Source organism: Vanellus vanellus, assembly GCF_965231255.1.
Source record: "Vanellus vanellus genome assembly, chromosome: 6".
Taxonomy (NCBI): domain Eukaryota; kingdom Metazoa; phylum Chordata; class Aves; order Charadriiformes; family Charadriidae; genus Vanellus; species Vanellus vanellus.
Window position 1 is genome coordinate 33,810,311 of NC_138911.1, and position 143,043 is coordinate 33,953,353.

The following is a 143,043-nucleotide window of genomic DNA, read 5'->3' on the forward strand; positions in this document are numbered from 1 at the left end:
TCCATGCGGGGTCAGGCAGAGCACGTTGCCAGCAGATGGGCTCAGCACCCCCTTCCTGAGCAGGGGGCTCTTCTTTCGTAGTCCCCAGGCCCGGGGAACTGACCCAGTCTGACCCCAGCTCTCTGTTTATTTCAAGTTTTATAGCTTTAGAAAGATTCCTATCTGATGATCTAGACCTACTTACACCCCACTGCTGTGTAGTAACATTCCACCAGCGCTAAGCAATATTTCATGCAGGGACCAAACTTGCTGTCTGAGTGCAGCAGCTCTTCACCGTTGTGGGAGCAGATCTCTCAAAACCTCTCTCAAATATTTTTGTCTTTTGCATCATGTCGAGAAAATGACATGATTTGGACTTTTTTGGACTAGAGGAGTGTGAAAGCAACTGCCCGTTTCCCTAGCCCTCTTCTCCACACGGGGCTAAACCCTCTACCCATGTCCCTGGCAGCTCTGAAAAGGCTTGGTGATGGTGGTGGCGGCAAAGTGTTGGGAGTTCGTGAGTGAGGACATGCAGCAGGGAAACCAGTTAAAGGCAGCTCTATAGATCTGCTAAGAAAAGGGAAGGAATGGGGCTCTGGGGCTTTCAGAAACCAGCTCCTACAGTTCTTCCCATCTCTGACTGGTTGTGCAGGTACTTTGATGTCTCGCCTCTGCCTCTGCTGGACAAATGTCTTCAGTTCTGGGTTAAGAAGGATCTTCCTTTCTATATGGGGGGCGGGAAATGAAAAGTCTGGGACTGGGAACCTTGGAAGAAGATTGAACACAACATAGGTCATGGTAGCTTGAGCTTCAGTGTTTATGAGATTCAGGAAACCTCACAAAAGACCAAGACTGACTTAAGGTATGTGACAGTCTCATGTGTGCCTGACCACACGGTTCTCCACTTCCTTCTGAACCCCCTTGCTGGGGCTGCTGCCAGACGAGGTAGACCTCAGGCTTCCATCAGCATGGCAATTCCCTTGTGCCTTCTGCTAATTGTTTCCCACAGCCCTTCCACCTCCCTGGCTGACAGCCTTGTCAGAGAGGACAGGCTGGACAGGCTGCCAGGGCAGAGCACCCGTTCCCCTGCTGCTGGTCCTCCCCCACCTCTGCCATGGCGGCTCCTTGGTGAGCTGACGTGAATGAAGTCTGAACTCGGGCTGCTTCCTCGCTAAAGGGAAAACGTCTTTCTCTGCAGCCAGCTCTGACATCTCTTGTCAGCAGCGATTTCAAGTTCACCAGATAACAACAAAACCCAAACCCGCGCCTGCACTGCAGCCCTGCTTCATATGCTCTGATGCAGGAGCGAGTCCCTGGGGATGGTCCTACGGCTGGAGGAGACCAGCGTGTCCCCTCCGTGGGGTGGGTGCGTGGCTGCTGCAGGAGGGCAGGTGGCCACATCCCCCCCTGCATTGCCCATGCCCTGGCCATGGCAGAGCTGCCAGCCTGTTCCTCTGACTCCCTCCGTGGAATGGGAGTGAGGAAACCACAGAGGCTTTCTGTGACCTGCGCCTGAAAGCTCTTTCCCTATCTGACATTGCCTCCTAATAGGATTTGGCTGGTCGATACTGGCTAGTGTGCATGGGGTGAAAGCATTTTTAAATGGGTGTTGAAAACTCTTTTATGGAGAATTTCCAGCCTGCTTATTGCTCCAGGTGGGAGAAGCCTGGAAGAAAGCCACATGCGTGCAACAGTCTAGACATGTTTGATTTCTTTTTGGAATTAAAGAACAGAAGTTCCATAATACTCTTTTTTTTTTTTTTTCCTCTGCATTCGTACAAGTAGCCAATATAAACAATTCTCTCACTGCCCTGAAATTTGGAATTGCTCACAGGATGAAGCAGTGACCTACTGAACCTCTGGGAAGAGTAATATTAGCCTCCGTCTGGTTTGCTGCCTTCTTGGCTTGGGTCTGGCGACTGCAGCCCAGCTGCAGCAAGGGCCAGCGCAGGCGCTGCGGTGCGGTGTGTCCCCAGGGTGCTTGTGGGGCTGCTGCTCCCATAAAAGGATGCACAATGAGATTGCTGAAGTGAAGGACACCCCCCTGCATTTAGGCACCTAACAAACCAGCTGCTCCTCAGGTGCGGCAGGTTCTCCAGCTCCGCTTCGATCCACCTGGAGGACTAATCTACTACCGAGGATTAATCCTGAGATTCGTAACTGGCATTAGATCCTGTGAAAGTGTTGACCACAGAGAACATTCTTCCATCACACCCAAGAGCTGCTGCTCAAGATGGGTTTCAAAGTGCCTACAGACAGCAAGCCTCCAGGCTGACTCGCAGGCAGATGACTGCTACTTAAACTGAGGTCACTTCTGAGGTCACCGGTGCCCTCGCTGCAGGCTGGCTTTCATGCAGGAGTGATGGAGTTTCTTGTCACAAAATGAAATATTAGGATAAGTGTCAAGGAGGCCAGATAAGTAATACACTTCCTCTCAAGCGAGGACAGGGGCTGCCGGTTCCTCTCCTGTTGGTGGTGCTGCTCCTTCAGGCTTCCCTGAGCCTTCTTGCCACCATATCGTTGCCTGGAGTACTGCTGCTGTCATTTCTCCAGCTTATTTTATACAATTGGGTTTTTCTTTTCTGGGTTTTCTATGCCTTCAACTTTGGTTTCGTCTGCACGCTCAACCATGGTTGGAATCGCATCGAAGAGGTGCCCAATAAAGAACAACACAGTGCAGCTGCCCATAGTGCTTCAAATGCAGCGGAGGAGATGACGGTTGCCCAGGTTAGACTCCTGAGCATGGAAATGGCTCAAAAAGGGCCAAAAACATATTGAGTGAAAAGACCTACTCAGGAGTCAGCCTCCCTGACAGCACAGGGAGGAAGGCTGGATGTCGATAGGTTTGTGTCAGCTGTATAAGCCACCCTATACAATTAGGAGACTTATTTTTGATAAGCAATTGCAACAGCCAAGAATGGGGTGTCCATATGTTCCCTGTAGTGATAGGATGAGTGTGGGGGACATACAAGGCTCCGAAGCGTGGTGAAGGGTTTGTTGCCTTTCAGCTAAGCTCTTGTCCTTGCCTTTTAGGACTTCAAGATAAAGAACAGGCCTCTGGATCTAATCAGGACTTAAAGAAGCAGCCAGGCTGATAACACATTTCAAGGCTTTCAAGACTTCTGGATTCATTTTGGTCTCATCCCGGTGTAGTTAATTTTACTTCCCAAAGCCCTTTTGCAGGCTCTGTCAAAGGCTCTGTTCTTCCTCACGTCCCACCTCAGGTGTATGTGGTTCTGGTGGGTAACTTTGCAGAGGTGCCGCATCCCACTGATTGATTTCCCAATGCTCCGTGGGCCCAGGAAGACAATTTGGAGTCCCCTGGCCCAAAGGTGCAACCCCAAAATGAGCAGTTACTGCTGTTATCATGGCTGAAAATTCCTCGAGTGTCTCTCACTGAACTTCATTTCCTGCCTCACTCTGGCAATGCTCCTTGTTTCCATGGCGATGATTTATTCCTTTAAATAGTTCCCATTCAAGAACAATATCATGGGTCCTTCTCTGTTGTTGGTTTAATTAAAAATAACCTGCTCTTCTCCTGGTATCAGTCTGGGCTGAAGCAACTAGCCTCCAACCGTTCTGATCTGCCCTCGCTCCCACCCAGAGACAGCCCTCCTGCCTCTCTGCCACCCGGTGTCACCCCTGAGGTCTGTCCTTGGCCTTTCCTGACCTGTCCTACACAGAAACCTCAGGCAGGTGGGTTTGGAAGGAAAACACGGAGAGGAGGAAAGGAGGAACCAGCTGAGCTCTCGCAGGAGGACAGCACCGTGCAGCCCGACGTCCATCCAGCACTGGAAGAGGAACCTGATGCCCTCCACGGCTCTGCCCTTGAGCTTTCCTTGCTGTGAGCAGGGAGGCGTGTGAGAAATAAGCCTCGTGAGAACAGCATGGCCCGTGAGGAAACGGTCCATAGTGCATCACTCATCGTTGCAGCCTGGGTGTTCAAATAAACTGCCAAAAGGGAGCCTATCCCATCCTCCCCAATCCTTGGTTTCCCAAATGGATATTTTTTCTATGAGCGGAGCAAGGACTTCTAACCTGAAAACTGGAAACAAAACAAAAAAGAAAGAAATTAAAAGGCTGAACTGCATATTTGGTATATTTTAAAGTGTCCATTTAATTGCATAAAAGTCTGAACTGGCAGCCTGGTCTCCACACAACAAGGACCATTCGGTGTTTCTTGGGACATTTACTTCTTGCTTTGCATAAAGAGGGAGACAGAGCATCTGGTTTCTCTGCTTCATTTTAAATGCCAGTGCTTATTTTGTTAATACATTTACCTTCCAGTTTTCCTCACATGTAGTAAAAGAAAAGGAACGCGTTAGGGTTCTTCTGGATAGAAGCACATTAGCTTGGTTGCTTTTCAGGCAGCTTTTTCAGCAGACATGCGCTCAGGGCCTGGAGTTCAACCATCGGCGAGGAGAGCAGACTTTGGGGAAAGTGAATTCCCATCTACCAAACGAATTTCTGATTGGCTGCAGAAATTTTCTGACTTGCTGCATCAACTGTAGCCAGCGCTGGCTTAGACTGGGAGAAGGACAAAAGTCTATCTACACAAGCTAAAATTCTACAATATAGCCTCCCGAATGCTTTTTGCTCGGGCGCACAAAACAGCATCCCAGGAATGCCAGGTTGCCAGCAAATCCGGAAGGGCAGGTACCGGGTGCGTTTCCTTCTGCAATGCTCGGGCTGAGAAATCTTTCAAAGCAGTTGCAGCACCTTTTGAAGGAGAAGCGAAACTCATCCTTATAAGGCGGGAAAGCTCCGTGTTCTGCTGTTAGAAGACTGGAATGTGAGCACGGCCAGGATTGCTTCACATGAGCCCCTTATCTGAGAGATTGGTGATAAAATTGAAGAAGTTCACGTGACACGAGAAGAATTTCTCCCTTATCTAAAGGAAGCCGGAGATGTGCAAGTCAGAGGTACAACACGCAGGATGAGTTATGAGGAGGAAATGATGTAAAGGGGCCAGACGGTTTGGAAATCTGCCTGCTTGCTCGAGCGTGTCCTATTTTGTGCTTTGGAGGATTGTATTGACATCAATACAACATCAATTTTAGAAACACTTGACTGGAAGCTCGAATCTGCTGACTGTAGGGCAAAGCGACAAAATCCAAAGTCTTTAGGGACCCTCAAAGTGTGCCAGCCCTATTTTTGACCTCTCTTTGACATTGAATTGGGAGAAAGCGAGGGAGGATTTTGACGTAAGCCTTTCAATCTATCAGTTATTTGTCATTTCCCTCAGGCAGTTTCTCCTGAAAGCAGCAGCCTCTATGCCTCTTAAAATACAGTGGGGGAAGACACTGTGATATCAAAATGGCTCACTGACACCCACAAAGTTTGTCCAGAAGAGATTTTTCAATCATTTAAACCTTTGTTTTAAGATGGCTTCTTTCCTTTACAAGCAAAGAGGAAAACGATACTTCTTGGTATAAGACATAGGCACACCAAGTGTTAAATTCCAGCTATTTCCTCCGTACCCTTTTCAAAGCCTGGCTAGAAACATCTTGCACAGTTGCAAGAAGCCTGTGTGGTCCTCAGCTTCTGTCAACACACTGCTTTAGACAGCGTCTCTCTTCATACTCCCCGGTTAATCTTCCCCTCCCGCCACTCTTTCTGCATATTTCCTGGTTTCCCCCTCCCATGGTGTGGGGCAGGGGCACGGGGCAGCCCCATCTGCCACCAGCCCCCTTCCCTGCCCGATCTGCCACCAGTCTCGCACCGGTGGGAGATGTTGTCCGCCTTCTTGGCATTCAGGGGAGAGACCCGGGTCTTACTTAGAATCATAGAATCGTTATGTTTGGAAGAGACCTTTAAGATCATCAAGTCCAACCACTAACCTAGCACTGCCAAGTTACTACTAAACCACGTCCCTCAGCACTACATCTACACGACTTTTAAATACCTCCAGGGATGGTGACTCAACCACTTCCCTGGGCAGCCTGTTCCAATGCTTGACAACCCTTTTGGTGAAGAAATTTTGCCTAATATCCAATCTAAATCTCCCCTGGTGCAACTTAAGGCTGTTTCCTCTCATCCTAACACTTGTTACTTGGGAGAAGAGACTGATGCCCACCTCGCCGCTACAACCTCCTTTCGGGTAGTTGTAGAGAGCGATAAGGTCTCCCCTCGGCCTCCTTTTCTCCAGGCTAAACAACCCCAGTTCCCTCAGCCACTCCTCATAAGACTTGTGCTGTAGACCCATCACCAGCCTTGTTGCCCTTCTCTGAACATGCTCCAGCACCTCAATGTCTGTCTTGTAGAGGAACTTACAATATTGAGGACAGGAAACTTCCTTTCAAAGAGAGCAGAGGTATTCCACATAGTCATAAGTTCCATGGAGGAGGCAGGACCTGATTCCTAAAACAAGACAGACCCAAACACTGCCAAGTTTCCCATTAGGAGCACGTGACCTGATGGCCCCAATATGTCCTTCCTTTTTCCCTTTCTCTGGTTCTTTACAGCTTCTCCTTCTCCACGTGTTTCCTTTTGCCTGGTCTCAGTGCTTGGCCAAAATGCTGCTTACCCTACCCAGCACTGCATGATGGAAAGCCAGACATCACATCTTCCCTCGCCCGGTCCACGGACTCCAGCAAAAGCGGTTACAAGGCACAGGACTCCTGGTGAAACCAGAGGGCTCTGAGGGAAGGACCACAAGTTCACCTGGCCTCCAGACAGTGCAGACCCAGCACACTCTCCGTTTAGTCAGAAGATCTCCAAGACAAAACCCAGGTACCACAAAAAGAGTTCACCAGTTCTATTTTAGCTGTGGTGCTATGAAGCCATGTTATGGCAGATACTGTCTTTCAGACATATTTTTTTATCAAAAGACCTTGTCCTTCACGAGGACCTCAGAGCATGTTTTTAAAGATCAGCCTTGGGTTATTTTTAGCAAAGACAACGTGGCCACTAGAAGTAGCATAAGGGGGCTCAGCGTGACTTGCTTTTTTCCAGAACAATGGCCATTGTTCTGGTGGAGCTGAGGACAGTTTGGGCTCTTACCAATTGCCGTTTTTATATAAACCGGAGGGGGAAAAATAGAACCTAACTCCTGAGCTGGGCAGAGCCGCAGTGGTTTCTGCATTGCTAGTGTGACTAAAATGTGGTAAAAACGCAGTCCAGTCTCTCAAGCCAGCCGATAGGATGAATAAGAAGATGTTAGTGGAATCGTGCTTTTTTGGACTGAGTAACCTGAACAAAACTGGCCCTGCTCTGAGCCAGCGGTTAGGCCAGATGTTGTCTGGGTGTCCTTTCCAATCTGAATTATCTGATGGTACTCAAGAATGACAGAGTCGTACTGAAAAATTTGTGCTGAACTTTCACAGACATTAAACCAGAATGTGCTTCAAGCTCCTAATGCCTTTTTACATTATAACCCTGGGAACTGATGTGGTTTTCTGGGTTTGTTTTTTAGCAAACCACGTGGAAGCACCCAGGGCCTCCCCTGGCACAAAGCTCCCCATCCACCAACCCTCCCGGCCTTGAGGCTCAGCCAGTTCCTCCCACCCGGCGGCCCATGCATGTGCATGTCCTCCCTGAGGGCAGCACCCTGCAGTGGCAGCTCTTTCTAAGCTGGAGGCTCTTGGAGCTGGAAGGAGCGTGAGATGGGTCTGTAGCTAGAGATTAAAATGCAAGACCTGAAGTTTTCTCAGCAGGATCGAGTGTAGAGCGAATGCTGCTTCTGCTCTTCCAGGGGAGGTTGAAGGCAGATGTTGGCCCTGTTCCTTCTTCAGGGCTTCCATCCCAGGCATATCTGGAAATAGAGACCTACGCTGGGACCAGGCTGGTCTGAATGTCATCTTGTGCCTGATAAAAGGGGACGGTACAAATGTGAGAGCACGGGGCTGAGCTCAGGAGACACCACAGTCCTTGCTTGGAAACATTGGCATCAACAGTGGCCGTGGAGGGCTGGGGGGCCCTGGGCTGCTTGTACGGGCAGAGGCCAAAGGGAAACAAAGCTGCCGTCAGGAGGGACGAGTTTGCTGCAAGGAGGTTGGTACTTCTGCTGAACCAGGCTGGAGGACGGTGGCAGGAATTTTTCAGCCGTTCATACCCGTCTCTAATTTCTCCCACCAACGCTTTGGCAGAGCTGGATTCTACTGATGTTTAAGAAGCTCTTGGAGCTGTATTTCTTCTCTCAGGGTGTTCTAGATGTATGCAATACGCTGTGGCTATGCTCCCAGAAACCTGTTGGATGGGCTGAATTTTGTAAATATAAATGCTAAGTCACAGATAAATGAACAAAGCAGATAAGCAGGTACAAGAGAAAATACTACTGTAAATCCAAGGAGTGCCTCTTCTGTAGCTTTATTTGGGATTCGGGAAGACGCCAGCACTCAGTCCTGTTCAAGGTAATGGTACTTTTGCTATTGGGCACACACAATTTGGACTGGGCCCAGACCCTCTTTCTCCCTCTTTTTTTTTTAATTGCTCTTTCCATAATTACCACTATTGTTGTGTGTAGTTGGTTGGGTGGTTTGTTTTTTTTTTTTCCCTTGTGAAAGTTTTCATTAATTGAGTGCAAAAGTTATGATGCAAATGGGAGTCACTCCCAGAGAGTGCCCGAGGGCTGGGGCGCACCTGCGCTAAGGCGGGTCATGCTGCAAAATAAGAAGGGTCAGGGGACTCGTTCCGGACCAGCTGGCATCGGTGAAGACGTTGTGCCGTGGCTGCGCTGCAAAAGAAGTGCAAGCGCCATCAGCCTCGGCTGTGCCCCAGAAGAACCTGCGTAGTTGGGCTGGAACTCGCCTCTCCTCTGTGGTGGTCGTGCAGAAGGGGTTGGGCTTTCTCTCCACGGAGCTATTTGAAAGGCCTTGGCAAGCAAGGAAACTGGCCCTGGAGAGGAAACTCAGCAATTGCACGATGCTGACAAATGTCCAGAGACAACAAACCGCAAAAGCATGGAGAAAACCATGGAGGGCCTTGTGCCCTCCGCTTTGTTTTTCGCTTGTAGGGATCTCAGGTATCACGCACAAAGAGACCAGACGTCTGCAGACAACCCTGTGATATTTACATTTTATTTTTAGCTAAAGCAGTGTAACTTCTGGCTAATTTGCTGGTTTAAGAAAACAGAATCAGAGAGGAGTGAGGTTAGTTATATGTCTCAGAGACCCACACAGCCTGTTCCAGCAGCTCTACAGCCCCAGCCTAAGCCCCTGGGCAGAGGGGATGCGCATGTAGATGCCACCATGCTGGGAGCTGTGCTCAGCTCTACTATTAGCAGACGCTGCTTGAGCGTGTTATAAAGTGATATTCCAATAACCCTAAGCTCATACATTCTCTGCTTTCCTCTTGCTCAAGTCAAACAATGGTGTTAAACTGAACTCAGCACAAGGGAGATCTGGGTACTTTTCAAAATCCAAAATGGAGCCTTGCTTAAGTCAAGTAATAGATATTTTTTTATATTTATTTTCTACCATGTCAATTGTGTACTTTTTTGTATTGCCTGTCATTCAAAGAATGGTGACTTTGGAATCCAGGGAGATGGAGGGGGATGTTTGGTTATTTTTTTGCCTTAGCAGAAAATCATCCTTGAATAAAGAGCCTGGAAACATGATTAATCCCAAAGCTGAATGTTTCAGAAATATAATTTCTGAAAGTTTTCTTATAAACTATGTGGAACAGAGTCTATGCACAGACCTATGATGGAAATCGTTTCACAATTTTGCCTTTTAAGAATCACAGGATGCCCCAACAAGGTGCTGTCAGGACAGAACTTAACCAGAACTTTAAGCAAAAACCCCTCATCAACCAAGTTCCTATTTGTGTAGCGCTGGGGCTGAATTTGGCACTGCCTTGGCAGGGCTTCGCAAATGGGTAATTTGCATGTAAGTTCCCTTAGGTTCTTAGTCAAATATTCATGCTTTTTTATTTCCATTATTCTTCAGAGTACCAGGTACTTGAGGTGCACTTAGGTACGCTTGGATCTGAAACAAACAGGGGTTAAAATACGCTTCATCAGCTGTGGGTGGAGGTCTATCAGCAGAGAACTGGAATTGTTTCTCTGAGAGCATATTTCCGGCTCTGGATCTGAGATGGCCACGAGCATTAGGAAACACAGAACTGTGCCTATTAGTAGCTGTAATGATTTGTAGTAGAAAATAATATATTCCACTGTATTTCACAAACAAACACTGTCGGTTCATTTCACACAAGTGGCAGCTCTCTTAATTTTTTCACATCTTCCCCTTCAGAAACTACTTACTGTCCAAAAAGGAACGAACCGCCTTTATAAACAGACAGGCAGACAATGTCACAAGGGTTTTAATTTTTTTGTGGGTGTTGCTATAGAGAAAGACAGATTATAATCTAGGGCTGTGGCCTGGGGGGTACCTTGAAAACCACCTAAGTTCATCTATGACAGCAGAGGACCTCATAACAAATAATCAGGATATTTCACAAAATCTCGGTATCCCGGCATTTCCAATTCCTCTCTGCCAGACTGCAGCACTGTGAACAGTGTGTCCCAGAGACAGAAGGTGTCAGATGGGTGTTGAGAAGAACAGGATAGTGCCACAAACCCACCTTTAGCCCCAGGGCTGCTGAGTCTTACAATAAGACCAAGTCACTATCTTTTTCTTCCCAGGCTTCTATTTTCATCACTGCTCTTCAAAATCCTGGCTGATGCGGTACCTGAAAGATGCTCTTTTAGCTCACCTTTCCAAGGGAAGGTAGAGAATGCCTGTGGCTTTTTACCACAACAGTACAAGGAACCTTTCCAAGGCTTGTGCTTCATTAGTTCAGCTTCTCCAGCTGTAACACTTTGGGTACTGTGTACATAACCTGTGCAACAATTACTGCAGGAGAAAAATCCTTGATGCCTTTTTCTGCCCCGGGGTCTGTGCACTGTCATCAACCACAGGAGACTTTCTGCTGGCCCCATCTAAAACTCTGCTTCCAAATACCTGCCAGCTCAGTTATCACAGGAATTACTGCAGTAAAAATACCCTGTAAGATGAGGTCTATTTTTTTTTTTTTAAAGTGAGTGATTAGGAGAAAGAGGCCTTGTAGCCACTGACCTTGTGGCTCATTCTCATCATCTTTCTCCTCCCTGGACAGGGATGTCCTCACTTCTTGTCCAATGACTTTGAGGCAGTGTTGCCTGGTTGGGGTCAGCTTCTCAGAGCTGTGGGTCAAAAGCAAGACATACCGGGCTGCATGTCGCCAAAATGTTAAGACGGAGGATGACACCACGGTAACAAGCATCTTGGCTGGAGAACTGACCCCAACTGAGTGGAAAAATGCTGTGGTCAGCCATCAGGACACACGACAGCCACAGGGCCACCTCTGCAGGTGAGGCTGGCTCTCTTCTTTCAAAGGACAGGTAGCAGCTGCCACCATGAGACTGAGGGAAAGCAAGGCCTTCTGCTCTGCCTCTCTGTCTTTGTAAGATTCCTTCATCTGGAAGATAGGACTCCCATGAGGTAGCCCGTTGCTGTTTGGGTGTGGGGAGACAACACTGGAGATATGCTTTGGAGAGCCTGGGCTTCATACCTGTAGCCTTTCCCAGACACTTTTCATGGCAATTGATTTCAACTTGTCCCTGCAAATGGAAGAAAAGCAGATGTTTGCCATCCAGTGTGTTTTGGGTCAAGGCTGGTGTAGGGCAGATGAGATGAGACAAGTGATTCAGTGACAGAGGAGCTGTGCTAGACACATGCCAAGGCTGCAACAACCGCTTCCCAAGGCCCTCCCTCACCCGAAGCGAGGAAAGAGTGGGTCCCACTGCATCAGCCCCAAGGCCGGAACCCTTCTGCCTGCGATGGGGGTCCCACAACATCCCTAAGGCTGCCAAGCCCTCCTGCAGCACTGCTCTCGTTAAATATATGGGGTCAGAGACCTGCTGCCCTGGCCTCCAGTGCACAGGTGACAGAAATCTGAGGTGCAGCAGTTCTGATGCTTAAAAGCCTCCATTTCATGTCTATAACAGCATGAATGGCTAGGAGTTTGCTGATGGTCACGGCAGGGTTGTTCTCTCTCTCGAATGCCCACGTGCTCTGTGCTTCCCAGAGCCTGTTGTCCCCACGGGCTGCCTCCCCGTCAGTTGAAAGTGCAAGTGTTGAAACCCCGTCCAGTTCTGCCCTGGGAAGAGGATGGGGTAAGCACATTCGGGTTATTTTTGGCCAGGAATAGTGATGGTGAGTTTGCTGTTGGCCATTACACAAGAGAAAAAAACGCATCTTCCTTAATATTAACAAGTGCCTCTCCTTTGGGGAAGACCCAGGGGAGCTGTACGGGCAGCTTTCACTTTCCAGAGAGGAAAGCACCACCGCTTTCCCCCTGTGTACTGGAGGGTGATATAAAGCAGTGCATCTTTACACAGACAGTTATTTAAACAGCACAGATGTCTTGGAGCAGTCAGCCCACCCCCAAACTCCCCACTCAGTGTTTCTTCCTCTTGCCCCCACCTTGAGTTTGGTCCCCTCCATTTCTCAGCTTCGGTCCACTTCGGCGCAGGAGAGAGCCCAGCGGGGGCCACAGACGAGCCAGGCACTGCAGGAGGGAAGGAGAGAGGACCTGCCCCTGGGACCCAGCACCAAACAGGCCTGAGACCCCCCCAGCTGGCAGGACGGCATCACCCCCGCTGCTGCTCGGCTGCCGCCGTACTCCATAGAAGGCTGGAAGGTTTCCACCTTTCCTTCCCCGCGGCCGTGCTGCGGGGGGGCGAGCCGGCCCGCGGGAGCCAGCCTTACCGTAGATGGCTGTGAAAACCATCAGGCTCCCAGCCAGGCACCCTGGGGCCAGGCACAGCCGAGGGTGGGACAAACCTGGGGGGGGGAGGGTAGCATGGCCCACCAGGATGACCAGGGGCACTCGGCTCTTGTCCCCCATTACCAGGTGCTGGCCACCACTGGAGCTGGGGAGAGACAGAGAGGGTAAGGGTGAGTCCAGCCCACAAGTGCTGCGGTGATCTGGCTCGTGTGCATCGCTTATCCAGGGCGACCCATTTAGGTCACCGATTGCTGGGCTGGACAGCCATTGCACTAAAGCCCTGTTTAAAGCTTCAAATGATGTAATGTAAAAGCCTGTGGTTTGATTCCCAGGCATCCCTCACGGAAGCTCATCTGTCCTTCCCATGACACAACTGCAGGGAAGACCTCTGCTTGATGCCTGCCCTGCCAAAAGCAGAAAGCCAAAGCAGCATTTTCTAGATTTTTTGCTGATCTCCTAAAGGTCAGGAAAGAAAGATGTACCCACAGGGGTTAATTGGCTGGTCCAACAAAAGACGTGAGAGTGATGTCTTGACAGGCGGACTTCGGGCTTAATGTGAAGTCTGCTCCACCACTTCATACTATTTATTATTCCTCAGCCCCTTCATCTCCCTCTCTGCTACTGAGGAAATAGCTGAGGCTTTCTCAGGGGGAAAAAAAATATTAAAAAGCAGAATAAATAAATGGGGAGCAGGATGCCCTGGGAGGAGCTCTTAGGAATGGAGGAGGACCTGCTTATGGGGCAAACTCTCTAAACAGTGAAGATGACTTCCAAGCCCTGGCCCTGACTGCTGGGCTACAGCCAAGAGGGCAGAGGTGGGGCACGCACACAGTGAGCAGTCCAGACCGAACGTGGTGGTGGCTGGGCTGCCCCACGAGCGCCCTTCCCTTGGTCTGAAAGTGCCACTGTCTGCGTTTCTCATATCCCTCTTTAATTGCTGTTTCAAAACTAGTTTGATGGTAGGCTTGGAGGGAAGGCATGAGCAGGCAGTCAGGGCTCAGAGAAACCATCAGTGGCAAAGCACTACAGGGGATCCCAGGGCTTGCACTGCTGGTTTGGAGCCTCCTCTTATGAGCCAAATCACAGGTGTACATTATGTGAGAAGACAGGGAGGAGGGGGAAAGCCTACTAGAGAAGAGATTAAAGGAAGCTGGGGAGAGCAGCTTACCTAGTTTGCTTGCTGAGTGGCTGCCCCTGCTGCGTGGTGTTGCCCACCAGCATTTCCTCGCTAGTGGTGTGTCTTCTCCAAACTCCCTTTTTACAGCACTGCATGTATTGCTCCACAAGTGTCACCTTCCTGACAGTGGAGCTACTGCAAATATAAGGGTATGAGGTTTGCTGCTGCTTCCCAAATAAGAAGCTTTCTGATGTAGGAGGTAAGTTTACATTGCACAGTCTGATTTGAGGTAGCTGTGCAGTTGCTCCCACTGTACAGAGAAGAAACAGCGAGGAGAATGAGCCAGTTAGGAGAAAAGCATAATAAACACAAGGCAATTTTCTGTGCAAAAGCATGCATAACCCCTAGCCGCTGCTATGCAGCAGTTTTTGCTTGTGGAGCACAAGAACTTAACCCGCTGCGTGGAGGCAGGCAGGCTGCCAACCGCTCAGGTGCTCCCTGCACCCTCCAGAGAAGTGGGATGAAGGTCCTTCTTCAAGCAAAGCCCTTAGCCATCCCTCTTTGTACGATGGACAGCTTTAGGCTCCAGCAAGTGTACTTTGGGAAGGCAAGTTAATGGAGTGGAGGCTTTAGGTTCAGCGTGTGGGTCCTGCTCTGCTTTTAAGATGAGTCTGAATTTGGATCCCAGCTTCCCTGACTCAGCATCGTGTTCCCCACTCGCTGCTGGGCCACTGTGTGCAGACAAAAAAGCTGGTGTGCCTGGAAGGCTGGTGGTGTGGTTTTCAGCTGCACCAACTACTTTTCTGAACGGAGTGAGCTCTTCCTCCATACCACGCTGTGCTAAGCTGTGCCACCTCTGCTGCTGGTGGAGGTGGGTGGCTTGGCGTGGTACAGAAGACACCAAAAACCTGCAGCTCAAATGTTTCTTCCCGATCTCCCAGGGCAGCCTTTGGAGCACTAGATGATATTATAGGTACCTCAATTAGCATCCTGAAGACCACAGCTAACAGGTAAGAATTAACCCACCCCCTTCCCCCTAATTTTAAGAGCATTCATGTCCTGTTGGTGCACTAACAATGAGGTTAGGCCTCCCTTCAGTAATATGGAACTTCATTTTCTTAGTCCCTTATGAACCGTCTGTCATTGTGGCCTCATATCCAAGCATAGGTTCTGAATATAGTTTGTAGCCCGATGTCACTGTGATGTGTCTCACTACTGAAATAAACAATTGATGCTAAAAGCGTGAGGAGGTGGAGAGGGAGGTCGTGAGAGGTGGATTTGAAAGTCAAAACTAGGAGTGAGGCGTCTCCTCTCAGCATTTGGAGTACTGATGGTGAATTTTACTGGTAGCCGTAACACAAAAGAGAACTACCACTTCCTTTATGAGAGAGCTGCAAGTGGATTTAAAGTAGTTTTTGTCCATGTAAGTGTACATAAATGTGTGGTTATAGTTTTTTCCCCACAGCCCCTTTTATCTTAGTCACCTCTCTCAGCTGAGTCAAGTTCCTGCTGCAGTCATGCTGCAATGTGCTTTACACATGGGCATCTGATGGGACTGTCTAGGTCAGGTTCTGTATGTCTGATTTTACATTTTTATATCCCTGCAGCTGTAAATGCTTTTCTTCCACCATTGGTCTCTTTACAACCATGTCATGTTGCTTCATGGTACTGTCTTACCCTCTGAACCTGATGGTTGCAGGGCTATGAAACAGAGACGGAGGCAATCCCAAAAGATGACACAGGGTTCATCCTCCAGGCTCGTGGTGGGATCAGTTGTCCTTGAAGTTTAGCCTTTCTTATAGCTGTCCAACATGTTCTTTAAAGCCTCCAGCAGTGCAGATTCAGCAGCTTCCTTTGGTGGACTACTGAAGCGCTTTGCTATCCTGACCGTTCGTCAATTCTCTGGTGGCTATGGCAAATGGTTCATTGTCTTCTGCTTTGCAGTAAACTTTTACATATTTGAGGTCTGCTAGTCTGTCTCAGTTCAGGTTTTTTTCCCCTAGACTAAACAAGCCTGCTTCTTTCAGTCTCCCCTCAAAGGTCAGGTTTTCTGGACCTCTGAGCCTTCTTGTTACTTCTCCTTTGGACTCTCTCCAACTGATGTGTATCTTTCTTAAAAACTGGCACCCAGAGCCGACAGAGCACTCCATCCATGGCCTTACAATGCCGAGGGGAACAGAAGGTTTCGTTCTCACGTTCTACAAATGACACTGCTGTGTATGTGCACTTCTGGGCATGGATTTCCTGAGGAAGGCCTGAGAGAGCTGCAGCTCTGGAGTTACACTGGCCTGCATAGCACACATACCTTGCCACGCCACTGCAATTGCACAGCGTTCCCTGGCCGCTTGCAGCACAGCCAGCTCCAGATCTGTTGATATCTGTTCCTCTGGGCTCGCTCAGCATATATAACCAACCTAGCCTCAAAGGCAATGCAATGCAAAGTTACACCATCTCACACCATGAACTCCTCCACCTAGAATTAAACACTGCAGTAGCTGCCTGGCCTGCTTGTTTCGGATTTTGCGTTATTTTCAGATTTCTACCATCCATCACCTTCCGTGGTTCCCCCTGTGAGATCATCCTGGGCCTGCATCGTGCAGGGTGCAAAAATTACGAGCAAATGAACTTCATGCATGATCAGGTCTTACACCAGCTCTCTGCAGCCACTGCATAAGCAGCCTGTCAGGGATGGAGTGGCCGCGTGACCAGAGCACTGAGCTCTCCGGTAATCCGTTTCCGAGGCATTATCCCTGGCAGGCCTGGTGTACGCTGGAGCAGACCCACAGCAGCTTCGCATACCCTGCAGATCCACACCCCCCCAAGGGATTCTTCTCTTGTGCAAAACTGCACCATGGATGGAGCCTGGCGTCTCCAACCACCTACAGACCACTGAGAGAGCACTTGGAATCTCAGGCAAACGTCCCCAGTGCGCTTTGCTCTAAGCATACCTGAGCGTAGTGGTGGTTTTGGTCAGGCAGGGATTGCTGACATGCTATTGCAACAACTGTCGCATGCCCTAACTGTAGCAGCTGTAACTGTAATGGACCCAGCACATCCCAGAGCAGGGATAGAAGGCGTAGCGATGACTATTGCTGCTCTGGCCAACATTAGGCTCACAGGTCAGCGGCAGAGCCATGCAGGAAGGGAGCTGTTGCGGTGTGCTGTTGCGATGAGTATGATGAGGAAGCTGCCCTCCTCAGAAGAACCAAGACATTTCTTGGCTCGCTGTCAGGAAAGTCATTCCAAGCTGTGGCCAGAAAGGGGTTCTGCTTGAAAACAGCCTGAGGATGCCACTGTACAAGTGAAAGTTGGAGATGGGAGAGGGCTGTTTTTTCCAAAATTTGTGCTAGAAAATCACAGACCTGAAATTATGGAGAACATCAAAGTGAAGGAAAGGGATTCCAAATGAAGTTTTTAAGCTGGGGCTAAATAATGATAGATCTGGGAGTTCAGTGACTCCCATAAGAAAAGATTTTCTGTGAGGGCAAGGGTGGAGCTGGAAAGAGACTAATCCCTGTGCTTGCCTTCCTGCTACCATCTTGCCGCCATTCTCTTTCCAGAAAGACTTCACAACACTTACCTCCAAAGCCTGTCACACTTGCTCCACAGCCAGTTTTGGTTCCTGGGAAGCGAGAGAAGCAGCAAATTCTGCCTCCTGCATCTGCAAGCCATGGGCATGTCATCTGGCAAGCTCTGCTCAGCCAGAGAGTGAGAACAATTGAGACTCAAATTTGAGTCTCCCCCTTGGTGGCACCAGGAACGAGCCAGCCAGGATTTCATTCACAGTCTCCAGAAGTAAGCAGGCTACCCTGCTTTCTCTCTACCTTGGCCATGTGGAAGGCACAGGTTGGATCTGCCTTTAAGAGTTCTGCTTGTGGAGGTGGGTACCTGCTGCAGCCCCTGCTGCACCATGGCTTCTCCTGCGCCTCGTGCAGCCTCTCCCAACCTTTGGTTAGTACACAGATATACCAGTTGCCAGGGATTTGTGTGCATATGGTCTCCAGTTTGAAGCGTGCCCTCTTCTACACTTTAATCCATTCCCTGACTCTTGTAGGAACATGGAAAATGCTGTTGTCTTTAGCATCTCTGGTTCCTGAGCCTCCTAACCATTTGAGCCAGACAGAGGTACCGTGCCATAGCTGTGAAATGGGATGTTCTTTCAGGACAGTCACAGAAAACCAAAAGGGCTGAGCAAAGAAGCCCACAAAGACTTGCCCCTCAGTACAGTCTCTGTGCCCATAACCATAGACTAAGGATGCTAACTCCACTGAGGTGGTTATTTTGCTGTACAGGGTATTTCATGGGTATCTGACATGACTCTCTAGGTCAGGTACCATTGTCTGATTTTAGTCTCTATGGTCCTCTGCACAACCAGCTCAGCAGCTGCCCGAGTCGAGTCTGTTTCGTGTGTGCATGATGCTCCTGGGCACTTCTGAGCTGCAAACACCTTCCTCTTCAGGGGTGAAGGGAGGAAACAAAGGGAAGTATATAGGCAATGTTGGTCAAGTACTCAACTTGCCTTGCAGGATCAAAGTAGATACAGTTGGGTACATGGTAACATGAATATGGGACTGGATGTATAACTCTTGATCCTATTGTTGCTCAAGTGACACTGTGAAAGCAAAGTGTATGTTCTAGGGTATGTTGTACTAGAAAAGTAAAATCCATGTTCTTACAGGAGGAAAAAAATAATCATTTTCAAAAATGACAGGTTTCAAACAATGTTAGCCAATGCTTACCATGTGAAGACAGCTCTGTAAGCCACTTTGACCTCTAAGGTCAAAGTTCTGCACAAGCACAGCTGACCCCCAGTCAGTGGGAAGAGATTGCACAAGTACCTGAAGAAGGGTTTGTCCCAGCAGCCACATTAGCTCCACAGCGCAGGGCTGGGGAGCTGATTTTGGAAGTTCAGGTAAATGGGAAGGAAAATAAAGGCAAAGAGGACTTAGGACAGCGAGGGCAGGGTAAAAGAGGAATAGAAGTCACATGAAGAGGCCGTGAGGGAGAGAAATGTTTTGTACTTGGGAGCTTCCTTCAGGACTACTTTTCCTCTCCTCCAAATACAGCATCCTTGCCTTGGTTGTTCCTTTTTTTCCTTGCTTCCAGATACCCCTGGATGACCATGGCACTTGTTCCATGAAACTTCCTAAAAGCACAAGTTTTACCCAATCTCTGGGTATAAGCCCTCACCCCAGTGAAGCCCTTCTCCCATGAAGCGTGCAATAATGGAGTATCCCACTGAACTCCACCAAATTAATGTCTGTGTTTTAGAGGTGCTGAGTTTTTACTGGTAATATGTCCTGGACTAGGGAAGTGGAAATGATGAAAAAGAGTGAACTTACTGAATTCTTTACCATAAGAACCCAACATGCAATTCAAGTTTAAGTGCTAAATCCCAGAGCTAATGTTTTTGTGTATCTGCAGAATATAAGTGCTGAAACTTGGCTGTGAGACTTCCCAAAACAAAAGTCAAGGGCTACTTCAACACAGCCTTGTTCTTTGTTGTACAATGACTGAGCTCACCTGCCGGGCCTCATTACAGAAGCTTATGGATGTTCTTGGCAAGAAAACAGATACCTCCCCAGGGAAGCTTGTGACCTGTAGCTAATATGCTAAGCACAAAGCGAAAGAGCAGCAAACAGTAACCAAAAATACCCCAATGCCCTTGGGCTCCTTCCTCTTTTCGTGTTGCAGGCTGAAGAAGTGGGATGTACGTCCAACCTTTCCCACGGTGGCTCTGCCCACTGCCCTACAAAAACCCACTCTCCCTTCATTGGATTGGAAAGACCTTGTTGGAGACCCCTTGGTCCAGCAAGGTTGGAGTAATACCCAAGGAAATCAGCAGCAATCTTGTACGGAGGAGAACTCTAGGAGACTAAATAAGGAAAACCAGAGGACTGCTGTGGTTACAGGTATCTCTCTCATCAGCAGAACCAGCTGCTATAGCTCCTGTCGCTGCTGTGCCTCCCTCTCCCATTGTGAGCTCATCTCTTCCCCTTTGTGATGCTGGTACAATTGTTTGCAAGGGTCAAGTGGATCCGGGAACTATCCCAAGTTTAGAAACAATCTTTTTCTTTTCCCTCCTCACTACTGCCCGTAAGTTCACAAAACTCTGGCCAAGAACACTCACTCGCTTTTATTAAGGACTCCAAGAAAAGCTACGAATTGGTATGGGGTGAGGAGTGAAAAATTAAGATATTTCCCAGAAATCCAGGCAAGAATTTTGAGACGTGAGGATCATGAAGTTAGAAATACAAATGGGAGGGACAATTAGGAGAGAGGCTCTAATACACTAGAAACCTCACAGTTGTTCTTGATTTTATTACACTTTATTGCACTGATGTTGTACATTAAATGATTTATCCATCCTCTGCCCTGTGCAAGAGATAGGTAAATGTATAGGATTGCTGATATTGGCAGTTAATAACATTTTTCTATTTATACTACCACCAACCTCTGTAAGAGGGATCACTAGGTGTATTTTACACAGCTAAGAATAACAACAGTATGACCATGGGGATAGGTGCTTTGAAACTCAACCCCAAGGAACCAAAGAGGCAGCATCCCAAAGACTTAGTCTCACAGAAACCCATCGTATGTCTTAGGGCTTGGATCTCCATGGTGCTGAGCATCTCCTGGGAAATACTGAAAATCCTCATTCACTGAATGGCAGCTGAGAGCTCTCACCACATTTGGGGAGGTGTGAAAAGTGGCTTTCAATAACAGGCTCTTAAACTACAAGGCTGGGGAAGCAATACAATAGGACCCCCTGACTTAAAATACAAAGCCCAGGACTTCTCTCAAGGAATGTGTTTGCTTCCCTCCTCCCTTTCTTTCCCCAGATCTTGCTAATTCCCCATATTCTTCCAGATTCCTCAGGTTGGAAGTGTCCTGATAAATATGAAAACTTAGAAGGTAGGGAAATTTTCGGACGTTTGTTGTCTTTAAACTGTCGTGTGATCAGGCTGTTGGTTCATAACTTCTGTTGCTGGGTGTTCATCAAATTGTTATAAGAAATAAATAATAAATGGCCTTTTCTCTTCAAACCCTGGTGATTTACATATTTCTCTAATGTAAATTCCTCCACTCTGCTTGTCAAAAAAACAGCCATCATCGTCTGCACCTCTCTGCAGTACCAAACTCTGAAGTTTCTTTCAAGTCCATTACCATCTCTCCAGAGTGATAGGACTATTTTGCATTCCCCAACACTTTATCATGAAGCATCCAGGAGGATTTCCAAAGTGCCTGGTAGTCCTGGATTCCCCAGATCTGGCTCCCCTGAGCTGGGATGCCCTGAGCAGCCTGGTTTACCAAATGGTCTCAAAATGGAGACATCTTGCCTTGCTTTTGAAAATCATGGATATTACTGTACTTACATATTTAAACAATCTTTCTACCCTGAGTGGTACATGGCAGGGTAAATACAAGTCTCTGAACAGTGCAGAACAACTCTGATAATTATATTTGGGTTTATGATGCCTGAAAGTGTACACAAGGAGCATCAAATGACACATGAAGACAGAGGACCATACACAGCATCTGTCCATTATGGTCTGCACAGCTATTTATGCCAAGAAATGAAAGAACATATCCAATTTCACCTCTAATGTTTGTAAGAAGCAGAAAACAAATTCCTCTCTTTTGGAAGAGGAGCTCACTGGTATAATTCAGGATCAAATCCTGCTTGAAGTTAAGCATTTCCACTCAATTCATCCTGACACTTTGCAGCATCCTTCCAGTCCATTCTCAGCATGCCCCTCTCCCACATCCATGGGCCACAAACTTCCCGTTTCCCCCAAATCTGGATGAATTGGGGCACGGCCCCACTCTGCCCTGGATGGTGTCTTTGACTTTCCTCTCACTTTTGTGAGAGGCACCATCCTGCTTCTCAGTGACGCTGCCATGGGAAACTAATAATGCCATTGTCATTTTTTCCCCCTTCCCTACTTGTTTAACTGACAGAAGCCCACGTCAAGCATTGGTGTGTCAGTACACTCCTCAACGCTCCGTGCTTCTCTCCTTGGAAGCTGCTAGATAAGCCAGATGTCCTTTAAGTTTGGCATTTTCTTGTTAAACAGGACATTTGCGGGTGGAAATCGTCTCTGGGAGGCCTGGCGCCATACCGCGCAAGGAGGGTGACGCCGGGGGCCTGTGGCACCCCACCACTGCAGCCGTTGATTGCCCGTGCTGGCAATCCTAACCTTGACCAGCGGGTACCAGTCAGGAAAAGAGGAAATAGTTATTTGGGGGGGGGGGGGGCGGGCACCTGCGTGACACCACCACCACCACCCGCCCCGAGGAAGCTGTTATCCCGCGCGGGGTGGCGGCGAACCGTGACTGAACACCCTCAGCCGCCGGCTGTGTCACACAGACACATCCTCCCAGCGACAAAATGCTGCCCTGGCCCGCGCAGCTCGGCCACCCCCTCCACCCCGCTCAGCCGCCCCGCCCGTGAGGGCGTACCTGTGAGGGGCGCGCCCCCGCTACGACCTCCCGCGCCCCGTCCCGCCGCGGAGCCGTTAAGGGAAAAAAAAAAAGAAAGCGGCACTGAGGTGCCCCGCATAGCCCCAGTCCGGCGGGCAACTGCCCCCCTCCTCACGCCTCGACCCGCCCGCCCGTCCGTCCTCTGCCTCAGCCGCCGCCGCCACCACCGCCGCCGCCGCCGCCGCGGGGGAGGTCTGGGGAGGGGCTGGGGGAAGGGCTGATCGGCCGCGTCCCGCCTATGGCGGCGGCCGGGTAGTGTGACGGACGTGCGGAGCGCGCAAATGAGCGGCGGCGCTGTGTCTGGGAAATGCAGGCTCGGCCGCCGGGGTGTCGGCCAATGAGAGGCGCGGGGGCGGGCCGCGGGCGGGGGCGGTGCGGTGCGTCCCGCCCCCGCGGTGCTGCGCGCGGCCGAGGCGGTGAGGTGGGAGCGGGCGCCGCCGCCGCCTGCTCGGGCTGAGCGGCCGCGGGGCCGGGCACAGCGGAACGGACGGACGGAACGGGGACGGGCCGCCACAGCAGCAGAGGCAGCAGCCGCCGCCGCAGCCATGGATCACTACGACCCGCAGCAGACCAACGACTATATGCAGCCAGAGGAGGACTGGGACCGGGACCTTCTCCTCGACCCGGCCTGGGAGAAGCAGCAGAGGAAGGTGGGTGCCCCCCCTCCTCCCCGCCTTCCCTCACCTCACACACACACCGCGGCGCCGCCGAGGACCGGGACCCGGCCCCGCCGCCCCCACCGGCCGCCGTGCGCGGTTGGCCGGGGGCTGGCGCGGCGCGGCGGCGGGGGCCTCGGCGGGGTCGGGTGGAGCGGGCAGGTGATGGCGGGGCGGGGAGGGGGGTGCCGTGGCGGGTCCCCCCCACCACCCCCGTAGCAACAGATGTCCGCCCTGTCACCGGCACCCGGCCCGCAGGTGCGCCCGGAAGGAGCGGGGAACCCCAGGGGGGCGGCGGCGGGCAGCCCCCCTCCCTCCCCCGCCGGCCGCCCCGCTGCCCGCGCCCTGGCCTCGGCGGCGGGACGGTGACTGGCTTCTGGTTTGAATGGTGTGGTTTAGGGCAGGGCTTGCGCGGAGCTCATGTCCAAAAATGGTAACATTCAGCCCTTTTTTTTTTAAAAAAAGAAAAAAAACCGAAAGGGTGGCGATGGGGAGGGGAGCTCAAGAGGAGCTCCAGCCTCGTCGCTCTCTAGTTATGGGTGGGTTCTCCCACCCCCACCCCCCCCCACCCCCTTTTTTTTCTCTAAACCAAAAGCATCCTGTATTAGATCACTCTGGAATCCTAATCCCCAAAACATTTCCGATTTGGTCACTTCATCAGGCAACAATAAAGCAGAATTGGAAACGACGCTCACGCTAACATGGCAGGGGCACCTCGGGGTGCAGCAGGCTCCCGCTGCTCCTCCTGGCCCGTCCCTCCTTCGCTCTGGGTTCCTGTTTAGGATCGCGCCTTGCTCTGCCCAAGCTGCCAGCAGGCAGGAGAATCCCCAAACCTACCGCACTAGAGAGGAGGGTATTGCTTATTTATGCATAGGTGATATATTAAAATATATAGTGTACCCCGAGGTGTGGGGCTTTCTGTAAGGAGCTGGGAGCGACTGGGAAGGAGGGCATGCCAGTAAGAAGACTGTTCTTCCTCTTTAGCCCCTCTCCCCCCTTGCTTCCAGATGAAGGGTTTTCAGGTTCTCCTGTTCATAGCTGTCTGAAATGGTGCCACTGAGAAATTTTTCCCCTGGAGTCTGACGAGTTAATTGAAGGTGATAGCTATAAAGCCGCTGTCAGCGGTTTCCTTGCTTGGAGAGACTTGGGTGGTGAGAGTAGGCAGCGTGAGAATTAAAGCACACAAACAAGGGCATTTAATGGAGCTGATGGCATGTGATCTTACATTTCAACAAAGGAGAAAAAGAGGAATGTAATCTTGGTCTGGGGTGTGAGGGCTGGATGGCTTATCTGAAGACCAGGCTCTACTCCTTTCAGGAGGGAAGTTTCTTCCTTTTCAAAAGATCTGCCTGGCTGCCATCCCTTATCTCCAGTTGTACACCAGTATCTGGCTAATACATCTAGGAGAAGTCAGTGGGGCCCAGAGCACGATGGGCAGTATTGCTCACAGGCTGTGAGGGGAAATGATTGTCATACTGTGGGGGTTTTTGCCTTTCATGGTGTGGGGTGAGGGGAAATGTTTTCTATGTAGTGGGACACTGACTTGCTTGTCAGAAGCAGAGGTGAACCTTTGGTTTAAAAAGAAGTCCTGAAACCCAAGCTGTGGTACCTGCCCTGAAGGCCACGCTCTTCTAATATTACCTCCCTCGAGGAGTTTTGAAGTCCTCTTGGTCCTATCACAAGAGGGGGACAGAGAGCTACTCTGTTAACTTGGGTTACTTCTGTAGAGGAGGGGAGAAGCCAAGAGGGAGTTTTGAGGAATTAACACATCTGATTCAGAATAATCCAACCCAATTTCTTTTGATGGTCAACCACTACCAGTTGAGTTTGATGTGCTGGGTGTTACTCTCCAGCTTGCTGAACGGGAGGGCTGTATGTAGTTTGGTGTCCTCTGCTGGTGGAGTCACTAGGTTGTTTCTCTTCCTGCTGATGTATAGCTGAAGCTGTTCCCTTCTGCAGTGGGTGCAAGCTCATATTTTTATCGTGACCCACCCCTCTGGTATCTGTAGGTAGGAAGATGAGGTCTGGGAGTGATGGCTCTTCCCAATTGCAGTCCCTCAGGGTAAGCCCTCCTCAGAGGGGTCAATGACCGGACCCCAGGCTGTGCAGATATTGAGGCACAGTCTTGTTCCCCACCCTGGGGTCTGAATGTGACCAAAAGCCCAGCTGGGGGTCTTGGGGCTTGCTTCCTTCAGAGGTGGGGAGGTAATGGTATCCACTAAACATAAACCTGGGATATATGGTGTAGTAACACTGTCACCCCTTCTTACCTGTGAAATTAAATAATTGCAGTAATTAAAGTTAAATATTCACTACTGTACATGTTTGTTAATAGCTTACTGAGGTGAACAGGAGAGACTAATGCCTCCCAAATATTCCTGTAGGCTCTCTTCAGGCTCAGTCTTTCCTGGTTTACTTGCGTGTTTTAGGTTTGCCTTCACCTAAGGAATAGCTAGCAAATTTCTGACAGAGGAAATCTGGCTGATTTAAGTACTAAATCAGACAGTACTAAATCTGATTTAAGTACTACCAAATTATTGTCGTCATTATTATTTATAGCACTGATGCCAGCCAGGGAGGCAAACTTGAAACTTTTGTGCTTGGGCCCTCTCTGGGAAGGGAGGCAGCACATCTAAAGTGGTGGCATGGCCAGTAATCCAGTGAGCAAATGTCTGTGTGAGAAGCAGCTGTGTCTTGCTGTTTCCAACCCAGCCCCTCGTGTCCTGGCTCAGTAAGGCCCTGCAGGCTGGGGATAGCTGTGTCACAGTGCTGTCCTGTGTGGCTTTGCGCAGCTGGGACTAATTGAGACTGGGGAAGCTAACAGTCTAGAGATGTTGCTCACAGATGAATTGAATCCAGCTCTCCTTCTCCCGGCTGCATGGGCTCAGTAGAGCTCATGGCAGGCATTAGAAGTGGGTAGATCTGCTGATTTTTAGTAAGGGCCTCAACAGGCATGCTGTAAGGATGACAAGATTGCTGAGTTTTTGGGGAGCTGGTTTGTGGGTTTCCTACCTGCCCTGAGAGACAGATACGGCTTCACTGTCTGAGGTGGTGCTTGAGATACGATCTCATGAGCTGCTTTGAGATGGGTAAATAAATGAGCTGCAGAGTGAATTTCATATTTGGAGGGTGAAGTTTGGCCTTTTGAATGCGATACAGAGAAGAGGCACTGATCTCACCTCCTCCCACCTGCCCCTTCCTGGAAAGTTACTGTTCTACAGTGTAGGGAATAAGGTAACAGTTCCTGGGAGAAAAGTAGCTTTCCACGCAAAACCTATTTTTCATGTCTATCGGAAGAGACTCTAAAAGGTTTGAAAGAGCTAGTCGCAGCATTGCTACTATACATAAGCAACAAAAAAATACAATGTGCAGAACAAATTCAGCTGCCTCTCACTTGGTATAAGCCTCTGCACAGCCTTTTGTACAGGAGCAGCAGGTCTCTTCTGGGGATTAAAATACTTTTCCCTTTGCACTGTTGAACTCATCCTAGTAGTTTCTTCTAATAGCTACTTCTTTCTTCTCCTTTCTCTCTTCTTTCCTGTCTGGAGTCAGACCTCAAAGTAGCACTAGCCAAGGCATAACAAGATTGATCCTGCTGTTTCGCAGTGTTAAAAAGCAAAACTTGGTGAAAGCCATTCCCTCAGTCTCACCTAGCTGTCAAGGTAGAAAAGCCTGCCGTGTAAAAAGTATGTATGTGGGTGTTTACTTGCTGAGAGATCATCGCTTGTGCCCACAAGGACATTTCTCCCTTTTGATGACAAATGGCCAGCCGCAGTGTTCAAACTTTTCCTGAGTCACCTGGGGGCTTTTGGTGAAGCAGCTGCATTTGGCCTGGAAGGACTGGGTGAGACACTTGGTGTTCAGCATACCTGGCTCATCTTTGCAGGTGAGGCAAAGGGTTGTGGTGAGAAGGTCAACCTCCTGACACAGCCCCGAGTGTCCGAGGGAGGTCAGGAGCAACGCTGGGGTGAAGCTGATGCTGCTTTGGGGTGCTGGTAGGGGTCAGCCCTTGGGCCCTGTGTGCAGTAGGCTCTCCTGTTGGCCACTCTCGTTTCATGAACTGTTTGCTCAAGGTAAACCTCATTCAGGGTTTGTTTTAAAATCTGGCTTGAAGCAACTTGTCCAAATTGTAGAGATGGAGGAAAACTTTAAATGCCAAATTGCTTTCTGACCTGACAGCTGCCATCTTGACAATATGAGTAGGAAGCAGTGTTCATTTGCGGCACGTAGAAGACAGGCATATACGACTTAAATGCTGTAAGAAACAACAGTAATGCTTTTCTTTAAAAAAAAAAAAAATCAAATTGATGAAATAAATATGCCTTGTCTTTATCTAGTGCTGCTCTGCCTCACCTTGTTGGCATTTCTGTGGCAATGTGGCAGTAAATGATATCTCCGGCTAAGACAGCTGCACTGTTCAGATTTATGGTGCTGTGGACGCAGTGGTAGCACAGACTTTGGGAGCACCTTTTCTGAGTACTTACTAGTCCAGTTATTCATGAACTTGCAGAAATTCCCTGTTAGAAATGGCAGTCTCCCACAACCCTCTTGCTACTCAGTCCTATGCACTGCGTGTAAAGATACACATAAATACAAAGGTGGTCTCGTAATCTAAAAAGCCATGGGTTTCATGACCCTGCTGTGTCTGCATCCAGTAGGTCTTACTGCCCTTGTTATGATTTGAATTTTGCTGTGCTAATCACCTCTCTGTTTGAGATGGGGTTGTTAATGAAAGTACCTATTAAATGGAGCTCTGGTCCCTCATGGAAACACGCCACCTCCAAGCCTGCTGGTAGAATGCTCAGATCAGGTGGTATGAGTGTGACTAATATCTCCCGACAAAATGTAAAAGTCACAATCACAGCTTCATTTTCCCTTGGATTGAGCATCCTCTCATCCACACAGGGTCTATTTTGAGAAGGTTATCTAGAATTCCAGAAAGCTACAGCTGTGGTAGCTGCTGTGGACCCATAGAGAGGTGTGATACTGCACCCAATCTGTAGTTTGCTAGAACTGCTTTCAGTACCATCATAGATTCAACAGTGAGGTAAAATAAATGTGCGTTGTTGGTGAATGTACAGCACTGGGTCCCTTTGCTCCCACTGTGAGTGACACTGCATAGTACTCGGCCACAGCGAGGGATGCTCCCTGCCTGTTCTTTGCAGTGGGGGTATGCTGTAGGGAAGGAAGGTGGCCCTGATGCACCTGAGGATCCTCCATGCCTTATTTCGCACTGACCAGTGCGAAAATACAGAAGCAGAATGGTGAAATTTGTAAGGCTGCTTGCTTGGCTGCTCTTTTACAATCAAACAGGCCAGCAATATAGGTCACCAGCTATCTCTTATCTTTTCAGATCAAGCTTTTGTTGTTTAACATAGGTAGCTTATTGCTAGACACCTGCTCTTCAAAACATTAAACTCAAAAATTGCTGTAGGGGACTATGGAAGATCTGGCTTTGTAGATCAGTTGTCCTTGAGTGTGGGAGCTGCCTCATACTTTCTGTGATCAGGTTTTGTCAGGATGTGCACTTGTGGGTTTTTTTAACAGGAACATTATTATTCATTGTAACCTCTTGGTGCATGATGAATGAGGCATGTGCTCTTTGCAGTGACTTACCCACCTATTCAGCATCCTATTTAAGGGAGAAAATGAAGGCAAAAGCGGGCATGGGTTAAAAAGGAGACTGCATGTTCTTCGTGGGGCTGTATAACAGATCCTGAGGATCAACTCATGAGAACACAATACTCGCCAAACTAGATTGAACTGTTCCTTCTCCTAGTCCTCTAGGGAAGGATGAAACACCTCAAAGGCATCCAGCTACCAGCCCAGTGATGTAAAGTGTGTCTGTCTGGGGAATTTCTTGCTGACTGCTTCAGGCAACCAGTTTAAATCTTGTGCGTGTGATTTGGTAATGACGTTTTTTTCCCTGCATAAGTGCAATGGCTAGAGAGGATAACATTGTTTTCCTCCCTGACCGTTCGCAGTACTTGGTGGTATAGCTTGGGGCATTTGGCGTGCCTCGTAGAGCATCTTTAAGCAGAAGCTGTTTGGAAACTTCATTTTTCTTGGCTGTCTAGTGAGAACTTGTGCCCTTAAAAGGAAGCGGGTGCTTTTGTATGAGGTGGTGTCCGGCTGTGAAATTCGAGTGTAACTGGATGGTAGCTGTGAGAACATGGGCTGGTAAACCTGTTAGGTAAAAGTGTTTGTGAACACTGGGATCACATTTTTAGAAGCTGTGTGTGTTACAGTGGAGATCAAGTGAATGGTACCTACCTGCTCTTCCCAGCACTGAGGTGACCACCACAAATGGTATTAATACATTCCCCAGCTGCTCCTGCTGTGTGCTGTGTGAGAGGTGCGGTTCTACATGTCTCATGCATTTTTAACTGGAGGATGAGCAGGGTTCAGCTGGCCTCCCTGGCCAGGTTATGAGCCTGTGTGCTTTTTCTGTGCTGCCTCACTGGGATCCGCTTAAGACTTTGGCCTGGAGTTCTTAAGGTTGGCACAAGCAGCAGCGACAGAGATGGGGAGAACTTGCATGGCTTTGCTGGGGAATGACCAAGAGTGTTTTCCAGCTGCCTGTGGATTATCACTGTTGTGCCTAACACTTAGGATGTTCTCTGGGGTGCGCTTATACTAGCAGAGAATGGTTGTGCTCTTTCTGACGATGAGGTGCAGAAATCAGTCACTGTAGAAAAGAGGCTGGAGAGCTGTCTAGGGAGATGTTGGGTAGCTGCTAAAATACAACATGTACAGTGGACTGGTCTCACTTTACTGTGTTGCGTCTGTCCCAGGGGCTTGCTGGATGTATTGTTGTGATTTTTCAGAGGTATTTTGTACAATCTAAGCAATGATGTTTGAAGAGGATGGGGAACAGAGAACAGAGTGCAACAGAGCTTATGCTTTTTTTTTTTTTTTTTTTTTTAGTAAAAGAACATAAAACTGATTTCTTGCTGTGTGTGACTATTGGAAACATGATGGTTACTATAAGGAACGTGTGTAGCATGACTTCTATAAATCTTGTATAGCAACGTAAAACCCTCAAAGCCATAGGTGAACTGTGCTTGTAGGGGGGAAAACATGTGAGTAGTACGCTTGGCTAGGTGGGAAAGACATGACCTTAGCAAGAAAGGCAGAGAGTCATCTTTTCTTCATAGAGGTATAAGATCTGCTCTAACTCTGGGATTTGGGGGCTGAAGGATGTTAGGCAGAGCTTGGATCTGTTCGGATGAGTTGGTGTAGAGTGGTGAGATAGGCTTGTCAGCAGCAGGAAGTTCTGTCTGGTGCTAGTTATGCCAGAAAAGTCTGTTTTATTGAAGTCCATGGAGCCACCCACTGTTTTATTTTGACCCTGGCATGTGAGACTGACAGATTCTCAACAGAGTTACCCAGATCCCCGGGACAGAAGTGGAAACTTCTTGGGCCAACCCAAAATATGCTTAAGTGAGCAAAACCATTGGCATTAATATGATTAGCAAAAAAAAAAAAAAGCTCCCTTCCTGTTCCCCTCCTGCCACTGTCTTCCCTGCTCTCGTTCCCCTACTGCATGAGAGCAGAACTTGGTCATAGGATGTTTGTGGTGTGGACTGGTGCCAGTTTAACCTCTTGGCTCCCTATTAGGCAGTAAAGCAGAACCGTTTTTTACTCATGTTGGTTTCCTGTCGTTGTCTTTCCTGCTCAGCTGGCAATGTGTACCCCCTATTGGTAAGGGCTTGATCAGGCCTTTGCAAGCCAACCCTTGTACCAGTACTGCAGCTGGCTGACCTCGGGCTTTTAACTGCAGTTGTCCTCCCTTCTTCCAAATCTGTTGCTGTTTTGAAGCGCTACAACATGAACAAGGCTCTGCGGAGACCTTCTTCACCCTCAGTGCACTGAAACAGCTCCCATTGACAGGGTTGGGGTATGCATAAATAAACAGAGGGGATTTTGGTCTTTTGTCCAGTTGAATCTTTGATTTGTCAGTCTATCTATGTATACCTAAAGCGTCCTGGAAATGGGCTCATCCCAGTGTTGTGGGAAATGACAGCAAAACTGGCTTTTCCATTGCATTAGAGCCAAGATGGGAAGTGCTGGAAGGTGAAAAGGCTGTGTCTTGGCTATTAACAGTCACTACAGTGGGCACCACTGATGTGAGTCTCCATCTATCACCTGTCTGTCGCTCAGACTGGAGTGGTTTCAAGTAGGTCTCTGAATGCCAGCAATCCAGGGCTTCTGGGCAATCTTACAGAAATGCGCCAGTGTGGGTAGTTGATAGGCAGGTGAGGCCGTATGGAAGATGTCTTAAGCACCAACTTGTTCCACATCCTCTTAGATGGCTCACATGGTCAATGAGAAGGCAGTAATGACTTGATGTGTCAGCTGGTTGCTTCTTTGGCACTCTGCTCGACTTTGCAGTGACTGTGCATTACTGCAGTGTAGGGCCTGCCCTTCAGGATAGCACAGGTGGGCTCTGCTTATGCCTCCTATGCATGGCCCTCATTTTCAGAGGGACTCATGTGAAATCTTGTTTTTCTGTGCCAGGCAGCACAGCCTGCTCACTCTGCTCCTTCCATGGCCTTTGGATCAGGCAGCCAGGGCACTTGCTAGTCCTCGCTGCAGCATATGATGCTAAGCACTCAAACTTCGCTGCTGCTGTAAATGGAAGTTATCCTGTTACATCTTCACCCCAGGAGCTAGCCCATAAAGGCCTCAGAGAGATGAGGGAGAGCGAGAGAGCCATGTATGGTCTCTGCATCCCAGCTGAGTGCTCTTTTCTTCATCATGGAAAGTGATGTGTATGTCCCAGAGCCCTGTTTCCTGGCCAAATTCCTTCACTCTGTAGCAGCCAAGTTTCTCTTGCTATCCACTGTACTTACCTGTGGTCCCCCTCAGTTTATTTAAATCTGCCCTTCAGTAGATGGTGAGTTAGTTCTGCTACTTGGATGTATTATCCCCAAGCAAACTTTAAAATTTGGCTTCACAGGTGAAAAAAGGCAAGTTAATTTCTTAACTGCTAAACAATGCCAAATAAAGGACACTTTGTTTAAAGCTGTTTAGACCATGGCTATGCCAGGGTTTATCACAATGGAAAATACTTAATTTCCTAAGGGAAACTTTGATTGCAGCCAAAAGCAGTTTCAGCTTTTTAAGTGTATTTATGCTTCCAGGTGAGTTTCCTACGTGTTGTATCTGGTTTGGGAGATGTGGAGATCTCCAGCTGATGAGGGAGGGGAGACCAGTAGCTGGGGTGCAAGGGTGTGGTGGGAAGAGGAGTGTTGGGGATACATTTGTTCAAGCCTCTACCTTCTCTCTAGCTCTACTCACAGTGTTGCTGTACAGGAGGAGCATCTTCAGGGGAAGCAAGGGTCTTGGCCGCCCCTAGTTCCACACAAAGTGAGACCTTGCGCTTCCTCAGTGCTTGCTCATCAAGCACCTTCTGGCACAGCGGTGCTTGCAGGCGGCTGTGCTGCATGGAGAAGGCTGGGTGGGGACAGCAGGGGAGTACATTCATGAACATGAACCAGTCTGTTTCAAAATGGCTAACGTGCGGAAACTTGCTGTTTCCCAAGGGTTTTGTTGGGCCGTTGGGGAACTCTGGCCAGGGATGAGACTATTTCCAGCTGTGGTGAGCCAAGTGTGAACTCACTCTGGGCAAGATGCCCAGCTCCACTGGTTTTCTCCTGCCAGAAATCCTCACCCTCCAGCCAGCGATACCAGACTTAGTTTCTGCCAGTCCTTAGCTGAAGACCTCTGAAGGGATGGGAGAATAAGGAGACCAAGCAGAGCAAGATACTTCTAAGGAGGGGGTGAGGGAAGTCACTGAAGAGCTTGTGCAGGGGGCATGATGGTGGGATGTCACCACTGAGGGATGACTGTTGTGGGTGCAGGCTGGTGAGGGGTGTAGGGACCTGTTCTTCCTAGGGCCAGTGGAGAGGGAAAAGTGGGTAGTGGAAGCGCAAGGGATTGGCTTTCCTCGGTTAGGCAAAGCTACCCAGCCCACAAGGACATGCTGCTGGCAGTACCATCAGGGTAGCCCTCTGGGAATGAGTATTGTTCCCTTCATTGTGATTTCGATACATTGGGGATTTCTTCTGTAAAATATGATACTCCTTTCCTCTTTTGTGGAAGGTGCTGCAGGGCAGAAGGTGCCCTTCAAGGGGAAGACTGTGCATCTGGGACCTCTTGTCCTCCACAGAAAAGGCATGGCCACACAAAACTTCATCTGTCAGAGCTAGCATTCTTTCTTGTTGCAGTATCTGTGCACTGAGATAGGACTTGTTGCAAGGATCCATTGGTCTGGCTGCTTTTCCTGCAAAGTCTGCTCTGTAGTCAGCTCTTGCTGAAGAAGGAGAGGTGTGAGAACCAGGTGTGCAGGGAACCTCTGTGCATGTTCCTTGTATGGAGTTTTAGCAACTGGGGGGGACCAAGGTATTAATGCCTTATACTGTGGGCCTTCCAGTGCTGTCAGCAATTGCCAGTGAAAGGAAATTTCTAGCTGCTTTTGCTGGTGAGTGCTTATGGCTCCTGATGCTGTAGATGTTTGCATTTGGCTGTTTGGAGCTAGCAGGTCTCTCTTAAATAAAATGCCTGTAGTAACAACTCCTTGCGTGCTGAAACAAAGCATCACAAGCATGATACTGTGTCAGTAACTCCGCATGCACACACCTGCCTGCAGTGTGTCTTCTGGGCCCAGTCATGCAGAGGTGTTGGAGCTGATGGGGCCAGCGTATGAACAGGGAACCTTCTGTTCCCGCAAGCACACCTCCTCCAACTGGGTAATTTTCATGTGCCAATGTATCATTTAGTGACACATTACGCTACTCCTTGCTGTTGCAGCCTGGTGCAAACGGTCTGACCCAGCCAGCTACTGACAGCTTCCTGCAGGGTGGACCACTGAAAGCAGTTTCCATCCTGGACCCAAAGGAGTATTTCCCTCCCCCTCCTATAATGGCTTGTTTCTTTAAAGCTGTTAACTGGCCATAATCCAATCATTACTACTGTAATTAGTGAACTGCTTACAGTAACTAAAACACTTGAAGCGTAATATCCTCTGTGTTTGCAGAGCTTGGAACAACTTTTGCCTGCAGTCCTGTGAGAGGTAATTACTGCTGATGGCCCAGGGGTGAGTGCTGGGGACACAAGGCAAGCCCTGGCGCACGCCATGCTGCCTCTTGTGGGAAGCCCTAGTGGCACTGTGTGGCTTCCTGCAGCCGGGAGAAGCTCAGGAGCCCCATGGAGATGAGCTGGCATGCCCAGCTCATGGTGATCTCCTACTGCCCCTTTGTCAGAAAGAGGCTTCTCTTTGCAAGCTGTGTGTCAGAAGACACTGGTGTTGGGTGGGACTGGCAGGGCAGTTGGTGGCATTGAAAGTGTGATGTAGTAGTACTTAACATTTGGTTTATTACATAGTAGAAAATTCCAATGTTGCTGCAGGCTCAATGTCTCCTCTTGCTGTCAGAGTACCTTCTTGCCTCTATGCACAGTGTCTGTGCTCTCCCCTCACCCATCAAATTACTAACTTCATAGGCAAAGCTGAGAGACTTCAGCTCCTGGCCATGCAGATTCATTCTGTAGGAGTTGGGGTTTGCAAACAGACGCATCCTTCTGCTACGTTCTTCAGCTACCTCTTCTTTTGAGAGCAATGAGCTGGCCTTCCTGAAGGCTTCTCCTGCCCTTCCCTTCATACCCTGACAGGAGGGCAGTACCAGCACGCTTGTCTCCCTCCAGCCTCTGTTCTGCTTCCTCATTTTTACCTCCCGAGATGAAGCTTGTTGTAACTCAGGCTCTTCCTTCTTGAGGAGGAGAAGGACCGTGGTGAGGAACAAGTGTGGGCAGCTTTTAAAGTGGAGAGCACTGCTGGATGAGAAAGGGTGAGGGTGGGATGAGTACGTGCAACTGCGGCAAGCAAAGGCCCTGCAGTGGTAAATACCTAGCTGCCCAGCTGCCAGCCATCAGTTGGCAGGCATGCTGTACTCAGCAGCTGAGTAGGTTATTCATTTGCAATATTTGGCCTGTGATGGAATCAGAAAAGTGAAAAGTCTTTTTGGCCTAAGGATGAAGTTTAAAAAAAACAAACAAAAAACAAACAAACAAAAAAAACCAAACAAACAACCCCAAAAAAACCCAAACAACAACACCTACCAACCAAAAAAACCCCAAACCAGCGACAAACAAACAAAAAAACAGAACAAAAAACCATCACCAGCACACCCCAGAAAAAAAGCCCACCCAAAAACCAGCCCCACCCCAAAATCTACTCCCATTACAGGGTTTTCATTTTGCTCTTGAGCAATATCCTGCTGCTTTTCCAGGCTTCATTCCTGTGTGGTGCTGGGCAATAGAGGTGCTATAAGATGTGGGGTCCTGCCCAGAAAGGGACCTGGGGGTCCTGGTGGACAGCAGGATGACCATGAGCCAGCACTGTGCCCTTGTGGCCAAAAAGGCCAATGGCATCCTGGGCTGTATTAGAAGGGGGGTGGCTAGTAGATCGAGAGAGGTCCTCCTTCCCCTCTACTCTGCCCTGGTGAGACCGCATCTGGAATATTGTGTCCAGTTCTGGGCCCCTCAGTTCAAGAAGGACAGAGAGCTGCTGGAGAGAGTCCAGCGTAGGGCAACTAAGATGATTAAGGGAGTGGAGCATCTCCCTTATGAGGAAAGACTGAGGGAGCTGGGTCTCTTTAGTTTGGAGAAGAGGAGACTGAGGGGTGATCTTATTAGCGTTTATAAATATATAAAGGGGGAATGTCATGAGGATGGAGCCAGGCTCTTCTCAGTAGCAACCAATGATAGGACAAGGGGTAATGGATTCAAGCTGGAACACAAGAGGTTCCACTTAAATTTGAGAAGAAACTTCTTCTCAGTGAGGGTGACAGAGCACTGGAACAGGCTGCCCAGGGAGGTTGTGGAGTCTCCTTCTCTGGAGACATTCAAAACTCGCCTGGACGCCTTCCTGTGCAACCTCATCTAGGTGTTCCTGCTCCGACAGGGGGATTGGACTAGATGATCTTTTGAGGTCCCTTCCAATCCCTAGCATACTGTGATACTGTGATGTGCAGTCTGCATCATGGCCACTGGCAGGTGGAACAAATAGAGGAACAACCTCTGAGAATGAGTTTGTTTCATGTGCTCTGGATTTGGCTTGGGGGGGAGGGGGGGAAATGTTCTCACCCCTTGGGACTGTGTGGCAGTCTCTTGCCACACTCAACCTGTATGGTATTTGGGGGAAAGGGGCAGTGTTTCTGCCCTGTGTTTGTACAGTGCCCTGCACAGCAAAACTCTGATCGGTGAGTGTAATTCCCAGATGCTGCAAGTGCAAGGCCATGAGCACTGAAGCAATGGTAACTGAATTTAAATGGTCCCTCTCTTTTTTTTTTTTTTTTTTTTCTTTTTTAACTTTTAAGTGTTGTCTTAAGACCCACTTGTGCTGATTACAGCACATAAAAGTTGCTTCCCTGTTTGCAGTACTTGCTTAGAATCCACTTGACTCAAAGAAATTATTTTCAATTCTGTATTCTTCTGCACTAGCACCATGTGTTTGACTTGCTGTTGGCTTTAGGTGCTGGCGCAGCTGCTATCGGCACACCCTGCTCGAGTGCTTCCCAGTCTCTCTTCAGGATGAAGCCTAGTAATAGACCACTTCAGAGTGGTGCTTGTGTATTTCTGTCATCTCTAGCTTTAGATGTCTGCTTTCAGCGTGCTGCTACAAAAATGCAAGTATAGATGTCCCTTTCTCCACACCCTTCCAACTCTGCTAGTATAGTGTGGCAGATTTTTTGTAGCGAGTTTCTGCTGTGGGTGTAGCCAAACATAATAAAATCACCAGCATACTATTTCTTGTTAAATTTTGCTTTGATTTTAAAGCCTCTGATGGTACTCCTTGATATCTCTTTTTCTGTCTGTATTTCCCTATTCCAAATTCTCCTTCTTCCTCTTCTCCCTTTCCTTCCTTGCCCTACCTTCATTAACTGGAGTTAGGAAGGGAAATCTGTGTTCCCATTTTACTCTGCTGTTATGTTGAGTGATCTCCTATGCTTTGGACTGAAGATTGCTGTTCTGCTTAGGTGGGTTGCTGGCTTTCATGGTCTGATACATTAACAAAACTATGTGGTACTGAAAAGAGCTTTTGAAACTTTTTGTTGGTAAGTTTTTAATAAATTCTTTCACGCATAGACTATTTTGGTGGTGCTGCTTTCCTTCAGAGCTTATTTGGAAGTCCCCCACTGGTGGTGGGCTCCGGCAGCCCCCAAGTAAGCCTTGCTCTGCTTCTGAGCAGGGCAGCAGCAAGCAGGCTTGAGGCAGGGGATTGTTTGTGCTGGGGACAGTCAGGCTGTGGGAGTTGAAGGTGTGGATTTGGTCTTCGTGGCCTGTCCAAGTGAACAGCTCTCTCTAGGCAAAGAGCAAAGCTCTTCATCAGTGCTGGGGCACAGTGCGCAGTAAGAGGTGTCCTTTGGATAAGCGTGTCTCTGGGTGTGAGGACTGTCCTGATGCTATAGCAGAGTGAGGCTTTGGCAAAACTTTCTTGGTTTTCTGTTCCCCTCTGACCTTCCTGTGTGGTGGATTGGTAAGTCACATTCTCCTATGACTTCTCATGTGAACCCTTAACAAAGTTTTGTAAGGCTGCTTATTTGTTATGAAATTGCAGTGCACCAGAACAACCACCACCCTTCTGATCTTAGTGTCATAGAATCACAGAATGGTTTAGACCTTGAAGATCATAGAGTTCCAACCCCCCTGCCATGGGCAGGGACACCTCCCACTAGACCAGGTTGCTCAAAGCCCCATCCAGCCTGGCCTTGAACACCTCCAGGGATGGGACCTCAACAACTTCTCTGGGCAACGTGTTCCAGTGCCTCACCACCCTCAAAGTGAAAAAATTCTTCCTAATATCTAGTCTAAATCTACCCTTTTCCAGTTTAAAGCTGTTCCCCCTCGTCCTATCACTACATGCCCTAGTAAAAAGTCCCTCCCCATCTTTCCTGTAGGCCTCCTTTAGGTACTGGAAGGCCACTATAAGGTCTCCCCAGAGCCTTCTCTTCTCCAGGCTGAACAGCCCCAACTCTCAGCCTGTCCTCATAGAAGAGGTGCTCCAGCCCTCTGATCATCTTTGTAGTAGAAGGGAATAGAAATATTAGCTAGACATGCCTGTTTCCATCAAATTAACTTGGGCTTAGTTTGCCCCCTATTTGCTCCTTGCTTTGCCTTCCCAAGAGGATATGACTCGGCAAAATATTTCACTTATGTGTATGGGGGATAACATACTGCAGAGTTCTTAATGTAGTTTATGTAGTGCTTATCTGCTTTTTGGCTTGTGAACTTTGGTATTTCTGCAGCCTTGCAAAAGGGGTGAATAAATGTATTGTGTAATTGCAGTCTGTAAAGTGTATTCTAGACAGTTTGCCAGAGGGTGACATAAGGTATATTCAAATTGACAGTCCCTGATGATTCCAAAGACCTGCCAAAATCTTATGTTTTGAACCTAATTTATTTAACTCTTGCATATGTGAGTGCTGAGTGTTCTTTTTTTATCCATTTACTTGGGGCAAGACTCACTCCAGATGCAGTTTCGCAGTCTTCCACCCAGTCTGATTGTGCTTTGTCACTTGTGCTCAGTTGGATGCACCCGTGGTCAGTACTTGCACACGTGATGGATAAGTGAGCTTTCAGCCAGGTAACAGTGTTGATCCTGTTGAGCCTAAGGTTAAGAGAAGAAGGAGGTGGCAGTGAAGTGGGAGAAGTGAAGGGTGAGTGCAGAGTGGGGCTGCCCACTTTAATGGCAGCTTGTCAATAAAGTGGTCAATGCCAGCCATGAAACCAGTCCCTCAGCAATATGGTATTTGGAACTGCAGCAAATGAGGAGGGGATCTGGCTCTAGCAGCCAAAGGAGCTTGAGGTTTGTGCTCTGTTCCAGGCTTCTGAATACCTTTCACTAGGCTGGAAAGCAAAGCAATGCTTTCTCACTTTCTTTAAGCCCTGCCCAAATTCCTTGAATTTTTGCAGCTTGGACCAGGTGATAGTTCTAGTCTGCATGTGAAAAGAATAAACTATTCGCTAACTCTCCATAGGTAGGAATGCAGTTTAAAACCACCTCTAGCCATGCAAGATGTCTGAGATTATGGGGGAATGGAAATCTGCCTGTCATGAGTAAGTAACGTTAGAAGCAGTGAGACTATACTTATGGCTTGATAGAGTAAGGGGGCTGCACTAGCAATAGCTGCCTGAGAAATATGGTCCCCGGCTGCTCCTTCCCCCCCTTGCAAGGCACAGCCTCTGCGTTACTCCAATGTAACTGATTGTGGATGTGAACTGTGAGCCAGATGAAAAACTTAATCAGTGTTAAAATTAATTTACCAAAACAATAAGAGGAAGAAGAGTTAAACCTAGATAGGTCCCCGCAGTGAGGGAGCAGCAAGAGAATGGGAGAGAGCTGGAGAGAGACGAAGAAAACGACTCCTAACTGTTTTTGCTGTGGAAATAAATATTGGTGGATCTGTGTTTTGAACATCACATTGTCTGTTTCCCCAAGCACTGGCCCTGGACTGGGTTTTGGCATCTGTCTCATTTTCAAGTCCAATGCAGTCTCCCGCCTTCTGGAAGCTAGTGCTTAATAGCTGGTCAAAGAACTGCTGTGCAGCATCTGCTGAGCTGGGAAAGAAGCTGCTTCTGCTGCCTATGCAGGAACAATAGCTGCCTCCTCTTAGGCCCTGCAGATATTGCTAGAGCCGTTCACATGAACCCAGTTGCTGAAGCTTTGAGGAAACAAAGCTGCTCAGCAAGTGCAATCTTTAGTGCTCCAAATCTGAAAGCTCAAAACCTGAAGACTTTGGGATGCTGCTTTGCAGAATACCAGACTTCTTCCATGAACAGGTACTAGTAGTCTGATCCCCCTCTTTAAAGAGTGGCAGGGCTGCTGTAGGGAGTATGGAGAGCAAAGGGCTATGTGATGGGTTGGCTCCTCATGCCTGGGAGCTGGGGCTTCCCTGTTGGGATAATGCGGCAGGGCTGGCTACCGCTGCAGTGAGCTGAGCGGGAATCCCCTGTCAACAGGGAGATGTTCTGCTGCAACTGTTCCACTGATGGGTGTCTAGCTCTTTATTCCCTAGCAAATACATAGTACTCTGATCTGCTTTTGCTGCTTGGTTGCTGTTCATGTGGACCTGTATTGCTCTGCCAACTGTTGCTTCAAGTATAGTTCAAAGTCTGCAGCATGAACATGTCAGGGCTCTGTGCTGAGTTTTCCCGGCCTACAGCAGTCCCAAATACAGAGAAACCACACAGAGAGCTGGAGACAGGCTCTAAATTATCAGGGTTGGATTCGTAAGCATCAGGAAGTTGGGGGGGGGGAACTGCTAGAGAGTAGCCTGCTAAGCGGTGCGAGAGGCTTAGCTGTTTTGGCAGCTGAGAAGGGAAGAAATAAATTCTAATTCACTTAACAATACCTTACCTGTGTGAAGAAGTGGTCTGGCTAGCTCATGGCATGGGAGACAGTCTAATGTGGAAATGACTAACTTCCTCTGGCAGCTGCCAGTGCAGTGCATAGGATGTAGGAGGTAGGGTGTGAGGAGGTCCTGCACCACTAGTGTTGCTAGGCTTGCTAAGTACCAAGTTGAACTTAATGCTGTGAAAACTCCACTTTCTGAGTTGGGTTGCCTGATTTGTGCAGGAAGAAAATGTTTCCCTTCCAAGCACAATGCTCTGTGGCCATCTGACTGCATAAGAGGAAGGAAGAGCCCTGCAAAGGTTAGACCCTGTGTGCCATGATGATAGGATATGCGATCCCATGGGAGGGAAGAGGATCCCATGGGAGAGAGGGACTGAAATTCATTACTTACCTGGCATCCAGCCTGCTGGTTCAGGTCACTTTCTCTTCCCAAGCTGTGGTAGGTGCTGGTGTAGGGTTGCATGGTCATAACTGTACAACACATGTGGCAGCAGTTGGAGCAGGAGCACAGAGTACGATGCCCTGCACTGCATGCTTGTGCAGTAGCTGTGGTGCCCCTGGGCGATGGCCAGTACCTATTGTAGCGTCTAACAATCATGTGATTGCTTGCTGAGGAAAGCGCTGGGACAGCTGTGCCCTCGCTCTTCAAGCCCACTCACTGGTTATTCAGCATGTTGGGAGTGGGATTATTTCTTCCTGGCCCACAGACAAGCTCAGCTTGAGCCTTCCACTGCGGGATCTTAATTACCCCATACCCTTTTGCCTGTGAAGTGGCACGTAGAGCGGTGTTGTTGGACATGGCTGTGGCTGGTGCCCAGCCATATGCTTGGGTCAGAGCGGGGTAGATCACCAAATAAAGCAGACTTCCAGGGCGCTGGCTGTGGTGGAAACCACATTCATCCTTCTGCAACCTTCCATTGTGTGGACGTGGCTTTCCAGAGGAGACAGCAGCAAGCACCAAGTGAAGGACAAAAGACCAATCAGTCTGTGGGGATGCCGTTTTGCTGTTCTCACTGCAGCTTTGTTCTGATGTGCAGCTGCCAGCAGGCAGAGGGTTAAGCACACATATCACATGGCACATATCTGTTTTCTGCATACTTCTTATAATCGGGGTTGGCATCCAAATCCGGAAGAAGATTAGCACTTAACCAGGGACCCTGAAACAATGTATTTCATGTTGGTATTCCTGTGAAGCTGTGCAGTCTGCCTTCAGCTCTCTTGCCGAGACTTGCTTGTCCCTGCAACCCTCAGAGGGAGCTATGGGGAGAGCAGAAAATGGACTGTTTTATGAACAAAGACTGGATTGGACTGATCTGCATTTGTCATAGGTATAAGCTTGAAGCCAGGGGAGTTTTGCCAGGAGCTAACTTATTCCACAATAACTTGATCTCTACCAAAGGAGGTTCTGGATGGACCCTGGTCTGAGGTTAGTGCATGAAGCTATCCAAGCTCAAGTGTGGCCAGTCTGGGAAATGGGGCCGTGCCCCTTAGTGTAAGGATTTGGATGCATGTCACTCATCAGTTTGGCCAGTACTGAATACAAGTAGTTGTGGTGGTGGAGAACCAAGTATAAAATTCAAATTAGTTTTTGAGGTGTGGTTTTGGACAAGAGGGAAAGTGTCATTTTGCAGCAGGGTCTATAGCTTATCCTTGTTATCAGTATGGGCATAACTGTAGCAAACTTCCATGGGGCCCAAGGCAGGGTGTGATTTACCTTTCTTCTCCTGCACGAGGCAGATCCCTCTGTTTCTTTCCTTTTCCTAAAAAACTGATCTCTGCCCGTACATGTACACAGCATGGGGCTTTTCCTTTCTTCGGTATAGTACCATTTCAGCTGTGAAGACCCACCTTGTCCTCCTTAGAGCTTCCACACATGGCAGCAACCTTCATTGCTGCTGATTTCCTAAACTGTTTCTGAAGACTCCTGTAATCTCTCAGGAATTGCAGAAGTATGTTTTCTCCCATGCTTCCAAAGGTCTCTTTCCATCACCTTCTTTCTGTCTTATCTGAAAAATCTGATCATCATCCATGGATGAAGCTTATATGAATTAGACATGGAAGAGGAAGGATGGAGAGCTGTACTTTCCTTCCCCCACCCCGTGATGAAACCAAAGCTAAAGCCAAAGCTAATGGAAAAGAACTTCTTTTGACCATCCTGTTTGTTATTGGAGTCTACCTGCTTTGGAATCTCTTGGACTGAAGGGGAATAGGAGAGGTTTCCCAGTCTAAGCACATGTTTGATATAAACCTATCCATGTGTCTGTTTGTCAGAAGGACTTTTTTTTTCTCAGCAAAGTTGACTTTTGTGTGGAAAGAACATGAGGTCCTGCTTCCTGTTCTGTTGAGTGCTAGATGTGACTGCTAACCTGTGGTACGGTTTTAGCCACAAATAGGAAAAATATAGCAGTTTGAGTCTGTCTTCAATTAACTTTACTATGTTGGTCTCTACACTGAACTGGATTATTGTAGGAGAAACAAATCTACTTGAACTTCTACTTAGAGACATTTGGGATTATTTCTAGAAGACTCATGGTGGATGTCATAGGGTGCTAGCAAGATACTTGTTTTCAGTAGATATTGACAGACCTTGTATGGGTATTGCTGGAATGAGGTTTTTAGGTTTTCTGAAACAAGTGGCAATAAATGTTCCTTGGCTGTTTGTACCAGGGGTAATTTGACTTCTGCATGGTATTTAACACTGCTATCTGTCATCTGCATGCATCTTGCCTCACTCAGATGATTCCTTAGTTGAGAAAATAGATGACAAATGTCATGGCAATGATGACTTGTAGATTGTACACAAACTGCATGTCCTGCTGTTTGGGTTATCTGTTTCTTGTCAGTGGGCTTTTTGTTGTTTGGCTCTATATTTTTTTCTAATGCAATATAATCCAGGATCTGCTAGTTTTATTATTTCTACTGTATCTGTGCATGCATATATTGCAATAGGAATGATTTAGGCGTTCGCTGGGTAAAGAATAAAATAACTGGAGTGTCACAGATCTGAAAAAAAAAAAGGGCAGGTCAAAAAAGGAACAAGACTCAACAGCCATGCGTTTTACTGTGTAACCATTAGGAACAATCACCGTGTATCAGCTGTGATAGTAAGCTGAATTGCAAATGTTTTGCTTAGCAACTGTTGCAAAGGAAAATTGTCAGGCAACAGCAAAATTAGGAATGGTGAGTACGGAAGGCATCCTTTTTTAAGAGATGAGCTGTACTCTGACATATTATCTGTGACTAAATGATTTGGCATTTTCTTACACAAACATGTAAGAATATGAGCATTTATGAATATGCATTAAAGTAAGTTCAGTCTAATCCCCTAACTTCATAAATGTTCTTGCTGGCTTTCTGTATGTAGTAGGTATCTCTAGGCAGTTTCCCAACACAAGGCAGCAGGGTCAGAGAGCTTGACATAGTGACTTCTATGACCAATCCTTGGGCAACAGTGATGAATTTGAGTGGAAAACCAGCCATGGTAACTGAAGAATGGTGGTTGGCTTAGTCACTCTCCATTGTGAAACCATTATTTTCCCCCTAAAATAAATGATGTACATGAGGGCTGTGACTGATACCACGTTTGAGACTTCCCTGCTGTGGAATTCGCAAGTGTGAATGAAGTACTGGTGTGTCTACTCTTAAGTATATAGCAGGACAGGGCAAAATGATGAGCAACACACCATACATATGCTGTCTGTAGAAGTGCTTGCTCAAGCAGTGTTGGCTGTGGAGCCGCCTGAATGGAGGATGAGTCTACAGTGAAGAAGGCTTTAATTTTGTCATGTACAGGTATGCATGTTATAAAGAACACTGTTTAAAAGACTCTGTGAAGAGGGCTAATCCAGTAGTCTTTAGGCCTAAAGTCTGAAATAAGAAATTGGTACTAAGCTAAATGACTGCTTTAAGCACTTACGTTAGGCAATGTCTGCTTCCGCGTCTCCTGCTCTTGCTACTGTAATCTTAACAAGAGACTGTCTTAGGAGAGGCATTTGAGTAGCAGCTGGGTATCGGAATACAAATACTGTCAGGGTAAGAGCACTTTCATTAGGCGTTATTTATTCATGGGCAAAATGATTAAAGCAAGAGAAACCTACCTTGAACAGGCACGAGATGTGCCTCAGTGAGCGGGAGCCTTTCTACTGGGCTATCTGTGAGACAGTGCTTGACACGTCTTACAGACTCCTTTTTAGTTGATTACTCTATGCAGAAACAGATTAAAAAGTTATGTAAGGAAGCATCAGGGTACAGCTTAGTAGCCATATGCCCAGGCTACTTGCGCAGTCTTGGGGTGAAGGTTTTGTTTTTCCCTGTATCTCAGCATTGCAGTGAGGTTTTATAGTGCTTTCATTGCTCTTCCAGGCCAGGGCTCAGCTGGGACCAGGGCACAGTCTGCTAAATACCTGCGTTTTCTTCCTTGCCTGTCCCAAATGTATAGCATGGGGCAGGGGCAAACCATTGTTTTGCTAGGGTGATCACACAGCTCAAGTGGAAGCTCTCCGAAATGAGAGCTTCCATGTCTGAACCAGAAGGGCCTGGCAGGAAAACATTTCCACCAAGGCATTATCTTTCTGAAGTTCTCTTCCCACCTGAGTCCGAGATATTTCTGCAAGTCCTGACCCTTGCAGTGGAAGGACACTGGAGAGGATGTTGATCACTGTAATGGGTTGTGGCAGCTCTGGTATGAGCACTGGTGGCACTTGCTGTGCTTTGGACTTGCAGTTCTATCATTCTGGCTGCCCTGTATGGATTTTGCATCATCCTTTAGCAGGAATTCTCTTTGTTGCAGGCCACAGTAGCTCCCAAATAAAAGTAGGGTCCCTGCTACCTCATCCTACCCTCAAGTGAAATGTCTTGTGTAAATCATTTGCCTTTCCCTTGGCAGAGACCTCATTTTATCCTTCACATCAGGAGCGGGAACCTGTCCAACCTCATTGCTCTGCTGAACCTGTGGGGTTTCAGACACAGTAGCAAGGGCTGTGTGTTGCTCTATTACAGACATAGTGCTGTAGCTGTTGTACTCAATCCCTTCTGCATCTCCTTCCTTGCCATGCTGATGAGCATAGTGTGAAATGGGCCTTGGGTATCCTCCATGGCTGCTGGAGGAGGCAGGTGCTGCTGGCAGGCACAGGGGAAGCCTGTGCTGTTGTTATTGACTTGCTCTTCCTTGCAATTAATAAAAAAAAAAAAAAAACTTAAAAAAAAAAAATGTGCTCCTTGGATGCACCTGCTTTCCCAAAGGCTGTGCAGTTGGTGGAAAGCAAATGGTGTTTCACCAGAAGTGGATGGGAGGATGTATGCAGCCCTGTTGCTGGGCTGTCCCCAGTGCTGCATGGGTGTCAGGGCCTTCATGGTGTGTGTGAAACCTGGGCTGTTTTTGTCCCCTGGATACCAGCAGTGCTATGCTGGCTTGTGCCTCTTCGGCAGCAGTCTCCTCTCTTTCTTCCAGCTCTGGCCTGTGTGGCACACAGCTCAGCAGAGCAGCCTGTCAGCCCAGCACAGGGTGCCCCGTCCCTAAATGAGGGTGACCCTCTGCACTGGTGGCTCTGCTGTTTACCACATCTGTCTGCAGCAGTGATTCATCTCTGCCAGCCTCCTCAGGATGATGTGTGCTGCATGCCCATCTTGGTCCCACCTCTCTGGTGGGGCAGCACTGAGTGCTGGTCTGTCTGGAAGACAAGGGGATTGCCACCCTGCTGCCTTCCCTGTCAGCGATAGCATGCTCCTCCCTGCGAGCAAGCTGGCCTTGCCTGCACCCCGTGAATTTATGGGCTTCTTTGGTGTAGCTTTGTCTGTGTTCACCAAGTGGGGAACTTGGCAGGTGTATCTGCTAATACAAGAAATCAGCTGACTTGCATCAGGAAGTAGGGGTGAGAGTTGAGAGACCAGCTCTGGTAACGAAGAGCAGGCTGAGCAGGCATCCATCTCTGTGTGCTTCAGGGGTGTACTGAGTGGGCATGCCAAAAGAGACTGCTCAGAAACTGAGACAACGGCTGAGAGTATGGATATGTAAAGCACAACTTTGTGGTGCTTGCACATCGTACCACACCAGCAAATTACACTCTGAGGGTCCTCAAAGTGATTTTTTCAGGATTAAAAAAAAAAATATCTCATGTAGCCTAAATTGAGGTACTGGTAAAGGATTTAAAAGGTTGTGGGATGATAAAAACCTAGGATGGTGCTCTGGTCCTGTGGGAACTCCTTTCCTATTGCTGGTCATGGGAAGCTTCTTGATGAGTTCAGCTTCAGTCTACTCCTAGCATGTTGTGTAGGTCCAAAATTGCCATAGAAAGCTCAAAACTGTTTGGAATTTTATCATGCTCCTGGGTTGAATAAATCCCATGCCACTTACCAAAGAAACAGATTTTTCTTCTTTTTTTTTTTTTAAATGCCGTTCAGGAATTATATGGGATTAGAGGTTTCTCTTGTCCCTGTGGGGAAGAAAAAACCCCACATTCTGCTGTGCCAGAGCCCCAGGGTGATGGAGTTCTGTGGTAGCTTGGGACCACTGCTGTAGAGGACCTCTGCATTTTTTTAATGAGTGCACCCTATTTTGAAAACTATTCAGTGCACAGGTTTAGTGGCCATTAATTTGTGCAGCAGAGTGTTTCATGCATCACAGAAAACAAGATGAGCCTGTGTCCTGGAGAGTTTCTCGGTAAAATTAGTGGTTCCAGCTACCCATGTGCAAGTATAAAGCAGCGGGCATCCTTGTACTTTGCTCTTCCTGACAGGTGAGACCACAGATCGTTTCCTGTGGTCAGGAGCCACATCTGAGAGTTTTGAGAGCAACGTATGCAAGTTGGGGACCTTGTAGCTAAAATAATGTACATTTCAGATGAGATCAGAGCTTACTAGAAAGAAAAAAAAAAGCTAAGAAAGGATAAGTTAGAGATATGATTGCATGAATACTCAGTTTAGGCAAATAACGTGTTGTGATGATTCACAATGGTTTTGATACCTTGTTTTATAGGGGGTGCTGAAGCACTGCGTCTTGAAGCAGCCTGGTTCTGTTATCCACCCAAAATGACTCTTTCTAAGACTATTCCAAAACTTGCAGTGCACAAGGTAAAAAGCAGCCCGTTCTTTGAATGGTTTCACTTCTGTGTATGAGAGAAGGGCACCTCCCCATGCTACCCGCAGTGCTGCTATTGTTGGTGGCATTTCTCACTGGTAGTTAATATGCAACCACAATGTCCACAGAAAGTCTAGATTTCAACAATTATTTCTGTACCTTGACAATGTCTTTTTCAAGAGTGGCAAGGGAGGGGCAGGAAAGGGGAGATTTACTTTGTATCGCCTTAAAAAAGCTAAACAAACCAACTGTAAGCCACATAGTATTGATCTGACCTTCACCTAAGTCAAACTCTACATAAAATCTGCTGTAGATGTATGGAACAATCGCTGCATAATTATATTCTGCTGTTTCCTACTGAACTATAAAGCAGAAGTAAATTGAACATCTCATGATTTAAGGAGTTTGCTTACAAAAATGTTTTGTTCCTCCTCTCTTGTTGTGTAGGTTCAGGACCCCACTGTGCTCTGCATGCAGGCACAGCACAGAGCAGTGTGTGCTGTTATTGTAATGTCCATAATTGTTGTTCATCCCATTCCTTCCTCACCTGTACTTGTGGTCTCACTTCTAGGGTATTGCTGTGCATTAAGCAGATAAGTTGGTGAGCTGTTTAGGGCTCTTCCCTGTTTTGTCCCAGTTTATTTGGAATTAATTTAGGATCCAGTAAGATGTTTGATTAGTTCCAGTACAAGTGAATCTTTGGGGATTTATCACCAGTGACTTTTATTTGTCATTGTGTTACTCACCTGCCTTTGATTAAACTAGTTCTTCACAGCTAGGCTTTGTAAACCAAAATATGTTTTTACCTTAACTGATCGTCTTTTCTCTGTCACTAATAATTACATCAGGTGGTATTTGTGCTTGTATAAACTGTTGTTTATTCCCTGCCCCTTACTTCTCTCCATGATGGAGACTGGCCATTTTGTGCTTTCATCTTCTATCTTCTAGCTAGTTTATATTCCAGGAGAGAACATCCCTCTTGCCCTATGACTGTTTGCCTTCTAAGGGTGTATGATGTTATGATAACAGCAAAGTTGGGGAAAATAAGTCAGAAGTCAGGCAACGATGAAGAAAGGTGTAAACTGCATGCTCTTTTTTGGAGTTGTGGCAGGATGGGACAGAATGGTCAGGGTTGAAAGGGACCTCTGGAGATCATCTAGCCCAACCCCCATGAGGGGGGGGCGAGGCAAATAGGTTTGTTACATATTAGACATCAGTGAACACGCACAGGAGCAGTGTAGGAAGCCAGACTTCGTTAGTTCCACTGCTTACTGAATGGCTTGGCATTAATTCTCAAGAAGAGCCAAAACCAAGTAGAAATATAACAGTATGTAGGAAAACGTGCATTAGCATTATTTTGCCTCTTTTAAGAGTGGCACATGGCCTGTTACATTACTAGTGATTTGTTGAGTTACCAAGGACAGCCGATGCTTAGCGGTGCTACGAGGCTAAGGCACCTTCCTGGAAAAAAAGCCCTACAGATAAGCAGAGCAGCTGTTGGCTTTGATAGCCCAACAAAGGGGAGGGAGGATGGGGACACGTCCTCAATGATGTTTAAATTTGATGTGATTTTAGTGGTTAGCCATGATCACTTAAAGCCATCATTAGGAAGGTGGTGTTGACTTAATGCCTGTGGCAGGTGCAGTCAGTTCAGCTGTACTATCGTAGCCGACCCATTTGAGTGTGATGTTGGTAATGCAGGTGGAGCCTGTTGTCTGGAGGGGCAGTACTTCTAGGGTGTCCTCCTCTGCTGCCCTTTGTGGTGAGACCTGTATGTCCTTAAGTAGTGGATTTCCATTACCCTACCTGGGAGGTGAGGCCTGTGGTGGGATACTCATTTTAGTCACCTGGTATAGAAGGCTTGTGGATTGCTCTTGGCACCACAATTAAACTAGCTGCTTGATGGGACTTTGTGTGTTGATCAGGTCTGGTACAATTTTCAAAAGCCAAGTGCAATTCTTTGTCATACATGAGGTAGGAATTAAGCTCCTATTTTGACTCTATCACATCTCTCTCCAGAAGATTAAAAACCTGAAGTAGGATATACCTCAAGGATGGGGAAACATTTCTTGGGCTCACATCTGGTTTGAAGACTTTGGACCTAGAGGTGGAGCAGCTGCCATTCAGGTGCATACTCCTCCTTGCTGCATCTCTTACTGGAGTAGCAATGTTCGGCAGTGGGACAGGGTAGAGTTGTCTTAAACACTATGGCTGAGGTTTTTTTGAGCCTACCCTCTTATTAAAGCTGGAAAAACAGCTTTTGGGAAACGTTGTTACCCAGTGTGCAATTACACTCCTGCTTATGTACTTCTGCTGCACTGGATGGTGTGCAATTAGCCCTGCGTATTGCAATGTTCAAGAGCCCGTTGCATGCCAAGTTGCCTTTAACTCTCTTACTCTTACAGCTTTGCAAGTCATGAGCCTGGGAAACCTTGCCTAAATTTAGATGTAGTCACGCCACAGTACTGAAGTGTGAAGATGTCCTTTTGATTAAGTAGGCAGTGTGCACTACAATGTGATACCCAACTTCTGAAGTGTATCTTGCATGTCACCTCTCCCTTCCTTCTTCTGTCATCTTGGAAGAACCTGAATAAATGGATGGACGGCACTGTGTTAACCATTAGCATTTATGTGGCCAGAGCAATGAACAGTGCTTTCATGCCGTGATTTCACCTGCAAGATTCCCTTCAAGACCAGGTGAATGGGCAGAGGAGCTCTGAGGGCTACTGGCACAGTAGTTAGAAAGCCTTCAAGACTTCATGAAGAACATGTGCTTTCTAGGGTGGTTGCAGCACATGGAGGGCTGCTGAGGTCTCTGTTAAATTCAGACAAGTGGGATAGAGATGAAGAGCAGCACACAGGCCCTTTAAGAACAAATTGGCAAAAGAAGAGCTCAGTATTTAAATTTAGTGCAGACGAAGAGGGGGGGAAAAATTCCCTACAGCATCTGGTTTGTATTACTGCTCTCTGCTTCAGTAGAGTGTGTTTACAGTGAAGCTCTCCAGTGCGTAGCGAGGGGGGTGCTCAAGCTGTTCATTTCTGGGGGACACTGACCTCAGGGTATGCCTTGCAGCTACCCCTGTGTCTTCCCTTTGACTTCCTTAACTACTCCCATCTCAGCTGTTGCGCACAGTGGAGGGGTGCCCTGTTGTGTCTGAGGTGTCTGAGCACAGCACTCCATGTTCCAGGGCTCTCCAACAATGCTCACTCTCCTGGCTGCTTCCCATTTTGCTCAGCCTAGAAGTGGAGGCAAATAGTCCCCTGAGTTTATGTGGATATATGACTAGTGGCTACCTACGAAGACTATAAAACTGCTGATGCATCTGTGTCCTGGGTGCTTTAATGCTTTGAATGGAGCCAGTCACTTCTGACTTGTTCTAAATGCAAGATTGAAGCTCAGCGTGGGAGGTGGATAGAGCAGGAAGATGGCTGGCTTTTAGTTGTGGTGGAATTTCTCTTCTCTGTGTGTGTGTGTTTTCTTTATTAAAGTGTGGTTTGTGGTCTCTGAGCAGTTTCAGCAGAGCTGAGCGCCAAAAGGAAACCTGAACATCAGTGGAGCGAGCTACTTGTCAGAAAGCAGTAGAGCTATTCACAGGTAGTGCTTTGCATAGGTCTGTGGTAGCCCGTGTGTGAGAAACGCGCTCACTGTATTGAATTTTAGTCCGGGGCAAATTCGGTGGAGCAAAGAATATTTATTACAGCGCTGGGAGTTACACAGGGGGTTTCTCCTCCTGTGCCTCATTTTAACTTTTACAACCGCTTGTTTTTATTTTGTATTTCTTATAATTATTCATGTTTCTTCTTGGAACATAGTTTGCATAATCAATGAGTTTTTGGAACATGACCCACCCCCAAATATATAAACAATGTGTTCTGGGAATGCAACCCACCCCCAAATACATAATCAATGAGTTCTGGGAATGCAACATGCCCCCCTCCCAGGCGGTATGCTTCCTCAGGGGTCTTCCTGATAGTCCATGGAGGGAGGGCCAAAGTCTTTATCACCATGTCCTTCTTGTGGCTTCTTCATTCTTTACACTTCCGTGGTTATCTTAGCTAACTACACCACCCATTGTTCTGCAAATTTTCGGTAGTTCTAACTGTTGCTTTCGTCTGATATCCTATTTAAAACTATCCCTTTTCCAAACGCATAGCAAGCACACACCCATCTTAGCTGAAGCCATAGCGAGCGCACATTCATTTTTAGCTGAAGCAAAATTTTTGCCAAATTACTTATTACACGTGCAAATGCTCCTTTCCACCAGTAGCTTGCGCATCCTGCAGTGTATCTTCTCGAGGACTGACTGCGCCTCTGGTCATGTATGCTGTAAAAGTACAGTTGTTGGACTTGTCAGCGAGCTCCTGTGCTCTGTTTGGCAGCCAGGGAGGTTAAAAATTCTCCTGAGTTCAGTAATAAAATAAATATATTGCAAGATTTCATCATGTTCAAGGATAAAATACACTCTTTTTTTTTTTTTTTTTAGACCTAGAGCTGTGAAAAAATAATTCCTAGCCCACAGGGCTAGTGATCACTTCAGTGTCTGCTATTTGAAACTTTTGGGAATAGATGCCATATGCTTCCAGGCAGAAGGAAGAGGAATGGAAAATTCTGGATTTATGTTCATGTATAATACAGATTTTTTCATACGGTCATTCTCTCCAGCTGCTGCTGGACCAAAGCCTGTTGCCACCAGTGCCAGACCGAGATTAAAGCTTGCAACACAAATAAGCTCTTCCCTCAGCTATTTTTGCAATTTCCCTTATCTAAGAAAACACAAAACTAGTCCCCACCTCTCCTTTTTCCTCCTCCTGTCTCAGGACGAGTCAGAAGCAAGTTCTCATCTTGCAGTTTTCATCATTCCTATTCTTTAAACAGCGGCAAAGGCAAATAATTATTAACTTTGCCAGGGTGCATTCAAATCAGTTCCCCTCAGCTACCAGTCATCCTTTTTAACTGAATGCGTCTCCCTACAGATGAGTCAAAAGTTAAACCCTATCCTTGCCTCTCTGCTATCCTCTTCCAACCAACCACCATCTTTCAAACTGCCATGTTCCCTTCCCAGTGACTATTCCTAGAGGCAGCCTGCTAGCAGAGAGGAGAAAATACCTTTTCTACGCTTAGGAACTGTACAGTTGATGGAAAAACTGGCAGTGCTGTGTATGTGTGCTGTGTTCTCCTGAGGATGCTTTGGGAAACACTGGTACCTGGAGGGATGTCCTTCTCAAGCCATTAGAAATGTTCTTTAACCAAATATGTGTATAACCTTAACTATAGTATTACAGGGTTTTATTTTTTGTTTGTTTGTTTTTTGTTGTTGTTGTGGTTGGTTGGTTGGTTTTTTTAGTGAAAAGCGTTTGTTTTCAATGGAGGAAAAGCAATATTGGGGTGATCCAACACAAACCAAAACCAAGGTGTTTGTTTGTTGTTTTTTTTTTTTAACAACAAAAGCCAAATACTGGAAATCCCCAAATCCAAATATTTTGGCCAATTTCCTTTCCCTTCTGCAAAATACATTTGAGTATGCAGCTAATAGTTCAGTTGTATCTGTGGGGTTGTTTCCAAAGGGAACTGCATCTCCAGTGATTTGTACCCCCCATGATTTGCACCCATCAGACTCCTGTAAAATACCATCCTACTTGGTAGCTTATGCTACCAAGGGAGCATGAGGCATCTGAACTATGGCTCCTGAAAGACACCACAACTCCACTGTCAAAGCAAAAACCTGCAATTCATGGCAAAGTATTTCTCTTGTATGTGCCCTTGCTGAAAACAGGCCCCTTTTCTGTAGAGCAGGATGTCTCTGATTCACTCTAGCCAATATCTCAAATTGTCAGAGCTATCCTGAAACTCACTTGCTTTCCTAAAGAGGGTGAAATTGTAGCTATAGAATGGAAACACTCGCTATTCAGTAAAAATAAAGCTGGGAGTATGGTTAGAGTTGAAATGGAGCTCCAGAAAGGAAGGGAAAATCCTAACAACTTAAATTGTTAAATAATGTAGAAATGTCTAAAAAAATTTAATTTTAACTTTGTTGCTGGTGGGATTTTACTCTTCTTCCATTTTTTCTCTTTCCCAAGATATTTGCATTAATGCACAGCATCTTGGGATGGCATGCCATTTGGCATGGCAAATAAGAATTGTCCCGATCATAATCCTTCTAGCCTAAAGCTGGTTAAAAAAAAAAAAATTGTATCTAGCTCTTTTTATTGAAAATAACTAAGACACCATGAACTCGGAGGTGTATTCCTTTTCCTTGATGAAAATACCTGATTTTTCTCCTCGAATCTCTCTTCCAGCCCTCTGCCCACCTGAAAGGTCTTCCTTAGAGAGGGAAAACATTGGGTTTTTCCTCGCATCCCTTAACTGGGATTGCTGAGCTTTGGATACAGTGCTAACATTTTTATACCCAGTATGATGCCTCCTCCTCTGGCCCACTGAAGAATGCACCTTTTATACCAATGGCCTTTCCTATAAATGGAAAGGCTCTGGGTATGTGCAGAGCACAGTCAAAGAAACCCTAGTGCTGGCACTCAACATCCAGTTTACATCATCCGTCCTCTCTTGTGGCGAGCTCTTTGACCTCATCTCCTAGAAATGAGCAAATGCAAGAATGCGAACGTGTCTGTGGCTAGGGCTTAAATCACACTCTGTCCTCAGCCATTGGAGTTGCTCCAGCTCCTGCCTTCAGATTATTCATGTGCTTTCCTGACTGCCCCGTGTGCCAAGTTAATTTCCCCCAGCCAGATACAGTAGTGTGGTGTTACTAATCTAGGTTATATTTGGGCTTGTTGCATCTTTCCAAGGGGTGACTGAGGAGCAGAGCGTGACTTTTACAGAAGGTCATCCTGGGCTGGTCCCCAAGTCCTCACCAGTCAGCGGGGATGTCTGTTTGTCCAGGGCACTGGTGCTGGGACTTGTCTCCCTGCTGTGTCCCCTCGTGCTCTGTGTCTTGGAGAATGTTGTTTGAAGCCTCCAGCTCATTGAGGCGGAAAAGGAGAAACAGCAAATGTTTCCTGATGGGCTGAACTGGCTGGTAGCAGTGTTTTCCTCCCAATTCTTTCTGCAGTGTGTTTCCCTCTATGTTCCCATAGGTTTTCCTGTCATCAGGACGATGAAAATCTTGCTGCTAGGTTTAAAAAGAGATCAAATTTTCCCCATTAGTATCTGGCAAAGTGTTCTGCATGTCTGCTTTTAAATAATGCAGTGGCTCCTTACGGCTCCTTTGGACTTGGTTGGAGTCACCAGACTTTTTCTGTCGTTCTGCCACTGTCCCCCACAGTGAAGGGCCTGATCCCAACCCCCTGCAGTCAGTGGAAACATTCTCCTTGGTAGCCTTTGGGTCAAATCCAGAAAGTTTGCTGACTGTGTTTCCCAGGCTTTACCTAGGGCAGCTATTCTTACAGGCTGAACACCATCCCAAAGTACTGCAGATTCCCTGGTGCATGTATCTTTAAGTCTCACTTCCTTTTTTCCTTTTTCATAAAAGTTTTGGAAAATTAAACTGTAAAACCGTAGCACAAGTGTTTTAAAGAATAAACAATACCAATATATACTAGCTCAGAGCTACTGTGCTGCCTAGAACTGAAACTGCCTTTACTAATGGTTCAGGTTGAATAAAAGATCAAAGGAAAAAAAACCAAAACTGTGAATGTTTCTCTTTCTCTTTTAATCCTTCTTATCAGTCCCACATCTGACTTCTTTTAGAGTGAGTTTCTTGCTTTGATAAACTGCATAAACAGTTTAAAGACAAACAAAATAGTTAAGGTCAAAATAGATAAAAAAATATGTGGTTTTGGTCATGAGATCAAGAAAGTCTTTAAAGACTATATCCCCTTAAAGTTAAGTCATATTCTGCTTAGATTCCCAATCTGGAGTCTTGGTGGCTATGGGCAGGGCATGAGGTTGGAGCAAAGACAGCAAATTGGCGGAAGCAGAGGAGGAGTGCTGTGCTGTCCTCAGCTGGGTGGTATGGTGAGCGAGCCAGCATTGCTTCCGTCTCGCTTAATGAAGTCGCTGCTCTCTTGGGGTGTCTGAAACATTGAACAACAGCAGTCTGGAACAAAGCTCCTACTGTAATTATCCCCTATTATGATTTTTTTTTTATGTTCCACTGCCTTTTTTTTTTTCTTACTTTGCTTTAAGATCTTCATCCTGGTCTGAACAGACATTTTGGGGAGACCTGACCTGACCTCCTGCTTCTTTGCTCAGTTCCTATGCTTGCTGTGTACTAATATCTGCAGGGCAGCTGTGCCCTGGACTGGCTCCTACATCGGATAGCTGTTGCCAAGCTGTGTTTTCCTACCACCACTGTTTCTGGTAGCTCGCCTCAGATACTCGGACACCTCTACACTGGTTTTCACTGTGCTGTCCAGGTGTACCCACAGACTTGGCATGGATCCCTGAAAGCACATCTTAGTACCAGTCAGGGCTATATATGCTAGGAGAAGATATGAGATCCCATCACTTGTAGTGCATGTGGTGGTAAGGTGGTGTTAGAAACTTGCAGTTACATGCAGATGCCTTAGGGCCCACGAGGATGCTCACTAATTAGACCACTCCTTGGGCTGCGATGCACAATGAGAAATAGCTTGCTACTCGGTGCTGGTGTAGACAGTTTAAATCCTGTTTTATCCTAGCTCTTAGATGACACATTCATGCCTCAGCAAGGAATATGTCTTAAGATCCCAGAAAAGACTATCTTCTTAATCTCACCACCCACAGTAGCTTTAGCACTTTTGGTATACAATTAAAAATAAGTCACGATGCAATTCAGTTTTAAATATGACCGTTACCTTAATAAATACTGTTCCCCACAACCACAGGACACACAGAGACTGATATATATGAATTTGTGGTGTTCTTAGCTGTTTCATGTACTGGGTATTTAAACTATAAGTGAAAATACCGTTGAACCTACAGCTATGCAAATGTATGCCCATTTAAGAGTTACAGCCTGAGAGGAGAGATGCCTGTGGTCAACCCCCAGTATTTCACTGAGGATCTGATCATCCTGACACTGCTTGTCTGCACTGTTGAAGGCCTGCAGGTTCAATGAGACACATAGTGGACACACAAACTTGTGCCACAGTAAGCACCAACTTCTCTTCATGCATGAGAAGGTGCAGATATCAGCACCATCCCAATTATCTGTGCTCACTCCATAGAGGTAACAGCAGTAAAAAGTGACAATTCCTGCTGCTCGGTGTGTGTGAATGAAAGGAGCACATCTACGTAGGGGTAGATGGAGGAGCAGCTCTGCCTTTTCATGGTCTCTCTGTTGGTTTGTGTCCCAGGGGTGGAGGTAGGAGAAAGAAGGGGTGCAAGGGCGGTCCCTCTTAGAGTTCCCAAGGCTTGGTTCCATATTTTGTCTTTTAGAAGACATTTACTACTCGCGTTGGTTAGCGGTGGGACTTTTTTCACAGTGCCTTTATGCAAACATTCAATATCTTGCCTACACCCAGATGAGTTAAATCCTTTCATTCAACAATAGATGTGACATTCCCTTCTCTGACCTGACATTTCATTTCCCACCAGAATAGCTGATGGATCTCCCAAACAGCTCCCACACGGGCTCTCATTTATCTTACGTCTGAATAACGTCAACATCCTTTTTTTCTGACCTCTATGAAGTAATGCAATCACACTCACCTGAACCACTGCAGTGATAATTTTTGTTGTCGTCACTTATAAATATGCCCTTCAGTTCCTGTCTTTCCAGTAGCACCCCTTTCTTCACTTTGTTAAATATGGGGTACCTGTCTTTGTTTTCAAGGCCCCATGTTGTCTCTCCCATTCTTATCTCTCTGCTGTGAGATGTCAGCTCTCACCTCTGTCAGTCCCTGATACCAAATGTCTGCTCGTTACACTTTCAAACAAATGCTTCTTGCTCTTGTTTGTGCTGCTGCTTTGGCTTAGGAGTAAGCTGCTATAGACAAGCACAGTTTTGTTGTGTCCCCACCAACTGCATGGACCAAGCTCGAGCAAATTGTACCATGGCAGCAGGATTTAGCTTTTGAGAACAAGGTGATGGCACCAAAACGTAGCATGATGGCACCAAACATTAGAGAGTGCGAGGGAGTCAATCCTGTGGTCTTGCATAGAAGGCTGCTGTTCAGATGCAGCTACGTAGCTTGTAGGAACTGTGAGCTGTTTGTAGCTTTTTTCAGATAGGGTCTATCTTTTTTTGGATAAAATATGTCTTTAGTTTACTATGATCTTGGTGAAGAATGTGGTGAGGTAGGTTGTGGGTGCACTGAGACCACTGCCAAGCACCCTGACTAAAGCTGTCTCGTTGTTCTGAGATGCACTGTCTCTGCTCTCATGGCTGAATCTCCTATTGAAAGTGCTTTGGAGCACAGAGCAGCTTTTCACCCTGTGTCTGTGTAGTCCCTAGCACAGTAAGGTCCCTACCAATCTTCATAGCCCTTACTTCTTTGGTAATACATGTGCATTATAATCATCTCGTCCCAGGAGCTGTCGTCTTAATTTTGGAAAATCCCATATCAAGTGAACGATCTTAACAATTGCAGACCTTGTTCAAAAGGAGAATCCTCTGAAGCTGAGTGTGATGCATTTCACAGCTGCAAATGAGCATGAGAGCTCTGAGCATTGACAGTCCACTAAGTCAGGGACAGTGATGATGGCCAAGGGGACAAGTGTACCCAGAAATATCTTCTTCCTGTATATTTTAGCTAAGAGTTTGTGTCACCAGTGATGGGAGTGAAGCCCAAATATGTAGTACATCCATGCCATGTAGCCTTCAGAAACTCTTTTGGATACAGGTATCTTTTCTGATTCCTTGCTCTTTGAGAAGGAGCTCTTAGGCTTTGTGCCAAACACTGCTTTGGAGTCCCTTTCTCACCTTGAAATGCAGCTATAGTTTCTTTTAGCCAGGACACTCGCCATCATCCCTTAGAAAACCAGCTTATTCAAGTTTTTCCTGCCTTTCAAAGCTGCAGAGTCGCTAAAGTTCTGCAGCTGAAAAGCCTGGAGCGCTGTTTTGTGCTAATTTTTGCAGCATCTGTACAGAGCAGTGGACAAATACATTTAAGTTGTTTCAATTATTCAACCTGTTTACTTAGCTCTGTATTTAGAAAGCCTGGATAAATGAAGCTGTAACTTCCTCTTCCTCCCTTCCCCTTCATCAGCAAAGTAAACAGCTGAAGAGGAGCCACAGAAAAAGCAACACCTGTGAGTCCTCCCAGGAAGCTGGAGGAAGCAGCCCCTTAGGGCAGCAGCATGCGAGATGGACACCAAGGGTCTGAGTAGTCCCAAATGTCTCTGAACTTATGTCGCAGAAGCGCTTTCAGCCAGATCAGCTCCTGTGCTGCTGGCTTTGTGGACTTAGTATAAACTGATAGCTGCCCCCACCCCATGAAAGCAGAAGCACAAGACAAATCTTTAGCACAGCGGTTGCATTTATATCTGCCTGTGGAGCAATGTGAATCCACCGGAGGGAAGGCACTTCCCTGCCCTGCTTCCAGTTGAAAGAAGTCCATATTCTCCTGTGCTCTCAGATGAGCCATGGCTGGAGTGGATCCTCTTGTCCTGATTTGTGTTACAGTGCCAGGTGTTCTCTGTCTCCCCCCCCCAGCCTTTTCCTGGGGACCGAGTGGGTGACACCTCACCATGAAATCAGTACTGGGTCTGGATAAACCCTCCAAGAGAGGCTCACTGGGCAGTGAGATGTCATCCTGGTGTCCTGGCCCAATCCTGCCCTGGACAGTTGGAGCTCAGCCTTCATGAATCAAACAGTCTTGTTTCAGTGGTTTGTTGCCACTTTTTGTTCCTTAAATAGTTGCATCCTAGTGCTCAGTAAAATGATTTCTTCCAGTATATCTTCAAATACTATAAAGGATTTGGGTAGCTCAGCATATAAAGTGCAGAGACAAGCTCTGTTTAATTTTTGTTATGAGAGAGCTTGAAGCAGGCTGACATTTATGAGCTGATTTCATAGGAGAGAGAAGAGCATAATGAAGAGTCTTGCTAGTCTGAGCTTCACAATAAACTCTAAAAGACCGTACTTCTAGCCAGTTGATCTCCCTGTACATTTTTTTGCATGATTTTTGCATGTCTGAAGGCTTTTTGTAAGTTCCTAGCTATTAGTGCTCCCTGGTAACTCTGGGATAAAGAGAGCTTGTACTTTACTGATCTGAAATGCCAGCCGACTCGTTGATTTAATGGTCAGAAGCTTTCAAATGCCAGAAGCAGATTCTTCCTGAAATGGTGCAGAAATGGAGTTAAAGGCTCCAGAGGCACAAATGTAGAGAAGAACAAATATTTACCCGGTGTTGGACAGGAAGTGCACTAGATTGAGATTTCTGCCCTCACTACTTTAGCCCGTTGTTAGCTAATAAAAGGGATTGTTCTGACTCCAAAGCAGTTAATACCACGCCAGTGGAAAACCAGTGTGGAAGGGACTTGGGCTTTTTCTTTTTTGTCCTGTCTTCCAGGAGAGGAGAATTAAAAATTGTGCAAGATGCTGACAACTGTATTCCACTGAGCAAAAATGAAAACTTCTGCGCTAGTTTACTTGTGCTTCTTGCAAGTGATGTGCTGATTCATTGCCATTGTCCAAAAGGATGAATTGGTTGTCAGGAGGGTTTATTTTCCCTATGCAACAGTTCCTAGCTGCTCTGGACAAGGAAATCTCAGTGGGATCCAGCCTGGCTTATGCAGTTATAGTTAGGGCTGGGGCTCTTACTGCTTTGGTGGTGTTCTCATCCTGAGCTGCAGAGACTGGTTTTGGGAAGTGGCTAAGAAGCAGCGACTGAGCTCTGTTTTTCCAAGTTGCAGGGGGTGTGCCCTGGAGTTGGGAAATGCAAGTAAACTTACAATTTTCCATTACATCCTCAGTAATTCCCTAGGCAGCCACCAAATGGTTCTTTAGGTGGATGCTGGTAACACACAGTACAATGTAATGATACCTTCTGTTTTCAGGATGTAGTAGTTCAGAAGCAGCATGGGCTATATTTTGTCTTTCAACCAGGCTTGGAACCCAGCAGCTGCAATTAAACCAGAACAGGACATTATCACTGATGCCAGTGGTACTAAACTCCTTTTGTGGAGGTGGTGTAATAGTGCTGCGAGTGTCTGTAATTCCGTCTGAATATCCATTTAATTCCTTCGGCCTTTCTAAGAGAATTGGCCGACTCCATTGGAAAGTAAAGCTCTTTGTTGTGCACCGCTGGTCTCGTTGACCATCGTACCCATAATTCTTCAGAGGTCATCTGCTGATGGTGTTAACTGTTCAACTCAAACGGAGCTCTTTGAGCCACCCCAGTGTCCTTGAGAATGGACTCGGAGACTAAGTGCTGAAAGGGTTTATCCAAATGCCTTTGTTTTCAAAATTGTTAGGTGGCTTCAAATGCAAAGCAATGTGCAGCGGAGGTGTTTCAGGTTAGAAGATTAAATTGGAGGGTATGGCAAATGGTGGCTGATCTCTTAATTCAAGTTCAAACAAAAGCTAGTTTGGGTGGCTCCCTGGACTTGCAATGAGGTTTGTGCAGAGGATCTCCAATCCCTAGAGCTCCTCTGCAGGGAGAGGACGGCCATTTGTGTTTTTGAGCATCCTAGCAGACATCCAAGTACACCAAGGAGTAAACCAAGAGGTGTAATATACAGAGATAAGGGCTGTAGGGCTGCACTTCCTCCATCATAGCAGAAAACCACTAATATATATTTGTGTATAAAACTTCTGTCACTTGCAGCCTGTGGACACAGAAACTGATCAGTGGGCCAGGAGAGTGTGTTTTGGCTTATCTGATCACAGTTGTAGCTCATGAAGAGCCCTTTCAATGCCCAGCTTTCTTCACTAGGGTTGTTGGTGTGTCTTGTCCAGCCATGGCCTTTCTTGTGCCAAGGTGTTGACAGGTTCTGGGATTACTTTGTAAATACTCCCTAATTAACTGAGCACCTCCTTGTCAGCTTATACCACAGCCTTGGGCAGGAAAAGAAGCTGCAACCAAGGCTGTCTTTTCAGTCTGTGTTGAGTGTGGGGAGAGTGACAAGCAGCCACCCACGAGACCCCAGCAATTCTTCCAAGTGCTTTAAAGTGTGAAAGGAGGATTCGGAGAAGGGAGTGCCACAGAAACTGTCGGAGAGCAATAGCACCAGGAAGTGAAAAATCACATGAGACTCTGGGGGTTAATGCTGGTACTGAATTAGTGCTGAGTGCGGGGAAACTTGGGCTGGATGGTTGAGATTTATTTCATGGCCTGCTCAGCCTTTCAGTCCAAAACCTTCTGATTAATAAGCTAATGATGGCTTAGGCTGTCTGTTCAAGGAGCAAGAGAGAGAGATTTGTGGTGACTGTGGGTTAGCATTCTGCTTACTTGATACAGTATATTCAGTTCTGACTACCAAGGTGGGAAGGATCCCATTTTGGGGCAGCTGGAACTGTTTTATTAGTAATTCTATTGCTTAAAAAAGCCATGTGTGCAGTGGTTTTCTGCCTGCTCTTACTAAACTATTAGTTATTATTAGGTGTCTCGGTTGTTGTTCCAGATAATTTCATTTACATAAAATTCCTTGCAGAGTGGAATCGGCTGTAGAATTTGTTGCAAGAATCAGTAGATCTGTCTCAGCAATCCTGTAATGTATGGTGTTGTAGTAAGCAGGAGCCACGGAGTTTGTCCCCAGGCAGGGAATGCAGCCTGGCTGTGCTTTCAGAAGCCCAGGTGCACTCCTCTGAACATATGACTAGCAGAAGAGCAGCACTTGCAGCTGGGTAAATTGATTTTGTTTTCCAGCTGTGCACAACGTATTGTTTGAATATCCTGCTTTCTTTTCTGGTGACTGGAAAGGGAGTCTTCCTGTCATTTCCCTTACAACACCAGAAGAAAGCCTGGGCTAGCACCCATAGCTTTCAGCCTGTTCAAGAGCTCACTTAGCAGAGCACATGTGCAGACAGCATAAAACTGTGCTAACTCGGCTGAGATTTGTGTGCTAGCAATTCCATTCCCTTCTTAATAGGAGCCAAATCTTTGTGGACACATCTCAACAGCAGAGCTGTGTTGAAACACTTGCTTAAAATTCATCCCCCAGCATAAACACAAGGAAGGAGGGTGCCTTGGTGGCCATGAATGCTGCCTCCCTTTGAGCATGGCAGTGGTGTTCTGGCGAGGCAGTGCTCCAGTAAATTCTTTCTTTGATTGCTTAAGCCAGACCTTTCTCCTGTCAGAAAGGAGGCAAGCAGCACTGCTCTGGCTTGGTTACAGCTTCTCCGGGGTTGTTACAGAAATACAGCAGTCCCTTGGGTGTGTCAGAAAGTTTACCCTCACCCATGGAAAGCAGGGCTGCATGGAAGAGGGATTTAGCAAGGAGAGAAATAAAGAGCATCTGGAAAGGTCAGATAAAGCTGGAATGTCACTATCGCAGCCACAAAGAGATAAAACTGCCTGTTTTTTTTTTTTTAAAATATCTGTCATTTATGTGGTTGTGGTAGCTTCGACATTTACATTGCTAAAATTGCTCAGTGGCTGAAGTGCCTTATGACTGTTTTCTTGCAGGAAAGAGCTTGCTAGATCTGCTCTCAGCAGTGTCATGGCACTACTGCTTTCCAAGCAGAAGCATTCTTTAAACTTAAAAGTGTTGACTTACTGTCCTGCTTCCCCAGGTTTCAGGAACATTGCGTGAGCCACTTTGATACCAGAAAGGTACTGAATTTGGAAAGGACAATCTGAAGAGGAAAGGTTATTGGCTTCAGGATCAAAAGCAAAAGTCACAGAATCACAGAATTATCAGAGTTGGAAGGGACCTCTAGAGATCATCTAGTCCAACTCCCCTGCTAAAGCAGGATTGCCTAGAGCACATTACTCAGGACTGCATCCAGGCGGGTCTTGAAAATCTCCAGAGAAGGGGACTCCACAACCTCCCTGGGCAGCCTGTGCCAGTGCTCTGTCACCCTCACCATAAAGAAGTTTTTCCGTGTATTTGAACGGAACTTCCTATGTTCTAACTTGTGCCCATTGCCCCTTGTCCTGTTACTTGGAACCATTGAAAAGAGCCTGGCTCCATCCTCCTTCAACCCACCCTTTAGATACGTGTACGCCATAATAAGGTCTCCCCTCAGCCTTCTCTTCTCCAGGCTAAAGAGTCCCAGCTCTCTCAGCCTTTCCTCATAAGGGAGATGCTCCAAGCCCTTAATCATCTTAGTTGCCCTTCGCTGGACTCGCTCCAGCAGTTCCCTGTCCCTCTTGAACTGGGGAGCCCAAAACTGGACACAGTATTCCAGTTGTGGCCTCACCAGTGCCGAGTAGAGGGGGAGAATGACCTCCCTCGACCTAATGGCCACACTCTTCCCTATGCAGCCCAGGATTCCATTGGCCTTTTTGGCGACAAGGGCACATTGCTGGGCCATGGATAATTTACTGTCTACAAGTCTGGGAAGTGCAAAGAGTACCAGAGGGTGCATGTGTGCACACATGTGTAATACAGGGAGAACCAAAGGTAGGTTTGCAGTTGGCAGGACTGGGAGATACCCAGGAGCTAGCTGAAGATGGTATCTCATTAGAGCTTTGGCTTCAGGACCTCCAGCAATCACCTGGCTCTTGTCTTTTATTAACTCATGCCTGGGCAAGGGTTGATACAGTGAACTTTGAGGAAGCAGGGACTCTTCATGTTGTGTCAGAAAATGGGTATGCATGCCTGTTAAAATAGATATGCAGGTAGGCTTCTAGAGGTTACCCCAGCAGTAACCTGCCTCATACAGTGGGCAGTTAATCATATTTGCTTGCTTTTTAGTAACATTTCTTGTTCTTTTTATTATCTGGCAGGTTATATTGTGGTAGAATATAAAGGTCCTATTGTTTGTACAGCAAACAAAGAGCAAGAGTTGATCTCAGCATCAGGGATCTTGCTGATTAAGCTGGGGTGTAAAAAAAGGAAGCTACAAATCATAGCTAGATGGGAGCAGGGGGCACAGAGAGCAATGATGAGAAATGCATGCATGCACTTGCAAACACATATGTGCTTCCTTCATCAGGCATCCTCCACTGTGAACCCCGAACAAGAGGCAGACCTGCAGGAGGGTCCTGGTGTTCTGTTGTGTCCAAAAATGAAAATAAGAGTACAGTATATGGAAAGATCCAAGGGCCAAGAAATGCAGCTCTGTTTGCACCTCTTTTGCAGTTACCATAGAAAATTTATGGTGTGAGATTTGTCTGAAGAAAACACAGTTGATGGTGTGGTTTTGTGCTGTTATTTAACAGTAAGTAGTTTTCCAGCTCTGTGAAATTTCCGTAAGCCTCAAGATTAGCTGAGTATTTATTTCCCCATCTTTGGGACAAGGAGTTAGAGGTAAACAGGAGCATAATCTCCAGGCTTCTGTGTCTGCAGGCACCAAGGAGACACACGTCTGCTGCCTTGGGATGGTGGTTTGAGCTCATGACTGAGGAGACGGATGGTGCTTCCCACCTGGCAGTGCATTTCTGCCCTCCAAACTGGGGTGTGCCTCACCTCACCCCAGCAAACACAGAAGGGATTTCTGGTGTGTCTGGCTGCTCCCAGGACCAAGCCTGTGCCAGAAAGACGTCTGGCTGGTCTCAGCAGCCCTTTCCACTTTCGAAAGCTTGTTTGTTGGTGACATGCATCACAGCAGGGCTTAGCGGCATCCCTGAGTGGATTGCCACCACTAGCTGTGACTCAGGGCGAGGGGAGAAGCAGCTGTGTCACCCAGAAGGTGGATGGGGCAGGTGGGTGGTTTCAGTAGGTTTCCTAGAATAACAAAAAGGATCCTATGCAGATGCATGAAGCCAAGTCAGTAAAAATGGCTCCAAACAAGACTGCCAGAATTGCAAGACCCCAGCGGACAGCAAAAATTTCAGCTCTCCCTTCTCTTGCTCCTCCTGACTTTTCTGCCACATTTCTCCAGCCTTCTCCTATCTGTCTGTCAAATCTCCTTCCAGTTTGCTACTTTGAAGTAGGAAGATAGTTTACTCCTGTGCAGCATATGCAGCAAATGCAACATAAAGCTGTTTTTCTTATTATTATGTTTTGGTGGGTTTGGTCTGTGAAGAATATAGTTTGTGAATCCCATTACAATTATTAAAAGCATTCATAATCCTGCTTTCTCGTAAAAGGAGCTGAAGGGTGCCTTGAGAAAATGTCTGCACATCTGGGAGTTGTCTAGTGGGAACTGCCTGCACTCTGTCTATTAACCCTTCATGGTCTGTGTCCTTGAGGAGCTGAGGTGTTAGGTCTGCCACTGATTGCTAATGTCAATGTTTTGCAATCGCCTTACTTCAGCATGTCTGAGGCCATGATGTGGTAGAGATGGCTCCAGCAGAGAAGTTGGAGTGCTGGCTCTGGGACTTAGTTTTCCACCAAGCCCTCGGTGACTTTGCAACACAAAAATACTCTCAGTGATCTGGTTATCCTGCCAGGCTTTATAATAACGGAAAGTTTAGAAGATTTGTGGTTTGCTTTTTATTTCATCTGTGTTTCTTAGAAATGTAGACCCAGTCGCTTTCTTCCAGCCTCAAAAATGTGCAAAGAGATGCCCAGTTGGGCTATATTGGGGGTATCCATGATTTAAAGGAGAACTTTCGGACCTGCTTTGATTGATAGAAAACAAAACTGAAATGGCTTCAGATAAGTCATAGAAGAAATAAAAGTGCAGCCTGTTGGCCTGTGAGTTAGATCTCGGGCTTCCTCCTCAGTTCAACGTGGATTTTGTAATGTGACCCAGGGCCAGTCGCTAGCTCTAGCTACCTTGCTTTGTCTACTCTCCAAATATGGGGAAGAGGTTCATGGGTATCCACAAACTTCCTGACATAACTTGCTCTCATACTTTGATATGTGATGATGATGTAGCATTTGAAAGCATGTCTGCATTCATTTGCTGCTCTGGAGGAGTGAAGGAACCTGGCTGCACAAGGGAAACAAATAAATGAACTTCTCGGATAATACAGCACAGGCAGTGGAATGAAGAAAGTAGTGCCTAAAGGATGTACTTCAGGATACAGGGCCCATTTTCAAAGTAAACCACTCTTACTTGAAAAAGAAAAAACAAACCCACCGCTTTTATTTCTCCAGGGAATAACAATAAAAAGCAATAAAAGGTGCTTAATGACTTTTTTTTTTAAAGCTTCCAAATCTGGAAGGAAACCAGGCCATCTTGAAAAAAAGAGAACCCAGACTTTCACAATACATGCATCTGTCCAAGGGGCCATTGCCATGAAAGTATTTACAGCTGCACTGTTATCCTGCTCCATCACACAGCCCCAGCAGAGAGCAAGGCCAGAGCACAGCAGTGGGAAGCTCGGCAGCTGTTGAGCAATGCTTTCTCCAAGGAAAGATTCTGCTACACTATTTGTAGTCATGTAAGCATGAATGTGGGCAGGTTAGTAGAGGAAGCCCAGCTTCCAGACAAATAAGAACAAGCCCTGATGCTCTTTACCATTAGGGGTAAACTTTCTTTTGAAACCCTGTGCATGGTGCGAGCAGTGGTGAAGCATTTCTAAAATTTTGGCATGTTGTGCTTCAGTATCACTCAGTTCTTTCTGCTGTGGTTTCCCAACAGCCTAAGATGTCGTGACTGCTGTGGTCTGCTCCACCATCCTGCTTGGCTCATGTATGCCCAATTTTCTCTTGCAGAGGCTTTTTAGACTCCACTGAACTGCCTCCATGCACTACTGAGTAGAAGACTAGCCTTAACAAAGAAAGTAAACAGTTCTTTGCTGGGTCAGTGAGTTGAATTGGCTCTGGAAACACATCTGGGAGAGGGAGGGAAGAAAGACCTCCTTTCCTTGTGGTAGCACTGAGCTTTTGGAGCCACTCATTTTTTGAGTAACCTCACCCTTCTATTTAAAGAGTGATTGAGGGGTTATCAGTTTGTACAAAGGAAAGGGTTTACTTTGTGTCCTATTCAAACACTGAGAAACTCATTCGTTAGCACTTGGACAAACTTGTCTGCCTTAAAAGAACTAGTTGCTACCATTTACTCTTCAAATAGTATTTTTGTGTCAAACAGTTTCTGCATCTCCAGGTTGGGCTCTTTGATTGACCTATTTAAGACCATGCCATACCCAGGTTTCTGAGGTGTTTTATATTTGCTTATTGTGTTTTGACCATTTAATGGTAGCACTTACTCTTCTCTTTCAGACCCATTCCCATGGTGCTCTTTTGGGATAATCCCTACTATCATATCTGGATGAGGTGGTCTCTTCCCTTTCAGTGCCTCACATGCCTATTGTTCAGAACATGGGCTGACATTGCAACCATGGAAAATGTGTCTTGTCATCAGTTGTGGTGAAATTTATTTCTCTTATATGAGAGTTCCTCTTATTCTGACCGCTTGAGGTCAGAAGGCGTTTTCAAAGAGTTTTGTTTAGCTTGAATGCTACTGGCTGTGTTGCAGTTTGAACCTCAGTCCCTCCTGCACTTCAAACTCATATTATTACTCCAGTGGTGGTGCATAATATCAGTAATTACAGAGTGGCTGTGATTTCTGACATTGAGGTGGCTGCAATGATCCTTCTGCCAGAAGCTCTCAAATAGTGGGAGTTTGGGACTGTGCTAGACAGTAGTGTCGCTAAGTAATGCTTTCTTTTATCCTCTCTATGACCTGCACTTCTGCTGAGATGGATGATAGCATCGTTATTCAGAAAACATTTACTTCTCCACATGAGGGAGGAGGAGGAAGGAAGGTGGGACGGTCATGCAGGGGAGGGAGGTCTGTTTAGCAGTGACTCAGTGAGAATGGAGGCAGCTGGAGAGACACTACTGGGATGTGGTTTATGGGGCTGAGGAGCTTGGCACACTGTTCCTCAATGTCTAAGTGCTGCAGTGTTTGCTGGGGATGGAGTAGACCAGAGGCACTTGGCTGTAGAATGGTCCTTTTTTTTCCTCAAGCATCTGTCTAGAGATGAGAAGATCTGGAATGCTGTTTTCCGTTCTCCTTCATATTATGTTAAGATGTGTCATCAAACACCACAAGAGTCCCTCGCAATTTGAGCACTTAGCATGCCTTAAAATCAGTTTCAAGGTATTCTAAACCAAACACAAAACATAAGGGCCTCTCCAGAAAATCAGACGTGGTGGAGCCATGAAGTGACTGTCTCTCTCAGACTCCCTCTGTCACAGGAACACCCTGCGACTTCTTTGGATATTTAGGTACTAATGCTTGTGCTCCACAAGGACAGCGGATGGAAAGGTGATAACCTAACCAGCATTTGAATCCGTGTCGTGGTACCTGGCAGCACTGTGTTGGTTCTGAACTGTTGTTTGGCTTCTGGGAAGATTACTGACTGCTTTTTTTTTTTTTTTCTTTGTTTCCTGTGTTTTAGACATTTACAGCATGGTGTAACTCTCACCTCCGCAAGGCTGGGACACAGATTGAGAACATAGAGGAAGATTTCAGGGATGGTCTTAAACTCATGTTACTTCTGGAAGTCATTTCAGGTGAGAGAGGTTCTGTGTGGTGCTCTCAAGTGTCCTGAGCACCTCCATTCAAAAATCTGTTCTCCCCTTTCTGGCAGAATAGGGACAGCAAGGGCTGTAATGCTGCAGATTTTGCTGGAATATAAGAACAGCTGCTTTCTGATTCAGAACAAATTTCTCCCAAACGAATATCTTGTCTCCAGCAGTGACCATTAATGTGTTCTTGGAATGTACTCCAAGCCTCATGGCCTGTGCAGGCTGCCCATTGCATTCCTGCTCCTGCCTCTGCTTTCCTCTACCCGTCAGGAATGCACAACCTCCTGTGAAGGCTCAGGCAATGGCTCTTACTGCTTGGCAGGGCTGATGAAGCAGCTCTGGGAAGAGTGTGGGAATGCTGCACTGGCAAATCATACCAAAGCCACATGACAGTGGGAATGGGATAGAAGTTATTGGAAGAGGGGAGTCAAACCAGTAAATCTTCTGTGTTGTTCAGTTTCAGCTGTGACTGAAGTTTTTCCATTCTAGTTCCAATCTGAGCTCAGTGCTCAAGCTCAAGGGAAAAAAAAATCCCAAAGAAAAGCAAAATCCCAGAAGACCCAGTCTGAAATAAAAACAGTGGCATGAACAAGTTAGGTCAGATTTTTTTTTCTCTCCTTATCACGAATGTCCCACTACTTGACAGATATCTCCCAGGGATTATTTCATATAAGCAGTAATCCCCATTGATGTGCTGATGAAATAAGTACCTTAGTAAAGTATTGTGGGAGGCGTCAAGGGGAGATAAGACTGTATGTATGAAACTGGGGTTGTGTGCTCATGAACTTTCTCTTGATGGCTTCTGAGCCAGTGACTTGCACTCCTGGCGTTCTTGGTACGTTTTCCAATAAAATCACCATGATAGAAGCACTCAGACTGCCTTCTCTCTGCCTCTCCTTTCCTTTCCCTCCCTTCCCCTTTGCCAGCTCCTGCAAAGATGCTGTCAGTGTATGTGTTTTTCAGAATTTATGAATATAGGATAAAACCTCAAGAGTTTTTGCCCATGCTTGTGGTTTGGAGGGATCAGAGTTCAAATATTATCAGAGCTTTCCGGCACACACATTGCTTCTGCAGTGCCTGTAAGAAATGAGGTAGATGAGTCCTATTAATTTATTTTCTGTACGTATGTTCCCTTGCAGAGGAAGGGCAAGGAAGCTGGGGCAGATGGGCCTTAATGGCTTAGTTTCTAATCACTGAACTGGAAGATAGGGGAGAGAAACATGAACAGGGGAGGGCAGATGAGGCTCAGTGCTAAATCAGGGGGTCTCATATCTCACACTGCTTAATTTTCTTGCCTCATCTTTCACTCTTCCTCTCCTGTTGTCCCTTTGGGAGGTCACTGGCAGGGCCTATCAGACCTCCCTCGGTTTGGGAAGAAGATAACAGCTTTTGAGTGCACTGGTGGTGTGGTCATGGCATTTCCCCATCGGCTGCAGAATGACTCTGTGCCTACAGCCTACTGCTAGATGACCAGCGGGCAAAGGCTGCGTCCCACCAGAGGCCATGGTCCTTCACACACTAAGGACTGAGCATCCTTTCCTTAGAGCCAGCAGAAGCTGGAACCACAGTTCTCCTTAGGTACAGTGGCAGAAGAGGAGAAATTTAGCACAGTTGCGCTTTCCCCTATTTCATTTCCATCATTGATGGTTCCTTTTCCAGTTGTGAGCCCTGCTGCTCTTACAGAGCCTCCTTCCAGCTGTTGGCCGCACTAGTAGCCCCTTTGGCCTGAAGCTGGGGAAGCAGCGGCCCAGCCCGGGAGCAGTGTGGGGGTAAGGAGTCTCCTGCTGGTTGGCAAGGGCTGGCCTGTATGTTTCTGCCACGGTTCTCACTGATCACCTGCCAAAAGGGTGAGTCTCTGGATGACTTATAGCCCTCCAGTTCCAGCTTCTGGCCTTTTCTTTCAGCTCTTGGCTCACTCTACACCTTCCTCTTCCCATATTTTGGGGGACTGCAGAGCTGCTGATGGGAATTTGGCATGGGCAGGGTTGCTCTGTGGCCCACTGATCTTTTCCTCTAACCCAGAGGGTGATGGCTGTAAGAGCCTTCAGCTGTGAGAGCGTTGGGCTGGGCCATGTGGAGTGCCACCTGGCTGCCCGGCTGGGATGTGTGGGAGTGAGGGAGCGCTATCTCCCTCTGCCCCTGCTGCAGCAGTGGCTGCTGCTGTGCTGTCATGGGAGGAAGGATGGAGCCTTCATCAGGGAAGCTGCTGGAGACCCTGGGATGGGAGAGGGACTGTGCTGCTGGGGCTGTGGGAGACCTGTTTCAGGGCAGACCCTCCTGTGTGTCTTTGGGGACACGTTGCTGTTGGGCAGGTAGGATGGGTAGGAAGTAATTTTCCCATCCGACACGACTTCCCAAAGCCTCATTTTTACTCAGCCCGGTACCTTCTGGTGGTGAGCTGTGCTGCTGAGGGATCCCCTTCCAGCCCAGCTAGGGCCTCTTGGTCCCTCAGCCACTGTGCAGTGGGGGAAGGTGAACAGACAGTCCTGGGACTTCATCATTGTGATTCCTCTCCCGTTGGCCTCCGTGGTGGGAAGTAACAATTGGGCCCCCCCTCGAAATTGCCCCAGATGACACACTTTCATTTTTCACCACATGTGTTTCCTTCCCCTGACAAAGCCATTTTAAAAATAATACTACAAGACTGAAAAAGGCTAAGCTCACATTTAGTACTTTTAAAATAAAGTTATAAGGCTTCCCCCCAGCACCCTGACCAGAAGGAATGACTAATTGAAATTTTTCCTAAACAGCTTTGCTGTAAACAACTTCTATGCCAACTCTTCCTTGCATTGTTTGGCTTTTAAAGTACAGCCGTGGGCTAGTACATGGGAATCAGAGAATGGAAACGAGTAGACCATTTTCATTGTCTCAGCTGGGAGAAGTACTGAGAAATAAAGCAATGATGCAAAAAGCTGAAAGTAGAACATATTTCTAGCAGGCTTCCGTTTTAACAGTCTACATCATTAATAATGTATGGCATGGAACCAGAAGAAGCTTTTCTCTGGAAATTTAAATTTGTGGTAAAGTCCAAGTCTGATGGAAATAGCCGTTGGGTTTGGGGACTTTTTAAGTTCCCAAAGAAATGATTCTAAACCAAATATCCTATTGTGGTATTTGAGAGAGGGAGACTGCAGTTTTGCAATCACCATCAACTGCTCGAGGATCGCATTGCTGTCAGAGGGAACAATCCTGCCCTCCCCAGCCCCAGGGAGAGCACTTCAGATGCTCTCCCTTGTGTTGGCAATGCACATCACGTGGCCACAAGGCGAATTGGATTGGCTTGCTGTTCTACCTGAAACTTAATCTCTTGTCTTTATTTTTCTTTTTGCAAAGCTAGTTTACAGTCACATCAGCTGAAAAAAAAAATGGTTATTTTTATCTGGCTCAACCCATTTGTTCACGTTTGGCAGCATAATTCTTTTTAAATCTATTGTGAGACTACATGTAAAAATGTCATTGTGAAACTGACAAAAAAATGCTTTCACTTTTGAGAATGACTAGCATTATCCAAATGGAAAATAAGGCAACATACCATGATGTGTACTTGAGGTTCCATTAAAGCAAAAGATATTTTTTTAATCCTGGGATGGAGGTAGTACCATAAATACATCTTTTTACTTAAATTATCAGACATCACTGTTTCATTTTGAAAGTGAATCTGGTTTTATCCTTAAGCTTAAAAGCTAATGACACCAGCCTACAGTAATCACTGAAACACTTTTAAAGGATTTTCATTTCCAGACGTTTTTCCTTGTAGGGCATGGCTATGGAGATAATCTGTTTTCTCCCTTTTAGTCTTTGCTCACTCCTTTGTTAGGAAACAAGCCATCCAGTTTTAGTATGAAGAAGAGTTCTTTAAAAAATACTTTTCTTCACCCCTAAGTCTCAAATAAAAATTTTTCAGTCAGCTCACATTGACTTATATATTCGTGTTCATGATATAGCAGGAGACTTTTGGAACTGAATATGTCAAGTGAGTAATTACTTGCCTAGACTTGCCCATTTGATCTCTTTTTAATTATCTCATAACTTTTTTTTTTTTCAAAGTGCAAAACCTTCTTGCATTTTGTTTAGATCTTTTTTGCATTCTAGAGCTTGTGGTCTGAAAGCAGCTGTTCTGCTCATGTTTTGGTGTTGTGTGTCACATACATGTGGTTCCTAATGTCCCATCTAGTTATATTTCTAGCAGAGGTTCCTTTGAAAAGTCCACTTGTCTGTCCAAGCTTTAATTTGCTTATTCTGCATGTTGGGTTAGTGTTAGTGAAAGTAGGCTGTAAGCAAAGTTACAGGCAGCCTATCAAAATGGCCATGGCTGCACTTAATGCAGCTCTTTCAGATAAATAAGGTCAAGAAAGTGCTTTTCCAAATCTTCCAGCTTTGTTCCAGTCAGGAGCTGGTGTTTGCCCTAAGACTCATTTCTGTCAGAGGTTTACCTGCTCTTACCTCAGAACTAGGCTGATTCCCTCTCTGTGCCTCATTATAAACATTTAAAATGCATATCACTGTATAAAGACCATTGCATAGAGTTAGAAATACATCAAACATGTAATGGAAGGGAGTTGAGATGACAGTCCTTACAGTTATGAGGCCACGTGCCAAAGAAGTGATTTTATTCCTGATAGAGGCAGCTGTGGCTGTGCAGAGACTAGAGAGGTGTGAGGTCTGTATCCTGACTGGGGAAAAGAAAAGGCAAGATACGACTTCACCCTCATATTTGACTGTAGGGAGTTCCAAGGAGGAGAGATTTGCTTTGTAAATTGGGTGTTGTAATTGCTGGAGGGGAGCTCCTCACCTGTCTTCGGGGGGGGGGGGGGTGCGCCATTTCCAGACATCCGTTATCTGTAGTCAATGGTATGGAGGTTAGTTCCACTGCCTGGCTCAGTGTGGTTTTGAAGGACCTTTTCACCTCTAATACAAACCTGCTGTGGAAAGGACTCAGTGCCAACAGTTCCTCTGTTATTAAGTTATTTGGGATGCAACAAAAAGATAATTTTCTGTCTAATTCTTTCTGGGGGTACTTGCAACTGCGAGTGTGGTTGTCCTGCAGTCACTGTTGAGAAAGGATGCAGGGAGGTCTACCCTCTGCCTGGCTGAGCAGCGGGAGCCACCAGAATGGGGAAACACCCACCAGGGAAGAAAGGGCTCAGAATTGTTTTCTAATACTTTTTTTTTCTCTCTTTTCTTACTAGGTGAACGTTTGGCTAAGCCTGAAAGAGGCAAAATGCGAGTGCACAAAATTTCCAATGTGAACAAGGCCTTGGATTTCATTGCCAGCAAAGGAGTCAAACTAGTTTCTATTGGAGCAGAAGGTAAAGAAACCAGATGATTTGTCTGGGCCCAAGCTGTGCTTAGCTATTACCTTTCTCTCACGGCTGCATGTCACTTCCTTTTGCACCTCCCTGGCCCTACCACGTCCTTGTAGAATAAGCCATGGAGGAAAAAAGGGGCCATATTAGGCCTTTACTCTGGATTTAAATCCCACCTTCACACCAAGCTGCCAAACCTGATTCCCACTTGGGATTATTGGTCAGGTCCTCCTACTTATCTCCTGGTTCTCATGAGTTAAAGAAAACATTGAGCAGTGGCAGAGACAAATTAATTGCGGTGTTTCTTTCTCAAATGAAGGAAAGTCTCAATTGAAGCATAGCAGCTGCTTGTATTTAGGTTGTTGCAGAGCTGCTGGGAAAGATCCCCTATTGCTGTGGGAAATCCCATGGGTCAAAGCCAAGTGCAGTCCCCAGTACAGGTCAAGCACCCCAGAGGCTCCAGTTTTCAGGGCTTCCAGGCTTCTTGTTGTGCACCCGAGAAAGCTGGGTGGTCTGGCTGGAAGCCAGAGCCAGAGACTATTGTGGGCAGCACCAGGGATGCCCTCAAGATGATCTTGTAGATCATGCAGAGATCGGGGAGTTGTGTAGGATTTTTTTCTTTTTAGCAGAGATGGTGAGTGTTGTGCAGATATGTCACCCAAGACCCAGAAGGGCTTGCAGGTTAATAAGATAGTTTGCTCTTCTATGAACTTTAACAACTTGTCATCTTAACCGGATAGTGTTTTCATTACACTTGTTTATTTTCTGCTGCAGACCTGTTTGTGAGTCCTGCCTATGGACTTCATGTTGTCACTGTTGCTGTGGAGACACTCTGCTTCTGGTTTCGAGGTTTGCCTTTACAGTGACCATGGAAAATGAGGGAGGCTTGTTATCTCCATCTCACAGATGGAAATGCGTGGTTTCTCCAGGGAAACTCATGACAGAACCAGGAAATTAGCCCATGATATAGTTCTGGAGAGGCATTCCTCCTCAGGGAGAGTCGTGGGGCTGCAGGGCTGAGCCCTGCTTGTTCTTAGCGCAGGAGGTCAGAGCGGTGTTGGTATGCTGTTCTTAATTTTGGCCTTTCAGGTATGCTCTTGTGGACATCTCTAAGGCATTTTCCTCTCCTTTCACTGGATTTTTCTTTTTTGATCTCTGCTCCTGAATCAGCTGTGACTGTATCCTCACAGCACTTAGAAATCATTTGCAAGTAAAACGGTCTGTGACCAAAGATCTTCAGGGACCACTTATTCAGTATGGATTCATAGCAGTTACCCTGTTCAGAAATAGGCTGTGAGGTGACATTTTGTGACAGAAGCTATGATTTATCAGTCTCTGATAACCCTGACCTCCCTGGCCAAATGTACCTTGTGCCCACATAGCTACATGGTGAACCCATGTGGGTTTCTTTATACTACCAAAGGTAGCACGTGTGAAGTTTTGACAAAGGTTAGCTTTGATTTTTATACGGAGCACTTGGGCCTGTGCTGTGATGCCAGCTCAGGCCATGTAAGTGTGATCACAGCTTGGGCTCCCCCATCCCAGCACCTGCTGTGCTCCCAGACTTAGCCCAGGTGACTCTGGTTGTCACCAGGAAGCATAACCTGCTGCAGGGCCTTCTGCCCAGCCCATCCAAGTGCCTGGTGTGCAGTAAATTACGCATCAGCTATAAAAATTGGACTTTTACTTTGAACAGCACAGCAGTAACTCTGTCCATGGAAGGGATTATAAGCCTTCCTGGAGCATGAATTTTAAGGGCTTACTTTCAGACTTTAAGAAGGCATCATGCAGTAGTAAAGTAGAAGATAAAAGCCAATGAAGCAGTCATAACACTGCACTAAGAAAATGAGCTGTAAATGCCTCAGTCAGGTTGGACTGATCTGGGAAGTTTTACAGGTGGCTCTTCTCCTGGAGGAAAAAACCACCATCCAGCAGCAGTGTGGTGATACTGGCTAGGGCAGCGCACTCCTCACCCTGGGGTGGCTTGCTCCATCTCTGGGTATCTGCTGGGCAGCAGGGTCCTGTGCAAAGGGTCTGCAGCCCAGCTGTAGTTCTCTGTATACATTAGACAAATGGCATTGGCCGTCAATGTCCTGGCTTTATTTATTATTATTTTTTGTGGTTGAAAAATAACCTCTAGCGAGAATCCCAAGTAGACTCTTAGGTCAGCTTAAGCCTTGTGAAACCTTGTGTTTAATGGGAGTCAAAGCCAGCAAAAATGTTTTCATGGCATTTATCTCACATTTCATCAAATAAAGATCCCGCTCTGCTGTTTATAAGCCAAGCTCTGCAGTCATGTCCCAGTGAACGACAACCAGAATTGAAGAGGATTTCGTACATGCAGCATGAGCGCAGGACATATTCCATGTCCATGTTAAACAGAGGATGAACTAAGCAAACAGAATAAGCAATGAGGGTTAAGAGCTGCTGTCTACAACTATCTTTGACTATTAAAAATTCTAGATGATTCTAAACATCTTTGTTTAGCCAGAGTCCATGGGGTCAAAGCAGCTGTGGCATACAGCAGATCTGTGTAAATATGGATCAAGGCAAGCTCTAGCCTGGTGCAGGTTCCAAATGGTTTTTCATCTGCTTTTAAATCTCACTGTCATCTGACACCTCAGGAGCCTTCTTTTGCTGTAATAGATTCCATACTGGTGCCAAATGCTCCTGGGATTTAACAGATTGAATAGTCAAGTATGTGACCCTAGGACTGTTTTATTTGCACCTCTAATCTGCATAGAAGGTTGCTCCTTTCTTAGACAGTTATGGCTCAGTTCAGCATAAAGATAATTTAGGATGGACTAATCCCTATTCTCACCTGTGAAAGGAGAAATAAAGCTTAGAGATTTCAACAATTGCAGAAATCCCAGCTAAGCAAAACACCTACTGAAGCACCAGGCAGAGCAAGCATGCATTTGACAGTGAAAAGAAGGGGAAAATAAGGTCTCTCAATGTCAGCAAGTGAAATGTAGCATTATATTTGTCCCTATCTCCTCCCTGCTCACAATAAGGGAGCTGAGATGTACACCCCCATCATCAATGCCAGCCATCTGTCCTAAATCTGGCTGGACCGTCATTAGCAACATTCTTACTGAAGACAGAGGCATGGATGCTCATCCTGCTTTATTTGGCTTTTTTTAGGATAAACAAAATGCAGAGCAGCCTTAACTTTATGTCACCGCTGTTGCTGTATGTCTTCAATTCCCAGATCATAAAGATATCCTGCCAGTTGTTTATCCCCCGCAACTACTTCTCTCCATGGGGTAACCAAAGGCTGTGCTCTCATGGGCAACTCAGAATTAGGTAGGGGGGATAATGGTTTCTGTAGCATTGGTTCTGCTTTTAACTACCCAGGCCAGGGTAGAAAAGTAAGCTTAATCATTTTTGCATTTTTGAAAATGAGTTCATGCATTTAGAAAAGGTGGTGGCATTTCAAAAGCCACGTCTATGTAGCCAGCCAGTCTTGCTCCTACAGACTGAACATTTGTCAGGCCCTTAATTGGCTGTCAAACAAATGGATGAGAGTACTATATTTTTTTGCACTTTTTGTTGGTGGTATTTGGTATAATAATGGGAGCTGGATGGAAGCATATTCACTGGTGCAAAAACAAATCTTTCCAGTGGATGCAGATGCCTCATCAGCTTTAGCCAGCAACTGATCCACCCCTGAGTTGAATGTAAATCATATTAATAGCATGTACTTGCTGCTGCTGTTCAGACAACAGCTACTGGTGGTGGAGGAAGCGCAGACAATGCTTGTGGAGGTCTTGCCTAGGAAGAGCACTTGGAAAGCACAGTCAGGCAGAAGATACTGTCTGATTATTAGCCTTTTAATATGTGAACTGCTCTCACATTACTGAGCCTTATGTACATCAGTGGGGAACAAACACTGTATCTTTTAATTAAACATTAGATTGTTCTAGCTTTGTAGTGTTATGTTCAACTTTTTAACAATTCCTGTGGAGTTTCTTTCTCTTCATCACCAGGAAGCAGAAGGCAAACCTGTTTTGCAGCCATGTTTTTCACTTTTGTTTCTTGGCCATATTCCACTATATTAGAAAGAGACTGGCAGCAGCTGAAGGTATCCTAAAGAAAAAGGAGGTTGGCATTGGGGAATGCAGGGGTGGAAAACTGAGTGAGTGAGGACCAAAGAGCATATGGCCTTTCTGATCAGGCTGGCTGACTTTGTAACCAGATTGCCAGAAGTTTTTTAGCTCTAGAAACCAAAAAACGGTTGTCTGCTTCTAACAAATAATTACAGTTTTGTCAACTCTATTTAAAAGACAAAAAAAAAAAAAGATAAGGACTGGGGATGGTGTGGTTAGTTAAATCTGCGTCCCGGGACGGATTGCTCACTAATCTCACTGACATCGGTATCTGCTTGGTAGGTGTTGGGTTTTCCCTGCATCAAATAAAATGATATGTAGGGATGAAGTGGTGGAAATATTTTGGGCATCTTCCAGAGCAGCTTTACTTTGGTGCACTGCTAAGGAAGAATCAGACATGGGAGCGGGGAGCACAGTTCTTCTTTTTTTAAATGTATAATGAAATTAAGAGGGCTGGGGGAGAAGAGATCATAGAATCACAGAACGGTTAGAGTTGGAAGGGACCTTAAAGATCATCTAGTTCCAGCCCCTCTGACACTAGCAGGGACACCTCCCACTAGACCAGGCTGCTCAAAGCCCCATCCAGCCTGGCCTTGAACACTTTGAGGGATGGGGCATCCAAAGCTTCTCTGGGCCACCTGATGCTTTCCAGCTTAACTCCACCAGCTAACTTTGTAAAGATGGAATTTGAGAACGTGACCAGAGCATAGTGCTGAGTTCTAATGCCACATTAGCAACTTAACGCCGTCTGGTTTTATGTAAGTATCTTGACCTTTATTTCCAATTAAAATCCATGGAACAGTAATATTAATTACCTGTTTCAGCTCACTGATTGATGTATTAGTGTTCATAAAGTATTTTCAACATTAAAGTATTGCCATCAGATTTTAATCTAGTCCATTAAAACAAAGAGCTCAAATTAGTTTCATATCTTAAATATCCCTTAGGGTCCTCCTGCCAACTGCTGTGGTTTTTACAAGCATTGGGGTTTTTTGCTTTTTGAAAATCCCTACAAATATCTATCACAAGAACAAAACAAGCAAGCTGAAAACATGGATGCTTTCTTTTATATTTTAGCTGTAGTACCAGGTATTTGTAATAATAGTAAGGATTTTCCTTTAAGTTGATTGTGGTGCTTTGTTGGAAGGATGGAGAGTACAAGAAGTGCAGATATGAATATACTTGCCATCACATGACATTTTCTTACGACAGCCTAGCGGACAATGCCCTGGCCCCAAAATACCTGTAAAAAATTCATTTGTGAGAAAACTGTCAATGGGCAAACATAGTGTTTTCATGCCAGCAACAATAACTGTAGTTATTCTGTACTGCAGTGAAAAGTTGTTGGCTTTTTAATGCTGGGCAAACTGATGGCTCACCAGGATATGTGTGTGTACACTTACATGCAGAAAGGAGTGGACACAGGTGTTCACTGCAGTAGAACAAGGTGGTATGTCTTGTTTTCTGTCTTTTAGATCTGTAAATCCCTAATGCACATGTATGTCAAAGCACAGTGGAGATTATCCTTTGAATTTACACTGGGAGTTGCACAATGTGTAGAGCTAAATCACAAGCTTTCAGGAATTTTGACCAAATGGACATGGTTTCTGAAAGAATACGTTTGGGGTGTGTTTGAAATCTTTTCATAAGGGGAAAAACTTTTTTTTAATGGCTTGAAAGGAAAATTTCAAATATTGTTACTTTTGTGGCAGGGTCCAGACTGGTGGCAGTTGCCTATACTGCAAATTTCTGCTTGCCCCATAGCACAATGTGTTCCTGCTGGGCAGCTTTATGGAAGCAGTGACACAGAGTTGTCTACAGCAGTACAAAAATGTTTTCTGGCAGCCTTGTTAAGACTTGAATTATTCTGCCTCCAAGCAGTGGGTTAATTCTCACCCTTTTCTTACTGAAAATACTCTTGTTAACTTGTCAGTTGTTTATGAAAGATCCTTCTGCCGTGCGGGAACCTGCCAGAGAATGAGTAGGAGAAGGCAGCTCAGCTAGTTTCACTATCCAAAAAAGTGAAGGCTGTAAATTTTATAGCGTGTATACATAGTCTGTGTGGAACTTCTGTAGATGCTGAGGAGGATCAGCACTTGAGACTCAGCTGCTCACCGTCTGGACTGTTTGGCGGTAATCTACACATGGTGGAAGACCCTTTCTGGGCCAGCATCCCCCAGCACCTCCCCCCAGTACCTTCATCCCCAGTCCTAAACAGATCATACCTCACACACACAAGCAGTCACTTTCTAAAACCTCCGAGATGTTGACCCTTGCTGATTTATATTGCGGAGTCCAATGAGCAATAAGCACAATCTGCTTAACATCTTAGTTTATGTTATGGTCTGCTCAGGCTGGTCAGCATGAGTCCTGGCTTCCTCTTCAAGCAGGATGCACGTACTTTGAGGAATGCTCTGTTGTGTCCTTTGGCAATTATATGACTGAAAGGAGTCCTATACAGGCAGACTGGTGTATTTAGGCTTGTTTGAAACAACAAGCATTTAGGCTTGTTTGAAATTAAAATGTTGATGTCTCTTGGTGGTATCTAGTTCACATGACAAAACCAGCTGTCAGAGCTCATCTGCACTGGGAAGTCTCACTGTTTTTTCTGCTGTAATTATGCTGGGGCAGTTACACAGGTGACTTGAAGCAGACATATCAAAGGGAGAGAGAAAGGCTTTTCTTTTTCCCATTTTGGCTTATATGGCTTCTAAGTGATAGGAATTAAACCCGAACAAGGTGGTTTTATGCCCCTGTGCGGAATTGCACTGATCTAAATTGGTCCTTGTTCTTGGTCTTTTGGATCATCGGAGTCTGTTTTAAGCTCAGTGTTATACTGCAAGAGGATAAGTCTGATTACTGGGTGCTGCTGGGTAAGACTGTGCTGTACCAGCAGAGCATCTGGGGAGGCGGGGAAGAACAGCTTTCAGCTGGAATTCCAGTTCTTCCATCTGCAAAAGGGAATACTCCCCAATGCTCCTGTTTTACTAGGATTTGCACTTGCAACTTGGTGCCTTCTATTTCTTCTCTTTTTACCTTTTTTGGTTTTTTTTTTTTTTTTTTCTTCTTCCCATAGAAATCGTGGATGGCAATGTTAAAATGACTCTTGGAATGATCTGGACCATCATCCTTCGTTTTGCCATTCAGGATATCTCAGTTGAAGGTAAATCACTGTTCAACAATGAACTGGGGTAACTAAATGGCTTTGCCACTTAAAAGGCCCAGAATGTGCTCTTAGTTGAGTCACTGGGAGATCCTAGGGTGCTATCCTTCCCAAGCTGCCCTGTCATCTCACATTTCTGGCCAAGTAAGAGATTTTAAGAGCAACTCGAAAGGATGGCGAAGCCTGAAAGCCAACTTTGATGTTGGAATCTATTGCATTTCTTGCAGGCTGGTTCAGAGACTAGCACTGAAAACGGACCTCTCTTACAAGTCCTACAAAGCTCTCCTCTCTAATCCCGAAAAGCTCTCTCCTTATTACAGAACCTCATTAAGAAAATAATCATAACAAAACTATCCCAGTAGACTCTTCCAAACAAAGAATTTTCTGACAAGTGAAATTTAAATAAAGCACAATTCAGTGTGGTCTCTACCAAAGAAGAGTTGGTCATGTTTTTCTAGCATATGCTCCAGAGACTCCTGCTTTCTAAGAAAAGGAGTTAATTAGAGTGCTTTCTTTCTTTCTTTAGAGACATCTGCTAAAGAAGGACTTTTGTTATGGTGTCAGAGAAAGACAGCCCCCTACAAAAATGTAAACATCCAGAACTTCCATATCAGGTGAGTTACAGGCAAGAACTTAGCTTTAAAATCTGTGTTATTTTCATACCTCTGTTATATTCAACAATGTTCCAGACAAACCTCCTAAGGCAATGCAGGTGCATGTTACACAGTAACAGTGCAGTCCAGACAGACACCTAGGAAATTAAAGGCAGAGGTTATAGGAGGATCCAAGTACCTACATCCTTATTCCTCGTTCTGGTTACAATTGCTGCTTTCAGAAAGTTCTTCTGAGTGTTAAGTCCTCTGAGAGCAGCATATACGCCATGGGCTAAGCAAGACAGCTTTTGTTCTGTGGAAACTCAGGACACTTTTGGAGCCATGGAATAAGGGCTGCACCAGAAACTTTGTAGTATGGCAGAGTTGGGAATGGATGAGAGGTTTTCTGGCCCTGCTCTTAATATTTCCAAATTAGCAGATGTTCCAGTGAAGATTCTGCATAATAGTGCTTTTTACAGCATGTGCTGGAGAGCGGTAGGAACTATATAAATGTAAAATCACTTTTTTGAGAGCTTAAGTGCCATCCACGCTAGCCAGTACTGTAGTGGAGCTAGATATGGGCATCTGCCTCTTCCCTAAGGAATGCACTTGTTCCTTCTTTAGGGCTTGTATCTACACCTTTTTTCCACCCCGAGCTCTACACCTGCCCTTGCAAGCTCCACAGGACATGCACAGAGTTCAGCACAGACAACTGGCAAAAAGGAGGTGGCAATGCAAAGGGCAAGTCCTAATCAGTGGATTTTTGTAGGGATTGAAAGGAATCTTTATTGCAGTCTCATGCAGGTACAAGACACGTCTCCTTCTCAGCAGTTACAAAATCACTGTTAGCCAGAAACTAAACCAGAACTAGCCATCCTGCTGTCTTGGTGCCTTCCCTCATGCTCATCCCTGTCGCTGTGTCCCTCCCCAGCTGAGCAGTGTTCATTGTGCTCTCTTCTGTCTCTCTCGTAGTTGGAAAGACGGCCTTGGTTTCTGCGCTTTAATTCATAGACACCGTCCAGAGCTCATCGACTACGGGAAGCTACGAAAGGTACAACTTCATTTGTTTGTCAGACCAGAAGCTTGGCTCCTTGGAAGTAAAGAGGGAGAAGAATTAGCTTGATGAACATAATTGGAGAACTTCAGCACAAGCTGGCAGTTGCAGGATTGGGGGGAAGGAAGAAGGGATGAATCAGTACATTCAGGCTTCTTAGTGAAGCATGAACTTAATGAGCTTCCTGCTTGACTTACACTGCTTTCAGACTGCCTTGTATGAGACACACGTGCCCCAATCCCAGCTGATGAGCAAAAGCTGGCGAATTCATTAACACCAAATGTGAGACTAGTTCTGTGGTAATGTTACAGACTAGCAAGTCAAATCAGACTTAACATTTCTATGGAAAGTTGGATAGAAACTGGTCACCTGGTGTTCAAGCTTATTGAGGGGGTCTGTGTGCCCTCACTGGACACTTGTCACATGCTTCCAGCTTGGCACTGAGCCATCTGCAGTACTGGGCTTCTCCTAGCATGTAGGTGTCGGGTGCCAGACAAGCATTTGCCATAACACTCAATTTTACTTTAAAAATTGTCACTGGTAACATGATATCTAGCTGCTCCCAAGTTTGATTCCTATGTGTCTTGGAGAGAAGATTGCTAAGTGGATGATGAGACTAAGCAATCAGTGGTATGTGCTGCCAGTAGTGTCTTGAACCCAGCAGGGTGATGGAAGATCAAACTGGGTTCTCATCCTACTAGTATTCCTGCAGTTGTCTGAGATCTGGTTTCATTGTATCTGCGCACACATGGAGCGAAATGTCACCAATATAATTATTGTATCGTTACTGGGGCTAATACACAAAAAGTTTGACCATCTGATCTCGCAGGCTGGGTGTTATAAAGTGTGTACATGCTCAATGTTAGTGATGGGGTTTTATGTTTATTTCCCTAGCTAACGGACCTGGGCTCTCGGATCACTGTGCAAATAGACAATATGTAAATGAGTTAATCAAATTAGCTGCATCCTTGAGGCAGTGAATTGTACAATGCCTGATCTGTTTTTCAGTAACCTTTTAGATCTTTACTGTCTTGCAGATAAGTCAATTATATTATCTGATCAGTTTTAGTGTCTGGAGTCAGCACATGATGAATAAACAGCGGGAAGAGTCTGTACCTGTTTACATAAACAGCAACAATAAAAAAAAGGAATTATTAGAGCTACATATTCAGTGCCTGATGCTGGGAAAATAAAAGCAGCTGAGCAATGTGTGTCTGACAAACCCAGCCTTAAATGCTACAGCATGCTCCATTATCAACAAAGCCCTAAGCCAAACTCAAGTGACAGAAAGTTATTTGGTCATATTGCCTGCAGGCTTTTTAAGGTGAAAGAGAGGGTGATTGTCCTAGCCAGAATGAATGTAGATGGGAAGGGATTTGTTCTTCTGGGAGTAAGGTTAAAGAAAACCAATATCTTTTGTTCTCCACTTGCCTTTTTTCCCCATTCTTCATCAGGTTCACTCTGCCTTACTGCAGTCTTCTGACTCTTTCTGTATCATTTTTATTGCTGTTCTACCTTGAGTACTCTAAAGGCATGAGATTAAATGCATGTTTGAGAACTCTACCATAGCTGAAATCTCGAGCAAATAGCTGGGAAGAACTTAGCTCAGAGCCTAGCCTTTAGCTGTGGCAGTTGACATGTGCTGAAGGGAAGTTGTCTTTTTTATGCTAGATCTTTGAAACCCATTTGTAGAATGTATAAACATGTCACCTTCCTAAACACAGTGTTTGACTGGACTATTTCTGTCGCTTGCTTCTTCCTTTATTGCTTCTTTCCCCTCCCTTTGGCTCAATTCAACTGATTCTTGCCCTTCTCCTTGAAGCCTACTTCCCCTCTCCCTCTTCCCTCAAAAACAAGCAAACAAACCAACCACCAACCCCAACTTTTTTAATCATCCCTGGCTCTGCAGGGGACTTACCTTGCAGAGAAAGATATGAGACAGGCTGCTGAGAAGCAGCCATCACAGTGGATAGTAGATTAGAAATCCACCTCCAGGTCTTTTCCAACTCTAGGGAGTGATTAATGGCATCTCAGTTGTGTGTGCACCTTTGGAGATGTTCAATGTGTTTCTGTGTACACACACACACACACACGTGTATAATATAGAGAGGTGAATATCAGTCCAAGCTGCCAAGAGGTCTGTATTGCATCTCCTCTTTGTACAGCTTTCTTGTGCAGTTATAGTGTTTTCTGCTCCTTCAGAGGCTGTGTCTATGCTATAGACCCTGTATTGGCAGTGTATGCAAGCAAATGGTAGCCGCATGTCTTCTTCCCAAAAATTAGCAACTGCTTTTGTCAGCACAGTTTTGTATTGAGTTTATGTTCATAGCTATTTTTCCTAGTCCACCCAGCTTGGTATTATTCCCTGACACTACAACTACTTATTTGGTTAGATGGTTTCTATTCAGTGCAGGTCTATCTGCTATTGTTCAGCTCACTGTAGATAAGATCTCAAGATTCGGTTCATGGTCTGCATGTGAGGAATACGCAGAAGGTGGGATTTCCCTTCCTCGTTTTATCCCTGACTGTAGCTCAACTGTGAGCCCACATCTAAGATCTTTTTATCAAGTACAATGGTTGACCGATGACTCAATCACCCCCTCATAAACCACAATCCATATAGAAATGTGGTGTGTGTACTGCTGTGTTAGATGCATTTATTAGATATTCCTAAAAACATGAGTTGTACCAATTGGTTTTCTTTCCTAGTGTCTTCAACTCTGGCAGATATAGTAAATGCTTGCTCGCTCTTGATTTTCCTCCCCCTCTATCTACTTTTCTGATTGGTAGTTAATAGCAGATTTTTTTTATGTCACACTGCAATAATTGCCATGGCAACCTTGTGTGCTGCAAGGACTTGGAAGTAGCTGGAGAAGGAGAGAAAAATCCCGTGTGAGTTAGGGTTGTGGTGAAGGAGGAGGAGACAGTAGTCTTTAGTCAGCAAAAGCAGAGAATGTACCAGGTGGGCATCTGTTTAGGGCAGGTTTGCTATCTGCCACCGTTAAAACAATGTAATTCCTCCATGGTGAAATTATAGCTTTCCTTGCAGTTGGACCAGCTAGAGCCTCACAAGTTACTGCTCCTCTTCATGTCTCTGCCATTTCTATGTTCACGTAAGCAGAGTGGGAACTAAGGCACCTCTGCAGAACCTCGTCTGGGTCAGTGCTCTTCTGGGGCGTGTGTTTTGGCTGTGGAAGGAATCGGGAGACAGGTGACTTGGCTTTTGTTTGCTCTGCTACCTTTGGGTCCCTAAAACATGCCTGCAGTTGTAGTGCTGTGCTGCAAGGCATAGAGTTTACTACTTTACCCCTTTTCACGGGAATCAACTGAAACAGGCCCTTTGAAATAATGATGGGATGGAATTGAAGGCGGTGGACTTTAGATGAATTTCATAGGGCTTGATACCCTGTTGTAATCTTGGACAAGCCCCCACAGAAATCCTCTCTTGCACAAAGAATTATCACCTTTGTGATGAGCAGCCCCTCTGTCCGTGAGGGGTGAAGCTTTCCCCACAGGCAGTAGGGTCTTGCTCAGGTTTAGCTCTCTGCTCATCTCGGAGCTAGTCTTGGACTTAGGTAGCTTGCTTTCAGTAGCACTATCTTTAGCTTTATTCCCCAAAAGACTATGTGATCACACATCTTTCTTACATATGAAGTAGCAGTCTGCTGGCTTCATCTAGGTGAGTCTCCAGTTTCCCACATTTTAAGACTTCCAGCCCTTCCTCTGGGAGTGCCCAAGCCCAGTAAGTTTTCCCATCAGGAAACCTCTCCCAACTTCCAGCTTAAAATTTCTTTTTAACCTTTGGCAACGTTACTCCTGGTGGTGTTACTTGCAAGCTGGTAGGAAAGCTATCTGCAGTGAGTTTGCTCCTCCCTTTCCTCCAGGAGAGGCTGACAGATCTTCAGGCAGCTCATTCAGATGGGTCTGTGCTAAGGAAGGGTGTGTGTTAATACTAAACACTCTGTCACAGTGTTAGCAATGCCATGGTGGTCATGTCATGATCAGCATACATTGAAATTTGGTACACAGTGGGGGCATGTCTACAGAAGTAGAAAAGTGGTGCATGGGCTAGGGGAAAACTGGCAAGGGAACTGTAACTTGGCATTTCTGGATGCTCCTGCACTTGAGTGAAAGAAAGGCTGTTACTTTTTCTTCCTAAATGGAGCTAAGGCCCTGTCTACACATAGCAAACAAGGTATGTTATACACCAGCTAGTCTCACCTTCTCAAATAAGGCTTTTGGTTACACTTTCATAGAGGTTTCTCCACAGCAGGCACAGGAGACAAGTAGGCTGAAGTTGAAATGGTACCGGCCTCTAATTTTATGGCATAGGGTGGTTTCTTGTGACTGGAGGATAGTAAAAATCCCCTGCCTGCACTGCTGCTAAACTCTAAAGAGGTGAATATAGATATATCTGGTATAGTGTACACTGAAGGTGTATTATATAGGGATAAGGGGCTATTTGACACTGAGATAGGGGCCTGTTTAATGTCTGACAGCTGCTGGTTTCATCACAGTGTGCCCGCACAACATTTCCTCACTTCAATATTGACTTGTCCCAGTGGACTAAATACAAATCACTGTTTGTGTCTGTTTTGATGGCCTCTGTGTGTGACAGACTTTGGTAGGTGAAGCATTGCTGTCTGCTGGAGACATTCACCCAAAGGAATATGATGCCGATATGGGATGCCAACATAATACATGCATTAATTCCTAGAGAAATGCTGCAGGAAACTCCTTTTCAGAATAGCTCAGTTTCCTAGTTTCATGAAGACTGTAATCTGAGGGCTACATAATGACCAGTGCTATAAAGGAACTCTTCTGCATGCCCATACACTGTCTCCCCAAGCCTGCCTAGCTTCATCTTTCATGCTGGGTGGGTTCAAAGGAAACTGCCTATTGCTCGGAATTCAGGCACAGCTTAATCTTCCAAGTCAACAATAAGCCAAGGCACATGATCTCGAATAGAAAAGAAACAGAACATAGATGCCACTCTAGAAAGAAGGTGAAATAATTATACTCCTTATTTCCTAATTTTTAAGGTGGGTCTCAGTGTGAGTGGCACAAATGACAATATGGAGAGTACCACCCCATCCTTCCTCTCTCCTGAAAGGCTCTTAGCAAACATGGTGACTAAACGCTAGCAGTTTATGCACAACCCTTCCTCCAGCAGAAGCCACCTGTCTCAACAGTAGAAACCTACAGTGCGAATGTCATTTGTCATCTATGAATTGGATGACATCCATGGATTGATCCTTCAGAATAACTAAGTATCATGGATGTACAGGAATATAGGAATCAGGCTGTATGAGGGTCTCATACAGGTTGGTAGGTGTCTTGTTGCTGATAGAATTATACAGTCCTTTAGGATGGAAAAGACCTTTAAGATCATCAAGTCCAACCGTTAACCCAACGCTGCCAAGCCCACCACTAAACCACGTCACTAAGTGCCACATCTACGCGTCTTTTTAAATACCTCCAGGGATGGTGATTCCACCACTTTCCTGGGCAGCCTGTTCCAATGTTTGACAACCTGTTTGGTGAATAAATTTTGCCTAATATCCAGTCTAAACTGCCCAGGGTGCACCTTGAGGCTATTTCTTCTCATCCTATCACTTGTTAACTTGGGAGAAGAGGCCGACCTCCACCTCGCTGCAACTTCCTTTCAGGTAGTTGTAGAGAGCAATAGGGTCTCCCCTCAGCCTCCTTTTCTCCAGACTAAACCACCCCAGTTCCATCAGCCTTTCCTCATAAGATTTGTGCTCTAGGCCCCTCACCAGCTTTGTTGCCCTTCTCTGGACACACTCTGGAACCTCAATGTCTTTGTTGTAGTGAGGGGCCCAAAATGAATGCAGTATTTGAGGTGAGGCCTCACCAGTGCCGAGTACAGGGGGATGATCACTTCCCTAGTCCTGCTGGCCACACTATTCCTGATACAGGCCAGGATGCTGTTGGCCTTCTTGGCCACCTGGGCACACTGCTGGCTCATGTTCAGCCAGCTGTCCACCAACCCCCCCCAGGTCCTTTTCTGCCAGACAGCTTTCCAGCCACTCTTCCCCAAGCCTGTAGTGCTGCATGGGGTTGTTGTGACCCGAGTGCAGGACCGACACTTAGCAATCATGTTTGAATGCTGCAAACAGTTTGCAGAGGTCTTTCATTTCCAGTGGCATCTGCGTTTCATATTCTCTTGTGTGGCTCTTTAAAATCTAGTTACCTTTGTGATATGACTCATGATGTGATAAGTCACATTTAGCTTTGTTTAAGATTTGATTACTGTGTATCTGTATCTGAAGTGCATCCTGCCACAGCAGAAAAGTTTCTATATAGGAGAATAGAAATGTACTAAGGAAATGATAAGTCCTGTGCAGCAGCTAGGAGGAAAAGCAATACTCAGACAAAATTTTTTTTATATATATATATTTATTTTGTAGAGATTTGTTAAAAGATTTCTCTTCCTCCCACTCAACTGGTGTTCAACAAACTGTATGCTAGCTAAGGACAGCACCCATTGCAGATGTTGTTACTATTTTAGTATTGCTTAGATATTCTAACAGATAAACTGATCTGCAGTTCTTTAAAATGGAAGTTGCAAACCTAATATAAGCATGAGATGTAAATGCAAGATATGGCCATTTACTATGAGTATGATGTGAAGCTAATTTTACTTTAAATTAGGTTCAAGACAAAATCTATTATTCCATCTTGTTGCAAGTGCATAGATTATATGTTAATTATCATATCATGAGTCTCCAGGTTCTGCTTTCAAAAGGAAGCTAATTATTTAATCCTATTATATGAGGACTCTCACATAATTTTGTATGGACCAGCACAGTTACCTGAACCAAACCAAGCACAATAGCTGTTTTGAGAGAAATGCTGTGTACCTTGTTACAAGTTGATGCTGATGCTCTGGCTCTGTTTCTTTCCCAGGATGATCCTCTCACCAATCTAAACACAGCTTTTGATGTGGCTGAGAAATATCTGGATATTCCCAAGATGCTGGATGCAGAAGGTAAAGTAGAAAAGTAGAACCCAGTGGCTTTTAACTTGCTTTTTTCAATAAATTTCCCATGTCTTCTAGGTGGACTTGTATTGTACAAGAATTCAGTAACCTCTGAATGCTCCCTCCATCACCACATACTAAGTGTATAGGGAAAAGGTTACAACGCAATAACAAATCACATGTTCTTCCATCTTCCTCCTGTGCCCCTCAGTCTTCTGAGTCTGGTGTGGAGATCTTAGCCTGGGGTTATGACACTAGGCAGAGATGAATAACACCTGGCTAAGTCCACTGCTGACTGAAGTGTTGCCTTTAAAGAACTGGGCTTAATACTGAGTTAATATATGGTGCAGGACTGCATTCCTTTTGCTCCAGAATTTTTTGAGGCTCTTTCTGACATTGCTGGCGGGCATGATATTAGTGTTATAAACCACTGCTTCTTGACCACTCAGAAGTGTTGGGCATGAAGGTCCCTCACTGACTGGGTCTGGAGACCAAAGCAGAGATCCATGTTGTTCAGAGGTGCTTTTGCTACTGCCTGTGACTACTTCCCTGAGGCCACTGGGAAGCAATGATTACTTTTCATAGCCTTGTCAGGACCAGCTTGGCAATAGACTTTGAAGACTGCAACTCTGGAGTTAAAACAATGGCCTGAAATAGTTCACTGGTTGTTGGTTGTTTGCCTGAAGCCGGCTGGTTTCAATGGTAGAAGCTGTATTTCAGGCTTGGTTTAGACAGGAGAAGCAGTTAAAGGCTTTTGCTAAATAAGAGAGTGAGAGGAACAAGGGGGAAAGGTGGGCATAGGACAGCTGAACCCAGTGAACCTGTATTTGGGTAACTAGGATGTTCGTATTCTTAGGTAGTATTTCCCATCCCCAGGGATGAGTCTTGCTTTCCCTGCATTCATCATGCTGAGGTCACAAAAAATCATGAGGAGAGTAGAGTCAAATGCTTCCTGCCATTCTGTAGGAAATAAAGCCACCACCAAAATAAGTGGATCTAGCTTCAGATCTCGGCAAAGCTAGCAGTGATGAAGAGGGCCCCTTGCACAAGCTCCCATTGCTCTTTCCTGATCACTCTCCTCCCTCGTGAAGTGGAGCTAATGTGCATTCCTCCATACCTTTAATTCTGGTCTCTAGAGGTGTTGAGTTTCCTCTGAAACTAATGAAAGGGCCTTTTGAAATTCAAGCCATCATTGTGTTGAAATGGAGGACGGTGGCATAGAAAGGAAGGGAGAAAGGATCTTTCCTGAAGAATTGCACGGAGGAATAGCAGTATAATACATCTATAAAAGCCATGTCAACCTGTGGCCAGTTTGAATTGATTCAACCCACCATTCACAGTAACGTTCTCAGGATGGGGAAGTGCTGTGACGTGCGACATGCTGACATGTGGCTGCACTAGCCTGGCCAGACCCTGGAAGCAATTTTATCATGAGGGAGGGGAACCAGGAGGGTGATCCTGGCTTCTGAGAGAGACACATCTTCTGGGGAATGCTGGGAAGCCTTGTGGAGTTGCTATGACAAGCATATACCCCAGCAGGCCTCCCGGACAGTTGTGGTTCTCCCTCTCCTTTGCTTTCCTCCCATCAGTTGATTATGCTCTTAACGTGAGGTTTTTTTTGACAGACATTGTTGGAACTGCCCGTCCTGACGAGAAAGCCATCATGACCTATGTTTCTAGCTTCTACCACGCCTTCTCAGGAGCCCAGAAGGTATCGCAGGATCCCAAGCTCCCTCCACAGAGCACACCTGGTGCCGTTGCTAATGTCCAAACCTTTTTTTCTTTCTCTCTCTCCTCTCTAGCTACGGGCATCTTTATTATTATGTTCTTGGTAGAGTTGGCTGTTGGTTCAAAGGGGTGCCCCAGACATAATACATGGGGCAAGGGAGCCAGGAGTCCCACTTCCCTACAGTCAGTGTTACTTCCAGTGGCACTTATGCATGCCAACACCTTGGCACACACACAAATCCAAGGGAGCGGGGAGCTCTGCCTTCTCTATTTGCCTTCCGATCTGCTGCCCTGATGGCCAAGGACCTGTACCCCTTGTTCCTGGGAAATCTGAGCTAGGATGCTGGATCTCACAAAGGTGGAGGCCACCATGTAGATGCTCTGCTCAGCCTGCCCCCACTGATATCAGCCCCTGCTGATGCCTTTTCACTTTTTTTTTTTTTTTTTTTTTTTTTCTTTTTCAAAGGTGAGGGAACGGAGCTGACTTAGTGGTTTTATGAAGGGTTCAATGAATACCCAAAGCTTTATCTTTTACCTTACGTATGCTGCAGGTTCCTGCACCCTTGCTTCAAGGTCTGAACCTGCTGCTTTCTCAAGTTGTGCCACAAATTCAGTCCCAGTTCACCTGGGGCTTACAAAGCACGTCTAACAAGTACATCCCTGGTGATTTTGCAAACAGCATTGCTTATCATGACTGAGATGCCTGGTTTTGTTCATTTGTTTCTTTTTTATCTCTTTTCTCACCCACCATGCTGGAAATCGGGCAGTTGAGTCCTTGCTGTGTCTGGCTTAGCCATTTTCCTGTTGGTAATGGAGTCGCTTAAGGAAAACATTTTGTGGGTGAAATCTTGTAAACATCTTTTGCCGAAACCAAGCAGCCACCTGCACTTTAGTGCCGTAGGAGCTGGCAGTGCGTGTTGCAGCAGAGCAGATACTGTGTAGGAAGCGCACTGTGTAGGAAGGCACTGATCTCCAGCTCCTTGGCGTGCAGAAAGGCCTTGAGCACAGGCGTTCAAACCTCCAAACAGACCATTTGCATCCTTGGGCCAGGCCCTTGGACCGCAGCCGTGAAGGTGCAGAGCCCGGATCCTCAGCTTGGGATCCCCCTGGATTGGGGGGCTGGGGGGGTGGGGAGTGGGAGGGAGGGGTGCCGCTTTGAGCCACAAGCCAACGCTGCTAGCCACCTTCTGATCCGAATTCCCAGCTCTCCGCATGGAAATCTGTTTGGCCTGTCCTGCAATGCATGATGGGAAGTTTTCTCCCCCTCTCTCACGCCACCCATGACTGTTTTGTTTTATTCTATGTGCTGCTTCTTACTTTATCCTTTCAACCTCTTTTCCTTCTCTGCACAGATATTATAGGCACGCTAAGGCCGGATGAGAAGGCCATAATGACCTATGTCTCATGTTACTACCACGCCTTCTCAGGGGCGCAGAAGGTGAGACTTTACTGCTAACAACCCCCTCCCCGCTCCCTGCCCTGCCCACCGCTCCTCTCCACCGAAGAAAGTGCCAGACCCCCGTCCGCCCCCGGGGCGTTTGCAGGAAAGCTCATTGCGTCCAGCGACTGCTTTTATGTGCCATCTGTAGTCTTGCTGGAGAAGTGGTGTCAATGTCCTTTCAAACAGACCTGAGCTGCTCCTTCCCTCCTGTTTCACACCCCAGCGGTGGAGAAAGCATTTGGTAAAGCTGGCATCGAAAGATGAATGAATGTCTGTTCTGACAGAGTCAATACCCTTTCAGTGACTAGTGGGTATCATCCTGGCCAGGCAATGCGCCTTCAGAACTACCAAATCAAATCACAGCCTGTCCCCCTGCCTTCTACATTCAGCCCCCTCTAAGTCAGTAGTCTTCGCCTAGGTTAAATCATCTGTGAGCTGGTTACATAGCACTTTTGTGCTCCAGCCACAAAGTGCGTTCCTACCAGGCCTTCAGCTTTCCCAAACTCACATGCTTCTACATTCCTTGCTTCTCCCTGGTCATTCTCCTCTGTTTCCCAAACCACCTATATGTTTTACTTCTCTTTCCTCTGATTTACCCATTTCCATAACTTCGGTCCTTCTTCCTCTGCTTCCTCGTTACTCCAAAGCCTCTTTGCCTGGCTTCCGGACATTTGTCCTCAGAGGAACCAAGCAGTCACAGTTCGCCTTTGGGCAAACTTCCTCCAAAACAGCGATTTCCCTGCAGTCCTTTGAATAGAAGAAAAAGGTCCATCCTTTCCTCCCGTGCCAGAGCCTGGCTGGGCTACAGCCTTTCCACAAGATCACTGCTAATTTCAGATTGTAGGATTTGGAACAATAAAATCTGAAGTTCAAGACTGCATTCTTCATGTTATGAACAGTGTAAAATCTCCCTGTTTCCCCCAGCCACAACTTCTTTCTCTCACTAGGCCTTTTCTATTTGAAATGCAGTTCATGTGTTGCCCAGCTTGAGGGCTTTCTTGACTCCAGGAAGAGTCCATCTCTTTTGTACAAAGCAGGGCTGGTGATCACAGCATTGATGCAGATACCATGCTGATGCTGGCTTTCAGAGGGGCAAACGCAGGCAGTAGGTTCCAGAGAGCAGCTCTTTAGTTCAAGCTTTTTGTTCTCTGCCCCGTTTCATCTAAATTACGTGATACTGTTGTTTCCAAGGAACTGGGAATATGTCCCACAGCAGTGCAATAGACTTGCCCGTTTGGCATAATTTATGTAGTCATGACTTTTCCGCAAGGATCCTGCTTTGTGAATAGTTCAAAATCTTTAAGACCAGGCTGCAAGCTCCAGCCAGCTGATACTTGCCCAGGAAGACTGTAGTCTCAGAACTCATGCCAGCCTGGTGATAAGGCCTGCTGTTTGCCAGGTGCCCCTGAGGGACTGCTCCATGCTGTCTGCTTCACCTGAAGAACTCCAGATTGAGGAAACGGCAAACCACAAAATGAGGAGGGCTGTGGCCTGCTGCAGGAGCAGCCATGCCCCTTGCCAATCCATTCCTCTTCTCTCTGCACCCATTCCACAATTTGGAAACCTGCTCAGCAGGTCCCATGCTCTCCTCAGCAATTTAGGTGGATGCTAGGTCTCCAGGGATAACTGAAAACAACCTTTTACTGCCTCAGGACCTGAACCACGTAGCTGGGACAAGAACCTCGAGATGGAGCTTCAATCCCCTGTAGTCTAACTGCCTTATAGGGAAGATTAAAGATTTAATCATTTATTAATTTTTTAGCAGTCCTGATTGGACCAGCAACTCAACTGTGTCCTGGCAGGAGGGGCACAGCTCCTTTTTGGAGCTGCCCTAGCCGTACATTAGCCAGTTGCTGAGTGACAGAGATTCAAACCCCCAGGCAAACACAAAGTGATTACTGAGTGCAAGCCCCAGCCCAGATTGTAATGTGTTGCCTCCTTGTGCATGGTTAGGTGACTTACTGTGATATCGCTCCATTTTTCATTCAGATTTTTCATTACTGCCACCAGTCCTGAAGGGGAAGTCCCATGAGCCGCTTTCTGCTTCTTTCACTCTCTTATACTGAGCCTTTGAAGGTACAGGGTCCCCAGCCTGACATGTGTGTGTAGATGGCTGCTTTTTCTTTAAGCCATTTTTTATTTTTATATATATATATATTTGTAGGTATACTTGCTTTGGTTGGTTTGCTTGTTTTCTAACCGCTTCTGACTTTCACACTAAATGCATGCAACTACTGGTTGGCTTAATTATTTTGTAAACTTGATTTCTGAGGTGAAAATTTCTAACTAACGTTTTACCATTTTATTAAGAGATTGTTTGGCATACAGTATTCTGGAGTGGTCCTCTAAGGCCAGAGGACAGCAACAGGCAGGCATCTTCCCTACGTAGCGCACTGTGGGAATGCCTTCCTTTATAATCCTCCTCAGCAAAGAGACCTGGATCCATGAGCTAGAGAGGCAGCTAACTCCACTTCCATCCTGAGCAGTCCAAATCAGGGCTGAGAAATACAGAAAAGACAAAAGGCAGAGAAGTTGCTGCTACTTTGGCTATTCAGATTTCCACTTTAAGTCCAACAAACAGCACATGCGTATCACACAGCAGTGTGGTATCAAGCAGAATGTCCTGGGCTTGCCCTCCTCACAGTCTGAGTGCAAGTAGTGTAATGTGTCTGCATGATGCTGCACTGACTGAAGATGATCAGCTCAAACAGGTTCTCTGAGGATACAGTTATGCAGCTTCCAGACCCCAGGATGGTACATCTTCTCAGTGCTGCTCCATGCCTTGTGGGCATCCTGGCTTGTCTGGAGCCAGTGTGAGCATCCCAAATGCATCATTGCCTTCAGCAGTGAGGGGAAGCCAAAATGGCTTTTTCCACTCCACTAATGAAGGTGTAGGGGGACCTGACTTGGCCTCATGTAAACATCTTAGTGTGCCACTCTTCTTTTACCTGAAAGTGTTTCACTAAGGTTGCTATCACTACAGATCAACTCATTACCAGCAGCGTGGGAGGTTACCTGAAAGTACCAGTAACGTTTTGTCCTACCTTGCTCAGAGCATGTCAGTGTAACGTGTTGCTCATGACCATAATGGTGATAGTGGCCACAGAGCCTTTCCTGCTGCTGCAGCAGCACGCTGTTGCACAGGGCAGTCTGAAGTAGGCAAGAACCATAGGAAAGCAAGGACTGGTAGGGGAGGGAAAGCCTCTACACTTCAGCTGTTAGGATAATACAAATAATGTCGTAATTGCTGACATTGAGAGGGCTTTTGTGTTTGGACAGATGTTCGATACACATATATACATACACATAGATTTAAAAACTTGGGCAGCTGGAGGAAATCTATCCTCAGATACATGTAAATATGCCTATGTGAAATGGGGTTCCTCCTGCACAGCTGGCTGCTGCTGCTGCAGTGAGCTCCTGGGGTGTAAAAAGAAGGGGGTTAAGAGTGTGCTGGGAGCTCCTCTCCTGGGACAATTGAGATAAACATTTGGCACCACCAATTCCTTGCAGTCATCAGGCACATCATGGTAGGGCTATGGCAGTGTCTTGACATACTGTTTGGTCCCATGTCTATAAAGTTTTCTCTGCATATCAAAAAGCACTCCATTAAAGTACAAACTTTAGTTAAAAACAGAGAAAAGTACAAGGTTTTTTAAATGTAACCATCATTTGCACTTTTTACAGTTTGTTGGCATTTTTTAAAGTGAAATTGCTCTTTCTCCTGGTCCCTCTGATATGTTTTAGATTAGTTAATTTCTGTGTATCTGCTAGCTGACCCACTTTAGTGAAGGGACAGATAACAGTATATATGTTTTTACAGCTTCTTATAAATGAGTGAGATTGCTAAATCCCCTGGGACCTTAGCAATCCATACATCACTGTATAGCCTATGACTTTATTTCTATTCTTGCTGCCTCACATCAGCTGCAAAAATTAGAGGATTTTTCTCAAATGGCCTTGGAGATTGAATAAACAGATAATAAAAGGCCTTTTAAAAATAGAAGAAAGTTGTAACTTGCCAGCTTTAAGCTCAGCAAAACTTCTTTTGGCAACAGTCCCACGCAGTTTTAAGGCAGGACACAGCATTCGCAATTGGTCTGTTGTAGTGTTGGTACGTGCCCTCTCCTCTTCATCTCCACTTAGCCTCTGTAAGGAGGACGACTCCATAGGGGTCTTGTGGATAGCTCTAGCACCTTCCCCAGGCAGCAGGGTTATAGCTGTACAGTGGTAATAGGGTGCTGAGCAATCCCCTGACACCCATCGCAAGGGGGCATATCCTCTGAGGCTTTGTGGCATGGCACCTACCATGATAATGATAAAGGGAGATGATATCCACAGATGTGTGCTGTGCGACGATCAGCCTGCTGTATGTTCCCCATGCCAAACACACGTATGGCACTCCAGGGCAGACTGACTGCTCCTGAGTTCATAGCTGGGATTTTTCTGATCCTTACTTTGTTCCATATACATGTTTTAACATGTTCAGCTCCCTGCAGAGAACAAGGTTCTAGGCCCACAATGGGGGGGGGGGGGGGGGGGGGGGGGGAACCCAAACAACAAAACAAACCCTAAATAGTAACAACAGGCTCTTTTTTGGTGAGACTTGTCTTGGGAGAGTAAGCGGAAAGGTTACCCAGAAAGGGAAAGAAAATAAAATCCTCTTCTCAGCTGGATCATAAGACCCTGAATACATGGTAGGTGTCATGCAGCAAGATGCTGGAGGAGGTGGCCCTGTAATGAGTGCCAGAAATACAGGGAAAGCTGGAAGACAGCTCTGCTGGGCAGAATTTAAGGTTAAGACAAGTATCTACCATTTTATCTTCCAAACAAAATTAGGAATTTTCCGAAGTCCTGTCTATGGATTAACTCTGTTTAGGTAGTTCTTTCCTGTGTAAAAGCACGTAGAGAGTCTCATCAGCTTGACACCACTCAGTTACTGGTGTTGCAGCTCTGAATGCTGGTGAGGGGAGTGCAGGTGGTGGCAGGAACCCCCTGTCTTTGTAAAGAGGCAGCCAGGGTCCCTCTGGTAGGAAGCAAACAACAGGGCCCTCTCCTAGGAGCAGTTTCAGAAAAGGCATAGAAATGTGGTTGTCTCACAACACATAGGGTGGGATCAGTAGAGCTGAGAATCTCTGAAGGAATGTGTTCATCTGAGAAGGGGAAAATAATTATAGAAGGTCAGATGGAAAGCAAAGAGTTTGGGACAGATGTTTCGAAGCGCAGACAGGTTGCTAGAGTCAAGGGTAGGAGATTTGACCCGCAGGTATGTAGCAGGAAGCTAAGCTGAAAGCTTTGGTTTATACCTTTTTTTTTTTTTTTTTTTTTTAACACTTTTCTTTCTTCTGTTTTTCTTCTCTTCGTCAGGCGGAGACAGCAGCAAATCGTATCTGCAAGGTGCTGGCAGTCAACCAAGAAAACGAACAGCTCATGGAAGACTACGAAAAACTGGCCAGTGATGTAGGTGTCCATGGTGCTGTTGGTTTCTGGGTGGTGGTATGTGGAAAGGGACTGCATATAACGCTGGTAACTAATCTTGAGGAATGCTATTGGCCCACATTTCCCTGGAAATTTTTTTTTCCCCTTCTAGCTTGAGAAAAATTAAAGGTTGAACTTACCTTAAAGGCAAGAGCAATCTACTTTAAAACAGAAGGCTTCCATAGAGCAGCTTTGAGTTTCTCAGTTTAAGACCAACCACAGAAATGCTAAAATGAAAGGAAAAACCAAGCTGGTTTAACTTGCATTCCTCAGGACTATACAACTTCATAACATCTTTCATACAAATTGTATGCTGATATACTGCAGAAATCAGGAATTGGATCAGAGAGAACGGAAGTTAGAGGTAATTGAGGAGAGAAATATGAACTTGCTGATAGTTGGAAAGAATTCTGTGTAAGATACAAGCTGGAGATTGCTTTGGTTAACTGAGGAAGCTGACAGACTGACAGCTGTGAAACTACAGAAGTGACCAAATGTGGACTGGAGTATGTTTGTGGAAGATAAGTAGGGAGGGGAAGATGGAGAACAGAAGGGCAAATATAGACCTTGAGCTTGGTTTCAGCCTGGTCTGAAAAGCATAGGACACTTCTCCGCTCACACTATAGACTGCCCATTGCATGAGCGTGTTGCTAGCTCCCCAAATAGGTTTGCTAAGGAGAGCTATTCAAAGAGCAGCACTGACTTCTAGGAAGCTAGAGTGGGAAAAGCGTAACGGGAGGCTAGAACTTTATTTCCCCTGTCAGACCCTTCTGGAGATAAAATGACTTACAGCATCCTTTAGTTATGCAACAGTCCAGCAGAACTCTTAAGGCTTTAGCATAATCTGAGGACGTAGTTTGTTCCTGATTGTGCGAAACCTATGCCTTAACCATGTTGGATTGGCAGTGTTGCAACAGGCACTACTACTTAGTGTGGTAGGGAATGGGCTGCTCATTAAAAAAAAGTGCTTCCAAAAAAGCTGGGAAAGTTTTCTTTACAAGCCGTGCTGGTGGCAGAATCTTTCTGACAGCAAACATAAAAGTAAATGGTCCCTAATGGGATCAGAGCAACACTTGCAGTTTTAACACAATTTTCAGTTCAAGTCGTCTTGTCATTGCTCTTTCCAGCTCCTGGAGTGGATCCGTCGCACCATCCCCTGGCTGGAGAATCGGGCCCCAGAGAACACCATGCAAGCCATGCAGCAGAAACTGGAGGACTTCCGGGATTACCGTCGCCTGCACAAGCCCCCCAAGGTCCAAGAGAAGTGCCAACTTGAGATCAATTTCAACACCTTGCAGACCAAGCTGCGACTCAGCAACAGGCCGGCCTTCATGCCTTCAGAAGGGAAAATGGTCTCGGTGAGTGGGGGTAACTGCTTATATATACCCCAACCATGCCTAAAAAATGGGACTGTTTTTCTGCCCATGGGTGGGCAGAGCATTCCCACCTTCAAAGTGAGCTACTCTGTGGTAGGAGCCCTACAAAATATAGTTCAGTGAGGCCATAATAAGAAAGCATCAAGTGATCATTGCTTCCCTGTATCTAAATCAGACTCTGAGGCTCGAGTTGCATGCCTTTATGAGGAGATGTCTGGGTGCCTCTCATTTTTTCTAATTGAAAAATGGTTGGGTTTTGTTGAAGTCTCATGTGGGGAAGTGTTTTGAGAGGGACTGCCAGGCAGACAGGTATATCCTGACACTGCTATTCCTGCTTATCTTAAGTCTGGCACTTTGTCTCCCTGACCTGTCTGCACAACCCTGTGAGATTAAAAGCCCACATCTACTCCCTCCAACCAATTGGAGCCACGTAGCTCATGGAGACTAATGCTGACATACATCTTCCTCCCCACGTCTTCTAACCTGCCTTTTCTTCTCACGCTGCTGTCTCTAGGATATAAACAATGCCTGGGGTGGCCTAGAGCAGGCTGAGAAGGGATATGAGGAGTGGTTGTTGAATGAGATCCGGAGGCTAGAGAGGCTGGATCACCTGGCAGAGAAGTTCCGGCAGAAGGCATCCATTCATGAGTCCTGGACAGATGGTAATGCCAACCTACATGCTTCCTATTGCCTGACATAGTGCTGTCTGTTATGTAGGGAGGAAGAGATGGATCATGCATAGGTCCTTCCATGAGATTTTCCTCTCGAGAATGCTAGGTTCTTTTCTTATTTTATTAGAAAATAACATATGGAAATCAGCTTGATCTCTGTTCCGCTACATCATGCGGCCACATTGGCATTCCCTAACTGTTGCAAAGTGAGAACTTTGGATAGGAAAGAGCTACAGAGCAGAGGAAGAGTTACCATACAGTGAATGCTACAGTTGGCATTTATAGGACCAGCATAAGCCCAGTTTGCACATACTGAGACAAGTCCAGTATAAACTGTGACAGCACTGGCTTGAGCTGCACTATGTGCCCTTCTCTCTTATTAATGGCAAACGCACACTTCGTGGTTTGAAAGTGAGGACTGTGCATCTCTAGGCCAGCATCCGTGAGGGCAAGCCTCAAGCAGGGTGTCTGGAGTGGGTCAGATGCCTGTTTGAGGGCCCCTTGGGGCTGCCTTGGTGATGGGGAGCTGGCTTTGGGGGCGTTGGGTCCTGCCCTTCATTCTCCTGTCCTTTGGCTCCCTCCCCAGGTAAGGAAGCAATGCTGCAGCAGAAGGATTACGAAACTGCTACCCTCTCGGAGATAAAGGCCCTGCTGAAGAAACACGAGGCCTTTGAGAGCGACCTGGCTGCACACCAGGACCGCGTGGAACAGATTGCTGCTATTGCACAAGAGCTGAAGTACGGCACCCCCGGACCACGTCCCATCCATGGGGCCAGAGAGGCTTAATCAGCTTTGCTCTCTGCCTTCTGGAGAGCCATAAATCAATCCCCATACAAAAATGTTGGGAAGTCCCAGTGTTTCCAAACAGTATCTAGGATACTGCTCTCCAGTATCCGGATGCACCAGAAGAGCAGGCCAGAAAACGGATGAGTCGAGGGTGCTGATGAGGGGGTGGTAGAATTATATTCCCAAGCCAAGTTTCCATCCTTTTCCAAATCGTTATGCTGCTGTGAACTCTTTCCTAAAGAGTCTGACCTGCTGCTGGCACCTGCTAGGTTTCAGGGTTGTAACGCTATCGTACTTTTCCAGGAACAGAAGGAAACAGCAGAGGATAGCAGGCTCTTAGTTTGCTCTCTTTTATCAAAAAAATCCTCCTTATTCTGGCAGGAAAAAAAATATGCTGATGCTTTAGCCCATTGTGGCCTCTGCTGCCACCCTGGGCCCTTTGCCCCAGGAGTCATGCCTCAGGTCGGCGCTTGCTCCAGGGAATCCTCACACAGCAGCTTAGCTTCCTCCCTGCTGCCTCCAGCTAGGCAACCTTCACCTCCACTCCTTCTCCTGGAGTGACACAGGTCATTGGGAGAAATGGCGTCTCCTCAGCGTTGGGAGGTTGATTGCTAGGGATAGCAGACAGGTAAAGACCTGGCCTCTGCAGCACAAGGAGAGAGATTTTGAAACCTTGCACGGTTCTTGGCAAAAACAGTCTGAACAAATTGGCTTTGACTTTGTTTCCTATTTTAAAAATATTTATATATCACACTGGCCTATCTCAAGTTATTGTCTGGGCTAAGATCAGTACTCTTCAGCTGAAGGGCTGTTTTTCTCTAAAAGATCAGGATTATTGGATCAAGATCGTTATCTCCTTTAACAACACAGATTTACAGAATTGCTCCCTTGTCCACTGGAGGATTGACCTTGGAACAGGAGGAGAGTTCAAGGCAATCCTCCATGTCAGTAAGATTAAAACCGAGGCTGGCTAGTCAGCAAGCATTAGCTGACCTGCCACTTCCAAAGCACGTGCTACATGCCAGCCTAAGCAGCTGCAGCTCTGAGAGCAACCAGCAAGGACTGGGCCCTAAGCTGGGGGAGAGGTGATTTCTTCCCAAGTGTGAGAACAGCGCGCTCTGCCATCCTTCCAAAAGCCGTCTTCCATCTCAGCAAAGAGGCCATGCTCTGAAAAAACATTGCTGAGCTCTTTTCTCCCCCAGAGATACACTGCCAGGGAGATGAAGGGGGTCAGGAGGAAGCTGTTGTGGGTGCACATGCCAGGTGTGTTTGGGGACGTGGCATGTTCCACTCCCCAGCAGCAGTGGTCCAGCAAAGGTGCGTTACAAGCCAGGCTTTCAGAAGTAGTTCTTTCATCTGCTGTGCTGGCTCTGCAGCAAAGTAGATCAAGGAACTGATCTGGATTAAAAACCCAGCAAAGAAAAAGTTATTTTTAGCCCAAATCAGTTTCTCAGCTAGTTTACTGCAAGACTACACCAACAGTTGTGCCCGCACACCTCATGAGGGCAATACAATGGTGGGAAGAAACAAGGCTAGGGGAGGCAAAAAGAAACTGTTTAAACCTGCATTACTGCTTAGAGAAATGCTCATCAGATGGCCCAGGGTCACTCAGTAGCCCAGTGAATTATTCTGCTTTCAAGGCTGACACTTCCCAGTTTGGCTGGTCTCCCTCTGCCTGCAGGTTTCTCCCTCTTTGTCTATGTGCAGAACCAAGAGCACAAGCTTCAGCTTACTCCTGTGCTCTCCTTTCCCCAGCCACATCTTACCAGCCCATCTTTCATGAGTGCCAGCCTGTAGACATCTCAGCAAAGCAATCTGTCAGGCATATAGAAGAGAAACCTACACTGTAGTTCTGGGGTTGTCCTAAATAAATGAACGGTTTGTGTAATTTAGCTGTTCCTTGCTACCCATACTATGCAACTCTTGGAACAATCTTAACAGTTTCTTTTACATTCATAATAAAATCTTTGCTGCCCATTCTGATGTACAAGATGCAGGTAGTTAGCCTGCATGATGTTCTTAGTGGACTACAGGTGCATATTGCTCTGCTCATAATCTGCTTATTCCCATCTTGAGCAAAAGTCTACACACGCTTCCCCCAATGCCAAGTTATTCCCATCAGGCAGCCAGCACCAGTCTTTGTTGAGGCCTTGGGTGGTGGTGGTTTTGCTTCCTGTTCTGTGCTGTTTGATGTACCATAACAAGACCGTGTCTCCAAAGTGAGATACTGCTGCCTTTCTGGCTCACTTTACTTGCAGAGAGCATGAGCTCTTTGTCTGAATCTGTCCTCAAGGCTGATAAAGATTTCTAATGGGTTTCTCTTTCTTCTCCAAAAGGTCTTTATTTGACTTCTTGTCCTTTTTTTCCTCACCCCTTATAGTGAGCTGGACTATTATGACTCTCCCAGTGTCAATGCCAGGTGCCAGAAGATCTGTGATCAGTGGGATAATCTGGGTGCCCTAACCCAGAAACGTAGAGAAGCCTTGGAGGTGAGACATGTTACAAGTTGGACCTTTGGGATTATGTGGGTAGGTCATTTGTGGGAAGCAAGCTGCAGTGGGCACAAGCTCTTTTGTGCATTCCTAGAACATCCTAGGCTGTAAACAAGAGCTACGTTTTAGTATATTTAGCCTACTTTTCCCCTTCCAGCCCAATTACGATGCCATTTGTTTGCTCAGGCTATTGATTTATTTCTACTTTTCTGTGTTTTGTAATTACATTCTGCTTGACAAGACTGTCTTTGTTTTGTTTTATTTAAAAGGACCCTCAGATTTTTCCCTCAGAGGAAAAAATCCATCCTGTGTGTAATCTCTTAACAGCAAAGAGACTTTTACTGTAGTGCCATCCTGGGAGCACTAAGGAGGCCTTAAAGGAAGGAGCAGCTCAGGCAACCCACATATCTATGTGATTATTCTTCTCTAACCACCTTTCCTGGTTTTCTTTCCTTTTTTTGTGCATGCCCAGAGAACAGAGAAGCTACTGGAAACAATTGACCAGTTGTACCTGGAATATGCCAAACGAGCTGCCCCTTTCAATAACTGGATGGAAGGGGCCATGGAGGACCTGCAGGACACATTCATTGTTCACACCATTGAGGAGATCCAGGTACAGAGTAGTCATTTACACCAGTAAGCTGGGATAAAGAGAAGTTGGGGCTCTCCTGCATTCCTACTGGTGCTGAATTTGTAGGTCATGTTTTGGTGCTTCTGCTCTAGTGAGTGAACCTTAGCAAGAGAAACAAAAAGGAGTGGTTTTTCCTTGATTTCCTCCAAAAACCTGGATCTGAATAGGTATGAGACATGCTCACACCATCCTAGCTGGACACAAGGAACTGAAAGTGGATTTTTCAGTGTAACTCCAGAGTCTTATTAATGAAAGCCTGAAATTTGAGAGACTGTTTTAGGGTCTTGTGGGTTTTTTTTAACCTACGTGAGCAAAGCTTAGTGCTGCTCACAGGTTTTGCATGTCAGTTGTCCCACATAGTGTCACGTCCAGGTCATTTGGTCCTATGTGATACAATGTGCCATGAGGGCAGTTGTTGAGCTGCCAGCTGGGTTTCAGTGCTGAGCACAAGAAAAATCAGAATTGTCCGCTTTGGTGGTGGATTACTGTTTGAAGTGAAAGTCTTCTTGCCTCCTGCAAGATGACACAGACAGTATCTCAGTTTTCCCCTTTCTGAAAGGGTATTAAGAAAGCAACTGGAGGTATCTACAGGTAATTTTCAGACCTTTGAGAGCAGGAATTACTCTTTCCTGGGTTGCAGTGGGGACTTCTATTTCTCCTGCTTGATGGGGTCATGAAAAGAATCGAAGTGAGCACTTTGCAGGAATGGCTGACAGCAACGTGGCCATCAGTGAGGCAGCAAATGGGACACCAAAAGGGGGCATTATGCAGCCAGGGGGGCAGAGGGTAGTGAAATAGCCCTAGCCTGGTACCAGCTCTGTTACTGAGCTGCTACTTGTTTCTTCCACCCTTCCCTCCGGAACAAAGGGGTCCATTAAGTTTTTCATAATGCAGAACAAATCTGAACAGCATTTAAACACTTCCATCATCTCTTTGTGACTGTTTGCAGTATCTTTCCCAGCCCCCCAGACTTGCATTACATTTCTATGGCCACTGCAGCAGCTGCAAAGTAATGAGTCACCCTGTAAGGAAGCAATTTTACAAAAGGTAGTTAGAGCGTGTGTGTTGTAAAAGAGTGGTCGATCACGCAGTTTACTTTCATTCCCTCTTCTGTCCCCACTGTTCCCTCGATTACCCCTGCACATACCTCTGTCCCACATTGTTTTCTGTCTCTTTCCCTGCGTTTGCTTCCCTAGTATTGATCTTCCAGGCTTCTGCGATGAAGTACCTTAAAGGCCTGTAGGAGCAGTGGGAAATGAGCCAGGACCAACTGGCTTGTCAGCTGTCCACAAACTACCAGCAAGCGTGCCCCTACCATCGGTCCTTGGAGCACAGTCTGGGCACCGCAGCAAGACGGGGAACAGAAAGGGCCTGTTGTGTTCAGGGAGAAGGAGCTGTTTTTCAGCAGCAGGAGCATATGTTGCCTGTGCGAGTTTGCTGTTGGCTGGAAGACCTTCACCTAGTTCTAACTTACTCTGATCAGACCAAATCTGATGCTTATTATTCATCTGGAGTTATCTTAGGTGTAGAACTAGTACATACCTAGTGGGAGAAGAAAAACATGGCGTGCTTACACTGGTGAGACATGACTGCTTTCAAGTAATGCTAGTAGTCAGATCATGCTAGTAGTGAGAACTTCTTCCCAAAGGGGCTGATAGACAGTCACTGAGCAGTGTTGGAGAAACAGTTTGCCCTAAATTGATCCAAAATTATTCCACGAATTTTTGGGATGTGATCTCTCTCACTGGTCCATGTGGGACAGAAACAGAGGGAAACAAGACTTCACATCATTTAACTACTTAAAACAGCCTGTTTAGTGGTGCTGAGAGAACCTGAAAAATGTATTAGAGTAGCCTGCTTTGTATCCTGGGAGTATGTAAGCTTTTGCAGTCACTTCTGCAGGGATACATTTGCTGAAGAGTGACTAATGCTCTTACCCTCCCTTTGCTGCTGTCTTCCTTCTGCAGGGATTGACCACAGCCCACGAACAGTTCAAAGCCACTTTGCCAGATGCCGACAAGGAGCGACAGGCCATTCTGGGAATCCACAATGAAGTCTCAAAGATTGTCCAGACATATCATGTCAACATGGCAGGAACGAATCCTTACACTACGATCACCCCGCACGAGATCAATGGCAAATGGGAACATGTGAGTTCTTTCCAACCCTGCAAGTTAGTGTGGGAGGATGCCTCTGTTCCATCACTGGGGACTCAGGAAGTGGATTATTTACTCTTCAGTTACCCTCTCGTGCTTACTGCTGAGTTGGTGGGGTTGTTTTGTCATTTGTTTTTGGCTATATTGCCACGTACTTAGAAATGCCTAAGGGGTGTCAGATCCATTTTACTTGCTATTTTTATAATGAAAGATGCTAAATTAAAACCTTTGAGGTTTTCAGTCTTCAGTTGACCTGACAAGCAAGTAAGTATGGCATATGAGTCAGTATCCTTTTTCACCATTCAACCCTTCAGGTGTTTTATCTCTGCAGCCAAGTAGCCTTCCGTTGCTGTAATCCTAAAAGAGCAGCTACTCCCCATACCAGCTGTGCTGATGGGTCTTACTACCAAATGAGATCACTGAAGTGAGATCTGAACAGGGTCCTGCAATTCAGTTAACATGAGCCACCAAAAACCCACGTAGTGAATGAAAGCTGCTTCTGGTCTTCCGTGGCCTGAGATGAGTTTGCAGTGTGCATCCTACAGCATATAGGATTCATATTCCATGAGCCTTCCCACTGTGTCCTAAACCATATGACTGCTTGTTTCCAGTGCAAACACCCACTCCTCCCTTCCTCGTGGCAATTTCTACATTTACATGTGCCTTTGTATGTATAAACTGCATGCTTTGTTACTCTTTCCTGTAGGTGCGGCAACTGGTTCCCAGAAGGGATCAAGCCTTAATGGAAGAACATGCTCGCCAGCAGCAAAATGAACGACTTCGTAAACAGTTTGGGGCACAGGCCAATGTCATTGGACCTTGGATCCAGACCAAGATGGAGGTAGTGCTTTGCTCATTTTGAAACAGTCTGTTTTCCTCTGTGGTCTTCACATCTTTCTTGACCACTGTCCCAGTCATTCTTCCTTTAGGTTACAGCAAGAGAAACTTTAATACAAAGCATGGAGAATCCTGGGATTTATATTGGTTACTGAAGTGCTTGTACTGTTCTTCCCCTAACTCTTTACTACAGAGATAAAAAACATGACTTAAAATGGGAGCACTGGTATTTCAACAGAGTTGTGTTTATATCCAGCAAGCTAAAGACCATACATCAGAAGCACATTTTGTGTAACTGCTTTCACAGCAATAGTCTTGATATGCATGACAAAATAAATATAGTTAGCATATCAAACATCAGCAGAGGAGACATTTTAAAGCAAGGTCTTCTCTCTTTAGGTAAGATTTGAGTTAAAGTAATTGGAGTTGATGAAATGGAAAAATATGAGGCTATTACTGATGGCAGGAGCTGTAAAGAAGGGAGCAATTACAGAAATATGTCTGCATGAAGGGACTAAGACAGTTACTGGCAGACAGTACATCAGAAAAAGATCTGGCATGATACATTACTAGCTTATAGACTGCAGTTTCCTAATTTTTTTGTATCCTTGTATTAGATGCATCTCATGTGACTCACCTCACTTCGAAAATGTTCAGGGCTCTGCTAAAATTTTTGCTGACACCGTCTTGGTTCATTTAAAGTAACTGCTCCATGAGATACTTCTTTTGAATCATCATCCTCTGTGAGCGTCAAATAGCTGCAATAAATGTCAAGCATGTTGAGGCTTGTCCTTCCAGTGGGGTCTAACTCCTTTGGCTTTGCTAATGCAGGAGATTGGCCGCATTTCAATAGAGATGCATGGGACCCTGGAGGACCAGCTCAACCACTTGCGGCAGTATGAGAAAAGCATTGTGAATTACAAACCAAAGATTGACCAGTTGGAAGGAGACCATCAACAGATCCAGGAAGCGCTTATTTTTGACAACAAGCATACCAACTACACCATGGAGGTAAAAGTTTTGGCAGCAGATCAGACAGCTTCATCTGCTGTGGCCAGTTAGCATAAGCCACATGTAACTCTGGCAACGTGTTGTGGTTCACAGGAAAATGGAGAGCTTGACAATGTGGCCAAGCATGCAACAACATGTTGCTGAATTATTTTTTTTTTTTTTGCCTTGCTGTACTTCATGCCAACCCATTCCAATCTACTCCCAAATATAGACAATAAAAATAACCTGAATTAGATCAACAGTATTGCTTGAAAAGTTGGCTGGTCTCATTTCTCGTGCCACCTGATTGTGGCAGCCTATTAGCTGGGATTAGAAAGACCAGGGGAGTGCTAGTAATTTTGAGCTGCCACAGCCTGGCAGAAGAAAAAAATTCCAACAAAAGCTTTTTAAAATCAGAGTCTGGCTTTCTGTTGACAACGTGAGGTTTCTTGGAAGCAATCTGAGTTCAACATGAGTCCAGCAGAACACAGACAGGCTTTGAAACTTGTCTTTTGGGTTTTGGCCAGCTCTCCATTATGTAAAAGCAGAGGCAGTGAAGCACCAGTGTCTTCCAATGACTGTGGTTTATTTATTTTCTTGGTAAGGAGAGTTTTCTGCCCAACTAAGTCCCAGAAGCACTGGATTTGATTCTCATTTGTGTTAAAGGCCCCCAATACGTTGCTCTGTCAAGGCAAAGGAACTTTGCAATAGGACCAAGACTTTCTTAAGATGAGGAATTAGCCTCTGCGATATTTTTTTAAGACAAAATTCAGATTTTAAACATCTGGTTGGCTCACACTGCAGATGAAAAGGAAGCTCTTCTGAGCAAATGGACTTCTCCTGCCTTGGCCACCAGGATCATTTCGTTTGCAACAAGAAGCACATCTGATCCTCTGGCCTCAGAGGCAGAAGAGCTACTTCTTAATTTAAAAATTGTCCTGTCCTCTTTTCCCAGCATATCCGAGTGGGCTGGGAGCAGTTACTAACAACAATTGCTAGAACCATCAACGAAGTGGAAAACCAGATTCTGACCCGTGATGCCAAAGGAATCAGCCAGGAACAAATGAATGAGTTCCGGGCTTCTTTCAACCATTTCGACAGGGTAAGTCAGTGCTGACTGCAGTTTGGTAAGCTACAAGCTTCCATGTAGACTGCGGTGCAATGGAAAACAAATAGTCACTGTGACAAAACGAGATCAACAGAAGATGTTTAATTCTTAAAGGCTCCACTCCTGGGGAGCAGTCATTCCTGTGAAGACAGCTACATAATCATTAGGCTGGGAGGAGAAGTATATCTTCGCAGGAAACTGCTAAGTTTCCTGATAAAGCTGAAGTATGGAAAAGTTTGAAGGCTTATTTAGGAAATAAAACTTTTACCCCGTCTTCTCCAGAAAGCAGATTATTATCTTGACTTATAAAATTCTTTAGAGCAGCTGTCCTCCACTCTAACGTACCATCACATAAACCTGTACTGAAGAAACCAGTATTGCTTTTGTATGGAGCAAACAGGAGGACCTATACACACCGTGGCATTGCATGACTTAGCTAAACCCTGATAAAAAGCCTGCCTTGCCTTACTGTGGAAATACGTGCCAAGGCACTAACGGGTGCAATAAGAAAGCAATTCCTTAAAGGAAATTCTCCTCCCCTCAGTTTGCCAGCCTATCTGCAGCTCTTGCTTGTACAAGTCGAATCATAAAGGTGTCACACAGGAAAGCAGAGACAGCAGCCCAAGCCTGAAACCAGCTCCATTATCAACCCCTTCAATGTTGTCTGGAAATCCCTGAGCAGCCTGCAGAGATACTAAGCAAATATAGGTTGCTCTCCACCACTTGCTGCAGCAGCCAGACAGTTTGAAAGGTCTCCAGAGAACAGGGCTGCAGCTTGCCCTCAGAGACTTTCAGATTGCTGAACACTGGCTATTTCAGCCCTTCTCTAGCTGCCTAAGAAAAACAAAACCCATGGCTTCTTTTCTTAGCAGAGGGGACCCATAAAGCCCTGTAGATTTTATATTTTGACCTTCATATCATTTGCCCCTTCCTCCACAACAGTCTGAATGATAATGCAGAGACAACATGGGTTTCCCACCTTCAACTGTGTATTTGATTTATGAAGGCTTAATGCTGACTTTAAAAGCTGGGTTTTTTTGAGGAAAGTTGTTTGGAATTGGCTGCACCATCCTGTTTGTAGCTTCATTGATCTGGCCAGAGGTGGTAGTGGCAGGCAGGGGCTCTTCAGTGCTTGGGGCCTATCCTGAGCTAAAATTCTGCAGGATGGATGGGGATGCTTAGTTCCTGTGATATAGTTTGATGGGTACATCCAAACACTGGGGGAGTGGGGAATGAGCAAAGGGAAAAGCAGCTGCCAAGCCATGTTTTGCTGTGCTGTACAGCAGTGCTGTTTGCAGAGCTGAGCACTTGAAATAGCTTTACGGGTCAAAGCTCCACCTCATGTGCAGGTCTCATAAATACAGCCATAACACTGCTCCCCTGAGCTTCAGCTGTTTTTCCTTGTCTGTTCCTGGGATGTCCTGACAGCTAAGCTTCCTTGGGTGTGTTGCCAAACATACCTGCCCTCACCTACTCCTTTAGTGGGACTTTTGACTAGAAGATTAAGGTAATGCTTCCCACTGCCTCTGCCTGCTTATCTGCACTCTGGGTTACTAGTGAAACACAGGGCTTCTGGCACTATGGATAACAAGCAGTGACGCAAGTAATTCACTTGGGAGATGGAGATCTTGAGGCTTCTGAGCATCAACTGTTTTTGTCATTCAAATGCTCTCAAGATGTGACGAGCTCTCTGAGAAGCAACTGTTCCAAGAGCATTTTTAGCACATCCTGAAATGTCATTGTGATATCTAATGTTGTGCACTTTTTATTTTTCTTCCCCGTCTTTCTATCTGCATGTCATTCATTCTTGCCCTCTCTCCTCACCCACTGCATGGTGCACCTGTTTGTTGTCCTTCCACCTCTCTTTGATCTCCTCTGTGTCTCCCTTCCTTCTGCCCCACACCATCACCCCACTGGCACTGCATGTCCTGCTGCCTGGCACACCGCATAACCAGGACCACTCCGGCACACTTGGCCCCGAGGAATTCAAAGCGTGTCTCATCAGCTTGGGTTACGATATTGGAAACGATGCACAGGTACTGAATGCTAGTGGTGAACACAGCCAGATATTAAACTGTGAAAAAATAACAGTTTTTTCCTTTCTTTTCTTGTTTGTCTTAATCCATCTGTCATTGCTGTTCTTGTGTTTGACTATATATATATATCTCTATCACTTTTCTATACTACTTCCTCTTTAAATGTACTTTGGTATTTGTTCCTTCTTAATTCCCTAATTGTTTGTCTTGGGAAAATTCCTTTTGTGTCTTCAAACTATTCCATTTACTTCTGTGTCACTTAACACTCCTTTTCTTGTCCATCCCTCAACCCGTCTTGCTTGATGTCTTCATTCCTTTTGTTCATCATCAACGTGTTCCTTGTGTGTAAACTATTTCATGTCCAAAACCACCTTTGCTTCTTCGTGGTTTCACAAACTACCTTTCCTCTATTGTTTTTCATTGTCCTGTAAATCCTTCCTTCCATCTCATCCCTGCTGAAACTCATTTTTTGTAATGTCTCCTGTGGGTTCATTTCTCCCTGGACTGGTCTCCCTTTTCTCTCTTGGCTTTTTCCATCTTTGCATCATTCCCTATAGAAGAAGACTGGTATGATGGATTGTGAAGATTTCCGAGCCTGCCTTATCTCCATGGGTTACAATATGGTAATGTAGAGCCCTCTGTCACTCCTGTACAAAGTGATTCTTGTAGGCACCTTCAAAAATAAAGGGAGGATGTGTAGTGAGTCAAGGTAAATACAGCCTTATTTTCCAGAATTATCATCAATGGATGTTAAATGTAGTATTAGTTGTACATGTAAAACTCCTGTCTCACAGCAGTAGCTGAAGGTAAAAAGGAAATCATTGTCTAATTCCTGTGTATTTCAAATAAGAATTATATTTATCAAACTGTGTAGCTACAAGTGAAAGAAACAGCAAACTTCCTCTTATCAGTACCTGCACTCTGCACAGCACACATAACCTCTCTAGCCCTAAGTATCAGTTGAACTCATCTGGAAGCATACATGACCCGATTTCCGAATACACTGAAATGCTGCTCCTTTGTTCCTACCGCTTATTGCACATCTCTCTTCCTTTACGTGTAAGTAAGTTCAAGTTGCAGTCATCCTCCCTGTGGTTTTTCCCTCACCAGAGTACCTGCGTATTCTGAACAGTAACACCTGGCACCTTGAGAGGCACAATAACTAATAGGAAGAGCTTCACCGAAGACTGATGCTCATCAAAGGGCAAGAGAAAAGCATAGTGCCGAAATATTGAGCTGTACTCTCAGTATCTTTGCTCCTCATGTCAGGAAAAGCAGTGTTTATTCATCTTACTCATCAGCCCAGTGTAAATACAGACCCTTTAGTGTAGTGTGCCAAGCTGCAGTTACCTTTGATTAGATACCTTAATTACTCTTGAAGGTGTACTGTTCTAGATGTGTTAGAAGACCCTGTTCCCAGGAGAAGAGTCAGCTCTGCTCTCTCCTCCTCCTTACCTGGGGAGAAAGAATTCCCAGAGATGAGAATATATCATCTTCTGTTTTTAAGCAAAAAAAAAAAAAAAAAAAAAAAAAAGGAAGAAAACTACACTACAGGGTTTTGGCTTCTATAGCAAGTTTCTCTGTAGGGTCTTCCCTGTAAAGGCTACTTCCCTGGGCCACTCCAGATATGCAAGCCCTTCTTTCCAAAGCCTGTCTAGTTAGGATGAACCAGATACTATTAAAGACCCCAGAGACGTTTCTTTTGGTGGTTTCTGTTCTGGCAGCTGAAGAGAACTGTAAAAGTTCTCATTTAGTAAATGAAAGTAAAAGGATTTGAGGAATGCAGATCTTCAAATATTGTTACAGACATCTAGCACGACATGTATTACAGAGAAATTTGTGTCTTCCCCTGAAGTCTGTGCGATGCTGTTTGCTGATAGGAGCATTGTCCTAGAGCTGGATGTTGTCCTAGGGCACAGCTGAGAATACTGTATTCCAAAGAACAAGTGAGTGGGAAGCATTTGTACGTAACAGCAAACTAAAAAAAGAGTATCCCAATTAAAAAAAAAAAACCAACACAGAAGTGGTTTCTATTTGGCTTTGTTTTTCTAGCTGTGAGATGTGCTGCTGAACAGTTTCCCCACACTTTTGTAGCACTGCTGCCCAAATATCCAGGCTTACGTGACTCTCTTGTTCTGCAGGGAGAGGCAGAGTTTGCCCGCATTATGAGCATCGTGGACCCTAACCGCTTGGGTGTAGTGACGTTCCAGGCCTTCATCGACTTCATGTCCCGGGAAACAGCAGATACAGATACTGCTGACCAGGTTATGGCTTCCTTCAAGATCCTGGCTGGAGATAAGGTGAGGCTGCACACCTTCCTTTCCTGCATCTGCATGGCTCCTGTTTTCCTTTTTCTCTCTTGTCTCAGAGGGAAAGCATCGAGGGAAGCACTCTCTAGCGTGGAGGGTATTTTCACAGGAACACTGTGCAGTGCTGGAGGAGTGCAAGGCTAAAGTGTGGGTTAATGAGCAGCCTGCCAAGGCACTCGAAAGTCCTGTTCAGCTGTCAGTCAGAACTGTGCTGCCCACTCATGCTTTAAAAATTTAATTAAGAGCTTGGTCGTGATTTATTACTTTAAAATGTATGAACAAATTCAACAGATGGTTCTTGATTAGTCTTGAAAAACTATTAATTACTGACAGCTGTAAACTTGAGATGATCTTCCTCAGATATACATGTGACACGGTCAGTTGTTATACAATCTTTAGTAGATTTTCATTGAGGATATGCTGTACCTGCAAGAGGAGCATCTTTTAATCATAGAAATTGGTTGAAAGTAGGAAAACTCACAGGTTGATACTAAAAGTATTAATTTTCTAAATTTGCAGCATCAGCGGAACAAGCTGATAAAGTTACGTAATCTTATTTTTGTTATATAACAAGCCCCATTAATCTTTTATGTAATTGAACAAATAATATGTACATGTAATATTAATATATCTCTATATTTGCTAACGATTTTATTCATCTCACTTGAAATGTGGGTTACCATTTCTCAGACTGTAATGAGTTACCCTTAAATCCAGGACTGGTTTCCATGTCTCAGTAATAAACTTTTCATAATCTGTAATGTATAAACCCATGATACCCATCCTTTAGGCATGTGCCTGAGTGAAGCCAGTCCTGTTGTCTTTCAAGGCCTGAAAATTCCACATTATTCAGATAAGCCACTCACTGAATAAACAGGTACTTTGGGGTACAGTATTGCTTATTAACTCGTTTACTCTGTACAGTATGTTAAATATACTTGTCAGTGTTGACTATGCTGTAGTGACTGTAACATGAATCAGACAGTGTTTCATTATGAAGAAAAATACCTCTTACTCACTCCAATCATTAAACTAAAAGGCAGGGAAGAAAATAAAAGAATAAAAAGTCACAGGAGAGAGAGAGGTGTGAAACCTGAACCGTTATTTAGATGACTGCAAATGCCCATGAGTCAGTTAGCTGAAGACAACATACTGGTTCGCAAACAGGCAGCTACTGTTACCTACTGCATGGAGAGAAGCCAGGCTGCCTCACGTCACTCAGTGAGTCTCCAGAAGCTGAATTTACATAAGAAGTTTTGCTTGCTTATTAAAAATGTCTGCTGTGAAAGGCAAGGATTGTTGGAGGAACTGTGGAAGCAATACGAAGTGTTTGCTTGTCGGCTGCCTGCATGGGTGCCACCCACCAGAGCTAGCGGGGATGGCTCCTTTCCTTGCTCTGGAATGGGAACAGCAACTCCCGAGCAGCAGAAGCAGCTGTTACCTCCTGCCAGTGAGGGGCAGGATCCAAATGAAATTTCTTCTTCCTCCCATTTGCTTTCAGCAGGACCTCCACTGTAACAGGAAGGTGCAGTCTTACACTAACAATTTACCTTACTTACCTCCAGGTCTTTTCTTTAGGTGCTCCAGCATCTCTCCTACAACAACAACCTTTCTCTTCATTGTAAAAACATTTTCTTGGGCAAATAGTAGGGAGGGTGACTGCATTTCCTCCCAAGGCGTATGTGCAGAGATATCCGTGTGGGGGTGTGCAGTACTAGTGCAGTTGTTGGGGTCCTGTCCCTGACTGTTGTCTGCTGCCCTGAGGGGGGGGGGGGGCAGTGGGTAGTTGTCCCTCTGAGGAAGGTCACTTTTTGAAAGTAACAACTGCCTTATCATTTGTCCTCACTGCAGAACTACATCACTGTGGATGAATTACGGCGGGAGCTGCCTCCTGATCAGGCTGAATATTGCATTGCGAGAATGGCACCCTACAATGGCCGTGATGCTGTACCCGGTGCCCTGGACTACATGTCCTTCTCCACGGCGCTCTACGGCGAAAGTGACCTTTAACTTTTTTTTTCTGTCCCACCACACGCTCCCTCCCCTCTCCCCCGTCCGACACACCCTTCTTTCTCTGCAAAGCAGCCTCTGCTCCGCTCTTTTTTGTGTTTCCCTGTTTTGCTTCAGATAACAGATCACATTTTTAAGTGGGGGGGGAGGACATTGACATGGCACCACCTACCTTGCCCTTGAAATGACAGTTTACAAAATTATTTTGTGCAAAAAAAGTTACGTTTTAAAAAGAACAGACATATTTTATTATAGAAAAAGGTATTTTTCTCCACCAGATTGAAACTTAAAAAGAACCTGTTAAAATATTGCACCAAATATTTTTTGTTGTGACATAGAAGGTTGAGCACAATGTTACATTCCATCCTTTCAAAAAAGAACCAAACAACAACAAAACACCACTTGTTCTGTTACTTTTACTTTTGCGTATGTCTCTTATCACGTTTATCTGGGGAGGGGGGAAGGCACACAAGTGCATGTGTTTGCTGGTTCACTCATTTCATGAAAATATTTTATGATAAACTTTTGAAATTGCTGTGTTTTCTAGGGAAAAAAATAATGTACACAGCTCATGTTTTCATATTTAATTAAAAAATACAATATGCCTCCTATGTTTATCAGTGCACAACTTTTTTTTGTTGCTGAGAGTTGTCTGGTTTCGGAACATGAAGCTTGAGAGTTGATAACTTTGATATTGCTTGTCACAAACCATATTAAAAATTTCTTGTGATAACAACTCTAGACTTTATTCATTTGTATAGTAAAACTCTTTAATCCTATTTAGTTAAAACAACAAACACAACAAAGAGAATCCAAAAGTAATGCTTTTTTTTAATTGAAATTACAGTAATTTAAAGGTCAACTTCCCTCTCCCTTAACCTTTTCATTCTTGTTGAAAGATGTTCGAATTCCCAAAGCTTTCTGACCGCTTTAAGTTAATTACTTATATAATTTTTAACTATCCCTGATACATCCATATCTCTAGGAACAGTATTCTTGTTATTCCTTAAAAAACAGCACAAAATTAGTTGCTAGAGCTATGCAAACAAACACCATATTTTGAACCATCTATGAAAAATTCCTCCACTGTTCCCATGCTCAGCATTGGTTGTCTCACTGCTTTTGATATCACATCTTCTGACATCATAAATTCTTCCAGAGACCTTAAGACCAGCTTTGTATCAAACAGTCAAAAGAAGCCAGCTTTTGGAACAACTCCTTTGGGAGCTTTAATGAATCATAAAGTATACACACGCACGCACGTGCCTAAAAATCAGCTAAGGGAAGCAGCTACTCCCTTCCCAGCCATCTCATATTACAGGTGCATTTCCTGCCCGCCCACAACTTTTTTAAAAAACACGGAGTTAGAAGCAAAAATATTCATTAGTGCTTCATGATGTGTTTCAAGTGTTTTTTAGATATAACCACGTACTCTCCAGTCCCAAAGGCAGTTTTTAGTTTGAAATAACAACTGCAGGAGTGGAGAATTCGTGCGCAGATTCACAAGGAGCTCCTGGAGCTCTTGGTAGCATTGCCCTCTGTTCTCCAGGGCAGGACTAAGTCTGGAGGAAGACATACATGGTGGGTTGGGGTTCAGCACCGCTTTCTGGTTTGTTCCTGGCCTTGAGTAGATCAGGAATAATAAATATTCATAAATAAATAAAACAATAAAAATCACAGGAGTGTGTTGTGATGTATGCCAACCTGACAGTATCTGCATATTGTATTTGGGAGAGGGGATGCTAATGTCTGCTACCACACTTTTTCCAGGAGTCACCAAGATCTGCGTTCTCCTGTGGGCTGGATAATGTGTTCACAGAGGGCATGCAAGTAAGCGCCATTTAGCTTCATACATAGACAAGGCCAGACTATATTCACCGTAGTTTGTCTTCAGAGATTGAAGCAGATGTTCATGTAACTTACCTGTAGTTGCATTGTTAACGAGTGCTGGAGTTGAGCTGAAGCTGAGTTTTCTGTGTTGTAACCCATGATACCCATGAAGCCTGGAGGGGTCAATGTGGATTGTCAGTAATGTAGGAATCGCAGCTGCATCAGCATTTAATCCACTTGCAAGCTCCTCTATGGGCCCATTTTCAGCTACATCACTTCTATGTTCCTCCAAATGGGTCTGTCCTCTTCAAAGATACGGAGTGCTGATTCCATTGCTGTGTTTTAATGTCCATAACATAGGCTATCTGTTTGAAAACTGAAACAGCAGAGAGGAGGACTCCAGGCACAAGCAGAAAATCTATATTGAAATTTGCTTCAGAGCACCCATTGCCTTTGCTTTGATAACCTTCTTTCCTCTTCCACAGTAGCTGTCCTTTCCCTGCTTTGCTGCACCTGGAAAAGGCCATTTGCACTGTCAAACAAATTGAGGGTCTCTGTGGGTTGGGTTGTACCCATTCCCAGAAGATGTGATGATACAGTTTTTATTATGCATACCATTTACTTTTTTATTTAAACAGTAATACCGGGGGGGGGGGGGGGAATATCTGTTGGGGAATTAGATGACCACTGTCAGGAGAAATGACCCATGTTATATTGAAATAAGGTCGGACAAAGAGCATAGGTGCACCTTGGGCCATCACCTTGGGCCCAGGCCTGCTGCCACCCTGAAAATGGAGACAAATTATTTGGAATGATTTTGGTGACAGCCCTCTGCAACTCCATGCTTGGAGGCTCCAGAAGTCTTTACAAAAACCTTTTACTGAGCTGTGGTAGTGTTGCGCTGCGTGACCAGGTTTCACACAAAACCCGGTTGGGTGTAAGAATTCCTGGATTTAGGAGACAGAAAAGAAACGGGTGGCTTATCCCTGCTCACACCACAAACTGGTGGTGGTGTGTGGGCTCCAGCCTTGCTAATGTTGCTCCGTTGGCACCACAGCACTGCATCCCTTGGTGAAGTTGAGGTGTTAACAGCACCAGAAAGGCCTCGCCTGTGCGTTGGAGTAGTTGAATGGAGTTCAGAATATTGGCAGTAGGGGTGTCTAAAATTTTAGGCACACGTACTGGTATTTCCTCAGCTTAGGTGGCACGGCCTTTGATAAACTGGCTACAGCTTACGTGACCTGGTCTTTCTAGGCTGTAGATATGGTCCCCCCATTCCCACCCCACCTGAGGGGGGGCACTGGGATGCTGCAACATGATCACCTTTCTCATATGCAGCACAAGACACATCTTGCAATAGTGTGGCCTAACAGTCTCTGGCAGTTGGTATGCTGAAATTTGAAGACAGCTTTTTTGTATTAGGCTCGTGGTTTTGTAGCTAACGTGCCGTCCTTTAGCCAGGCCCTGACATCAGCCCTCAAGAAATTTGTCTCGGGAAGCAGCTGTTTGCAGCTCGGTGACTGCCCCTTCCCCTGCCAAGAACAGAAGCATCAGACAATCTGCTTCAAGCTCTCATCTCCCAGTCAGGGGTAAACTGTTTCCATCAGTCTGCCATACTCACTATTTTCAGGCACGGAAATTGAAATACGCTTTCCCAAGAAATTAACCATTTTTCTTTCACGGCTGTTGATATCTTTGGCTGCTGAAACCTCAGTACCTGCCCCTGCATCACTGTCTGTCAGCACAGGGGCAAAAAGCACATCTGTGCTCAGACAACATGGGTCTGTCTTGCCTGCCAGAATGTGAAACACACTTCCAAAAGCTTCTCAAATCTATCTTGTGACTGCTTCATGTCTTCAGCGCTGCCAGCATCTGGTTTTGGAGTGGAGTCCCAGAAGACAATGAAAGAAAACCGGTCTGCAACCTTGAATGAACTTGGTTTCAAAGAAGTATTCATACATCCACAGAGGAGCCACCCAGCCAAATCACACTGACTGTTTTATCAAGGAAATAATGGAGAGGGCGAGGAATAAAGAAAGGGTGACTCTACGGGCTGGGAGAAGGAACAGCTCGAACTAAAATGACTTTGTTAAGGAACCAGAACGCAGGTATGATTTTCAGACCACGACAAGAAAAGTATTTGTACAACATTACTTGCACTACAGATGCTGGGGTAGGACAGATTCCCACCGACCCCCATAGTAGCCAAATACTAAGAAAACTTAATCCTGTTGAATTAATCAAAGCGCCGAGGTGACTCTGGCTACTGAAAGAGTTGCTACTGTGTAAACCCTTAAAATCCATTGCATTAGCTCTAAGCTGCTGGGAAAGTCTTAGCATAATAAACCTAGATTAACAAAGTCTAGGGCATATCCTGAGACAAACAGGTAATCGGAATGTTGCCCAGCATGCACCGAGAAAATGTGTTCAGTGCTGCAGCCAGTAGAGAAGTCGGCCACAGCAAGGGATAAAGTTGGATGATTAGCTCTTGTACAGGGAAGGACGCTCTATAAGGCCGTTTTAGGTAGACTTAAATCTCAGCAATTTAAACCCCCTGAAAATGCAAGCAGAAAATTAACCTTTTCTATATCCTGAGGACTTACAGCCACTAGGCTATACATCTCACCAATAAAACGTTAAAATGGATTCCTGCCCTGCCTTGGGACACCACACAACAGTCAGGGAATAGTTTCTCTGTTTTGCTCTCTGCTTTGATTTCTGGGACATACATGCATGAAAATACGTTGGTAGAAACTGCACTACATCCCATCGCTGTCTTATCTCTTCTCAGCAAACTTGTTCACACCTTCTTGCTATTAGTCAGTAGTTCACATCCTGGTGACTTAGTAAGCATTTGAGCAAAATATCGAGCAAGACCTCTCGCTATTGCAATACCTCAGTGACCCCGATCCTCACGCTGCCTGGAAAAACGTAATCTCTCACTGCTGCTGTGGGAAACATCTAGTGTTATTCCCACTGTGCAGATGAAGAAGGCGCATGGAAAAAAAAAAAAAAAGGGGCTAGATGTCACTAGAAGGTGGAATTGTGGAGCCTATATTTAAAACTGCAATCCAACCAGCCTCTGTTCAGCTGCTGCCCTTCTCGGCACACCTACATTTCTGCTACGGGGCAGGCCTGGAACAGGCCATTGAAACAACAGGACACCTGGTCTCCTGTGACAGTCACCATGAGGGCCCGAGCATCCCCCTCGCAAACACCCCGCATCACCGGGGGCTGCGAACTTCACCCCGTGTACACAGAGCAGTACAAACCAGCAAGACTGGATGCTTTCTTTGTAAAGCCTCTAGGTGGGTTTGCCACCCACTTGCTCCATAAGACCCTAAATGCCTAAAATATCTTCACATAAGGAGAGCAACACATGTTCAACACTTCATCCCTCCTCAGGGGATCCCCACCTCCCAGCACTACCCCCTAACCAGCAGGAATCCTAATAGGCTGTGCCAGGGAGCATCTCCCCAGCCTCACTCCATCCGTCTCTGTGAAATAAAAGAATAAGCACCCAAGCAATAGGACAGAAAGCACGAACCCCATATCCTCGTGGTTTAGGCAATCAGTTTGCAGAAGGAATGCTGCATTTCAGTCCCTGATGGAGGCATTTTTTTAGGTATTTTCCATTAAACAGTCAAAGGATAAAATACAGAACAAAGCCTCAGGGTGGGAAACAGGCCCTAAGATGCCTCTCCCCACACCCCAACCAGTAGGACTGCCCTTACACTTGCTCTCCCTTAGCTGTCTGCTCCATAGCAGCACAGCTTGAATGAGAGGAGCATCCCTCCTCCACCACCACGGGCTCTCACTGCGGTTGGGGCACTCTGGGGCGGGTGGGAGCCTGAATCTTCAGTCTGAGGAAGACAGCAGACCCAAGCCTCCAGAGTGACGGGTATTTAAAACAATAGGCCATTTTACAAAGTGTAGCTGTTGGTCTCGACACGTCTTTTGGCAGCTAAAGAAAAGAACAAGTCCTAGTTAGTCCTGCCTAGAAACAGATGTTGTCGGCACTTTTCTCGTTGACAACTCAGAGCTGCGGATCCCAAGTGGAACAAGGCTCTGGTTTCCCAGTGGCAGGCAGGTGCGTACCTGCTGAGCAGGGGCAGGACGTTAAGACTTACATCCCTCATCACTCACTCACTCATTAGCACGCAGACACTTTTGGTCACCAGCTGTCTGTCTACCTTCCCTGTGTCCTGTGCAGGGAGAGCGGGGACTGAGTTCGAGGTCTTGGATGCCTCCTGGGTGGCTGTCACCTCTGAGTTAGGTGCTGCAACAAAGGCAAGTGAGTGGTTATTGTCTCCTGCCAGAAGTGATTTGCCTGGGGTTCTTTGGGAGGTCTGGGGCGGAGCAGAGAACCGAGCCCAGCTCTGTTGCATCCCAGTCCACGTGTCGCAGTCATCCTACAGCTATTGCAAACCTTCTCCCAGACCATTCCTCACAGTTCCTTAACTGCTGTCGTTGCTTTTTGTATGAACCCTGTGGCTTTGTTGTACAGATCTGCCTAAAACCAAGGACTACTTTAAACTGCGGAATTAAGAAATTAATTAAGATTTTATACCTTCTTTATCATTAAGCATATTCAGCCACCACCACCATCATTTTAATGAAGAATTTCTGTCCTGCTTCTTCTAACTTGAATAGGGCATAATCTCTAATCTGTGGTACTGAACCACAGCATCCTGCCCTCTGCCACAGAGAACATAAAATGTCTTCTTCAGGGAAGCATCAAAGCAGCTCATTTACCCCAGCAATAAACAGATTGTGTTTTTTAACTATCCTTATTCCAGCTGAGTATTTGTTTACATTTGTAGGTGTGCAGTCAGTACACGAATAGTTCCCAGTGGGCTTTCAGATGGTCTTCTGAGACACCGATCTTCTTGTGCAACCAAAGTAACAACGAAACTAAAATACAGCTTTATTACGAAGTTGATTTTGCACATGATAGCTTCCAGGAACTCTACCCACACACTAGAAGCAACACTGTGGATTCTTCTAATGATATATTTCATGCCTTTTACCACCCGTGCAGAGTGTCCACAACCAAGAAAGGGAAAGCGGGACTCCAGCCCAGCTCAGGCACCGCCAGAGCAGTCGGAGCTGCGTTCCAGACGTACAGCGCATTCTTCCCCGCTGACACGATCCCAGAGGCTGCAGAGACTCAGGATAAAGCTGAAAAAGCTTTAATGGGGCTTCCGGCATGACTTATCTTCATTATTGCCAGTCACTCAAATCCCTATTACTCCCATACCATTCCATGACTGCCACCTAAGGAGCTTTTTTCTGCTTTTGAGCTTCTTACCCAGCAATTCAAGTCCACAGGCACACCGAGACTGTGGTGCTACTCCTGTACCAGTCCAGCTCTGCTACCTACATAGAATTTGCATAGAAAGAGTGGCAGGGCTGCCATTTTGAGTGTCCTGGAAGGTCTTATCAAATAAAGAAGTAAAACAGCCTTACAACTGAACATTCTATTCAGAGGTACTGGAGCACCTCTCCTATGAAGACAGGCTGAGAGAGTTGGGGTTGTTCAGCCTGGAGAAGAGAAGGCTCTGGGGAGACCTAAAGGGGGCCTACAGGAGAGCTGGGGAGGGACTTTTCACAAGGGCATGTAGTGATAGGACAAGGGGGAATGGCTTCAAACTGGAAGGGGGTGGATTTAAATTAGGTATTAGGAAGAAATTTTTCACGGTGAGGGTGGTGAGGCACTAGAAGAGGTTGCCCAGGGGAGTTGTGAATGCCCCATCCCTGGAAGTGTTCAAGGCCAGGCTGGATGGGGCTTTGAGTAACCTGGTCTAGTGGGAGGTGTCCCTGCCTATGGCAGGGGGGTTGGAACTGGATGATCTTTAAGGTCCCTTCCAACCCAAACCACTCTATGATTCAAAATTGTAAGACATACTTGCCCCAGCTACAGCTACCCACTTTCTCTTTTTTAACCACAGTTATCATTGTTAAGCTGTCACATCAGCCCATTTTCTTATGAAAAAGAGTTTACATCAGTTGCCTTGTGGCAAGAGCCAATAGCATCCCAGGCTGCATTCGACAGAGCCTTGCTGGAAGGTCAAGGGAGACAATCCTTCCCTCTACTCAGCACTGGTGAGGCCACACCTGGAGCATTGTGTTCTCTGCTGGACTCCCCAGTACAAAAGAGACACGGACTTACTGGAGGAAGTCCCGCACAGTGCCACAAAGATGGCTGCAGGACAAGAATATCTCTCATGTAAGGAGAGGCTGAGAGAGCTGGGACTGTTCAACCTGGAGAAGGCTGAATGTGCATAAATACCTGATGGGTGGGAATGAAGAGAAGGGAGTCAGACACTTCTCAGTAGCATCCACTGACAAAAAATGTGAAATTTCATCTGAACACAAGAAAACAGTGGGGGCAGTCTAACATTGGATTGGGTTGTCCAGACAGGTTGTGAAGCTTCCATCTGTGGAGATATTCAAAAGCTGACTGGACATGGTCCTGGGCAACCTGGGGGGGTGGACCAGATGATCTCAAGGCGTCCTTTCCAACCTAAATGATCCTGTTTATTATGGATGTTGAATGTATAGGTTATCTCCATCCTAAAGAATAATTAGAGGGCAATAAATTTGAATGATGCCTGAAATCTAACATAAAATGTCATAAATGTAACTTAGATATTTACTTCAAGTTAAATCAGGAAATTCAGACATGGTGCTGTCAGACAAGGGGAAAAAAAGTGCAAAACAAACTGTAGCTATATTTAAGCACCCAGACAGTAAAGATTTAACAAGCTATGCTATACTGAAGAAATGGATAAACAATTTTTATCTTCATCATCCTACTGTGAGCTCTCATGGATAATACTGTAAGAATTCCGTAAAATGAGTACATCTCAGACACCAATAAACCAGAAAAGCGGTGTGCTGCGTGTATATGCACGGAAAAAGTGCTTCTGCCTGGCAGCTCCATACAAGCCTGTCGCTTCACCAAGGCTTCCCCCTGGTGTCAGCGACAGTAACAGTATTGCGGTTTTATCCAAAGCAGCCTTATTCTGTGCACTGGAAAACATGGTAGTTAGGGGCTGGCTGCAGCAGCGAACTTTTGTTGGCAGAAGTGCAGTTGCAGAGCTGATGTGTAACGCTTCTGATGACCTCTCTGGACATACGCCTTTGCCCCTCCGCTCGCTAACCCGTACAGAGACCCATCTTTTTTTTGCCAAGCCTCGGTCAAAAGCCACAGGCAGTTGGGCACGGAGCAGAACGGCCGGGTCGGGGCCGCAGGTTGGCAGCGATCCACACAGGCACAGCATCGCTTCAGCGGGAAAGGCGTGTCGTTTGTTCCCGGGTGCCCCACGGCAGGCGCTGGCTGCCAGCCCGCTCCTGCCCCGCACCCCGGGCCTGCTCGTGGCCGGAGGCCCCTCGGCCTCTCTCCGGCCCAACGGCCCCGGCCTCACCGCTCGCCCTGACCGGGCCGCGGTCTGACCCCGCCCGCTGCACCCCTCTCCTCCCGGCCAGAAGCCGCCGCCCTCCGCAACCCTCATCCCCACAAAACTCCCCCGCAAAGCCTGTGTCCCCCCCATCCCCCCTCCGCAGGGCCCGGAGCGCGGCGCCGCCGGACCGCCCCAGCGCCTACACCTCCCAGCGTGCAACGGGCCCGCCCCGGGGGGCGGGGCGCGGCCGGGCTGCCGCGCGGCACGCTGGGAGTTGGAGTCGGGCGTTGGCGGTTGCGCAGCATCGGTTGGGGGCGCGCGGCGGTGTCGGTCGGAACAAGGCAGCCATTGCCGCCGCCGCCGGGAAGAGCGGTTTCCTCACGGCCCGCAGGACTCAGCGCTCGGCGACGGTGAGCGGCCGCCCCTCCTTGGCTCGCTCGGTGGCGGGAGGGCCGGGGGAAGGTCGGGCGTCGAGTTGCGAGGAGGATTCTGGCAGCCGGGCCCTGCTGCGGGGCGGGGACGGGCCCGGCCCGGCCTGGCCTTTCTTGTGGCGGCGCCGGGCTGAGGGGAGGAAGCTGCGCTGGGAGGCCCTCGCTGGCGCCGCGCTCGGCGGGGGCCGTCGGCCCGTGGGTAATGGAGGCGCGGAGGACGCCGCGGTTCATCGCCGCCCGGCGGCTTTGCGGAGGGGAGGGCCGATGCCGGCGGTTTCGCTCGGCGGGACGGCTGGGAGCCGGCGGGGCTTGCCAGGTGAGTGTAAAGCCGTGGTGGCGTCCGCCTCGAAGAGCCGGAGGGGCGATCGCCGCTGGGTGGGCCGGCGCCTCGGTGACGGGGCAGCCAAGGAGAGGGTCTTCCTGCCTTGGGGAGGCGGCGAGTCTAGCGCAGCCCCGTCCTGTCTCGACTTGTTCAAAAAGGCGAACGAGCAGATGGTCTGTCGCTGCGGTCCCGTGCTTCCTGGGCACTTTTAGGCCAGCATGTTTGATCTTGTGAGCAAACGCGGTTGCATTGTGCTAGGAACAACGTGTGAAGCTCTGCGACTTGCAGGCGTCGATGTAGATCTCAAATCCATTGTGCTCCCCGATGTTTGAGTAAATAGTGCGTGGACAGGCAGTTTGCGCGTCTTCCGCTGTGCCTGTCACAGTTTCTCAGGCAGTCAATTCCATCCACCCCATGTTCATTTCCTTCTGGTATTTTTCTTTCTTCCCCACTTTGTTTTTTTCCAGAAGTAGGAACTAAAAGTATCGAACAGCAGTTTCGCGGTCGTTTGAATCTGTCGAACCTATGTTGTTCCCAAAATGAGTGCTGATGCCCGAGTGACTGTTCTTGCCGTGTGTTAAAGCGCATAGTTATGTAAGCCTGTCCTTCCTCTGCAAAGGCCTGGCTTTCCCTTAATACCCACTGCTGGCCTTGCCAGTGTTTGTATGGTAGAGGGTGCATCGGGGAAACAGTCTGTCGGAAGAGTAGCTACTCTGCCAGGGAGCTGAATCAGTCCTCTGAGCTGGATTTCCATGTGAGCATAAAGATGCAAGTGTGAGCACAAAGGAGGGAATGGTTACAAAGGGCAGCATAGGTATTGTAGGGGAAGCACAAAACTTTTCACGTGAAAGCGATTAAATAGCTATCACCTCAGGTCGTGGTTCGGGAATAGTTTAGGCTAATCTAAGTAAGTGCTGTCACACTTCCGCCCCTCGGCCCATAAGAAGCCCTATACCCTGCCTTCCAAAGTTCTGGCACTTCTTTGATGGCACAGTAAGCCTGAGTAAAGAAGCTAATCAATAAATCAATAGAAAACTAATGGGTATGAACACACAAGGTAAATCACACTAATTCAAAATACTGCATCCAAACTGTCTTGAAATACTTCCACAGCTAATGGATATGTTGTCTGTTTATTCTGTCTGCTTTACAGCCCACTATTGTAATATAAGATCACATTGTATTTCCACTCCTTAGGGCTTGGATTCTTTGTTGTATGACAGCAAGCTCACAGAGTGAGCCAAATAATTAATATTTTCCAGTTACAGGAACTTAAAAATTTCTAAATTACATAAACTGAAAAAGTGACATAGGGTAAACAACGCTGCTCCCATAAAATATCTCAATTTTTTTATCCTGGATCAGTAGATAGTTCTGAAAATCTGAATATCCGAAATAGCCTTTGATTTTGCCATTGTTGAAAACTCCAAAGAATGAAATGTTTCTTCTTCATAACTTGTTAGACTGTTAAAATAAGGTATTTTGTGGTTACTGCAAATAGAAATAATATGATGTCTACTGTTCATCTTCTGGATGCTAATGTAACTTTTATTGCAGCAATTCCTTCAGGTGAAAGCAAAAGCTTGAGAATGTTGTTATTCCAATGATGAGCGTAACAGTTTTCTTTTTTTTTTTTTTGTTGACTGCTGTTAGCCTAATAAATTAATCTTGGAGCTTCTAGAGTGGTTTTTTCATGCTCTGTGGTACAAAAGCCTTGTTGGTCTAACAACAAACAAAAACATTGTTTCAAATACAAGAAGTCTTTAAGTTATGTGTCTAAAAAGGACAAAACTGGGAGTTCTGTCAAGGTTCTGCTAGGAGTCAGTAAGACAGGATTTTCTCACTTCTCTGGCTATAGAGAATTGGGTTTTTAACATATATACCTGGAAGACAATAAAATGAAATCCTATTTAACCAAGATTTCTGAGATATAAAAGTGATCTTAATCACCCTATTTTAAGTTTGTTGATCTGATAAACAGTGCTGTTTGCTTTCTTAGCATCAACCTTAAGATGAGTGGCTGCCGTGTCTTTGTTGGACACTTAAGCTCACGTGCTCGGGAACGGGATGTGGAGAAATTCTTCAAAGGGTATGGACGCATACGAGAAATCCATCTAAAAAATGGATTTGGATTTGTGGTAAGTAATATCTTGTTTTCCTTTCTCTTGCTTGCAGGTACTGCTTTTGCTAAGCTGATGTCAAGGAGGGAAAGATGCTCTAGAGAATAATCATTCCAATGGGAAATGGAAAATATTAAAGTATATTTCAGACTGCTTTTCAGATGTTGGGATTACAGTTTTAACTGGGTTTTGCCAGGTTTTGTTATGTTAAATACATTGTCTGATCATAGTCTTCCATAGATTTAAATTTTATCCCTTATTTCCGAAGACAGTATAAATATCCTGTAATGGCGTTGCAAAACTTGAAAAAGTCTTGACCTGGAGAAAAGTTTATACAGAACCACTTACATTCTTCTCTCATTCCCTCTAGCCTGCTTGGTCATATCTCTAAATAATGGCCTGACATAAAAGCAAAGTAGTTGGCTAAGACAACAGGTGTAATAGGTGCTTGCTGTTGGATTTAAGCAGCTTGTGCAGCTAAAGTTAGGCATATTCACCATCAATATGTGTTCACAGGGCGTATGTGTCTGAGACTATTAAATAAAATACACAGTTTGTTGGACTGTAGTTTTCTACCAGTGCTTTCTAGAGCTGTACGCTCCTAAACTGTTGTCCAAATTTTTACAGTTTTAGACATTCCCAAGTTGACTCAGGATCGGCCCGTTTCTTCACTATTATCTCTATTAGCTGTTCTGCTGCACTGAATTCAAACTGGAAACATTGATACTGCCTTTGCACTATGGCAGGCTTATATGCCATTCCTTCTGCCAAGATCAATCCCTTGGGTGAAGCTATGGGAAAAGAACAGAAAAACAGGCTTTACCTACTTCAGTTTCATACGAATATTACTTCTTGACTCCTACATGTGCTAGTTCCTGATCGCCCTGCAGTATGAAGTATTTCTTGTTGACTGCCAATACGTAAATACCTGCTGGAGGTAAATGGCCAATCTAGACAGGACCCTGAGTTTATTTAGTGTGTCCTTTCCAATTGCTGCTATTTCTCAATCGCCTTTCCCTGAGCGTTCCTCTTCTCGGGCAGGGCTGTTGACTCATTCACAAACAACTTCTGTTCAACTCCTGTAAATGAGTCAGCCATCCCTCCTTCATGTCTTCTCTGGTTCCTAGGCAGAAGCATTTTCTTTTCAAAGCTCACTAATAAGCCTGAATAATTGTCCCATAACTCTGTCTAAAAAATGTAATTGTTCTTATGATGAAGAATTTTTTCCTTACATCTGAACAAAACTTTTAACCACCACTGTGCACCCACATGAGGAAAGCACTTCCATCATCTCTGTAACTGTGGTTTAGATTTTGGAAGACTGACTAGATCCGCTTTGAGCTGCCTTTTCTTCAGGCTGAACAAACATGGTCCTCGCAACCTTTCTTTGTTCTCCAACCTTCTGATCAGTTTTGGTGGCCCTCTGCTTGTTCCTCCCCAATTTTTCAGTGTCTGTCTTGAGCTGAAGGGACCAAAACTGGACACAGTGTTCCAGGTGTGGCCTAACAAATGCCAAGCAGGGTGGAATAATCACATCCCTTGGTCCGCTGGCTGTACTCCTACTGATGCAGCTCAGGACGCGGTTTGCTTTCATTGCAGCAAGGCCACACTGCTGACTCACGGTTAGCTCTCTACAAGGATTTCCATATCCTTTTCAGCAGAGCTACACTCCAGCCACTCAGAACCTCACCTGTTCTGCTGCTTGGGATTATTCTATCCCAGGTGCAGGACTTCACATTTGTTGTTAAAACTTGTCATTCTCGTTGGCCTAATCTTTCAGCCTACCAAGGTCTGTCTCTGGTGTTTTTTTTTTTTTTCTCCTGGCATATCTATTTCTCCTCCCACTTTGGTGTCAGCCACAAAATTGGTGAGGGTGTACTCAGTCCCGTCATCCAGATCATTTTATAAATATGTTGAATAGCATTATCCTTTATGGTACCTCACTTGTGATGAGCTGTCAGTTCATCTTTGATTTTGGTTATTTAAAATCTGTATTTATAAAACCTTTTACAAAACCAAGTGATTTTGATTGAACATTGTTGTAGAGTTTAAAAGCATGTTTCATTGTGCTTGATTGAAATCGTTTAATCTTTGAAACTAATTATGTTTACTTAGATTTTGTAGATTTCAGTTCATAATGTTTTCAAACTTCAGACCATAAAGCTAGTATGTAAAGCTAGATAGACTAGACAGTTTGTTAGAAACTAGCTGAAATCATGGGAGTTGTAGGTGCAAACTATTGATACTTTTAAATGCTGGGCCTAAATAAATTTTCTCAAGATAATCCTTGCATCGTTATGCAAGATGTGTGATGTTTAACTTGGTAGTGAAACAGATTTCAGTGCAGAGGGGTAAGATTGCTTAAGCCAGCATTGCTTCTGAAAAGCTGTTTATAGTTACGCAAACACTTTCTTCAACTTGAGAAGCCTCTTCTCTGTTGTTCATCGCTCTCAAGCTGCAGTTCCACAATTATTTTTTTCACCATCCACACTGTTGGTTTAAGCAGTTTCTTCTCACTGCTTTATTTCTTTCCTTTCTTCCCTTGCTTCACATGGTGTCACCACATCATGAACCTACCTGGGAAGCTCATCTAGTTGAAAAATAACAGTGTGTTTTTCACTCCACCTCCTGCACAAAGTGTGCTGTTTTTCATCTGGATAGGTTTCTTGACCTAGTTTCCTGCAGAGCTGTACAAACAGCTTTGCCAAGAACCAGTGGGCTGGATAGTGGGCAGAGGCTACTTGGGCTGACTAAAGCAGCATTGCTGCCAAAAGCAAAGCAGCAGATTCCGTTGCAACAGCATACAGAATTGCATGTTATAGCTGATCCAGACCCACAGGTGGCCAGTGTTGAAGAGGGGCTTATGTTTCTTGCTCTTTGTACACAGGCACCTTTTTGCCAGACCAGTGAGCTGAATTTGCTCAGAAAAAAATCAGAAGGGCTTTTTTTCTGGTTTACTCTTTCATTGCCAATTCAGTAAGAACCGAGTCAGCTCCAGAACTCTTTAGAAGGTTTTGAGCGCACAGCTCTCCTGCTTTTGGTTGCAGTTGATCAGCTTGTGCTGTTTTATCAGATTTCCCTGTATGTAGGGCTGTGTTTTAAACTGTATGCCTCAAAGTAATCCCCCACCGCTCTCCCAAAAAGTATTTTAAAAAATTCTCTAATAAACCGGGTCATTTAGGTAATTTATTTTATATTCATCCTGCAAGTAGTTATACTGAAACAACCGAGGGTGGCAAAAGGGGTTTGTGGGGTGGAGGGAGAAGAAATGGTCATGAATGAGAATATTTAGGCTTTTCAGTCATAAATGTACTACGAATTTGCTTCATTGTTCAAAGTTCTGGCTGGTACTTGCTGCGGAAATACAAGATTTATAAATACAACTTATTTTCTATCATTTGAATGTACTGAGGGAAAAATACATTTTTATTCCTGTTTTCCTTCTAGGAATTCGAAGACCACAGGGACGCTGATGATGCAATTTATGAACTAAATGGTAAAGAGCTGTGTGATGAAAGGTAAGCTTGATACCATAATTTCACTTATGAACAGCAAAAGTGCTTTGCATCCAAATACAATGCATTAGCTTGTGCTCTGACCTCTGACACCTGTTTCTTGTGGCTCTGTGGTGGGATACACCTTCCATAACTTTCGATAAAGAGATTCATTGGGATCCTGGCCACAATCTTACATAAGGCAAAGACAGTGTGGGACTGGAGGAAGGGGTAGTTTGGAGCCAGGCTGACTGGTTCTCTACTCGCACTTATTTCTCTTTCAAAGCAGACTCAAGGTCTTGTCACTACAAATATTAGTAAAAGTGAATGGAACTTATTTATTTATTGGCTTCAGAAAATAAGCTGGTGATAGCCTTTCATCATTTGGAGTGTTGCCCTTCAGTTTGCAACGACAATGTGGGCTATAGTCACTGTATGTTAACAGTAATTTTTATTTTGATTGTGGAAGTTGGGTTTCGGTTATTACTTATTTTGATACTCTTTTCCCTCTGTGATTACTCTTGGACTCTGGTTGAGCAAATTTAATTGTTTCAGTCTGAATTACAGACCCATGACAATTTTAATGAAAATCTGAGGGAGATGCATGAGACAAGAGAATACCACTGTTCTGGCTCTTTAAGAAATGCCAGTGACTGTGTTATAAATCATTGCTTGCAAGGGCAAGATAATTCTTGTTTGTGCACATGTGCTTCCAGTTGTGAAAGATTTAAGTCTGTGTTAAATACTTAAAAGTTTGTGTTTTGTTTTATTTTTTGTTTTCTTCTTTTGTTTTGTTCCTATCATAAGGGTTACAATTGAGCATGCTCGAGCCCGAAGAGGAAGGGGCAGATTCCCACAACGGTTCAGTTATTACCAGTCGCAGAGTGGATCTAGGTAGGTGGTCTGGACTCTGTTTCCTACAAACAGAAAAAATGCAGAACTGTAGTGAAATGTTGTTTTCTTCTTGTGGTTGGAGTTAGGGATCCAGCTCTGTTTTCTTGTATAGCTTCATGAAAAAAGTTTTATGTTTTCAAACCTTGGAGGTCCATTACTATTATTTACCTCCTCTGGCTGGGAGAACGTGGATTTTAAAGCAGTTTAACTAGCTCACAGAGGTTCACAAACCTGTTGTGAAATGCTCCCTCTCTGTGTTGCAGCCACTACATTGGTCTTGCTCCCTACTATTGTGTAAATGATGTGAAAGAGTAATGCTGCAGTTGGATTGTCTGTTTTTAACACTACATCAAGAAAAACGCCAGAGCTTCTCTACTGAGGCTTTTGTCATTAAACTGAGCTTACAGGCTAAGTAGAATTATTGTAGAGCAGTAGTTCAAGGTATTTACTGACTAACCAAGCTTTCACATTTCCAGTTGTATGGTTATCAAAATGCTTACTTCAGCACAGCATACAAAAGGAACTGTATTTGAGAAGCAGTGCTAGGGCACAGTATACTAGCATGTGCAGAAGTGTTTTAAATACCAACTGACTAATTTTGCTGACCAAGCAGGTGCTTTGCAGGAGAGCCTCTGTCTGACGATGAAATCTGAAAAACAGGACATAGCTCATATCTAGAATACCTGTAGTGGACATACGGTGTTTGTGGAGGTGTTCACTTTCAGTGATTTGAGCCAGTGGCGAACCTTACACCAACTTGCAGTGGAATTTGTGAAAGTTCTGGAGATTTGCGTATATTCCACCAAACAACTACACATTACATCTTTGTACTTTATATCTACCTGTGTGATGTAAATATGTATGGAATAATTTACTCTGTAGAGACATTTATGGCCGTGGCCTATGTGGAGTACAGTTTGGAAGAAAGACAAAGGCTTAACTGACATAAACCTGTGCATTTGTCTCAAAGTCAGAATTGCTGCCAGTTACAAACCAGTGTCTGGAACATCTAATTTGCATATGCAAGTATGCTAATTAGATTATTTTTTCTTTAGTGGCAGTAACCTTGATGCGGTATAATTGGTCCGAGGTCCAGGCTAAAAGTGGACTTTTAAAGTAGGAAGTGTGATTGAAGGTCGTGGGCATCTGACGTTGTAGTCATGTTCATGACGTCAGACTGCCGATGCCAGACAGGAAGAGACTGCCGTTTGCAATAATGGAAAAATGAGACTCAGCCTGCCAGTTTTGGGACTCTGGGACCTCTGTTTAAATGCCTGGAAGATCTGGATGTTCTGAAAAAAATTGGGACACTTTGAGGTATGCACTGAAATGAAATTGCCTGTGCTTCAGTGTACAAATCAATACGCACAATTTAGGATTATGTTTCTATGGGAGGAGAAGATAATAATTTTCTCAAAGGTCAGTGTTCTTGAATCTTTTTGTAGTAATACAAAGTAGTGCCATTGTTAGAATCCTGCATTACTATCAAAAGGCTGGCATACCTTTTTCCATAGTTCTCAGATCCGTTTTGACTCAGAATAACTACGATTGGGAACACAAATGACTTGCAAGGGCAGTATTCTCTCCAGATGTCTTACTCTTCTGTATGAACATTTTCAAGCCACATGCTTATTTTTGAGAGGGTCTTTAATTTTGGTTAAGTGAATAAAATTGGTTTTCATTCAGGAACTGTAGACTGCCATAGTTATTTCAGGGCAACCAGTTATCTAGCTCTCATTTTACTAAAATGAGAATATTTCTACCCACAAAAATATCTAATATAGGTCATGGTGGCACTTATAAATATTAACAAGTGATTTGGAATTTAGAAGCATGAACTTAGAAATCTTTAAATTGTACTTTCTATCTCCGTGACATGAAGCAGAATTTATCCTACCAACTAAAAAACAAATCTAAAAATTGCCCTTTATATAAATATCTTCCAAAACTGTATGTGTGAGCCAAGCCTGTCAAATACCAAATTAAACTAATTCTTTTTACATTTTCTTCATTGTCCTGGGCACTTGTTTCAGTGTCTCTAGAAAAAATGGCAGCTATATTGACTGCCTTGATATAAAGTTCTTCATCAAAATCCTTTTTAATCCCCTTGTAGCAGCTCTCTTCTTGTAGTAGACTCTTAAATATGTTCTTGGCTAGGGAGAATCAATTCTGCAGTTCAGCAACAAGGAAAATACTTAAATCTCACAGAAAACTATAGAAAACATCAGTTTTAAATGCCTTACACTGGAGACTCTTTCCTTTTTTTTTTTTTTTCCCTCTGAACTCTTCTAGTCGGTATGGACCTCCTGTTCGTACTGAACACAGGATCATAGTTGAGAACCTTTCATCCCGTATCAGCTGGCAGGTGAGTTAACATCTTCTTTTTTTACACTTTATTTTCCTACCCTGTAAGTAGACAGCTCTCAGCCCCATTTCTTAATAAAGCCATCATAAATATTTAACCTGAATAAAAAATGAGCAAAAAAGCTTCAGTGATTGCTAAGAACTAGCATTCAAACACTTGAAGAAGTTTTTGGTTTCACAGCTGTGCAAATAGTTCTATAACTGGATTTTGTAGTTGGGAAGTGATTCTTGCTTACTTACATTTACCAAATGATAAAACTTTCGAAGACTCTAGATTGTTTCTAAATTATGGAAGCGTAGCATGCATTCAGACTATGACATCCTTTTGTATTGTTACACTTGGAAGTGCATGTCTCTGTTTTGAGTGAAATTTATGGTCTTATGTTTTGCAAAATATTTTTGTGAATTGATGCATGATTGGGAAGTCTGGTAACACGTCATTAATAAAGCAAATGTTTACACAGTAGCTTTTTTACGTATGCTTAGTGTAGATATTTTGTAAAAACCCCAAACCTTCAGTAACTGTATTTCAAAGCTTTCTTAACCACCTTTCTTACTTTTCTTTTCACCTCTTGCTAATGTTTTGCTCAGATTTAGCTGGCTTTTAACAGAATAACTATATAATAAATTCCTTTAGTCCTATTCTGTGTAGTATACAGTCTATAGAAAGTTTACTTTTTAAAGGCATAGCAACAGATGCTATTTACAAAACGTGACTGACTAGTGGAGTTCATTCCTGTTCATTAACCTTTATATTCTTTGAATAAAGAGACTTTAATTAGAGTACTGAAAGATGCAGTAGAACGTGTTGAGTGTTCAAAGCCTTGATCTTGCAGCTAAATCCGCTTGAGGAGGCTGTTTGGCTCGCCTGGAGCTCTGCTGATGTGTTTCATAAGAGCTTGGGTACAATCCACGCAGATAAATGGTTGATGGTTGAACTAGGTTTGTTTATCTTCTGCATGACAGTTTCAAAAGGTTCATAATTGTACGGTTGTATTAATTATTGAATAACTCAAAAAACCCAACTTCTGAGTTGATGTGATGAGCAAGTGGATTTCATCTGAGTATCTTCTGGGTATGCTATGCAATTATGTATATGAAGAGATTGCTTTAAAACACAGCACTTGGAAATGACAGTAGGGACCAGAGAAGTAAGCAAGAATAGGGTACTAAGGAGAGTAAATCCTATAATGCTGTTTCGTGTTAAATTCATAACTTGAAAAAAACCCTTAACATTTCTGTAAATTTCTTTTACTTATGAATATTTATAATGGCTTTATGTGTACTTACAATTTTAGACTGAAGCCCACCCAATTCAGATTTCATACTGATGAATCTTTAGGGTTCTAGTTAAATGTTTTAATGACTCTCTTAAATATGTGATATGTTAGCATAAGAGACTTTACTTCTTGATACCTGCCTAAATAGAAATTATTTGAAGCTAAAATCCATATGCAAGCCTCATTTAGTCTTGAAGCTGTACTGCTTTGATACTGACTGTAGTGTTTTAACTTCTTTTAACTATGCTGCTTACACAACAGATAAATAGCTAACACATTAACAGTAGTGGCATTATTCTTCCTTTCTAATCCCTGAGCTTCTAGCAAGCACAATCAGTATGGAACCTTGCTTTAAAATTTACGCATGTAATTTCATCTTTGGTGTGTGCAGATCCCTGTGCTTTGAGAACTTCTGTCTCTTTTAAAAGTTATTGTGTTGGAATATTGATTAATTTAAAAAAAAAAAAAAAAAACAAAAAACAAACAAACCCAACAAAACTCACCACAAATAACATTTATATTCAGATTAGTTTCCACAAATTGTTGACTATATTGTTAACAGTTAATCTAATATCTAAGTGGTAGACAAACTGTCGGAATTCTTCTTATTTTAGCAAACATGTATTTCTGCATGTCCAGAGGTTTCCAACCACCCTCATTAGTTCTTCAGTATCTTTGAATTTTCAAGCAGTTGGGAAAGTAGATCTGTGTTACATCAAAATGTAATTTTTAATATGTTTTTCCTATTTATGGTTGTCCTACACCTTATTTTCCTTTGCTGCTAAGGACAACGGGGTATTCTTGTGCTGTTTAAAGTAAAACAGAACACTCAGTAAACTTAGGATAAAATTTGACCATTCCACTGATTTCTGTTAAGTAAAACCAGATAACTTTAAAACATTCCCCTATTAATAGTAAATACCCTGTTGAGCTTGTATAACACATGCACATTTACTCTTTTGAGCGATAATGTTGGCATCTTAAATCATGTTGACATTACTATTACAAATGATATTTCATGGTGATGATCCTTATTATTCAGCATATAGTGTGGCAAGTCTGTGGGGGCCTCAATTTTAAACCTAAAGTTATTGAATTAGAAAATAATTATATAGATTAGCATTTTTCTAACTTCTAACTTTGACTTACCAGGCCTGGTCTGCTTAAGCTCTTGTTGACTTGAGCAGAGCCAAAATTTTGTTCTTTGTCTCTAAATTGGGATAAACATACTGAGGCTGAAGTATTACATTTAATGGTGCTGTAGGGCCCATTTTTCATTTGCTGTTAAAGTTTCTTTGTGTTAAGCACATGTGAAACAAAGTAACTATGAGTTTACATATGCCAGTTTTCTAAAAAAAACTATTGAATTTTAATTGAAATATTAGATAAAACTAAGCCTTCTTATAGTCTGTGGCAAATGTTCTAAAGTTTTTCTTGGCTTTTTGTTTTGTAGTCTTTTCTTTGTTAAGCGTATTTCTAACCAAGTGCATTTTGAACCTCTTCTAACAACCTTGATTTGGTTAACCCTCATTTTTCTTGTGTGGAGGAAAAAGAACCAAAGATTTGGGGGATTTCTAGTGGCTGGAATTCTAGGGTTTGGCCTGTTCTGAATTTTCCTTTTGGTTCCTATGACACTCCTGTTTTTTGGCGATCTAGATCTTGGTTTGCCTGGGTTTGATCTCGATTGGCTAGCACAGATCATCCTCGGGTTCTTTAGCCACTTCTGGAGACTATGTCCAGTGCTTTCAGGGCCTCTGGTACCTCCGTGAAGCATATTGCTATGAGCCATCACTCTGCCTTTCTCATGTAAGAGAGTTCCTCTTGGCGAGCTAGGTATTGGACAAGCAACTCTTTGCTTAAGGTACCTTCTTATATCATCTGCCACTTGTGGCATGTTGTGGTAAGTAGTCTGGGACTATAAAATACCAGATACTGTTTGGTAGAAGTACTGCTTTAACTTATACAAATGTTTAGCATTTTAGTGACCTTTTACATTATTTGTTTGTACTTTATCCTGTTGCTGAGCAAGCAATTTTACAGTGTCTGCACAGTTAGCCTCTATTAAGTTAAATACAAGGGTGTCTATTGACGTGGCACTGTAGTACGACAGATATTCAAATGAAATATACAAATTTTTTTTCGCATGTAAAATTATTATATAGTAATTACACCTGTTTGCTTTTGATTTTGCTGTAAAGTTGGGGGAGGTGAGCATATGGAATGAGTTTGTCTAGATATATTGAATTGTTATTTAACTGGGGTGTTAATGCTTATAGTCAGTCATGAAAATTTGCATTTAATACTATGTTGCTTTTCATCTGGTGTAGTTCTGATTTCAGTGCATATGTATTTTTAGTGTTTTCATAACAGCTGGTTTGGGAGTGCAGGATTATTTTAAAAGCTGTATTTTACTCACTGTAGTTGTAAAAGCGAGGGATTCTTTCTGTATGCAGCTGCTATTACATAGGCTGAGTTTCAGAAACTTTTTTCTAAATTACATGTATTTATAGAAAAATATAAAAGCATTAAACAGTTTTATCAGAGAAAGCTTTAGGGGGTATTATGTACTGCTAGCTGACTCGTTTGTGTCATCTTTAAGGCTAAAATGTTAACTTTTGCTGCAGGACTTGAAAGATGTCATGAGAAAGGCAGGGGAGGTCACCTATGTGGATGCACACAGAAACAACAGGAATGAAGGGTAAGTTAATTTTGGGTCTAAATCTGTATGATATCTGAAAACATTAAAGGCAAGATTATCCTTGTAATATAAAAGAAATGAAACATAAATCTATGGTGTATATTAGATGCTGAAATTTCTCAAATTAAAAAAAAACAAAACAAAAAAAAAACAACAAACCAAAAAAACAAAAACATCCTGTCAGTAAGTAGGAGTTCAGAAGTGGTATTGAACTCAGTCTCTCCTCCCTACCATGAAAACTATGTCAAAACAGAAGAAGAGAGAAAACCTTTCAATAGTTGTGTTCTGCTGTCTTGAACTCAGAGTTATTTATGTGTAATCATTTGTGATCTAATTCTGACTCCTGAGGCTAGAATATCTCCTGTTTGTAGCTTCTTCGCACTGGTTCAACAAAGCCATGGGAAATGAACATAACCAAGCTCCATAGGGAATACCTAGCTGCCTGCTCTCCATTCTGCAGACTACAAAGGTCCTACACGACAAAGCAGGAGGGAGGGAATTATGAATGGAATGTCTGTGCTGGCCAAACAGTGTTCTAAGAGCCATTGCAAGCAAATGTAACTTAATTTTTTTTTTAAGGGGAAACAGATTAAAGAAACAAAGACAGGATTTTTCTGTTCACTGTTAAAATTCTTAATAGGGCAGGAGAGTCTGCAAGTTTATTTTGTTTCTTGGACAGCTTTAGAATGCAGCTTGGTGGAGGACTAAAAGATATTCCCTCAGCTGGTGCAGGTTTGTGTAGCTTGCTGTATTTTCTCTACCTCGTTGCAGATGAGAGTTTTGGGAAGGTTTAAGAAAATGTGAAAGGTGTGGATGGCTAGGACTGTTAGTGTCATATTTTCCTGTTAACCAAGTTAAAAATTAGCTTTCGGAAGATAAAACATCAAGCTGTGAATCAACAGATTGAAAAAGGCCTAAACTTGTTCTCCTTGCTTTTTCAGTTTCACTGAAACTTTCTTTTTTCTGTCTTTCCTGATGGTATACAGGGTTGTGGAATTTGCATCTTACAGTGATATGAAGAGTGCACTGGAAAAATTGGATGGCACTGAGCTGAATGGACGCAGAATTAAACTGACTGAAGATCACAGAAGGCATAGGTATGTCACCTGACCTGATAAAATTCTGCTGAGGGCATGGATTTGGGTAGTATCGATGCCAAAGTTTTATTATCTAATTCTTTGGCCCCAAGCTAAATATCACAGCACATAACTACTTTCTAGCAGTGTAAACAGATTTAGATAAGAACTAACTTGCTGAAAATAAGGTAAATAGAACACTGTTGGATGACAGTAAGGAGATTTTTTTTTTAAACATAAAGCTTTATAGCTAAAGAAAGGACTTTTTAAAAAAGCAATTATGTTATTAAAATAATTTTAAGTTAATGGAAAACTGCCTCACAGTCCTGTAAAACGTCTCTCAAATAGTTGTGAAAGCCAACCTTTTCATGAGAGTAAAAGAAAAACAGTTAGCTTGCTTGCATTATTTACAAAGCAGTTCTGCCATTTAGTCATTAAAAAAATGTTAGCTGCCGCTCTTTCATTGTCTCTCTTATAAATCAATTTCTTTTCATTAAAAAAGGGATGCATAACTAGAGAAGGTGTTAAACTGTCAGGCCTTAAAGCGTACTGGTGTTCCATGCCTTTAGAGACTTTTTTAACATCTTGAAAGAAACCCTAACTAATTCACATGGGCGTTTCTGAAGAGAATACATACCACAGGTATGAATTTTCATTTTTGTGCTTTTCTTGATAAATGGCTAAAAAATTGTCTGCTCCTGGGGCAGGGGGAGGCATCTTTTATGAGGTAAGTCATATTTTGCCAAGCTAGCAGAGAACGTCAAGGCTAGCAATTCCTGCTCTCCTTGGCCTAAGAAGGTGTTATGATGGAGCATAACAGAAATCTAGCCGTACTCTGAAATAATTGAATGCTGTGTATAGCGCACTCAGATGTTCAGATGGATGTGCTGTGCATACAAAGTAGTTGAGAATTTAAATTGAGTATTTTAAATTTAGTAGGAGGTGAGACTACAGCTCTTAATTGTGTTTCTCTAGAAGCAGATCTCGATCAAGGAGTTACTCAAGATCTCGCAGCAGGTCCAGGTCTACAGGATCTTCCAGATCGGACAGCCGGTCCAGGTCCAGGTCCAGATCAAGGTCCAGGTCCAGGTCCAGGTCTCGCTCTCGTTCCCGGTCCCGATCTCGATCCCGATCTCGTTCTCGCAGTCGTACACCTAAAAAGAGTTACTCCCAGAAGAGCCACCGCTCCAGCTTGCTAGCTTCTTCCCCCTCTCCTTCTTCTTCTAAAAGAAAATCTCGTTCTAGGTCGAGCTCTACTCATAGCCGTAGTTAACCTGCTCTTACAGATGTATTAATGCATTTAATTTGATTCAGGTTTCTTGGAGACTTGAGACAAATTATACATGAGAACTGGGAGGGGAAGAGTTAACACGATGAAAGGGTAACCTCCTCTTACATTGCCAAAGTGCCTGTCATCAAATAGGCCATCTCTGTGAGGAGGGGCTGTCAGCTTTCTCCTTTCAGTGAAGTCTGGAGTGGGAAGTCTTTTTTAATGTTTTTTCCCTGCTATTAGTAAACATTTCTATCATAGATATATTATGTACACATGATGCTGAGGTAATGGGATGAGACAATACGCTGCTTTCTCCCTCTCTTGCCCCCCCACTTTCCTCTCCACCTCCAAGGCCTTTGACTTCCAAAATACTACATTAGCTTTTGTCCTTGGTATTAAGTCCAAGAACAGGAAGTATAGATTTTTATTCCTTTAAGGCTTTGTGGCTACTTTTCTGTGTGAGAATGAATGGACCAGCTGAATTTAGTTTAAAGTTCACTTTTTTTCCCCCGTTGCTTTGCTTAACAGGCTGTTTAAGTTCCAGCTTTAAATGACCTTGATAATATGCTTAATTTGCAACAGACTTTCAGGAATACACGTTGGTCAGTTGAATAGTGCTCATTTGGATAGTGAATCAATACAATGTTAACCAGTAATGAAAGCTGGAATTCCCTGTTAAGATGAGACATACCATCCAGATGTCAGGATTATTGGGAATCCATTATACTAATTTTCCAGTAATTCACTAGTATGTGGTGTTGTATGTAGAGGCCTTATTTGACAGGTGACTCCATAAAGCTGCACAGAAATGTCAATATGCATGTCCATGGTTTTGATGTTTATAAAAATGACATAGCTTTCATACCCAAAAGTATGATACTGAGTAATGTGTGTATGACTAGCAATAGTCTTGATGGAAAGGAAGGTTATTTTAGTAATGACAGCAGCAAAAATCCCAGGAAACGTGTAGTCAGTTGTGACAGGAAATGTTAATCATGTTAAATCATAAAGAGGATAACTTCTTTAAATCTCCTGAATGCACAGTTGTTTTGATTAATAGAAATTTCCACTGCAAATACTGTTTGTTCTTATAATAATTTGGAATTAGATTTTTTTTAACTTCTGTATTGTTAAAGAAGGGAAACTTTTGGAAAAATATGTAAATTAATCCCAAAGTCTTACGTGTGTTTAAATGTACCATTCCTAATGAAATAAAACCTTTTTCTGGCTTACTTTGCAGTTCTGTTTAGTAATGTTACTGTTGCTGTCGTTCACTTGGTACAGTCTTGCAGACATGATCACAAGGAAATTTATTTGAAGGTATACCCATATGGGAGCAAGCAAAATGTAAACTAGAAACCAGTTATGACACATGAGTAACCAGATGCTGACTAGGAGGAGGACAGGATAGGATTTTACTGTCGTGGCCATTAGTGGCTGTTTGCATGGATGGCAAATAGTAGTCTTTCTCCAGTCCTTGCAGACAGATTTGTGTGACTCATCCTTGTGCACAAATTCAATAGAAGAACCAACAACCAAACAGCCATAGGTGTTGGAATCTTCCTGTAAGTAAAATCATTTGTCACTTTTGAAATACAGTTCCAGAGATTCTTACATTGCCCACACTGCTTCTGTGCATCCCAGGCTTCAAGGCTGACATGCTTTCTAGAGCAAATTACTGCTAATCATGTTCTTTGCATGTTTGGCGTGGTGTGACCTGAA

General features: G+C 45.2%; 2 protein-coding genes across 6 annotated transcripts; both read left to right on the forward strand.

Moving 5' to 3' along the window:
• Positions 1–22,713: 22,713 nt before the first annotated feature.
• On the forward strand, positions 22,714–116,869 carry ACTN1 (actinin alpha 1). 4 transcript variants are annotated; one of them, XM_082485943.1, is made up of 22 exons: positions 22,714–22,941; positions 68,727–68,841; positions 74,046–74,165; positions 81,348–81,434; positions 81,961–82,048; positions 83,000–83,078; positions 90,012–90,093; positions 91,710–91,795; positions 98,621–98,713; positions 99,859–100,089; positions 100,622–100,769; positions 101,365–101,515; positions 103,945–104,053; positions 104,529–104,669; positions 106,655–106,837; positions 107,550–107,684; positions 108,512–108,691; positions 109,626–109,772; positions 111,734–111,814; positions 112,372–112,437; positions 113,956–114,114; positions 115,975–116,869. In XM_082485943.1, exons 1-22 carry the CDS (start codon positions 22,837–22,839, stop codon positions 116,131–116,133), a joined length of 2,745 nt encoding a protein of 914 aa, XP_082342069.1. In that variant the 5' UTR covers positions 22,714–22,836; the 3' UTR covers positions 116,134–116,869. The 4 variants fall into 4 exon arrangements, with proteins under 4 accessions (XP_082342069.1, XP_082342066.1, XP_082342067.1 ...); XM_082485940.1 differs by lacking the exon at positions 112,372–112,437; XM_082485941.1 differs by lacking the exon at positions 111,734–111,814.
• An 8,800-nt stretch (positions 116,870–125,669) lies between these two features.
• Positions 125,670–142,547, forward strand: LOC309673630 (serine/arginine-rich splicing factor 5-like). Of its 2 annotated transcripts, none has more exons than XM_082485467.1 (8): positions 125,670–126,116; positions 128,122–128,260; positions 131,690–131,760; positions 132,544–132,630; positions 134,923–134,995; positions 138,899–138,972; positions 139,959–140,069; positions 141,024–142,547. In XM_082485467.1, exons 2-8 carry the CDS (start codon positions 128,135–128,137, stop codon positions 141,319–141,321), a joined length of 840 nt encoding a protein of 279 aa, XP_082341593.1. In that variant the 5' UTR covers positions 125,670–126,116; positions 128,122–128,134; the 3' UTR covers positions 141,322–142,547. The 2 variants fall into 2 exon arrangements, with proteins under 2 accessions (XP_082341593.1, XP_082341592.1); XM_082485466.1 differs by having other exon boundaries at positions 125,674–125,779.
• The last annotated feature ends 496 nt before the right edge of the window (positions 142,548–143,043 follow it).

Excerpts from the sequence above, each read along its gene's own strand:
- LOC309673630 (XM_082485467.1), top strand. The coding sequence starts at position 128,135 with ATGAGTGGCTGCCGTGTCTTTGTTGGACACTTAAGCTCACGTGCTCGG. Across the intron at positions 131,761-132,543 it reads AAAGAGCTGTGTGATGAAAG|GGTTACAATTGAGCATGCTC; the intron begins GTAAGCTTGATA and ends TCCTATCATAAG. Across the intron at positions 134,996-138,898 it reads CATCCCGTATCAGCTGGCAG|GACTTGAAAGATGTCATGAG; the intron begins GTGAGTTAACAT and ends CTTTTGCTGCAG.
- ACTN1 (XM_082485943.1), top strand. The coding sequence starts at position 22,837 with ATGGATCACTACGACCCGCAGCAGACCAACGACTATATGCAGCCAGAG. Across the intron at positions 83,079-90,011 it reads ACTACGGGAAGCTACGAAAG|GATGATCCTCTCACCAATCT; the intron begins GTACAACTTCAT and ends TTTCTTTCCCAG. Across the intron at positions 104,054-104,528 it reads AACGTAGAGAAGCCTTGGAG|AGAACAGAGAAGCTACTGGA; the intron begins GTGAGACATGTT and ends GTGCATGCCCAG.